The 144,179-nt window shown below is 42.8% G+C and overlaps 2 long non-coding RNA genes across 3 annotated transcripts; one reads left to right on the top strand and one right to left on the bottom strand.

Annotated features, from left to right (window-relative positions):
• Positions 1-23,440: 23,440 nt before the first annotated feature.
• LOC103215560 (uncharacterized) lies at positions 23,441-51,884 on the bottom strand. The gene is made up of 4 exons (XR_490198.3): positions 51,790-51,884; positions 28,285-28,551; positions 27,005-27,158; positions 23,441-24,332 (listed from the first exon to the last, which is right to left on the bottom strand). It is a non-coding gene; the product is annotated as an uncharacterized lncRNA (long non-coding RNA).
• Positions 51,885-52,009: 125 nt separating this feature from the next.
• Positions 52,010-102,387, top strand: LOC119618876 (uncharacterized). Of its 2 annotated transcripts, none has more exons than XR_005235230.2 (4): positions 52,010-52,280; positions 94,284-94,398; positions 95,051-95,837; positions 100,750-102,387. It is a non-coding gene; the product is annotated as an uncharacterized lncRNA (long non-coding RNA). The 2 variants fall into 2 exon arrangements; XR_012093826.1 differs by having other exon boundaries at positions 95,051-95,338.
• The last annotated feature ends 41,792 nt before the right edge of the window (positions 102,388-144,179 follow it).

The raw sequence follows: 144,179 nt of genomic DNA on the forward strand, positions 1-144,179 counted from the left end.
AGAACAGATTACTAAACTGTGGTTTATGCAGATATACTATGTAGCAGTTAAAAATGATCATATGCAGCCAATTGGAAAGTTGTCTCAAAAGGTTATGTGCAGAATGACAGCATATGCAACTAAAAGCAACTGGAATTTTATACATATGTGTATCTTAGGAATACAAATAGAAGTACTACAACTACATAAAAAAAAAAGTTTTGGAATGATAAACCTGGGATTCAGGATGATGGCTACCTGGATGGGGGAGACAGGAAGATGGAATGGGGAAAACTAATGGGCTTAAATGAAATTATTGTCAAGATCCTGGTGTGTGTCTTAGGAAATGAGTTTTCAGGGGCTTATTAGATTATTAAAACCAACTAATCAAATAAGAGGGTAATGAACAGAGCAATATTGAGAGTATGCCATGAACCAAAGATTGTGGTTTAATCCAATTTTGTATATCTAAGATCCACAGAAAGAAAAATTAAATTAAAACGGAGGCTAAAGGTCTAAGAGTGGACCCCTAAGTCAGCAAAGTTAGAGTTCTGTAAGGACAGAACCAGAGTATATATCTTCCCAACTAGGAGGGGGAAAAATGTAGTATGATGAAAAGAGAATCAAACAAGAAAGGACGAAAAATAAAATATAACAAGAAGGAAGAATATTATATCAAACACAGATATAAATCTAAGTATACCAATAGGTGTAAATGCATAAATGCTCCAGTTATAAGACAAAGATTATCAGAGCGCATAAAATAAAATAATTACTCAGAATTTAAACACTGGAAAATAAATGAGATTGGAACAGAAAGATATGATCTATATATAAAATAATGAGGATGGAAACTGAAAATGGCAATGCATTTTACCTCTAGACTTCATTTTGAAAAGTCCCACCTTATATAAAGTCTCTGCACCTGCTATTGCAACCTTCTCCTGAGCTCCAACCATAATAGCTTGATGAGTCTTAATGACACACAATTGTGGCTGGCTTGTAAATGAAAAAAAAAAAATTGCAACAATCATACACATTGTTTCTGGAGAGAATTTCTCTTTTAATAAGGAGAGCAAGTTAAAGTGCTGGCTTATTTCGGACCTTGGGAATCAGCTGTATGTGCCTAGATGCTTAAAAATCCAAGCATGAATGCACAATACATAAGACACTTGTATATGACTAAGCCACTGTAGTGGATGCTGTAGTGTACCTCCCCAAAGCCTCCTTCAGGGTCAAGTCACTTATTTCCCCAGCTGCCAGGAATATGGAATGCTAATGACTTACAGCTGAGTTCCTCCTGAGGCAATGCCCTCTGCCAAAGTTATGTCCCCTTCCTGGGGAGTCAGTGTGGGAGTACAAAGGGCCAGTCCTCTTGCCTCTCTTCAGGATGTCTCTAAAGGACCATTCAAGTTTCAGAGCTCCTTATAGGATCAGCTGAGGTCCCTCTTGCTATAGCACTGCAATTCAACTTCCCTCTATATCCAATGCTGCTTCTCTCATTATCTTACAGGTATGGCATAGAGTATGGCTACTCTCTTAAGACTCCAACTCCCTAACACCAACTATATGGTATACAATTTAATTCTGGCACTAACCACCTGGAGTCAGCTCAGACCCCAACAAGTTAAAGGCAGAGTCCTCCAAAGTTTCCCCTCAGATGCCAGCTGCAAGTCTTCATACCATCTGCACCTCTGACCAACTCGTTATAAATTTGCGGGTTCCCACAACCTTCTCAGGCTTGATATACAGTATACTAGGATGACTCACAGAACTCAGAGACTCACTGTACTTATTATTACAGTTTAATCATAAAGGATACACAGGGAGGACCAGTCGAATGAAGAGATGCATTGAGCGAGGTCTGGGACGGAACACAGAGCTCCTGTGCCCTCTTTGCATGCAATCAGGGTGCCCCATCCTCCAAGCACATGGATGTATAATCAACAACCAAAAGTTCCACTGAGAGCTTTGAGCCCAGAGTTTTTGGTGGGAGTTTCATTATGTAGGCATGATTGGTTGAACACATGATTAAACTCAATTTCTAGTCCCCGTCTTCTCCCTGAAGGTTGGCTAGTGCAAAATCCCAACCATCCAATCAGGTGGTTGGCCTTTCTGATGACCAGCCCCCATCCTGAAGCTATAAGGCTCCCATTCTAAAGCTATTAGGTGTCCATCTTGAGTCATCTCATTAGCCAAACAAAGACACTTCTATGACTCAGAAATTGCATGTTTTTGAAGCTCTATGTCAGGAACCCTGAATAAAAACCAGAAAAATTCTTTATTATTATGCAACAATGCTCTAATAAAATTCCTGCACAGAAATCTCTGTCTTGGAGGCTATTTCCAGGAAACATGACCCCAGATAGTTGTTTCCAGGGGTGGTTCTAGTAAAGGGAAGTACTCATTCAGTTCCCAATGTGCTGTGTTCCACAGAGAGAAGAGGAAATCAAGGGCTCAGGCCTCCCTGGGTTGGGCTCTGCACACACAGCCTGGGCTAGTGCCTATGTAAGGGCTTACCATACTTGATCCTTGGCAGCACAGTGACAGCGTTCCAGCTTGGGGCTGCTTCACACTCACACCAGCTCGTGGACCTAGGATGGCCCTGAGCTGATTAGTTTTAGGTATTAACTGTAATAACTAAAAGGAAGGAGCATTAAGGTTTTACCCTTCTCCTAGTCAAGCCTACCTATATATGAAATAAAAAGGAAGACTTTCTTTTCCAGCAGCCAAGTGCCTGAGTGTTTCTGAGAGTCATGCACATTCAGTTTGGGTACATGAACATGCTCCGATTCCATTAAACATATGCTATTCTCTAACCCAGTATTCACCCTTAAATTGTCATCTGGGACACCAGCTTACACTCTACTCAGAAGTCGCAGATGTCTCAACCTCAGTATGTCCAAAAAAATAAACATGTACATTTCCTTCTTCTCCTTTCTTCATCACTGACACAACGATCCCAGCCAGAACCTTGGTGTCACTTTGGTGTCATCCTTGGCTTCTCTCTCTCTTACCTCCTGTCTACATCAAGCTCCATGATCTATCAGTTTTACCTCTGAGTGTTTCTCAGAATTCCCCTTCCTCTCTCTCTTTGTCAGTGTGGTGGTAATGTCAGCTTCCTTCATTGCTCTCTTAGGCTGGAGGAAAATGCTTCATTTGTCTGCCTTCCACCACTTTCGTTTTCTCCAAATACTTTCTCTATTTAGACTTGAGAGTGATGCACTTGAAATACAGAGCCAACAATAGCTCTTTTTGTCTTTATTTTTTCCATTAAAAATATTACACAATAATACATGCTGTCCAGAGAAAGTAAAATAATACACGGGCATATACAGTAATAAAAAGAAGCCTCTGTCATTTTGCCCCCTTTCTATCCAATACCTCCTCCCTTTTTCTTCCTTCTAAGAACTGAACCTTTTTAAACTCCATAAAGTGCTCCCTAGAAGCTGTCACTTTCTTCTCTGATCTCTCTTTTTGGGCCACTGTTACTTGGTTTATATTGAGAGTTCTTTCCTGTGGTGTTGGAACTTGAGCTTGAAGAATCCAGTTGACTTATTTCCATGGATAGAGATGTCAGACACAAAATTTCATAAGCTTGGTGGCCAGACTTCTTTTCTGATGAGGGGAGAAGCTGAGGCAGCCAGTCAGCATAAAAGGAAGAAAGAATAAAGTTGACATGCACAGAGAAACAGAGATAAACAAAGTAGAGAGAAAGAACCCTATGTTGTTGTTTTCCTACGCCAATAAGATCATATCATACAAGCTGGTCGTCCTAGTTCATTTCCTGTTGGTATAATAGAATACCATACACTTATAGTCTCAAGAAAAAAAGAAACTACTAAAGAAAATAAACTTATGTTTTACAGTCCTAGAGGCTGGCAATTCCAAGAGCATGGCAGCAGCACCTGGTGAGATCACCCCTTGCAGAAGGCATAACATGGTGAGAGAGCACAAGAGAAAAGCACCAGAGGCTGCACCCATTTTATTACATTTTATTACAACCCACTCCCAACATAACTAACCTGCTCTGGTGATAATGACATCAATTAAATTGTGAGGGCTCTGCCCTCATGAAACAATCATCTCTTTTTAGGCCCTACCTCCCAATACTGTTACATTGGGGACTAAGTTTCCAACACATAAGCACTTTGGGGACATATTCAAACCATAGCATTGCTCTTTCATTTTTGTTCCCACTTAACAATGTAGTCTTAGAGATCTTTTAATTTCCTTGCTTATAAAGGTACTTTGTTTTTTCAGTGGTTGCCTGATATTTAATACTCTGAATGTTACATGGATTAGCTATTTCTTACCAATAGGCAGATTATTCTTCATCTTTTGTTGTTACAAAGAATGCTATAATAGGTGTCTTCATACAAAAAAAAAAAAGTGCCCTAGTATTTCCAAGATAAAATTCATATTTCTTAAAAGGGCAGACAATACCACCATCCCCATTTTATACCACTCCTGGCTTTCTTCCCTACTCTCCAGCAACACAAATTGCTTGATGCTTCCTGCATCTATACCATGCCTTTCCTTACTCTGTGCCTCTCTTTGTTCTTGTTGGGCCTGAATGCCCTCTTCACCCCTCTCTGCTCGATCAACCCCTATTCATTCTTTATTACTCAGTTCAGGTGTCAAATCCTCCTGGGAACTGTTCCACACCACTTTCATCATTGCATGCACCACATTGTATACAATTGCTTTAGTTATATACCTGTTTTTTCCCCTAGATTGTAAATTCCTCCAGGAACCAAGGCTAGTACTTGTGTCTTATCATTTTTGTAACCAAAATGGTTAGCAAAATGTCTGAAACATAGCATGTGGTCAGTTACACTTGAATGAATGAAGGAACATGTCTGAAATGTAGCATGTGGTCAGTTACAATGGAGTGAATAAAGGAATGTATCTGAAACAGCATGTGGTCAGTTACAATTGAATGAATGAAGAAAAGTGTCTGAAACATAGCAGGTGGTCAGTTACAATGGAATGAATGCAGGTCTACACTCACAGACTTATTGGATCCCACACCCTCACCCACATGCATATTTGTTCCTTTTGAAAGTTAATAGGTGTGGTAGATTTCTTTTTCACTAATCAGTGATAACAATACCATAAGCGCGCACACACACACACACATACACACACCATAGTGTATAGACAACTATGTGTTAGATTGGTGCAAAAATAATTCTGGTCTTTGCCATTGAAAGTAATGGCCAAAACTGCACTTGCTTTTGCACCAACCTAATAGTATCATTTATTTAAAGATTTCAAAGGCTTTTAAGAAAATATTGTCTCATTCATCAATTAACTCTCTTTAGTTATCTTGTCTTTAGAGGTTGCTGCGGAAATATCATGCCCATTCTAAAGTCAAGGAAGGGTGGGGTAGGCAGAGGAAATAACTGGTGAGCTAACAGTGAGATCAAGAGAAGTGCCACACGCTTACACACATGTCTCTGCTTCTTTCCTGCCCTAACATGACTTGTTAGCCTCTGCAGCAACACAGTAAGGCATTTCCCTTATAATTATACTTCTCAGTGATAATATCCACACATTGCACTATTGCAAAACCTTTCAAAGTAATACCATAAAGCCAAGACATTACAGCAGATCCTTGAATAAAGTCATTTGCTCCATGTTGTTTATTTGTAACATTGATGAGAAAACATCAATTAATTTCCAGCTGGGGCCAACGTCTCTGTGGAGTTTGTACTTTCTCCCCATGTCTGCATGGGTTTTCTCTTTGTCCTGTGGCCTGGTCCCTCACCCCAAAGCTGTACACACTAGGTGAATTGGTGTGCCCATTCAGTCCTAGTATGATTGAGTGTGGATGAGTACGATTAAGATGGATTAGGCTGGACGCGGTGGCTCACGCCTGTAATCCCAGCACTTTGGGAGGCTGAGGCGGGCGGATCACAAGGTCAGGAGATTGAGACCATCCTGGCTAACACGGTGCAACCCCGTCTCTGCTAAAAATACAAAAACTTAGCCGGGCGTGGTGGCGGGCGCCTGTAGTCCCAGCTACTCGGGAGACTGAGACAGGAGAATGGCGTAAACCCGGGAGGCGGAGCTTGCAGTGAGCCGAGATCGCGCCACTGCACTCCAGCCTGGGCGGATGAGCAAAACTCCATCTCAAAAAAACAAAAACAAAAACACAGATGGATTGACATCCTGGCCAGGGGTGGTTCCTGCCTTGCATCCGAAGCTCCTGGAGCAGGCTCCAGCCACTCATGACAGTAAACTAGAATATTGGAGTAAGTAGTGATTTTACTTTTTTTATTACTCTTTCTGAAATGTATGTATAGCTCTTATTTATTTATTTATTTATTTATTTTGAGACAGAGTCTCGCTCTCTCGCTATGTCGCCCAGGCTGGAGTGCAGTGGCGCGATCTCGGCTCACTGTAAGCTCCTCCTCCCAGTTTCACGTCATTCTCCTGCCTCAGCCTCCCAAGTAGCTGGGACTAGAGGCACCCGCCACCACACCCTGCTAATTTTTTGTATTTTTAGTAGAGACAGGGTTTCACCGTGTTAGCCAGGATGGTCTCGATCTCCTGACCTCATGATCCACCCGCCTCGGCCTCCCAAAGTGTTGGAATTACAGGCGTGAGCCACGGCGTCCGGCCTTAGATGTTTAATATTAGCAGTGTTTTCATCTTTATTTGGAAATTTGGTGATGTTTTTGTGACCAGAAATACACCATAGGAACTTCACTCATGCTTCCATCAGCCCATGGGAAAATTGGTTTCAGCATACATCCTTTCACTTAATCACAGTTTCCAAGAGCCTATCCATGATTTTAAATGAGGACCTGGAGGACCTACCTTACTTTTCAGCGATAACCTGGCTGTAAGGGCTGAAATGTAAGAGCAGACAGATATCCTCAAAGAAAAACCAAACCAAATAAAAAAAAAAAAAACCCGAAATCAGTTATTCTTAAAAAAAAAAAAAAAAAAAAAAAAAAAAAAAAAAGCCTGGACACCTATCTGAGACAGAGATAAAATCATCAGGGATTTATCAAGGATATTATTCAAATGAAAACATTTTGTACTAAATAAACTATCATGGGAGAAAACCTTTTCCCGTATCTGTCAGAATCTGACTCCCACTGTGCAAAATGCCAATCTAAAGTTTTTCCATTTGATTTAATTTCTTGGTAACTGACCTTCCCGCCAAATATTCATCCCAAATAAAAGATGGTTATTTTCCACATTAATAAGACATTTTGCAACAAATAAATCCAATACTGGAAAGAAAATAGTACAATAAATGCATTGTTTTCATTTTTTATTTTCTTCTGGTTGTCTAATTACCTTAGTTGAGGTCCCTATTCTTGAAGACAATGGCAAAAACCGCAATTACTTTTACACCAACCTAATAATAGCTATCATTTTCAGTGTCCCTTCCAGGCCCTGGGTTAGATGATTTAGTGGATCATCTCCAGCCTTGCGGTTCTAAGGGATAGACACCATTATCCTCATTTCACAAATCCTGAGTGCAAGAGAGGTTCATATCTCACTCAGGGTCACACAGCTTTAAGGAAAAAAAAAAAAAGGCAGTTCTGGAACCTAGATCTGCAAGACTGCAAGCCCATTTTCTTTTTCTAACCAGGCGCTCTCCTAAGTGTTTTTAATTCATAAACAGGGCTGTTGACTCAGGCTCCCTGCTGTAAGATTCAAAACTCATAAATTTAAACCTAGTTGGGAATTGCAAACATACTTTCATTTATTGATGCTATAATCAAAGAGGAGGCTTTTACTTAAATATTAAGGTTTGGGGATAGTAGCATAAATAGAAACAATTAATGAATATTCTAATTGTCCTTCTGTCCCCACTTGCATTAACCTGCACTGAATTTTTAGTTGAGCCATGTTCCCCCAAGTACTATCATTACACTTTACATATCTTGCTTCTAATTTCAATAATAAGCTAATTTCCAACAATAACTACCCATGGTTAAATGTCACCCCTAAAGAGCATCTAATGTTCAGTTTAAGAAAAACACAAAGTCACCCTGGGACTGCTTGTACTGTACTTTTCACAACTGAGATTTACCAGATTGTACTGATACACTAATTGTTCCCATCTCAAGAGGTATTTTTTAAGTATATATGTCCAAGAAGCATATTTAGATATGACATAATTTCAATGGTTAAAGAGTCTATTAACTTCTCTGTGTCTGGATTTTCTTCTCTGGGTCAAAGTGAAGGTTTTGTGTCTGTTTTGTTTTGTTTTTCATATAAAGTCAACTTCCCAAGTTCAGAAAATACTACTTTTGCTACTTGAGATTTTAACTTAACATTTAATTTATTTAAGATATACATTCAAAACCCTAGTTTTCTTTAGTCTTTGAATTTAATTTAAAATTCTTACAATTCTATATCTAAATATAGCAAATTTCAACCATCACTTTCAATATGGTGTTTGATTAATGTTTGATCAACTCAAGTTGAACAGGTAAAACTTATTCAAATAGTTGGTAAATACCTAAACTCTATATAAATTTAATATATTCAATCTCCTTTATAGGTTCTTCAAATGTCTACCTTTTAGCCAAAATTGAAAGAACTGAGTTTCCACAGACTCAATTCTTATACATTTAATGAGTGAAGTTTATAAACATAATACATTTTAAATTATCTTAAACAATAAACACACAAAGATTATTTCAATTTTCTTAAACCTAACATGAAGGTAATAATACTGTGGGTTTCATTTACTTTATCTCCTCTAACCTCAATTTTAAACCTTCCTGAAGTTAAAATACTCTCAGTTTCATGTTCCCAGTGAATTGTACCAATTGCCCCAAGAGAACTGAAGCAAGTAAAAGAAACGTAATGACTAGACATTCTAGACCAGGAAAAGAAACCTGGGGGCTTTGTACACCTAGGAAAGTTCTCTCCACCCACTGATAGATACATGGATTCATTTTTGTTGTTGTTGCAGTAATAGAGGATTGAAAGTCATTACTATTCAGGTGAAGTTGGTTTTACCGACGTCTTCTGAGGCTAGGTACACTATTACCTAATTATTTCATCTACACTTATCTATACTGTTTGAGTATAATGTCTTTCAGTAATGTCTTTATTATCTCTTTGAACCCTGCTTTGGTTTTTATTGCTTAAATTTTATTTTATCTGCCTTATCTGACAGGGCAAAACTCCTTTGGTCAGATGCTACATATCTCCCATACCTTCAGCTGCTCCTTTAGTTACGATGCCAAAGTCATGCTAATGACAATCTGACTATTTCAGTACCTCGCTCACAGGACTATTTTGAGACTCAAATAAGCTAACTGAATACTAATATTTAGCACAGTGCCTAGAACATAATAGGCATTAGACAAGCCACTATTATTTTGGGGTGTTTTCACTTACATGAACTTTTATCCAGTTGTTGAATTTTAGTTACAACAACATGTAATTGTAGTTTTAAAAATTATGTATTCTATGACATCCATTTCCTGTCAAAGTTCTATTAAAGCAGCAGTTAAAAATATATTTAAAACATAATAAGCCTATAAGCATAGAAAAAAAAAAGTAGAAGAGCTAGTAGTTCAGGAAACCAAGAAACAAAACAAAACAAAGCAAAACAAACAAACAAATAAAACCCTGAACCTAAGCAGGTGATGGGAAAAGCTGAGAAGCAACTTAATTTACACTGAATTTACACTGAAGACACTGGGCCTATACCCGTAAAGGCTCAAGAATTGGCAGTGATAGTTGGGGTGACAATGGGGCAAAATAATAGAAGAATTAATTCAAAATTCTCTTTAAGAAGCACTGATATAGTTTGGTTCTATGTCCCCATCCAAATCTCATGTCAAAATGTAATCCCCACCTATTGGAGAAGGAGCCTGGTGGGAGGTGATTGAATCATGGGGGCAGACTTCCCCCTTGCTGTTCTCATGATAGTGAGTGAGTTCTCATGAGACCCGGTTGTTTGAAAGTGTGTAGCATCTCCCCCTTTCACTCTCTCTCTCTCTCCTGCTGGCCATGTGAAGATTTGCTTGCTTGCCCTTCACCTTCTGCTATGATTTTAAATTTCTTTAGACATCCCCAGCCATGCCTCCTGCACAGCCTGCATAACTGTGAGTCTATTAAACTTCCTTTCTTCATAAATTACCCAGTCTCAGGTAGTTCTTTAGAGCAGTGTGAGAAAGGACTAATACAGAAAATTGGCGCCAGAGAAGTGGGGCGTTGCTATAAAGATGCCTGGAGATGTGGAAGTGACTTGGGAACTGGGTAAAGAGCAGAGATTGAAACAGTTTGAAGGACTCAGAAGAAGACAGGAAGATGAGGGAAAGTTCGGAACTTCCTAAAGACTGGTTAAATTGCTGTGACCAAAATGCTGGATAGTGATATGGACAAGGAAGTCCAGGCTTGAGGTGGTCCCAGATGGAGATGAGAACTTATTGGGAACCGGAGTAAAAAATCACTCGCTATACTTTAGCAAAGAGACTGGCAGCATTGTGCCCCTGCTCTAGGGATCTATTGAACTTTGAATTTGAGAAAGATGATTTAGGGTATCTGGCAAAAGAAATTTCTAAGCAGCAAAGTGTTCAAGGTGTGATCTGGCTGCTTCTAAAAGCCTATGCTCATCTGCATAAGCAAAGAGATAATCTAAAACTGGAACTTATATTTAAGAGAGAAGCAGAATATAAAAAGTTTTTTTCTTTTTTTTGAGACAGTGTCTCCCTCTGTTGCCCAGGCTAGAGCTCATTGGTGCAATCTTGGCTCACTGCAACCTCCACCTTCCAGGTTTAAGCGATTCGCTTGCCTCAGCCTCCCTAATAGCCGGGATTACAGGCACGTGCCACCATGCCTGGCTAATTTTTGTATTTTTAGTAGAGACAAAATTTTTAGTAGAGACAGGATTTCACCATGTTGGCCAGGCTGGTCTTGAACTCCTGACCTCAGGTAATCCACCCACCTCGGCCTCCCAAAGTGCTGGGATTACAGGCATGAGCCACTGCACCCGGCCTCTGGAAACAATTTAAAATGTATTAAATTTAAAATAATTTTAAAATAACGTATTTCAATGAAAAAAAATAAAGAGGTTGGTGGGGCTAGGATGTAGAGAAAAGAAAAAATGAGAGATATGTACCAGCCTCCCAAAGATTTCCCATGAGGTACAAGCAACCTGCTAGGTTTTGATCTCCTGGTGGGGATCAGGACAAGTTCACAAGAACATAGCCCACCTAAAGGCACCAGTAGCCACTTACCACCCATGGCAGCACAGAAAATCTAATGGCTGGTGCAGTTCTTTACCTGACATATTTCATTAATGAGATTTGCTCTCCTGTTCACAGATTGTTTAATGTCCTTCTCCCAGTTAACTGAAAAGTCCATGAGGGCAGAAACAATGTCTCTCAGATTAGCCATTGTAGGTGAGCTATTGTAGGTTCTCTCTGTGCCTATGTGTCTGTGTTGAATCGAAATTCATTTGAAGAGTGTATACTCTTGTAGTGCATTCTTTTATATTTTTTAACTTTTATTTTAGGTTCAAGGATACATATGCAGGTATGCTATGTAGGTAAATTGCATGTCATGGAGTTTGGTGTACAGATTATTTTATCACCCAGGTAATAAGCATAGTACACAAAAGATAGTTTTTCAGTCCTCTCCCTCCTCCCATTCTCCACCCTCAAGTGTGCCCTGATAACTGTGGTTCCCTTCTTTGTGTCTACATGTTTATGTGTTTTCAATGTTTAACTCCCACTTACAAGTGACAACATGCAGTATTCGGTTCTCTGTCCCTGCATTAGTTTGCTTAGGATAATGGCCTCCACCTTTATCCATGTTGTTGCAAAGGACATGATCTCATTCTTTGTGATGGCTGCATAGTATTTCATAGTGTATGTGTACCACATTTTCTTTATCCAGTCTAACACTGATGGGCATTTAGGCTAATTCCGTAACTTTGGTATTGTGAGTAATGCTGTGATGAACATATACGTGCATGTGTCTTTATGGTAGAATGATTTATATTCCTTTGAGTATAGAAATGTCTGCATAATGCATGCAATATGGTTGCATGCTTTTAAATAATAGGTGCATGGTTTTAAATAAATATTGTAATATACTATTCTTTAGTAATTATCATTCTTATACAGATTCTTGATCTTTTCTGTACTTTCTCTTCACAGTCTCAAAGACAAACACCCCCAATTTTTTATCCCACCCACTCTAGACTTGTACACAGCTATCTTCAGCTTCACTCAGAACTCAAAGCTCTTAATTTCCTTCATGGCTCTAGACCATCTCCTCCAACTCAAGTTCTTTTGAGTTCAACAACCTAAGAATGGAACTCTAGATTTGAGAAGGAGCCTTAGCTCCCACTCCCAGTCTTTTTTCTCTTCCTCCTACTTTCATGGATCTTCTAATTATGTGGTCTCAGGAGGCAGCATGGATGGCTGTGGCTTTCAGGCTTCAGGCCTCCCTCAGGCTGAATGTGCATCTCCGTGGCTTCTCCCAGTTGGAGAGATCATTCATTTTTCTCTCCTTACAGAGTGAATAGTCTTCCTCTAAGCGGGTATTTTTAGCTGTTAGTTGCCCCTTGAAGCTTATGTGTGACAATACTCTCCCATCATTTGTGGGTGCCCCAGGTTTCTGCAAATTTCATAATGGTTTACTGATGGGCATTGCCTTCTTCCAATTAGATCCCTATCTTATTTTAGGGTATAGATTTCTAAAATAACATTTAAGCAGAGCGTGTTACTGACTTTTAGCCAGTCAGGGTGCACTAAGGCACCCAAGGCCTCAATCTGCTCCAAACCAGGGCACTCTTCATTTTTCATTGGCTGATTGGAGAGGCAGCCCAGGTGGAATCAATAATATGCTGTATGCCTGAAAAGTCCTGATAGCTAATAAAGTATTTCTTTTAAAGCTGGTTTTATTTTAGGGAAATACAATGCTTTAAAATTCTAACTTATGGAAAAGATAATTTAGAGAGCGAGTATCTCCAAAAAACTTTTCTAGGACTATTGAACTATTCTAATCAATCACACTGATTTCCATCAAATCTTTCTCTTCTTGAGAAATTTCTGTCTGAACTGCAGCATAGCACTAAGCACTTGTAAATATTTGGTAAATGTAAAATGAAGAAATAAATCACATGAATATATGAATGAATAAATGAATGAATAAGTACATAAATGAAGCAATGGCTAAGAAAATGAATCACATATTGTGTGTATCTGCCATCATAACTTTTGATTTCTGTGTTTAAAGACAAATCATTTCACGCTTAGAGGGTACTTGTTGGATTATACTAGAGGAGATTACTAAACAAGCAAGTGATAACTGGGCATCTATTCCCTGCCAGGCAGTGTGCACTGCATTTTTATAGACAATTGGCTTCTTTGTGAAACTTTCACTGGCAGTTTCCTCTAAAGAATAGGTCTAGGCCAGACGTGGTGGCTCATGCCTGTAATCCGTGCACTTTAGGAGGCCAAGGCAGGTAGATCACCTGAGGTCAGGAGTTCAAGACCAGCCTGGCCAATATGGCAAAACCTCAGTCTCTCCTAAAAATACAAAAATTAGCTGTGTGTGGTGGTGCCCACCTGTAGTCCCAGTTACTCGAGGAGGCTGAGGCAGGAGGACCGCTTGAACCCAGGAGGCAGAGGTTGCAGTGAGCCGAGATTGCACCACTGCACTCCAGCCTGGGCGACAGAGTGAGACTCTATCTCAAACAAACTAACAACAACAACAACAACAACAAAAAGAATAGGCCTATATCCTGAACATAAAACCACAACAATAATAATAATAAATTCTAAATATCAATTTTGAGCCATAGTTTATAAATCACATATTCTGGATGAGGCCAAGCCAGGTAGGTGGCAGGCCCTATACCAGGCACTGCACATGGAGTGATGGGAAAAATCAACAATGGTCTGCCCTCAGGGAACTTAAATTCTAGCCAGAGACACAAACCCAAAGAAAGGAAATACAATAATAGCAGATTGTGATGAATGCTGGGAAAGAGGCAAACATAGTACTGGAATCCAGGATAATAAGAGACTACTTGAGATTGACTGGCATCTGAGGAGAAGACATTTGAGCTGAAAAGCTCCATTATTAGACGGGTCAAAGGGGACATCCTGTTTAGCCTTTCAAAGTTCTGCTTCAGTGTCACTTGCTGTACTTAACGTTATAGGTCTTCCACTCACAATGGTCCCCCTGGACAATAATTAAGACTCTGCCAAGAGGGTGTTGCCCTTCCAAAAGAGATCCACTCTGCATGACAGCACTTCTGCCCCTTTCCCTTGAGAAGCAGTTCATGAGTTTTACATGTACTCCCTTGGAGGGATGATTCTGTCCCCATTAATGAGCAGCTTTGCTTGGTAGTTATTGAGTAACTGCCATCTATTGACTTTATATAAAATGTTAATTATAAGTTAATTTGGGGGCAACCTTTTAATCTGTGAAAATACAAAGAAGAATGCACGGACCATGGACTATGTCTGCTAAGAGCAGCAATATATTTATTCATAATATAAGCACTGTGGCAAGTCAAAGTAAGTAAGGAAGCAGACCTAAGGGTATTGGGTCCCCCAATTAAAACATGCTATTCCTTCCCTTTCCTTGATTTTTCTTTTGGCCTGAGATTGAATGAACTGAATGTGCATACTCAGAAAGATGCTTGAACTATGCCCACTTATGTAACATGTATTGACAAAGAGATAACTGATACTAAAAGTGAAGGTAAGTTACATAAATCTAAAGCCAATGTAGAATTTTTCTGGTTAAAGTTTTTAAAACAAACCACAAAACTAAAAATACCTATAAAATCATCTTTTGCTAAATATTTAGGCAAAGGATATAAACATATGCACATATATAGATATTTACGCAAAGAACCGTAAAAATATATGTCTACGTGTACATAGGAACTATTTATTGACAAACCATTTGTGTTAGAACAGTAGCTTGCCCTTGGGGCTAACAGCCAAAAACTATTAATTCTTGCCATGGGAAAAACAATTTTAAAACTCATTAATTATGCCAAAAATTTACATTTTTATTTTTATTCCAAGCCTTGATTACAGTCTATTAATAAATGAAAATGTGCTTGCATTTTTAAGTACTTCTGAATTTCTCAAGTTTTGTTTTCAAAGACAGCAAAACTTCATCAACATTTTAATTTACTCAGGGAATAAGGGAAAGGCTTTATTAAATGAAGAAACTGTCTTTGAAGAAATAGTTGGAGTTCAATAATATATTAAATGCCTGCTGAGGACTTTTTCTCTTTCTCTTTTTAATTTATGTTTTATCAAAGTAAAATGGAGGTTTTTTTAAAAAAAAATCAAAAACCACTACAAAGCTTATAAAGAAAAAGCAGTTTATTATGCCACTACTCCCTACTCCTGAATCATTTAATGTCTTAATTTTTTTCTTTTTGAATTTCTAACTGTATTTCTAAGAAGTATACTTACAGTGTTCTAATTTTTTTCATTTATATATTAATTCTTGAATTGCAGATAAAGACAGATTTACTTCTTTCTTTACAATCTTTACACCTTTAATCTCTTATTTGTGGCTTATTTCAACTGGTTAGGACTTCCTGTATGAAGTTGAAAGGACTTTGCCTTATTCTTGATCTTAGAAGTAAAGCATTCATTCTTCCATTATAAAGCATAATGTTAATTGTAGGGCTTTGTAGATTCCCTTGAATGTGTTGAGGAAGTCCACCTCCTTTCCTAGTTTTCTGAGTTGTGTCAGTGTTATTGTTTTATTTATTTTGCCTTTCTTATAATTTTTAAATTAAAAACACATCTTTTTTGTCCACTTTGTATAAAGAATTACGTACATTATAATTTTTACCTCTTAGTAACCTTAAATTCTAGTGAAAACCTAAAAGCGAAATCTTGAATTGTCTGTCACACTCTGTTGACAGGCTGGAGTGCAGTACTGTGATCTCAACTCACTGAAACCTCCACCTCTGAGGTTCAAGCGATTTCTCCTGCCTCAGCCTCCCCAGTAGCTGGGACTATAGGCATGTGCCACCACGCCCAGCTAATTTTTTTTTGTATTTTTGGTAGAGACAGAGTTTCACCATGTTGGCCAAGGATGGTCTCGATCTCTTGACCTCGTGATCTGCCTGCCTCGGCCTCCCAAAGTGCTGGAATTACAGATGTGAGCCACTGTGCCTGGCCTGCTGTCATTTTTAGTATAAAAATAAATGATCTTTTAAATAATATTTTCTTGTTTAATGAGTGTGAAATTCTCTTACATTTCTCTGAGAATATTTTAGAGTCTTCAAAAATTCCTTTTTACTCTGCCTTTTTTTTTTTTTTTTTTTTGTCTTTTAACATTACCACTATTTATTCTAAGTTCTGTTTTTCTGATTAAAATAGTTTGGTCTCCTTTCATGCAGGGGATTTCCTCTGATGTCTGGTTTATTCCTAGCAATTCATTTGTAATTGGAATAAGGCATAAAAACACCATGTGGGTGGAGCTCGCTGACTAGTGGACCTTACTATAGGGCATCCCTACCCATTTCTTAGGGGGATGTAGACATGTCAGTATCTCTGTGCACTTTCTTTCTGTTGGCCCAGAAAAGGAATATCTCATCTGCTGTCTGGTATAAATATAGACCTGGCTACTCAAGTCTGGGAACTGATTAAGGGATGTGGATAGTGGTGGTGTGTGCCTGTGGTCCTAGCTACTTGTGAGGCTGAGGTGGGAGGATCACTCGAGCCCAGGAGGTTGGGGCTGATTGTCTCACAATTCAGTAGAGAGACATTTAGCTCACCATTTGTTTTGCCTCTGTCCTCACTTCCCTACTCAACTGTCTCTGATAACCCCAAATCCAGAGTCTCTCTGGATCCATTGCTAAGGAAGATATATCTCCATTGCCTGCTAGGTTGGGGGAGGAGATGCTACCTGAGTATGCAGGTGAGTGACGGAATCTGGAAGTCTAACTCTAAGTTCGTCATCTTCATATCCACCCCCTCTCTTGTCTTGCCTTTCAAAGCTCACCAGCACCTCTAGTCCTTGGGCTCTCTTGGGTTCTAATGAGAATATCGTCTTGGTTTTTATTGACATTCTTATTGACTGGCGATTAAACATAAGCTTTCTCTACTTTGCTAAGTTACCAATGGTCCATCCACTTTCAGTCGTCCAAAATGTTCTCCTATCCCTCATCTGCAATCATCTCCACAGGATTTCAGAAGGAAGCAAAGATAACACATCTATTCAATCCATCATGTTTAACAAAATTTTCTGATGTGATTTTTTAAAATGCTTTTAAAATATGCCTACAAAAACATTCACCTGTTTAAAGGGTACTATATTAGATGAGTCTTGACAAATGCATATGGCTATGTAACCATCACTACAGTCAAGATATAGAACATATGCATCACTCCCAAAACGTTCCCGCATGGACCTTTGTAGCTGATGCCCTGCCTCTACCCTGAATCCCTGGCAAGCACTGAACATTTCTCTCCCTAGTTTTGCCTTTTCTAGGATGTCATATAAATTGAATTATGGTCATATAGGCACTTGTGTCTGGCTTCTTTCACTTAACATAATAATTTTGATTTTCATCCATTTATTTCATGTATCAGTAGTTCACCACTCTTTACTGTTGAGTAGAGATTCCATCGTATGGAGAGACCACAGTTTGTTAATCCATTCATTAGAAGATGAATATTTGAGTTGTTTCCAGTCCTTGGCTATTATTAATAAAGTTGCTGTGAACATATGTTTAAAGGTGTTTATGTGAACACATGTCTTTACTTCTCTTAGGTAAATATCTAAGAATGGAATTGCTGGGTCATGTAGTAAATGTATGTGTTAAAATGTATAAGAAACTTCCAATCTGTTTCAAAGTGGTTGTAAGATTTTAAATTCTTTTCAGCAATATATGAGTAATCCGATTGTTCCACATTCTCACCAACAATTGTAATTATCATTTTAAAAACTATTAGCTAACATATGAGGTGTTAAATTATATTGTGGTTTTAATTTGCATTTCCCTGATGACTAATATTGTTGAGTGTCTTCCATATTCAATATATGGACACCATGATTGAAAATTCAATACCACTCAAAATTGTTCTATAAATAAATAAACAAATCACTTAGGTATTGCTACCAGATGAATTATGCTTTGCCCCTCTCATCCCAAAAAGATATGCTGGAATCTTAAACCTCATACCTCAGCATATGGTCTTATTTAGAGATAGACTCTTTACCGGGGTAAAGTTAAAATATGGTTATTAGGGTAGGCTCTAATCCAATCTGACGACACCATTATAAAACGGAGAAATTTGAACACAGAGACAGACGTGCACAGAGGGAAGGTGATGTGAGGAGACATGGGGGAGAAGACAGCCATCTACAAGCCAAGGAGAGAGCCCTGGAACAGATTCTTCCTCACAGCTCTGGAAAGAAACCAACCCTGCTGACATCTCGATTTCAGATTTCTAGCATCTAGAACTGTGAGAAAGTAAATTTCTGTTGTTTAAGCTATTCGGTTTGTAGTATTTTGTTACAGAAGCCATCACAAACTAATACAGATGCAAATCTAATATATGTACAGGACTTGTATCCTGAAAACTACAAAATATTGCAAGAAATTAAAGATCTGAATAAGTGGAGAGACATACCATGGCATAACAGTCAACATAGCAAAGGGTTGATTCACTGCCAAACTGATACACAGGTTTAATGAAATTCCTATTAAAATTCTAGCAAGATTTCTTTGTAGATACAGACAAGGCTCCTCTAAAAGGTATACGGACAGGCAAATGAACTAGAATAGCTGAAACCATTTTGAAAGAGAAGAACAAAGTGAGAGGAATTGGTCTACCTGATTTTCAACTTATTATATAGCTACGTTAATTGAGACTGTTTGATGCTGGTGGAAGAATAGACACAACGATCAATAGAACAGAAGAACGAACCCAAAAATAGACCCACACAAGTATGCCCAAGTGATTTTCAATGAAGTTACAAAAACAATTCAATGGAAGAAAAATAGCCTTTCCAGCAAATTGTGCTGGAGCAATTGGACATCCACAGGCAAAAACAAAAACAAAAAGCTCAACCTAATTCTCAAACCTATTTTTTAAAAAATTAACTCAAAATGTAAAGAGACTTAAATGTAAAATATAAAACTAAAACATTTACAAGAAAACATAGTAAAAACTCCTGGGGATCTATGGCTAGACAAAATGTTCATGGAGTTGACACCAAAAGTGTGATCCTTAAAAGAAAATCTTGATAAATTGGATTCATCATAATTAAAAATTTTTGCTCTGTGAAAGACTCTGTGAAGAGGATGAAAAAACAAGCTATAGACTGAGAGAAAAGATTTTCAAATCACATATTTGACAAAGAACTAGCATCTAGAATATAAACTCTCAAAACTCAACCTTTAAAAAAACCAAACTGGTCGGGCATGGGGGCTCACGCCTATAATCCCAACACTTTGGGAGACCGAGGCAGGCGGATCACCTGAGGTCAGGAGTTTGAGACCAGCCGGGCCAACGTGGTGAAAACCCATCTCTACTAAAAATGCAAAAAATTAGCCAGGCATGGTGGCACGTGCCTGTAATCCCAACTACTCAGGAGGCTAAAGCAGGAGAATCGCTTGAACCCTGGAGGTGAAGATTCCAGTGAGCCAAGATCGTGCCACTGCACTCCAGCCTGGGTGACACAGTAAGACTCCATCTCAAAAAAAAAAAAAAAAAAAAAAAAAAAAATCAATATGCATTTATCATAAGATCCAGCAAATGCTCTTCTGGGCAAATGCTCATCTCAGAGAAATAAAATAAAAACTTACGTTTTCAAAAATACCTGTGTATCAATGTCCATCTTGCAATTGCCCAAACTGGAAACAGCCCAGATATGCTTTAACAGGTGGATGGTTAAACAAACTGTAGTACGCCATACGCTGGAATACTATTCAGCAATAAAAATTAAAAAGCTATCGATACATGCAACAACTTTCAGAAGATTATGCTTCTAATAAAAAAAAAAACAGGCCAATCCCAAAAGTTTGCATACTGTATAATTCATTTATATAACATTCCTGCAAAGACAAAATTATAGATATGGAGAACAGTGGTTGCCAGAGATTAAGGAAAGGGTGGGTGCCAGAGGGAAGAGGATGTGGAGGATTCTTGTAGCCAAGGAAATGGTCTGTATTTTGATGGTATCGATGTCAATATCCTGCTATGAAATAGTACAATAGTTTGGCAAGATCTACCAAGTTAGAGGAACTGGATGAAAGATAGAGGGTTCTTTCCGTATTATTTCTTACAAGTGCATGTGAATCTACAATTATCTCAAAATGTTTAATTTTGAGATGAAAACGAAAAAAAAAAAGAAAAGAAAAAAGAAAGCCAAACTAAACAAAAATAACATTTCTAGATAACTCAGAAATGTTATAGCTTCTATAAATATTTTTAAAGAAAATCAGTGCTAAATTCAGTTCATCTCCTCCTTCGGATTCTCCTGTTCTAGAACAGGTGCTAGAGCCTCAGCTATAAACTTAGATAGATTGTGACTGAGTCACCTTCTAGCGAGTTAGGATGTCCACAGCAGAGTGCTGGGAGCTGTACCTGCCCGGCACCACCCCTGTGCTCAGTACGCTGCAGTCCAGGTGACAGGCAGGCTCAAGGTCTACAATTAGAGAAGCAGGTGGATCTCCTTTGTCCTCAGGTCTGTCACTTTCTCCTCTCCGGCTCCCTCAGAAAGCCTTGGGGGTTAAGATACACCTACCTACCTGTTAGGAAAACTGACAGTTTGTTTTCCATTTGGCTCTCAATTTTCTGTGAGTTGCACTAGCTTTAAGGAGAAGAAGGGTGAATTCAAATCAGCCTTACCTCTTGACTCCATTAGGAGATCCTGAGGTTGGAACAGCAGCATCTCTCAAGATGGGGTTGGGGTACTGGACTCCCACAAGGAGGCCGGAACAAAGGCACATGAGATTACTTATACCTGCATTCCTGACAGAGGCTGCTGGGACACCCAGAAATAGTTGGAAAGCCATCAGGCTTTTCTTACCTGGTAAATGATACATTTGGGTGATATCCACATCTTTTCCTCATGTTCTCCTTGGGAATAAAGGAACAAATGTGCGAGCTGATTGTCCAGAGTTTGTGGTAGGTGAGAGAGACAGAAACGAGGCTCAGAAGTGCACTGTGGATTCTCTCAATCCTGGCTCAGCAGTGCAAAGACGACTCGAGGGACTTCATGGAGTTCCACTGGGCATTTCTGGTAAGGGGTTCTGGTTCCCCCTTCATTTTCACTGCACATACCTCTATCTGACATAGGGAGGAGTTTGCTTCTGGGCCCCTGCTGCCTCCCACTTTCCCTCTGATAAGCCTGCTAAGGTCTCCAGTTCACTTGCCTGTCCTTGTGTCTGTACTAGGTGGCTTGGATCCTCAGATTGCCATGCCCCTTAGCTTGTCTTGGCCTCTCTGCCATTGACTCCCAGTTGGAACCATCTCCATGAGACCTTTGGTTTGGCATACCACAACCCTCTGCGCCCCATGAACTGAGTCCTGGGATCCTGGGCCCAGAGTGCCAGGACAGGACCTGAGCAGTAGCCACTTTTCTGGCAAGATGGCCTTTAAAAATTTTTGGCTTTTCCCCAGCATGTCAGCATGTCCTTGTGATTCAGTTGAACTTTTCAGTTGCCTTAGTCTCCATGCAGCCTGCGGGGTGAGGAGGTGACTCTTGCCCTCTGTTAAGAGCGCTGCTGGTCATCTCCTAGCCTTCCTTCCTCCCTTCACTCTGAAGGTCCTGCTTCCTGAATTGTACGAGATCAGACACATTCACATCCCTCACTATTCCAGCTGCCTGCAAACTTTTTGGTAACACTATCCCATCAGCAAAACAACTTTAATTATGTATCCCCAAGAAGTAAAGTGCTCTACTAACCTATACATGATAACAGTAAGAAAAATGAAAATTTAAAAAGGATGACACATTAGAAAGCAGAAATCCTAGTATGACCTTCTTTCACCTGAGCAGCTCACTGTGTACTGAGACCCTGGCTCTATCCTGCTAAAACCAGTGGTGAAGCAGCCTAAGTCTTTTCAGAAGGGCATCAAGCATGTGCCACCTGGATTTTGGTGGATATTGACCATTACCCCAAAGAAAAACTTTTATGGTAAAAAGAGCCTGACTCCCACCTTCAGAATGTGTGAGCCTCACTCTCTTCAGTTGTAAAATCACTATCTGAATTCTATGCTTTGAAGGACACTTTCAGGTCTAATATTTATTAGGTGTCTACATATCCATCAGTGAAGACTTAAAGGCATTGGGCAAAGAAAAACAGTACCTGAGGAGAATTGTGAAATTTCAGAGTCTGAATACAAACAACCTTTTTTTTTTTTGAGATGGATTCTCACTCTTCTGCCTGGGCTGGAGTACAGTGGCACGATCTTGGCTCACTGCAACCACTGCCTCCTGGGTTCAAGTGATTCTCCTGCCTCAGCCTTCTGAGTAGCTGGGATCACAGGCACCCACCACCACACCCAACTAATTTTTGTAATTTTAGTAGAGATGGGGTTTCACCATGTTGGCCAGGCTGGTCTCGAGCTCCTGACCTCAGGTGATCCGCCCACCTCGACCTCCCAAAGTGCTGGGATTACAGGCATGAGCCAAACAACTTTTTACCAAGGAGGAACTTAAGAAACAAAGAGGATGGTGAGTTTACACAGGATTTTCCCAGCAGAGGCTGGGATCTGTGTACTTGGTTGCAATGTTCCTTTCACAGACAGTAATGTTGATTTGGAAGAGGATGAGTGAATTTCATGTATTTTCTGGGAACTCATTACACAAAAGCAAGGACCTCTTCTGCTACAATTTTAAAAATCTTTGCTACTTTGATTAGCACCTACGATATCTTGTTATTCTATGAATTTCTTTTATTATCTGTGTGTTGAAAATTTTTTCATATTTTTTGTCATGTGTCTTTCCTCCTTATGAATTATCTGTTTATGTCCTTTGCCCAATCATACATTGGAGTCTTACAATTTGGGGGGTCATTTTTGGTGATTGAGATTTTATATAATGAGGATATTAAGATGTGCATGTAAGTGTGTGTGAGTGTGTGTGTGTGTGTTTGGTTAACCAATTGACTTGAGCTCTTACAAATTTTCAAGCTAAATAGCTATTCTATTTTGGTTCAGGGAAAAAGAAAATCAAACCAAGATAAGCTTTTAAATTCAACTTCCTTTCCAGAAGAAAGGGAAAGCAGGAATTGTGGAGCTGCTGAACAAGAGCAATTTTCATTCTCTCTTGGTTTGAATGAGTTTCTTTTTCCCTCATGAAATGGGAACTTCTTTTCTGTGTATCTATACAGTTGTTATTATCGTTGTAATAATGAACTTCTATTGAGAAGCAACTGTGCACTAGAAGCTGAAGCACTTCAGATCGGGACAATAAGACCAATACAGTGGCTTGATTTAGACAGGGGCCCTCAATTCTGTTTAGAAATACATTTCAATCATTTTAATGAAAAGGGCGACAGCAGCCGTGGTGTGTTCAGAGACTGAACGTGATACCGCCTGCAAGCTCTATTGTCTTTCGCTGATTAAACTGGGCTGGTTGAGAATTACATTTCTGCACCCATGGTTCCGCCGTGGTGAACACCAGGAGTAAGCAGGCTCTTATTAAGGTCTCAAGCAAGCCACAAGCAGCATGTCAGAAAGCAAGATTCAAGTCAGGGTCCCCATGGCTTCAACTGGCTCTATCGGATCAAACAACTCCAGCGGGGACAGAGGCAGCAGGAAAGAGCTTCCTCAATAAGGAAATTGAAGAGCAGGGGGAAGGAAAAAATAACCTGAAACTCAGATGGGCAAGATTAGGGGTGGGGAGTGAGAGCTAGAGATCATGTGTCAGCACCCAGAGCGGAGGAGAAAGAATTCTGATTTCAGTCCACGCCACCCCAGACTGCAGCACTGAGCACCCCAGGGCTGGCGTTCATCTCAATCCCCTCATTTTCTCTGTTGAGGAAACAACACTGGAGAGGTCAGGTGACCTGCTTAGCATCATGCCACGTGTGTGGGAGAGAAGGGGCATGAACCCATGTCCCCCAATAACCCACGCTGCCTCTCCAATATCAAATTATTTTCCTTGCACTGTTTCCGTTTTGAGTTCTTGCTGTGGTTTGAAATGACAGTGTCAAGCTTCAGGGACAACAGGACCTGCTGAGTCCACGGAAGGGTCTCTGCTTATTGATTGAATGGTGGTGTTATCCTGTGCTTTCGAGCAAAGCTTTCAGAACCAGAGAGATCCAGGCTCACTTTCCAGCTCAGCTCCGTATCAGCTAGACAGTCGTGGGAAATTCACTTGTCATCTCTGGGTCTCAGTTTCCTTTTCTGTAAAATGGGGACAATGAGAATTGTATTGACCTCTGAGGGCTATTTCAAGGAGTAAACAAAAGAATGCACAGAAAGTCTCTGTTCAGAAAAGAAGATGAAAGCCCAAAGAAGATTAAGTAATCTTGTCCAAAGTAACTCGTTCTTTAAGATGTGGACAGAACTCAAAAATCAGTCCGTGGGTGCTGAGAAAGTCCGTGCTCTTTTATTCTCTTTTATTACCTCTTGGATGTGATGGTTCATGTGTTAAGGGCCCAGTGAATGTCATTCACTTAGAATTCAATATGTGTGAATTATGTGAAAAAACTGCAGTAGCCCCGAGTATATAAAAACTACCATAACCTAATGTCTATAGCAAAATATTACAAGGTCAGAGCTACAATGAACCCTGTCAAGTCTGAAAAGACAATAAATAAATCCTATTGACAAAAGACACTGTGGAAAGCTGGAAGAAGGTATTTGTAATGAAGACACAGACATCTAAGGACTGAAGTAATTGGAAACATGGCATCAGAAGATCTGCGCCTTTGTGCTGTGTGGTCTAGACACACTGCTCTACCGAAATGGCTGAGATCTCACCAGATTTAAAGTCACCAAATCAAACCTAGAATTCAACCTAGAAAGATTACAGGCCGAAAAGTTTGTGAAATTATTGAGAAGGATCCCTTGACTCCAGGTTGAATTTAGAGAGAGAAATTTGCTAGCTGGCACGTGGAGTAGGAAAGGATCTCCTAGAAGTCACTACATCAGGAATCCCACAGCAACTACAACCACTGTTCATTGACATTATGTCTTCAATAGTAGGTGAATTTGCTGCTACAACCAAGTATTTTCTTTGCAACTGGCATATCTCTAATAATCTCCTTCCAGGGTTGTGCTCAGTAGCAGCTATTTCAGAAAGGAAATCAACATTTCCATTGTTCCTGTTGCAATATTGAATTCCAGGGAAGGTAAAGTTTTTGACATTTAAAGGGAAGAGTGCCCCCTAGTGGAAATACAATCCAATCAGACAGCCAAGACTACCATTAAAAGCTGATGGGTAACGTTCATGTTTGGAGACCTGCCCTACAGTCCCCTTCCAGAAGTGATTTATGCCATCAAGAAAGTGCACATCAGGCTTAAGCGTCTACCAAGAAAATGTACATTGTTATAAACAAAAAGAAGTTAGATTCCTTTTTTTTTTTTTTTTTTTAGAAGGAGTCTCGTTGTGTCACCAGGCTAGAGTGCAGTGGCATGATCTCGGCTCACTGCAACCTCCGACTCCCTGGTTCAAGCGATTCTCCTGCCTCAGCCTCCTGAGTAGCTGGGATTACAGGTATGCACCACCACTTCCAGCTAATTTTTGTATTTTTAGTAGGGACGGGGTTTCACCATGTTGGCTAGGATGGTCTCGATCTCCTGACCTCGTGATCCACCTACCTCGGCCTCCTAAAATGCTGGGATAATAGGTGTGAGTCACAGCACCTGGCCTAGATTCGTATTTTTGGGTTATGATGAAGAGACAACAGACAGAGCGAGAAAAGGATTAAGAAAATTAGGAACAGACAAGGGAAGTGGCATGAAAAGGAGGAGACAGAGGATAGAGCAGAAACAGGAAGAATGACATGAAAATATGGATTTCTTCTTGGTATTTTTCTTCCTTCATTTTAGATGAAGGGAAATAGCTTATTCTAGAATAATTCCCTCCAGAGACCCTGTTTTTAAGTGGAATACCTTGTAGTACATTAGACAAGCAACAACTCTATTCTTGACAATGAAACAAACCACCGCAACTCAACACCTGATTGGACAGAGAACAGGCACCTCTCACTCTTGTTCACGTGCTTGAGGCCTTTCAAAAGGGAAAAAAATGTGTCTGATGCCAAATGAGAGCTTCAGTGAATGAATGCCACAGCAACTATGGCCACCACTGTTAAATTGACATTGTGTGAGTTGGGCAGGAGATGGGGAGGCATTGATGAATTACAGACATACAGATTCAGGCACTTTCTGAAGTTTTGTTCTAAGTGACATCTGTCTGTGTCCATGGAGACCATTCCTCCCATCCAGGTGCAGCACGGGGACCCGCCATGACTTCGGGGGTGGATGAATTAAGAGTTTTCCATTTTAACAGTTATGTCTTTATAGTCATATGTGTTAGAGAAACTAAAACTCACCTATCAAACCTATGATTTTAAGAATTCTATTTTTAACATGAGGCTGAGTAGGTTTTTCTTTAAGTGAGCAATTTTAAAGACAATATTAAATAAATAATAAAGTACATGGAAAGGGAAGAGAGGGGGCAGAAGTTATGAGAGAGCGCTGAATATCACCAAAGCTCAGAAAACACTTCAGGAAGTGAGCAGACGTTATTCAACGGTTATCTTTCTATCATCCTCTCCCCTCTCTTGAGACTGGTCCGTCTTGCATTCATTTTATCTATTGTGCTTCTCTAGTTTGCCCTGCTCCTGTCTTCACCGAACACATTCCTACTGCTCTGAATCAATGACAGTGTTAATGGGCAGGACAGTCTTTCTGTGGTCCCATGCAGCCATGGCTCCAAATTCACAATCTAGCAAAGAAGAGGTCTCTAGACTGCCACCAGCATCGTATAGTGAAGGAACGGCCTCCAAATCAGCCATTTTCCCAGGACCTTCCCACCCTCTCCACCAGCACTCCCCGCTCCTCCTTACCCCAGCGAGAACAGCAGTGTGCAGTGACGTGTGTTAAGGGCTCCAGCCATGGGAAAGGTGGAATCCTGTCCAAGGAGAGACAGTAGCTGAAATCTTGCAATGCTGAAGCTTCTTTTTCTCAGATGGATTCCCCAAGAAGACTGCCATCTACACCCTTGTTAGTCAGAGAAGGAAAGAGTTACATTGAGAAATTCTCTGAGCCCCGGTGAGAAACTCCTTTCTTCCCAGTGACCTCAGGTTACAGGACCCTGACTGTGTAGGCTTGGGCCTGTCCTTCAGGGCTCATTTTAATGGAGTGAAAAAGCATTCCTCAGTCAATGACATGACCTAGGAGTTCTTGTGTCATTTTCCCTTCAAACTGCCATTGCAGGAATGCAATGTGATACCTAATTTACAGTATCGTGTAATCACCGAGAGCCCCCTCTGTGCAGCTGCCCTTCCCACCATCCATGTTTGACAGGCCACCACTCTTCCACTCTGATGTCAAGGTGAGCCTCTGATAAGAGGGTGTATTACTCTGTTTGTGTTGCTATAAAGGAATACCTCAGACTGGGTAATTATACAGAAAAGAGGTTTATTTGGCTCACAGGTCTGCAGGATGTACAGGGAGCATAGTGTCAGTATCTGCTTCTGGGGAGGGCCTCAGGACACTTCCAATCACAGCAGAGGGGGAGTCAGCAGTCACATAGCAAGACCAGGAGTAGGAGCAAGAGAGAGACGGGGGAGGTGCCAGGCTTTTTTAAACAACAGCTCTCTAGTGAACTCATAGAGTGAGAACTCATTCATTACGATGAGGACAGGGCACCAAGCCATTCATGAGGGATCCACCTCCATGACTTCCCAGTAAGCCCATCTCCAACATTGGGTGTCACATTTCAACGTAAGATTTGGAGGGGACAAAACATCCAAATCATATCAGAGGGCCAATCAAATCCCAGAACACTGAAAAGAACAGCAACCCCTGATCCCCACTGGGCATGAAGAGTAGCCAGATTGCCAGTCCTACTTTCCCACCAAGACTCAAAACCGAAGACAGCTTAGCCTATTTTGGATGCTATTGAGTGATACTAATGATTTCACTCCTGTCTACACCCAGAGTTTGGGGGCATAAATGCAATGTGGTACTGTAAATGTTTTAGCCTGTGCCAATTCCTATGGTATAAATACTGTCATCATAGCTAATTTCAATCTACAAACATGATGTCAATTGACTCACAAAATTCCTGAAAATTTAACAAGCAGCTCTTGCAAGTTTAAGTCTGCTGTAGCATAGCACTTACATGTATATTCTATAGAGTTCTTTAGCAGGACATGGTACTGTGTGGTTGGGGATGCCAGTGCTAGCATCTCTGACATATTCCTTCATCTTCACCTTCATCCTTAACTTTTCCTTCCACTTTTCCTCAGTTATTAAAAACTCCTCACGTCCTCTCTTCTTCTCTACTGGCTCCCATTTTGTATGGACATTCAGGCCATGGGGAAACTGAGATGGTGCATTTCCATTTTACTACATCACTCATTCTGTGACAGCTGAAATTCGGGCACAGCTGAAAACAAGCAAGTTAGACAAAAAAGATTCCACAGTTGCTACAGATACTGTTCAAATATAATACATAATTGGGCACTAATAATTAGAGATCTGAAGTTGAATAACACACAGTCTTGCCTTTTAAGGCTCACAGATGAATGAGAAGATGCAAATAGTGTCTCCATGGCAGACATTAGCAATTGATTCCAGAATTCACATACCACTGTTTTTTCTTTCTCAATACAGTGATCCCTACTGATTAATCACAGTTGGCAAATGTATTTACCATCCCTGACCTATGTGTATCAAAGCACTAAGTGCAGGAGAGAAGGGACAGGAAAGATGTAAAAGGCAGAAAGGTGCCAATGGAGGGTGCCATAGACAAGTCTCACTGCAATTTGTACCTAATGCTGGCCTTGTCTGTAGACTTACCTCTAGGTGCGTGTCATCTCAAAGTCGCCATGAAACACTACATTTTTGTCCCTAGGATTGTCCGTGGCAAGAATCAACGAGAGGGCACAGGCATGCCTGTGTCTGTGGCTGTGGGAACAATGGAAGGGGCTGAGCTTATTGCTCTGGAAGGCTGCTATTTGTGATTAGAAGGGATCATAAGAATGATGGAAGCCAAGCTTCCATGAAGAGGGGTCCAAGTGTGGAGTACCAGCCATGATCCACTTCTTCCAAAGGCAAGTGGCTGCTGCTCTAGGGGTGGGAGGGGAGCTTAAGAAGGAGACTCACACTGCCCCTGTATGTAATCTGGTTCCTTTCCACATTATCAGGGGCCTGGGAGATCCCTGATATTTTATCTTCAAATGTGATCTGGGGTCTATAGTTGGACGCATAGATGAGAAGAGGTTTTTTTTAATGGAAGAGAAGGGAACTCTTTTTTTTGAGACAGAGTCTTGCTCTGTCATCCAGGTTGGAGTGCAGTGGCACGATCTTGGCTCACTACAGACTCTGCCTCCCAAGTTCAAGTGATTCTCCTGCTTCAGCCTCCTGAGTAGCCGGGATTACAGGCATGCACCACCACGCCCAGCTAATTGTTGTGTGTTTTTAGTGTAGACACCAGGTTGGCCAGGCTGATCTCAAATTCCTGACCTCAAATGATCCTCCCACCTCGGCCTCCCAAAGTGCTGGGATGACAAGTGTGAGCCTCTCAGCCTGGACGGCAACTGATTTTTAATACATACTCTATCATGAGCACCCATTCTAACCCCAATACTAAGCCTCGGTGAGGGAGGATGGTGTCCTGGAGCAAATAGGCAATAACAACAGGGTTACAGGCACTGCCTTGTCCTGGGGTTGGTGTCTTTGCTGTTATCCACTGAGTTCCTAGACTCTGGAAGCTTCTTGTCTCAGACCTAATGTCTCTAGGACCTAATGGTTCCCTGAGCCTCCTGACACCCATACCTCTGACCTAGAGTAACATAACCTTGCCACACCTTAGTTTACATTTGTGTGGCTCTTTACAAAGCTTTGTATTCTTTTTAAAGAACCTTTTAAAAGGATCTTAGTGAGAAGCAGCCAATGGAAGGGATCTTTGATGGTAAAATCCAGGCACTGTAGTCCCACCCGATACTTCCCCCATAGCACTGCCTTAACTACTCCTTTGCTAAGAGACTGATCCTGTCCACACACTGATTTGTAGAAAGCAAAGCTCAACATGAAATGAACAAGCTGAAAGTGCTGGGCCAAACAGGGTCTTGAGCCCTTAACCCCTGGGGAGGACTGCAGTGAAGTTCAGAGGATAACATCACTTGCTCCACGTGCTTTTTCTAGGTTCTGATCAAAAGGGAACAGACCGACAGCCTCGATACTTTGCTGGTAGAGTCATCACTCAATCACAGCATCCCCAGGGAATAGGAGAGGCATAGGATCTAACCCTTGCTATTTTTATTTTTGGAGACACAAATGAGGCAGTCGGTTCTGGAGGAAGTCACGAAATAAGCTCTGAATCAGATGGTATTTCACCCACCATCGGAGGCAGGATGACTTGTGCTATCACCTACCAAATCAAAGAGCTCTCCACACTTGCTAAATGGGACATGAAATGGCCTTGTGCAGTTCCAGCGCAGAAAAGGCAAGGACTGGGGTACCAGCCAGGCTGCAGGCAGAGGCCCTCCCTCCTTGGGGCCTCAGCTTTCTGGAAGGGAGGGTGGGAGTGTGGAGTGTGGGAGGAGAGAGAGAGATCCCATGTCTGCCACTGCCCAAAAGAGCCAAGGTCTTGGTGCCGGCAGGAAAGACAGTGAAAGTGAGATGTTTTCCACTCAAAGTTAGAACTAGAACCAGGAGCAGGAGTAGGAGTAGTAGAGGGTACAGAAGACATTTTTTTTTTTTTTTTTTTTTTTTTAGAAAGAGTCACACTCTGTTGCCCGGGCTGGAGCGGAATGCAGTGGCATAGTCTTGGCTCACTGCAACCTTTGCCTCCAGGGTTCAAGTGATTCCCCTGCCTCAGTCTCCCTAATAGTTGGGACTACAGGCGCCCACCACCAAGCCAGGCTAATTTTTGTATTTTTACTAGAGACGGGGTTTTGCCATGTTGGCCAGACTGGTTTTGAACTCCTGACCTTAAATGATCCAGAGGGCATCTCTTTCTATGAACCAGAGCCACCAGTGTCAGCTTTCACTCCCGGCACCCCCTGTGCTCCCTAGGACTCTCCCTTTCCTGTATCCTCATGTCCAATTCCAGATTCTCCTCCCAGCTCTTCCTCTAACTCCCTGCGACCTGGGCAAGTAATTTTTCAGTATTACTACATTAGAAACAAGGAGAATGGGTTTGACCTCTCTATATCCCAAATAGCTATAAGCTCCTTTGGGGTGCTCGTTGTGTCTTATACTAGTGGTCCCCAAACTTTGGCCCCAGGGACCAGTTTCATGGAAGACAATTTTTCTATGGACTGGTGGGGGGTGGGGGGGGTGGTTTCTGGGTGATTCAAGCCCATTGCATTTATTGTGCATTTTATTTCTATTATTATTACATTATAATATATAATGAAATAATTATGCAACTCATCATAATGTAGAATCAATGAGAATGCTGAGCTTGTTTTCCTGAAACTAGCTGGACCCATCTGGGGCATCTGGGGGTAACGGGAGACAGTGACAGATCATCAGGCCTTAGATTGTCATAAGAAATGTGCAACCTAGATCCCTTGCATGCACATTTCACGATAGGGTTCATGCTTCTATGAGAATCTAATGCCGCTGCTGATCTGACAGGAGGCAAAGCTCAAGCAGTAATGCGAGTGATGGGGAGGAGCAGAAAACACAGACGAAGCTTTCCTGGCTTGCCTGCTGTTCACCTCCTGCTCTGTGGCTTGGTCCTGGTCCACGGCCCAGGGGTTGGGGACCCCTGTCTTATGACACTTTATTTCCCAGAGCATCCAGAGCTGTACTTGGAACATACAACATACTTGAGCATGACCTTTTGATGTGATCTGCTCACACAGGATTCACTCCTAGCTAACACAGACCCTTCCTTCCTCTTAAAGATTCCCGAGGAGTTTTATCATGAACCAGGTGTTTGGGCAATTAAAAAAAAATTATGACAGCTATTTTGATTGAACACACCACAGAGAGAGTGTTCAGTGCTATTTTGGAAGGAGCCTATTTCATTACTGCAAAATTCTTATTTTAATTCTTGGATGGCCGTTAAAATGGAACCCCTTTCCATGTGAAACAGTTACCCTGCATCTTGTGAAGCCTCCCCAGAAACTGGGACCTTATTTCCTCTAAAGGCAGTCCATCGGTTCTTCCAGCTTTTATGCCACTGAAAATTTCTACTTTACCAAATGCTGAAATCTATTTGTATAGCATACTGAGATCTATTTGTATAGCATACTTCCATTAGTACTCTACTCCTTCGGATATTTATGAGAAATAAATAAAGTTATAGGTGAATATTTTATATTAGGGGACATATAGGTTATATTTGGTTTAGTTTTGTTTACCTCAATAATCTAAACTTATTTCCTTATAATAAACATTTATTTAGATTGATGAAAAAAATAATACAAGTCCTAACAAACCCCTCTCGCCACTTCCACTCCAGCCTTCCAAGGACAGCACCACTTTGGCTGGTTGGATATGCAGGGACCCTCTGTGGCTACAGAGAGGAAGGACATGTTCCCTTCCTTTGCTCTCGGCCTCCTGAGGGTCAGCTGTAACCTAGCAAACTTTCAACTTGGGGATTAATGGTAAGTGTCCCTCAGGACGTGGATGTCATGAGGACTCTAGGACTGAAGTCTCTGGGGATGGTGCTTTGGCTGAAAAGGCCAGCCGTGTTTCTGGGGGTAGGACAGGATCCTTCCAGCATGATCAGAAACGTACTGGGCACCCTTAGAGCTGGCAGGGCTGACAGTAAGATGAGCCAGGCCAGGCAAGATTATAGATACTTCTACTATCTCTGTTATGGATGCCCAAGGAGACTGGGTACAAACTGATACTTAATTTTTTATTCAAATCTTTTCATTGATAAAATGAGATAACAGGCTTCTCTGTCTATGGAGTAGCCATTCTTTTTTTCCTTTACTTTCTTAATAAACTTGCTTTCACTTTGAAAAAAAAAATGAGATAATAACAACCCATTACCTTGTGATTCCTTAAATGTCTGAGGAAATTAATGTCAGGATCTGAAGCTGCTCTAAGAAGAAAGGCTGAATTATGATTAGAATTATGGATCCTCAAAGAGGCTGTGAAGAGACATTGTGTGAGCCTGTGAACTAACTGCCTATAGATAATGAGAACTGATGAGCAGTTCATAGTTTAAGTTTTCACTGTGTGCCAGGCACTGCTCTAAGCACCTCACATGAATAAGGACACTGTGTCCTCAAAACAACTCTTTCAGGTAGGTACTATTATTATCTCTACTCTACAGCAAGGAAACCAAAGCACAGAGTTTAAGACTTCACCCACAATGCCACCTAGAAAGTGAGAGTCTGGCCAGGGGTGGTGGCTCACACTTGTAATCCCAACACTTTGGGAGGCTGAGGCAGGAGTTCAAGACTAGCCTGGGCAACAGAGCAATATCCTGTCTCCAAAACAACAACAAAAAAATGGGTGTGGTGGCATGAACCTGTAGTCTCAGCTACTCAGGAGGCTGAGGCAGGAGGATCCCTTGGGCCCAGCTGCATTGAGCTATGGTCACACCACTGTACTCCAGTCTGGGTGACAGCAAGACCCTGTCTCCAAATAAAATAAAATAAAATAAAATAAAATAAAATAAAATAAAACTGTATTAGTCCATTTTCATATTGCTATAAAGAAATACCTGAGACTGAGTAATTTATAAAGAAATGAGGTTTAATTGGCTCCTGATTCTGCAGGCTGTACAGGAAGCATGGCAGCATCTGCTTCTGGGGAGGCCTCAGGAAACTTATAGTGATGGCAGAAACTTACAGTGAAGAGCCAGCACTTCACATGGTTGGAGCAGGAGGAAGAGAGAGAATGGGGAGGTACCACACACTTTTAAAGGACCGGATCTCACAATAACTCAGTCACTCACTATCAAGAGAACAATGGGATGGTGCTAACCCATTGTTAACTGCGCCCCCATGATCTAATCACCTCCCACCAGGCACCACCTCCAACACTGGCAATGACAGTTCGAGATGCGATTTGGTGGGGACACAGATGCAAACCATATCAAAGAGAAAAGAAAGTGAGAGCCAGAGAGTCAGCCCTGCTCCTCACCCCACCACAACAATGGCAGGTGGTTATGCGGAACATTCTCGTGGGCTCACAGCGAAGTGTGTTTATGAACTTGCATACAAATAGGTATGTTCACATTGACATTGATCATTTTATCTTCTTTTAGTCTGGTTTCTCCTCTGCTACTGATCCTCCACAAATATAGGGATCGAAATAGCAAGGACAGATCAGGGGAACTGACTGAAGAGTGACCTGTATTGCTCATGGGAGCTGCAAGCTGAAAAGGTGCTAAAGAATGTCCCAGACAGCAAGCAAGCAAGGCAGTGCTTAAAGTGGTGCTGGCTTAAAAATAATAACCCTCCAACTAACAATCTGATGTGAATCCTAATAGCCTCTCTTTGGGCTCCCACCTGCCCACGATCTTGGAGACACAGAGCAAAATCATTGTCTGCAGCCAACTCTCTTAACTACATCTGCCTGGAAGGCAACCAGCGCCTCACCTCTTGCCCCAGATGTCTGCATCTAGAGGTTCACACAACCTAGACCCAGTTAGAGCCCAGGCAAAGGCTTCAGCCTTTTCCTGTGATAGAACAGAAGGATGCAGAGACCAAACCATAATGTGTGAAACGTAAGGACCTAGCAAATCACAGAATGGAGTCCCCTCTTTTTATAGGGGATAGCACTAAAGCCAGAGAGGTTAAGTCATTTGTTTCATATCACACAGCTAGTGCCTTATTCATCTTTGTTTCCCTGAAGTCAAGCACAGGAGGTATCTGGTAAATGTTTAATTAGTTATCCGCATGAATTTTGGGAGGCTACTGAACCTCTCTGGTTTCAGTTCTATTGACCACAAAATATGGAAAATCATCCCTGCTCTATATGTTCCACAGAATTATTGTGAGATGAGGATCCAATAAGATTTATCCTCTGCGCCTCACCTTCCCTCCAGACATAATCACTGGCAGGAAAGAAAAGTGACATATTATCTTTTCTCTTTTCCCTTCTCCTCTGTCTTCTAGATTTGGAAGCAAAGTATCGTGATGTCCTAGCCAAGATCGTACACTGAAGCAGGAGAGGATATTGACTTAGACTTGGGTAGGAAACCAGAGAGGAAAACAATTGAGAGACTTGATGGGGTTTTGTCTTTGATATCTTTTTTATCAAAATGAACTATATTTTGTTCCTACCACAAGGAGAAGAAGTGAGTGTATTGAGACACCCTGGAGATAACCTAGATCAATCACTTCATTTTAGAGATAAGGACCTGAAAGGAAAAGGAAACCTGCCCCAGGTCGCACAGCTGGTTCCCACCAAGCCTCCCGATTCCCGCTCCTCTCCTGAAACATTAGCCTTTACACACAGCTTCCAGAAGGGAGGGTATTATTCTCGGCAAGGCTCGAAACTAAAGCAGTTGGTATATATAGCCAAGGTATGCTTGGTCTTATCTGGGCAGCTGACTCACTTCTGGACTCAGCCCCCTCCCTGACTACTTAACTGCACATTCTTGCATTAAAAAAAAAAAAAAAGTACCATATTTATTATCATATTCGTGCATATCCTAAGCATTTCACATGTGTAAAACTCTGCTACTGCATTCGCTACCCCCTCTATCTTGTGTTTTCTTATATTTTTGTGATCCCGTCAATTGCTATTTTTTGTTGGTTTGTTTTGTTTTTACATTTCAACTTTTATTTTAGATTCAGTGCGTAGATGTGCAGATTTGTTACGTTGGAATGCTGCAGTTTGGAGTATGGATCCTGTCACCCTGGTAGTGAGCACAGTACCCGTGAGGTAGTTTTGTAACCCACTTTCCTCTCCCTTCTCCCTCTGGTAGTCCCGTCTATTGTTTCCACAGTTATGTCCATGTATGCTCAATGCGTAACTCCCACTTGTAAGTGAGAACATACGGTGTTTGGTTTTCTATTCCTGTGTTAATTTGCTTAGGATTATGGCCTCTAGCTGCACCCATGTTGCTGCAAAGGACATGATTTCATTCCTTCCATTTCCTTAAAGGGGATGGCTTAGGGTTCTGAGGGGTATCCTCATTACAAATCCAGCCTCCTTGACTCTGGAGCCTCCCTTGACTCTTGTAACAAGTCTGGTTGAACAAGTCTTAATGCTCTATCACATTGATGTCTGTGATACTCCACTCTCCCCTTTTCACAGACAGTGGCCTCTCTGACCACTCTTCCCCTGGGGTTACTCCTCCCTCCTAGCCTGGATATGGGCAGAGAATCCCATGGTCTCAGCAGTAATCTTTAGGCAGAAGGCCCCTTTACTTTAGCTCAAGCCCCGCCCTCTCTTCTTTGCTCTAAACTATGTTTCTACATTCATGCCCCTTCACCAGCCCCTCCTCAAACCCAACAGTGCAGATGAATGAGGGCCTCCCCACCCCGACAGTCCTTCCTTGACTTCACATCTCCACCCTGCCTGACCTACAAACCTTCCATTCACCATCACTCCTTTCTCTACTCTGAGCCCCAGCTCCAAGTTCTTCCTGTAGGTCCTACACTTGCCACGCTTCTCAGTGTATCCCATTCTCTCTGTTCTTATACAGCCATAATCTTATCTCTGGCAGCAGAGCCATAATCTCCGAGCATCCAGACATCTTCCCCCTCAACTCATTCTGCATTCTGTTCTCAGAGTTGTCTTCCTAAAGCCTGGATATGATCTTGCACCTCTATGGCTCAGAAACCATTGATGGCACCATGTTGGTTATCAAAGTCATTCCAAATTCCTGAGCCTGGCATTGCAGATGCTTATATGTCCTCATCCCATTCTTGTAAGTTTCCAGAACACTCACCAAGTGCCATGTCGGGTACTGTGCCAGGTGCTTTTGCATTATGACATGTGTGCAACTTTGAAGTCATCAGTGGAAATGGTGACAGATATGGGTGTCTCTTAATATTTTCAACCTTCAGCAAATGAACTCAGAGTTGAGTGATTTTTTTCTAAGTTCCATATTTAAAAGAAACATTCAATGATAAGGAAACATCAACTGATTATGGGAATTATTAATAACCAACATTTTTGAGCACTTACTGTGTTCCAGTCAGTGGATTAAGCATTTACATACATTGGCTTATTTAAATGTCACAAGAAACTAATGAGTCATTATTATGGTTCATTTAAAAAAGACGAAACTGAAGATTAAAGAGGTTAAGTGACTTGCCTGATATCAGAGACCAGGAAGCAGTGAAGCTCACCAGGAACCCAGGTGTGTCTGATTTCCAGGTCCTTGCACTTTATTGCTCTACTCTGCTGCCTTGGTAACAACAGGTTGCAAGAAGTGTCAGGGAGTGCCTCCCTCCTTTTCCCTCACCCTCCCTTCCCCACTTATGACTTCATGCTCCTAGTTGCATGACAGCACTGGATCTAGAAAGCACATACCTTAAGTATAATGTGTGAGATTCTATTTAAAATTCCACATTTCGGGTCAGACACGGTGGCTCACACCTGTAATCCCAGCACTTTGAGAGGCCGAGGCAGGTGGATCACCTGAGGTCCGGAGTTTGAGGCCAGCCTGACCAATACGGTGAAACCCATCTCTACTAAAAAAATACAAAAATTAGCCAGGCATGGTGGTACATGCCTGTAGTCCCAGCTACTTGGGAGGCTGAGTCAGGGAAATTGCTTGAACCAGGGAGGCAGAAGTTGCAGTGAGCTGAGATCACGCCACTGCACTCCAACCTGGGCAACAGAGTGAGAGTCCATCTCAAAAGAACTAAATAAACAAAATAAAATTACAAATTTTAAGTGGGGGAAATAAGGAGATCAACAGGTACAAACTTTCAGTTATAAGATGAATATGTTTTGAAGATCTAATGTACAGTATGGTGACTATAGTTAATAATAGTGCATTGTATGCTTGAAATTTGCTAAGAGAGTAGATCTTAAGTGTTCTCACTGCAAAGAAAAAATTTAAGGGTAACTGTGAGATTAATACTAATTACCTTGATTATGGTAAGAATTCCACTATACATACATATATTCACACACACATATATATATAATCATTACACTGTACATGTTAGATACATACAATTTTTGTTTGTCAATCATACCTCAATGAAGCTAGAAAAAAATTCAAAATTTTCTTTTGATAGTGTTCATGGAATAATGGAAGACATTACAATTCTCATGACAAGACAATGTCAACATCCAGCATTTTGATGTACTTGTATTGGCTGGGATTCAAATCTCATCTGAAGCAACGGTAATAGCCTCTGTTGGAATGTCCCATCCCAGATCACGAAGCACTTTCCCACACTGTCTCCCTGAATTCTCACCAAGACCCTGAAAAGTGCTACTAGCCTCATCATTAAATATAAACTTATTAAAAATATACTGAGGTCATAGAATTAAAGATACTTTCCTAAAGTCACATTACCTGTAACTGGTCAATTTTTTAACTGCTCAATGTTGCTTCTTTTTCTTTTTTTTTTTTTTTTTTGAGATGAAGTCTTGCTCTGTCGCCCAGGCTGGAGTGCAGTGGCACAATCTCGACTCACTGCAAGCTCCACCTCTTGGGTTCACGCCATTTTCCTGCCTCAGCCTCCCGAGTAACTGGGACTACTGGTGCCCACCACCACGCCCGGATAACTTTTTGTATTTTTAGTAGAGGTGGGGTTTCAGAGTGTTAGCCAGGATGGTCTCGATCTCCTGACCTTATGATCCGCCTGCCTCAGCCTCCCAAAGTGCTGGGATTACAGGCGTGAGCCACCGTGCCTGGTCCCCATATTGCCCTTTAATAACACCACTTCTTGGATACAAGTTATTCTCAGACAGATCTCATTTTACAGAGCTTTTCACAGTATGGGTAACAGTTATTGGACTAGACCCACATAAAATCATCACTGCACAGGATCATTCATTGCAGAGCATTCGCTGAATCCCAAAGTCTTCCCAGGGGATAGAATAGCTCTGCTGAGGCACTTCGGCCTGAAAGGATTTGCTGTAATGTGATTTCACCTGAATGTTTAGCCATGGCTGCAAATTCCGCTTCAAAGAAAGGGCCTCTCTTTACAAGTGACTATTGTGGCTGTTTCTCTGCAGCTGGCATTCCAGAGCAAACCAGGGATTAGAGGAGTTTCTCTTTGGACTTAGAGATAAAAAAAAAGGCAGGCTAGGGACCCACACAGTCTACACCCCCTTCCCCAGCTGGTGATGCTTTTTCTAATTCTGATTCAATGTGCCCACCTGGTTGTCATTATACAGGGCCAGACTCACAGCCTGGGAGGACAGACCAGACTTCCCCAAAACTAAAACCACCCTGGGGCTGCGGCAGTCTTCGTTTGATGAGGACAAACCACAGACCCCATCAGGAAAGCTGGAGAGGGGACAGAGAAAGAGGCTAGCAGAGCCTCTGATCATACTCGGGGTGCCCGTGGGCCACTGACAGACACCCTGTCCATCAAAACTGCTCACCCCAAGAAAATGATCAATGACAAGCAGCCCGTGGTGAGATCCTGCAACAGCAAAATGATTCCAGGTGCAAAAGGGAGATGTCTGTGCAGGCGGGGTCAGCTCACGGCACTCACAGGGTGAGGCACAGGATGGACGTGTGAAAGGATTCCCCGCCAACACACACGTACACACACAGTCCCTCTTCTGATGTCATGGTTACCAGGGCAACCCAACATGAGTCATATCTCAAGGTGGATTAGCAGAGCAGGAGAAAGGCTTTTGTTTGTTTGTTCAAAGCTCTTCCCCTTCTTTCCTCTTAATAGCTCTCTCTGATGGTGATAATAACCAAGTACCTTTCATACCCTCAGAAATCCTAAAATTTGGGTGTTTAGCTTGTTTAATCTTAGAAAGCAATCAACTTTGTCTTGATATTAGATTGGGGCGGGAATCCAGGGCTCAGTGATAATGTTGCATTTGGCAGAGATCTGAAATGATTTCTAGAACTATGAGGGTGGTGACTTAGCAGTCATATTCCTTCTGCGCCGAGGCCCACCCCTGAGAGGTGCCTGGCCTTCTCGGAGGAGCCGGCCCTTCTAGCCCCACTCTCCTGCATCTGAGCAAGCAGGCGCAGACTAGGCCCTGGGGAGCAGTGTGCTTGCAGACTTTCTATTTTGAGCTCTGCAAGTGCTTCACAGCTCATTGGCTGTGCGTGCCAAACAGGAAGGTCCTCCCGGAAGGGCCACATACTGGAGGATTTCACCTAGAGCAGAAATAAATTAGCAGAGAAAAAGAAATGACTCGTCACGGGGACAAAGCACAATATCACAAAATAAGGCCCTTCCCCTGCCCTAAGGTTAGATTGAACGCTCTCCTCGGAGATGCTGCCTGGATCTCTCACGGACGCCTTGAGAGGTATCCTATAACTAATTTTGGGATGGGCCCTTTTCAACTGGAAATGCCAGGCAGTGATTACTGAATCTGTCTTGTGTCAGAAGCCTTATACCTAATAGGCATGACCACGGGTTCAAATCACCTCCTAGTAATTAATTAGTGGGCAAAAACAAGTGCTTTGAGCTCAAGAAAGGAAGAATGATGGTTTCTTGGGTGCCAGTAAAACCAACTTTAGGCCTCTCTCCTCCTTAGCTCAAGGTGCCCCTAGTTCTTCACCTCTGTTTTAATGGGAAGCCTGAGTTAGGTTTTATTAAAGTGGAATTACTTGACCCGGTAAAGTTCAACTGAAGGTAACTGTTATTCAATGTTTGCACAAAAGAAGCACAAACAACTCCATGTCAACTCACCTGTCCCCACCTACAATGCAAACAGCAGCTGTCAAGACTTTTCATCATTGACTGTTATGAAAAACCTAACACGGACCAGGAAAGTACTTCTTGAGCAAAACGACTCCTGGCATGGAATCTGTGGTCACCAGAGCTGTTAATAATAATAATAATGACAACAATAAAAAATAAGTGCTGGGGAGAGGACTAGGCTTTGTTTGAAAGAAAAATTTTTAGGCTGGGTGCAGTGGTTCACGCCTGTAATCCCAGCACTTCAAGAGGCCAAGGTGGGCAAATCATGAGGCCAGGAGATCGAGACCATCCTAGCTAACATGGTGAAACCCCGTCTCTACTAAAAATGCAAAAAAATTAGCCGGGCGTGGCGGCGGGCGCCTGTAGTCGCAGCTACTCGGGAGGCTGAGGTAGGAGAATGGCGTGAACCCGGGAGGCAGAGCTTGCAGTGAGCTGAGATCACGTCACTGTACTCCAGCCTGGGCGACAGAGCCAGACTCTGTCTCAAAAAATAAAAAAAGAAAAAGAAAAAGAAAAAAATTTTAAATAGTATTTACTTTCATCATCTTTTCTCTCTAACTTCCAAATAGGCCAGCAAATATTCCACTGGGCCCACGTGGAGCCGGGCTGCCTCCCAGGGTGCGTGGCCATTCTTTTCCTGCTGCCTTTATCTCAATGAGTAGAGAAGGCAAAAGTTTGCTCACGTCAATGACCATGTCTGAAATCCTCGTTTCTGGCCACAGTCTCATACAATCCAGGCCAGCGTGGTGGGCTCTGTAACGTTTCCCACTGGCTTTCCTGTCTCACTCTCAGGGAGAATGGGTTGTAGACCTAATAGACATTGGCCAAGGCACTGCACACCCCCTGGGCTGTTCTGTGGAATTAGACCCAAGACATGCTAACAGGTCTGGCTTTCACTCACAGGCAGCTCATAGAATTTAGAAGATTTCTGAAGCAGATTTTTGGAAACCATCCTCTCCTCCTCATTCTAGATGAGAATAATGAGCCTCCCGAGAGGTGACATGATTTGTTGAAGATCACACGGTGTCCTAAGTGGCAGAGGCTAGAAGTTGAGCTTCCTGGCTTTAAACCCAGAGTGATTAGCACTAGAACTCAGTGGGGGTTGAAGGAAGAGGGAAGGCTCCCTCACATCCCCTCCTGATACATTCATTGTTTTTTGTATCTAATTACTATTATTAACAAAAACAAGAGCAGCAACAAAGATATTTCCGGGGATAGGAAAGCAATGCTTTAAATGACCAAACATTGAGCATAAATTATTTGCCTTCTCAGTCAGCTCCATGAATGGAGGCCTTGCATGGTGAGAGAGCCTAGTGTTTGGGGGGTAGAAGTGGGTCCTGTTAGGAGCTGAAAGAGAAAGGGCAAAGAACTGTGAAGACAAATGTCAATGACACCATAGCCAGCACCCAATTTTGAGTGGAGAGAGTCATAGAAACCTTCCAGAACTCATGGCTGGATTGCATTCTCAGATCCAGCTCCTCATCAGCAAGGAGATTTAGTGATCAGCGTCCTTTTTACCTCCAGGCAGCCCATATGACCTTGACTAATTCCCCAGGAAATGTGAGCTGCAAAGTCTCTCGTTGCTGAAAAGCTCACACCCCCATGGAGGGAGATTGGATGACCTTAGACTTTTGAAGTTACCTGCTGCAGCTCTTGGCTCAATTCTGTTTCATTTGCACTATCTCTGGTATCCTGACATTTCCCATTCACAGTTGCTCTCACCAGCCTCATTTCCTACCTCTTTGAAAAGGTCTTTATGACCACCTCCGAATCAAAGATAAAAATGCCAGATTATACTTATCCTGACATGGCTCAATCGCCTGAAGGTTTGCATAGGTGGATGTTGGTGGTGCTTCTCACATTCAGTTTTCAGAAGAGGAATCATTTTGCTTTGTGGAAACATTTGAAACTGTTTTGCTCTGCACAGACCCACAAAGTCACAAAAATATGTCTTTTTCATCCCTTCCTACCTATGTCAGAATCACAACTGAGGTGCTTCCAGTTTCACTGATCTAGAACGTCAGTTTTCTAGAGGTTCTAGATATTTCCTTGGCTACTAAATTTCTGAACTCACTGGCGATGTCCTTGACATTGGTATAACTGGAATAGTTCTAACAGGGAGGTTCCCTGGTTGGATAACTTTCTTCTGGTTGCTGTAGAAGTGACTTCTTTTCCCTGCCTTTCTTCTTAGCTTGTCTGCTCCAAATCTCTAAGTATGTGGCTTGGAATTTGCACCTGGAACAGATATTCTTAGCTGTGCCCAAGGGCCCAAGCTAATGGGTTCTTCCCAACTTCAATGACTTCTTTCACTTTTGTGGATTCCTCTAACTTCTTTTATTATTATTATTAAGTTCTAGGGTACATGTGCATAACGTGCAGGTTTGTTACATATGTATACTTGTACCATGTTGGTGTGCTGCACCCATCAACTCGTCAGCACCCATCAACTCGTCATTTACATCAGGTATAACTCCCAATGCCATTCCTCCCTCATCCCCCCTCCCCATAATAGGCCCCGGTGTGTGATATTCCCCTTCCCAAGTCCAAGTGATCTCATTGTTGAGTTTCCACCTATGAGTGAGAACATGCGGTGTTTGGTTTTCTGTTCTTGTGATAGTTTGCTGAGAATGATGGTTTCCAGCTGCATCCATGTCCCTACAAAGGACACAAACTCATCCTTTTTTATGGCTGCATAGTATTCCATGGTGTATATGTGCCACATTTTCTTAATCCAGTCTGTCACTGATGGACATTTGGGTTGATTCCAAGTCTTTGCTATTGTGAATAGTGCCACAATAAACATACATGTGCATGTGTCTTTATAGCAGCATGGTTTATAATCCTTCGGATATATACCCAGTTGTTCTCTTCTATATCTTAATGTGCCCTTCTTCGGCTGAAACTGCCTTCAGGCTGCTCCTGGAATTATCTATTCCCTTTTTAACTCTGTTCATAGGCAGGCTGCTAAGTGATTCCTCCCCATACCTAAGCTTGGCTGGGAGCTCCTTTGTAAATGCCACACTCCCAAAGCCAAGGCTGAAGAATAGGATGTTCAAACATCCCCCAGGGGATTGCAGGAACAGAGGAACCTCCAGTGCTTAGTGGAGCCTACAGGGAAGGTTGGATGTAGTTCTGTTAGTCCCTAAAGGAAGGCAGGTTGTGGCACTGGGTGCTGGGTTGAGAAATACTTGTAGTGTCACTTTCTTGGTGTTTACATACTTGCTAATAAGCTGGCATTATAGACTCTATTCTGCCACACAGCTCCTGCTTCTAGAAGATCCTCTAGCAGCCAAAGTTATCTGCAGCTTGCACTCCAGAAAGAATACCCCCATGCTGATATCAGGCCACACAAACGTGCCTTTGTATGCATTAGCCATGATTTTTTTAAAGATAATATAAATTTGACTTTTGAGCAATTGAGGGATAGTGGAGCATATCACAAAATAATCGGGTGTTAGAGTCATATTTAACTGGGCTCAAATTCTGAGTCAGACACTTACCAGATATATGTGTGACCTTGGATACATTACTTTAATTTTCTAAAAATCCCAATTTCCTCATCAGTGAAATGTGAATTAAAACAGGAAGTTATTTAGAGAGTTGTGTGGATTAAAGGTTAACATTTAATTTTTTTAAAAACCCATAAAACATGGTGGCATGCACCTGTAGTCCCAGCTACTAGGGAGGCTGAGGCAGAGGAGTCACTTGAACCCAGGAGGCGGAGGTTGCAGTGAGCCGAGATTGTTCCACTGCACTCCAGCCTGGTGACAGAGCAAGACTCAAAAACAAAAAACAAAAAACAAACCATAAAACAGAATCAGAATTAACACCTTAAAAAAGCACTTATTTTACACCAGGCTCTACTTTGGTTCTGTCCTCCCATTAACCCTGAGTCATTGCTATTATAACCTCCATTCGACAGATGAGGAAAGAGACACACAGAGATTAAGGAATTTGTCCAATGTCCAGAAACATCCTGACACCCTGGCAAACTCAAGGGACTTGTGGAGGTGGGGCTGCTGTGCTGCATGCCTTAGGCCTTCCCATCCCTAAGGAGTGTGGGAGCCCTGGGGGCCTTGGTCTTCATGTGTCTCCAATACTCTATTTACCCCATTTCACTGGGGTGACCAGCTACCCAAGGAGCTTAAAGACCTGCACCTATGGGGTTGTTCCAGGGTCCTCAGTTGGACCCAGATCCAAGAGGGTGTCCCACTAAGCAGATCATGCCTGCCAGCCGGCAGAGTATCCTTTCATGAGATTGTGTGAGGCACTAGAATGGTGCTGACACCATGATTTTAAGGTAACTCAAATTTCTGTGTAGAGATGAAACGCTGTAAAAATATTTTCCTAGGGCCACACACCCTAAGGCAGCCCCTACAAGGTCCCTCTGCCAAGAAACCACAAGCTGGGACTGGAACTGTGCTCTCCATGTGCAGAACGGCCTCTCGGCAAGCACACAAATGCAGTGCAGTTATTATTAGATTTTAAATGCCTTGGGGAGTTTGAGCTAAAAGAAATCCCATGGTAAAGCAAGTTTGTAAAACAAAATGTGACTTGGCCCCTGTTTTTAAGTCTCAATTCCAGTTTTGCAAAAGGAAGCCCATTTGTAACTGGTGAGGGATGAGAGCCGCTGGTTGAAGCTGATTGCTTCACAGCCCATCTGGCTTTGCAGAGAGGAGAAAGGCAGACGTTCTACAGTAAAGAATGCGGCTGGTCTTTGTCTACGTTCCTGGGTGGGAATTTCTAAACCCTTGGAATGTTCTGAGCGATAGGAGTGTCTTTGGTACTCATGGTGGGCCCCTGAGGCCAGGCCTGAGTTCATGCTGATGAGGTAAGGTGACTGTGCCCTTGACAGTTTCAGGATAGGGACTATCCAGGCCAGAAACGCCAATCATATGCTTAGAGGGGCTGGGGAAGTGGGGAAGGCTGCAGACAAGATCGATCATGTAGCCTGTATTTCAATCATGTGTGGGTGGCCTGGAAACCCCAGGGCTTGTGGCTGGGGTCTGAAGGGTGGGGGTTTTTGGGGGACCTGTGCTTTCAACCAGGAAAGTCTGCACCAACTGTGGTAGTTGGTGTCAGAATTGCACTGTACCCTGCCCTGTGAAGCTGTGCCCCAGCAGGGAAGGGTTAAAAAGGGCAATGGAACAGCCTGGCTTCTCACTTTGTGTTCAGGACCCTCTGTCTCCATCTGTACCTTCCCAAGCCTTGTCCTTTATCCTCCACCTAACCCCTCTCCCCTGCCACAGCTGAGAGGCTATGTCTGAAACACACACTGTCCTCTTAAAAACCTTCAAGTGTCTTCCTTACTTATATCCAGTTATTATCTGCTGACATGTGGAGAAGAGAAATTAGGCAGATTAACTTGATCACCATGATATATCCCATACCTGAATTTAGACTCTCTTTCAAGGACCTCAGATAGTTGACACATGTGTCCTCAAGACATTTGAAGAAGAATGAAGTCTTTTTCTCATGAGGTTGGATCAAGTAGGACTCTGTCTACTGACTGTTTTGGTCATTAGAGGCACAGGATGAAGTAGAAATAGCATCAAAGTGGAGATAAACGCCCTGAGTCTCAGTCATCTCAGGGACTATGCTCCCCCAGGAGAATCGGTCAGGCAGGGTGAGACCAGGCTGGTTGTCAGTCTCCATCGAATTGCCTAGGGTGCAAAACAGACCTTCAAGCCCAATGGGGAAATGAATAGTGTGAAGTTGGAATTGGAAGAGAAATCCAGTCAAATAGCTGAAGGAAGACTCCAATCTGATGGACACACCATCAAGGCACCCCCTTGGTGCCCAGGACAGCACATGATGTCAGACGTTACCATTCAGGGCTTCTTGCATATGGCCCAGCAGCACTCTCATTGTTTGGGAGGGCAGGGACAGGGTGGAGAGGGGCTTCAACACATCCCACTGGGAGAGCCTGTGGCTGACCAAGTCTCACGAGAAGAGCCTCATGATGGACTCTGCAGCTCACAAGTCACCTTCGTTAATTACTGCACCATGTGTGATGCTGACAACCTGACACCTCAAACTTACCTGTTTCTTTAAATTTAAAAATATTTTTTTAGAGATGAGGTCTTGCTCTGTCACCCAGACTGGAGTGCAGTGGTGCAGTCATGGCACACTGCAGCCTCAACCTCCTGGGCTCAAGCAATCATCCCACCTCAGCCTCCCAAGTAGCTAGCGTCACAGGCACACACCACCATGCCAAGCTAGTTTTTTTTTTTTTTTTTTTTTTTTTTTTTTTTTCCACAAAGATGGAGTTTCACTATGTTGCCCAAGCTGGTCCCAAAGTCTTGGCCTCAAGTGACCCTCTGGCCTCTGCCTCCCAAAATGCTGGGATTAGAGGCACCTGGCCCCAAACTTACCTATTGACTTTAATCAGCTGAAGACATTTGGATGTCTCTGCAGTGTAGGAGAGCATACAGAAGTACATCTACGGAACCAAGCCACAGTGATGTCTCTTGCTCTGCATGGAGAAGGAGAGAAGTGATAAAGTGGGGAAACCTAGTATCTCCTTCACCTACCTCCTTCCTCTGTCAATACTCTCCTTTCTTGGCTGCTTACTGTTATAGCTTACTGTTATAACCATTCTTTTCTCCACACTGTTTTCCAATAAACATACACATCAGAGAGCTGCAGTCTTCGAATGCTCCCCTCTGTACCTGTATTTCCCAGCACAGATGGAGCCAGTCAATGTTCAGTCACTCAGGTTTTGCTTTTGTCCTATCAATTAAGATTTATGACGAGCAAATCTCATCAAAATGTCACCACATCCCCAAATTTAGGTCAAATGGACACAATCCCAATGCTTTTATCCTACAAATCTAAGCCTTTTGTGGGAGCAAACATGCTTGTCAGCAGAAATTAAGGAAAAGCAAGAGATGGATGGCAGCTGCTGGAGAGCACATGGACATCGTTTCCAAGTGCCCAGGATTGCCATCGGCCATATCGATTGGATAATGACAAGGAGAGCTGGTTTGATTCCAAAAAAAGAAACCATGCAGAGGAGGCAAAAGGCAAAAGGAGTACTTAATTTTTATGAACCTGTTGGCGGGTGCTCCATATTAATATTTCATTTGTCAGTCTTGTCTTTTTTATTTTAAACTCAAAATGAAGAGCAATGCCTAGCTCCTGACTGTAATCTCAGTAGGAGTGTGTGGTGTGTCCACATCCTGCCTCATGCCCCAGATCGTTGTAGTTAATGACCACACATACAGGCATTGTGTTTTGTCAAACAGTTACAAGCTGAATTTTGGGAATATGTAATCATTTCAAGGATTTTTCAAAAAATCATCCTATTGCTAAATAGCAGCCCTCTCTTTCTCAGCCAACAGCATGTGGAGGGGGTCTAACTTAAGGGCCATAAATAAATCTGGACAATAACCTGCATAAAGCAATCTTGTTCTTTCCCCCTCTAAGCTTCCACGTCACACCCGGCTTCTCTGTTGAGCTTATGATTTGGTTGCTAGGTCAGCCAGAAGGTGAATGGTTTCCTGCGTGGGTGAGATAGAGTGGTTGCAAAATGCATATCTTGCCTCAACTCAGCAAATGGTGCCCCAGCTGTCAGGGGCACGCAGCATATTGGAGGCTGTGATTCAGGAAGGAGCACAAGGTGAATTATATTGTCAAGCACAGTATTAAATGACTGAAGCTGCCCAGCAGCTCCTTCCCCAACCTGTTTTCTTCTTAAAATAAATCTATTCCATTGACAGGCACTAGACTGAGGTGTCCTCACAAAATCATGGAGTCTTAAGTAGAAAGGAGGCATTTGGACCAGCCCCTACTCTTTAGAGACGAGGAGTTTGATGTTGAGTATGAACCGTGGTGGTTTTTGTTTTTGTTTTGTTTTGGGTGGGGAACAAAGTGAAGAGGATCCTAATCTGAACAATGAAATAGTGCCAACACTTTCCAAGAATATGGCTAACTGAGTCACGAATGCAAAATAAAAACAGTTTTTATAGTGCATGAGAGGAAAAGATTTAAACCTGACAGTCCTAACCTCTGAAGAAATGCATAATATAGAAATAAGTTGGACCAGTTCCCTAACAATGCCAATGATCCTACTCCAGTCATAAAGCAATGTGTGTGTCCGGGTTAGGGACAGTGTTTGATGGCTCCCATTCTACCCAGAAGCTTGTACCCTTAGTTTATCTTGAATCATCAATTCATGCAACCATTAAGTCATTCAATGAACATATTATAATAATTACCTACTGTGTGATAGGGTCTGGGGGGAAATGTCAAGTAAAGCATTTTATCTACCTACAGAATCTTCCAGACAGGCAAACTTTTTTTTTTTTTCAATATGAAGGACACAAACATATGTTCTAGCAAGGCAGTTTTACCTACAAGGTAAAACTGTGCCTTCCACAGATAGCCCATTTTCTACTTCCATGTTTGGTAAGAGCCAGCACCCATCAAAGTCACATAAAATTATTATGATTGGTAGACATTTATTTTCAGATATTAAATGATGGGAAGTAGTAGTAAGGATTTGCCATGTAGCATTTTATGTGTGCAAAGTGCTTTATGGTCATATTTTATGGCTTGTTCTACATAATAGTCATGTGTGAGATGAGCTGGAACAGGCTCTATTTTAGAGTGAGGAAGTGACAGCAGTCCTGTGTATATCAGTGTCCCCTTTAAATACTATTTGCCTTGGGGTTTTAATAAATATCATCACTTTTTTTATTTCTTGGAATTTGCATTCTGCATGTTTATATTTGGTTCATTCAGGCTTTTGATAATGGTTCAGAGTCCAAACTCAGATTCTGAATAGTGCAGGCCATATCCGAGTGCAACTGCCAAGATGAGCCATGGCAGACATGACCCAACCCTTTTAGCTTCCGTCATGATCAATAGCTGTTACCACCGTTCCACTGAAATTCCATTTCCTCACTTATCCTCCAAGGTCAGAGAAAGGATCCCTCTGGTTTCCACCTTCCTTTCCTTCCAAGAAAGCGATCTTTGTGGTGGCCCTTATTTGCCTCTCTCCACACACCCTTTCTGTCCAAGTTTCTTGAGAATCATAACGATAATGGAACCACCATAGATCAGCTTCAGCAAAGAATGATCAACACTCCCTTACTTCTTTCTTCTGACAACCTACAGCTGGAGTGGAATTTGGGGGAGGCAGGAGTGAAGATCTTGTAAAACCTCACTTTTTTGTTTCCTCTTTCCATTCCTTCAAGGGAGTATCCTGGATCACTGTAGTCACCCTGGGAGTAAATTTGTGATCCAGAAGGACTAGCCTTTGTCCATGAGAAGCACAGTCTCATAGGAAACCCAGAAAGGCCAATGGGCAATTGCCAGTCAAAGCTTCTGGTGCTATGACAGTGCTAGGGTTTATGGAACAGAAGGGATAGACTGCTCCCTCAGGTCTAGGGGCTCAAGAAGGGCTTCCCAGAGGAAGCAGCCTCAGGACTTCGGAGTTAGATTGGAAATGTTGGTGCATCTTTTGCTTGGGAGAGACTTTGAGTCTAGGAGCCAAGGAAGGCCAAAGAGGTAGCCCAGGTGAAATAGAATAGAGTAGGCTGCTTGACATTGCCTTTAAGCTCTAGACAAGAAACGAAGGGAGGGAGGGACGAAAGCTTCCTTTTGCCTTGCCATGACTCAAGCATAAGTCTCCCTTCAAAAACCATTCTAGTTAATGACCACTCAGCATATTCAAGGACAAGAGGTGCCTTTGGTTCACCCCTGCATTATGATTCTTGACATATGACAAGCAGCTGGGCAGGGCTCAGACCCAGCCAAAACACCTTCTCTCACAAAGCCGAAAAGGACTGCATGAGCTTTTCTAAAAATCACTGCTGACAAATCCCACAACCAGTCTCAGTGCTGAAAGTTGAATGAACTCAGGAATGGGAGTCAGGAAACAGCTTTTGATTTAATGTAGTGTGTGGTCTTAGCCACTCATTTGACTGACTTGGGCCTTATTGCCTTGTTTAACTTATAGGATTAGTAATACCTGCCCTACTTACTCAACAAGTTTGTTGGGAGGATAAGATCACATAATAAATATGAAAGGTTTAAGGCATACAAAAATAAAGCCCATGACTGTGTCCAGTGTTGTTTCAATGTGTTCATGGGCTTCTGCTTTGGAGTTAGGTATTCCTCTCATCCACCACCGAATGTCTGGGCTGTCCTGTCTTTTACCCTCAACTGTCAGATATTGATCCCCCTGCCTCCATTCACCTTCCCATAACACTTGGTCAACAGCTGCTAGTCATATGGCCATGGATGAGTCATTCCAAGCACTGACTTATGTCGTCACTTAACATCTTTGAAGTATTCATATGGCCCCTTCACTTTAAGACCTATAAGCCCATATTCCCCAAGTCTATTCTGACTCCAACACCAGTGGACTGTGCCCCCTACAGTGGCTCAAAGAGGAAGCCCTCATCTCTGGACACTATAGTCCTGGGTTAGCCCACTGTGTCTAACAGCAGTCTCCCAACTGGAGCATTCTTATTGCTGAAAATGATCTCCTGGTGCACCTACCACAAGTACTTGGGGCTGCTTCAGCAAGAATGATGGAAGCATTACTCCACTTCTGCTATACTCTCTTGCCTGTCCTTGGGGAGGGTTATGCCAACTGGCTCATTAACATAATCAGTATAGTTTTGACTATGCCCTGACCAGCTAGGCTAACTGCCTAGCTCATAGCAAGTACTCAGCAGGTGCTTGTCAAATAGAAAATTAGATCTCATCATGGACTGAGTTCTGTCCTCCCAAAATTCGTATGTTGAAGTCCTAACCTCCAGTTATCTCAGAATATAGTTGTATTTGGAGATAAGGTCTTTGTATTAGTCCATTCTCACATTGCTGTAAAGAGCTACCTGAGACTGGGTAACTTATGAAACAAAGAGATTTAATTAACTCACAGTTCAACAGGCTGTATGGAAAGCATGGCTAGAGAGGCCTCAGGAAATGTACAGTCATGGTGGAAGGTGAGGGGAAAGCAGGTACATCTTCCCATGGCAGAGCAGGAGAGAGAGAGAGAGAGAAGTGGGGAGGTGCTTTGCACTTTCAAACAGTATTAGAAATCACCCCCATGATCCAATCACCTCCCACCAGGCCCCACCTCCAACACTGGGAATTACAATTCGACATGAGATTTGGGAGATGACACAAAACCAAACCATATCAGTCTTTAAAGAGTTAAGCTGAAATAAGCTATTTAGAGTAGGCCCTAATCCAACATGACTGGTGTTCTTATAAGAAGAGGAGATTTGGTCACAGACATGGTTGTATGCAGAATAAAGACCTTTTGAGGACACACTGAGAAGGTAGCCATCTACAAGACAAGGAGAGAGTCCTCAGCAGAAACCAGTCCTGCGAACTCCTTGATCTTAGACTTCCAGCCACTGGAACTGTGAGTAAATATATTTTCTGTTGTTGAAGTCACCCAGTCTGTGGAATTTTGTTGTGCCAGCCATAGCAAATTAATACAGATATGTTTAAGAATACATAAAAATACTAATCATCAGTCGGGCACGGTGGCTCATGCCTGTAATCCCAGCACTTTGGGAGGCCGAAGTGGGCGGGTCACCTGAGGTCGGGAGTTGGAGACCAGCCTGGACAACACGGTGAAACCCCATCTGTACTAAAAATACAAAATGTTAGCTGGGCCTCGTGGCAGGCGCCTGTAATCCCAGCTACTCAGGTGGCTGAGGCAGGAGAATCACTTGAATCTGGGAGGTGGAGGCTGCAGTGGGCCAAGATCGCACCACTGCAGTCCAGCCTGGGTGACAGAGCGAGACTCCATCTCAAAAGTAATATATATATATTTGGGAGGCCCACCTCGGCCTCCCAAAGTGCTGGGATTACATGCATGAGTCACCGTGCCCGACTGATGATATATATATGTCATGCCACAGACCAGCAGTCAGTTGCAATCTGGAAGTTGCAGTCTTCACCAGTAAGTAGATGTTGTGACCATCATTTGACCACAGTGGGGATACTGGTAGAAAGTGTTTTTGGCTCTATCATAGTTTCTTGGACAGTCTTACGGGCCCACCAGAAGCCCTTAGAGATAGATGACCAATAGTGTAGAAAACATAGCCTTCATAACAGGAAGGCAGCGACTGCTCTCTGGGTGTTTATGGGATCTCTCTGTGTTAAATTAGAAGATACTATTTCTCCATTTTACAGAAAGGGGACTTGAATTCTGCAATGAACCTGTAGTAAATTTAGAATTGAATCACAGCTGGCATATTTTCCAACCACAACGTGCCCTAGCTGATCTTTGCTTCCTCTCCTTCCTCATCTGTACTTGCTTTTCAACAGATGGCAAACCCTAAAGGGCATACATAAGTATAGTCTATAGATATTGGAAAGTGGGGAAAATTTGAAGAGTAAACCAATATTTAACAATAGAAAAAAAACTGCAAAAGCATCTTTACCTAGGTAGCCTTGGCAGCTGGGACAAAAACTAAAAGCTCAACTCATTAATTATACCATGTCTCTCCTTACAGCTCTGAAGCTGAATTAAAAAGAAGTAAAACCATAATGAGCAGCCAAGAGGATGTCCCCAGGGGTCCAGATGACAGAATGAAGCATGCATGTTGGGGAGATGATCAGAACAGGCACCCGGGCCCCTGTGGGGTCAAGGACTTTGCTCTCCCCTACATGGGAGCTCTGCAGGCTGTTCTTCCCACTGCACAGGGAGCCTGTGTTTGCAACCTGTCTCCCTTCCAGGCCTGCCCAACACTGTCCTGACCAGCAGCCTCTATCAGCAGGATTCTTTTTGTTCTCTCTCTCTTCTTCCATTTATCCACAAGCCTGACTGAGAGCCCACGTTATGCGCAGCTGCCAAGAGTCCAAACCAAGGTTGGTGGTGTAGGAGAATTACCACGTGGGTAAAGGAGACTGCACTCCATGGGTCTCTTGTCCCTGGAGATTCAGCTTCGCCAATGGCTCCTCTCCCTGATTATGATTGCCATCTCCAGGCTTGATGTCCCTATTTCTGGGGTCCTTCCATCTATGTTTACAGGTGCTGCAGTCTGAAAACAGCTCCCAGAGTGACCCTAACTCAGATCATGGTGCCCTCTTGTCCAAACTCTTTTCAGTGTTTTCCCAAATCACTCAGGAGCTTACAAGACCCTACCCAGACTGGCTCCTCTGTTCTCGGCTAGTCTCATCTTCTCTGATTCCCTCTCTTCTCTCTCGAGTACTAACACACTGGCAGCCTTTCTGAGCTGGATGCTCCCTTACATCCCTTGGATACTCCGAGCACGCCCTGCCTTGGGCCTTCTGCATTTGCTATTTACTGCATGCAATGTCATTGGCCAGTCAGCCACACGACCCACTCCCTCACTTTCTTTGGGTCTTTGCTTAAGCTCACATTCTCAGTAAGGCCTTTTCTGACCTCCAGTGTTTAAAATCTCACCCCTTATTACAGACAGCCCCAATCCCTTTCCCTACTTTATTTTCCTCATTATTCTTACCATCCGACATATCATGTATTTATTTCTGCTTTGCCTCCCGCTACTAGAAGGTAAGCTCCAAGAGGCTGGGAGTTTTTCTGCTGTGTTGCACTGTCACCAGCACCCAGAACGGCACCTAGAACATCGTGTCTGCCATTTGTTGAATGAATGTGCTCAAAGTACAGCTAGTGAATTGGAAAATGAACCCGTGATGGGGAGTAATTATGAAAAAAGATTCATGTGTTCTTTCCTAAGTGACTCATTTGTTCTTTAAAAACAGTCATGTGCTGCGTAATGACATTTTGGTTAATAACAGACTGCAGATATGATGGTGGTTCCATAATGTGATATTTTTACTGTATTTTTTCTGTGTTTAGAGTCACAAATGCTTACCATTGTGTTACAATTGCCTACAATATTCAGTACAGTCACATGCTGTATGGGTTTGTAGTCTAGGAGCAATAAGCTATACCGTAGAGCCTACATGTGTAGTAGGCTATACCATCTAGGTTTGTGTAAGGGCAATCCATGATGTTTGCACAACATCACCTAATGATGCCTTTCTCTGAGGCAATGCATGACTGTATCCGAAGGTGACAATGAGTTTGTTGCCCTCTCCCTTCTGCGAATGGATAATCCCTACAGTACCTGTATTAGGCCCACCCTGTTCACCTCATTCTTCTTCCTCAGTTCTGATGACAAATAGTTTCCGACTCATAGCTGTGGACATATGAAATACTTGCATGGCTTTCTGTAAGGCTGGGCAAGTCAGTGAAGGTGAAATGTAAAGCCCACTCCCTACAAAGGACTAGTATTCACTCACCTCCCTCACCCCCAGTTACTGATATAGTTTAACAAATACTTATGATTATCTCTGCCGAAAAGGGATTTTAGAAAATCACATTCTGTTTGTTATTATTATTGTTGCAAAAAAAGAGATAAAATCTTGGCATCTTTGAATTTACACTGCTTAAGGTTACTAAACAGAATGGGCAGTAGAATCCTATTTTTATAGTGTTTATATATATACATACAAATGTATGTGTGTATATATATACACATATAAATGTACATGTGTATATATTCACATATGTTTATGTATTTTTATATTTTACATATTTATCTCTATATATGTATACACACATGCATATATATGTATAAAGAATATAGCAATAGGCTAATCTTTGGGTATGATAAAATAATAAAATTTTTATTCAACTGTTTTTTCCATAGTAAGTATATATTATGTATATGATATGAAGAACACCAATCATTCTTCTTTAAAAAAAAAAAAAGAAAGGCTGGGTGCAGTGGCTCAGGCCTGTAATCCCAGCACTTTGGGAGGCCGAGGCAAGTGGGTCACCTGAGTTCAGGAGTTCGAGACCAGCCTGACCAACATGGAGAAACCCCGTCTCTGCTAAAAATGCAAAATTAGCCAGGCGTGGTGGGTGGCACATGCGCCTGTAATCCCAGCCACTTGGGAGGTTGAGGCAGGAGAATCGCTTGAACCTGGGAGGCAGAGATTGTGGTTAGCTGAGATTGCGCCTTTGCACTCCAGCCTGGGCAACAAGAGCGAAACTCTATCTCAATAAATAAATAAATAAATAAATAAATAAAAAGAGAAAAGAAAAAGCCCTTGTTTTAATTGGGCACATGCTAAAGGTCGGTTTTCTAGTATAGGGAAACAAGAAAATGTTCCTTTTGAATGTGACTATTATTTTTACGTTGTGATTTCGGCTTTTACGTTGGACTCAATAAACTAAAAAAAGGCAAACTGAAATCGTAGTACGAGGCTCTCATGTTTCCACTTACACTGAACATGAGCCAAGGCCTGAGGGCTAAAGTGGGCCTGATTGACTCATGACACCAGGTTGCTGCATCACTTCCTTGAGTAATTGTTCCTGGCTTCAAAACTAGCTGTGGAATCTCAGAAATCTTGTGACATTGGATCACGTGCCTGGGCACAGCCACATTTTCTTCCATGGCTTCCTCTTCTTCCTCCTCTGGAGCAGACATCTATGTTTGCCATCTGCCTTTCTTCCTGTTCCTTCTTCTAACATGCCCCAGGATGCTCTTGAAGCCATATCCTCTTCTCCAAATCAGTGATTGAATTCTTGAGAGCCAGGGCACAGCAGTCTCCTTCATCCATTGTATACTCTTCAGTGTTGTGTCCTTTGTCTAAAAGGTCTTTGCTCTTCTTTGCCTTGCTCTCTGTGTTTGCGGCACTCGCTTAGATGATTATTGATGGAGTTGACCATGGAGACCATAATGTGCAGGGACCAGCTCTTCGACAGGTGGGTGCCTCCCTGGTGCCCTGAGCTGGCTGGCTGTCCTTAGCACTGGGAAGACAGATTCTTCTCTTTGGGGGTTGCCTCAATCCTTGTGGAACACATCTTTTGGCATATGAAATTTCTGCTTGTTATAATTTTTTTTTTTTTTTTTTTTTTTGAGATGGAGTCTCACTCTGTTGCCTGGGGTGGAATGCAGTGGCACGATCTCTGTTCACTGCAACCTCCACCTCCCAGATTCAAGCAATTCTCCTGCCTCAGCTTCCTGAGTAACTGGGACTACAGGTGTGTGCCACCACACCCAGTTAATTTTCGTATTTTTAGTAGAGACGGGGTTTCACCATGTTGGCCAGGCTGGTCTTGAACTCCTGACCTCAGGTGATCCGCCCACCTCAGCCTCCCAAAGTGCTGGGATTACAGGGCTGAGCCACCATGCCCAGCCTGCTTGTTATGATTTATAGAACGTAAATTCACTTTTTTTGGTGCCCAGGACTCATGACTATCTGGTCCCTACCTATCTTTCAAAAGAAATCTACCATGAATATGCCATATGAGCAAGGTGTTTCTCTTCATGATAAATAAACCTTATGCATTGTATCTCTGTGCTTGTGCCTGAGACTGGAACCTCCTCCAAAATCTACTGCCTCAATTTGAATCTTATTGATCCTTCAAGTCCTCATTCAGATATAATTTATTCTGTGATTTCCTGTGACCATTCCAACTCACGGTGACCTTTCCCACTCAGGCGGAAATTCTCACATAATTTGCATATATTCAAAAATAAAAAAGTGATGATCTCACTCACACTGCCAGGTAAGAAGAGATAAACCCACATGTCTGACAGTCTGCTTTCTATGCCCCCATGAAACATGATGAAATCAGGACTGTAATCTGGGCATAGATGTTATCTACATGACAGAACCATAGGGACTGTGTTATTGGCATCTGTACCAGACATTTGGTAGACAACAGAGCCGACCTGAAGAAAAACGGCTTCCTACCTTCCCTCACATTAGTCAGAGAGCAGCCTTGGAGGAGACAGTGACAGAAACTCTTACTAGAAAAAGTAAGAGTTGATAATCATGTAAATTTATATCAACCATCTCTCATAAGGAAGATACGAGAGGGGGATTCTGAGAGTAAGCCGATGGAGGGAATTCACCCACCTGTTCATGGGGAAAACCAAACACCAATATTTAGCCAAGGAAAGGATTCTGCAACTAAGAAGTAGAATATAACCCTCAAAAGAGACATCAAGATAATAACCTGTGGAAAAGATTCACTGCAGGAAAACAGAACTTAAATTTTAAAAAGACATTTCTAGAACCCATATGACCACACTGGTTTTCCCAGACAATTTATGCAATTATACAAAAAGGAACCTCCCATTTTTCCTTGGCATGAATGTCTGTCCTTGGGCTTTTCTCCCTGTGGAGTTTTGGAAAGGACAGAGGAGTTATTCTGTTCCACATACAGAATTTCAATAATGCCCTGCTTTCAGCCCCACTATTTCTCCACCATCTGAGACATCTGCCTTCTCCTAGTCTAGGGGTTCTCTGGGCTGTCCCTGACAAAAAGTGCAGGCTGCAGCTTCCACCTCTTGTCCATCCTCCAGGGATTTGTTGCAATTTCATGTTCTTTGAATTCCCTTTCTGTCATCTGAATTGCTGTGGCCTCTAACTTTTCTAGTGCTTTATCCTCAGCAATGCCCCAGTGAAGGGAGCAGCACAAGTGAAAATAGATGTGTGTCTTCTGTCTGTCAGTTTCTTCTGGAAGGTTCTCAAAGTTTTAAAGAGATCAATTTTTTCCAAGTTAATTTAAAATGTAATTAATGATGTTTCAATGCCATTACAAATGAGATATTTTGGCTGGGTGCAGTAGCTCATACCTGTCATCCTGGCACTTTAGGAGGCAAAGGAGGGTAGATCACTTGAGCCCAGGAGTTTGAGATTAGCCTGGGCAACATTGCAAAACTCTGTCTCTACAAAAAATACAAAACAAATTAGCCAGGCATGGTGGCGTGCACCTGTGGTCCAAGCTACTCAGGAGGCTGAGGCAGGAGAATTCCTTGAACCTGGGAGGTCAAGGCTGCAGTGACCCATGATTGTACCACTGCACTCCAGCCTGGGCAACAGAGCAAAATGCTGTCTCAAGAAAGGGGGGTGGATATTTTAACAAAATGATTTAAAAGTGTATTTAGAAGACCAGACAGAAGACCAAACAAGAAATTCTGAAAGGCAAGAATTGTGAGAGAATGGGCTCCTAAGGTCAGATATTAGGATATGTTATTTGGCTGCAAAAAATAAAACAGAATGATTTTAGCAAACTGGCAGATGAGTGGAACAGAAAAGAAAAACAAAAACACATGCCTAAGTCTATGCAATAATTTAACATGTGATTAAGATGCTATTTCAAACTGGCTGGAGGGAAAATTAAGAATGATGACGGCAAACTGGGTGAATCACTTGGAATGAAGACAAAGCCAAATTTTACTCTATGTATCATACACTAAATTGCAAATAGACTAAAGAGTTACATGTTTGAGACAGAATGAGAAACAATAACAGAACAAGATAAAAATGTAAATTCAAACCGCTAATCTTACTGTGGCAAAGTTATTGCTAACATAAAAGGGGAGAGGAATCCTATAGAAAAAAATTTGATAGTACTGATTACATAAAAATTTAAAAACATCTGTAAGCTTAAAAAAATTTTAAAGATATAGACAAATCAGGTAAAATATTTGCAATATACATGACACACAAAGGACAATACAGACCTTTTAGAATCATTAAGAAAACTCTGAAACTCCGGAAGAACAAGGGGCTAAACACATGAAAACACGATTTACAAACCAAGAAGAAACAGAGATGATCCATAAACAAGAGAACATGTTCAACTTCTCTAGGAAGCAAAGAGACAAAAATTAGAATAAGATTTTATTTTTAGCTACCAAATTGTCAAATGAAAATGTCTAAGGTTAAAGCAAATGGGTGTCCTCATTCATCATTGGTGTGTGTGTAAATTCCTACAGCATTTTGAACAGAATTTGGCCATGTGTATTTATTATTATTATTATTATTATTACTATTATTATTTTCTGAGATGGTGTCTCACTCTGTTGCACAGGCTGGAGTGCAGTGGCACCGTCATAGCCCTCTGCAGCCTGGAACTCCTGGGCTCAAGCAATTTTCCCACCTCCACCTCCCAAAGTGCTGGGATTATAGGCATGAGCCACTGCATCCAACTATTTTTTAAAACCCTATATTATATTTATATTTTTCAGACCATTAAATCAACATCTAGGAAATTCTCCTAGAGAAATACTTATTGATGTACATTAAAATGTATTTACAAAGATATACACTTCAGTGTTACTTGTAATAGCCAATGGTTTCAATCAACATAATTCCTAAAAAAGATTTGCTAAATTAAGTATTGTGCATCCAAATGATGGAATACTTCCTATCCATAAGATAGATTTAAATAATACTTAGTGACTTTGGGAGATGTTACAACTATAGTAGGTGAAAAGGCACATTTAAATGTGTATAATATAATCTCAGCTTTGCAAAAAGGAATTTAAACACATACACATTTCTTTTAAAAGTTATACCAAACGTTAATAGTGATTATAGGTGGTGGAATATGGGTGATATGAATTTTCTTTCTTACATTTTTATATATTTTCCAGATTTCTCACAACAAACGTAAGTCATCTTTATAAACAGAAAACACATTTTTAAAAAAATATAATTTTCTTGACTAGATTTTAAGTTCCTCAAGGGCATTTTATACAACCAAACACATCATCCACAGGTTTGCAGCTTCCTTCCGGGGTTTGGGCCCAGTCTGTTTTAAAGGTAGTTGTTTTAAATGCAGTAGATAATACAGAAATATTTACAAGTATTAACAAACTTCGTTCTGATTAACAAACTTCCTTCTTGGGTTTTTGTTGTTGTTGTTGTTTTTCCAAAAGCATATGTGAAATATTTTAAAATATTGAATCATCATCTAACACCTGTTTTTCATGTGGACATCTGATAAATACTGCTGCCTGCCCTGGTGAGAGCAGAGAAGAAACCCACTGCCTGAAAGGGTTAATTTGGGGCAGTTAAGGCCACCTGTTCCAAGTCTGCCAGGGGCCTTCATTTCCAGGCCTCCAGGCTCACCAGCTCAGGAAGAGGATTTTGCTAAGCAGTGGATATATACACAAAGGCAGGGCCAATGCAAATAAGAAATTCCCGGTCCACAAATAAACATTTCTTAAGCAACCCAGACAATGAAATGGATGATAGCCTTTTCTACCCGAATTTTTCTCTAATTATGTTTTTATTGACTTTTCAGAGGAAATGAAAAAGGCTAACATATAATTGACTAAAAGAAATAGAGGTAATAAACCAAGCCAGAAAAAGACTTGAGGAAATGTGTATCTAAGGTAAAATACCTCCAATATGAAAATCCGTGCCATTATGTTGAAGTTACAAAATTGCCTACACATGCTGCTTTGGTTGTGAGAGAGAGCTCGATGCAGTGCTGTGACAGAGCCCTATGTTAAGGTCTAGCCTCTTTCCAAGTCTGAATATCCTCTGTATTTGAATTCTAAATTTCAAAAGCACTGAATTTCAAATGTTCTGAATTCTGACTTGTACATGAAAGAACTTTGGATCAGGAGCTGGTTGTGTATGTAGATCTTAACAAGGCATTTAACAAGTTGTCCCATGATAACCTAGTAGCCAAGAAGATTAATTACGAGTGATTATACATACACACACAGATATATATATACACACATACATATGTATCTTTTATATATGTGTATATATATATACACACTCACACCACACACACACACGCACATATTTTTCAAATGGTGAGTAGATCATTTTTCAAACGATCAGGCGGAGGCAAACGTGGAGTGAAGTGATTCATAATGTGCCATTGTATTTTCAACATAATTATGAGTATAGCGTGAATCAGCCATTCTAAGAAGCTAATCAGAAAACTATGAGCACGAATCCGAGGAGGAAGGGGATGAGCTTCACTTTATACATGCCTTGCAACCTAATATTTAGGTAGTCTTGCTTCTCAATCCCCTCACCCCAATGCCTTGAGTAATCAGCCAGTGTTATTGAAGGAAGAGTATCGTATCCCTCAGTTGCTAGGGAAGAAAAAGGTTAAGAATCCTGACATTGACAAAAACAGAAAAGGCAATCTCATCCAATCTATGAGCAAATTATAGCTACTATTTTGATGACAGAATCATGTTTTGAACTCCTCTTGACAAGTTGAAGTGAAAAGATGACTGTAACAAGAAGATATTTAATGGGAATACATGTTAGACCCTGCCCTTGGCCCCAAAGAGCAATTGCACAAACACAGCAGGAGGTGGAGCTGGCTAAATGGTGGTTTTTGTGAAAAGTTCTGAGGGAGTTCAGGTACTACCATGGGTGCCACCCAGAAATTCGGTCCTAAGCTCTATTTACAGACTTACAGAATTTAGAATGAAGGGATTGTCTACTCTCTTAGCATAATGCCTTCCATATTCATCCAGGTTCTCATAAATGATAAAAGTTCCTTCTTTATTAAGGCTGAAGAGTTGTTCCATTTTGAATATATACTATACTTTCTTTATCCATTCATCTGTAGATGGACACTTAGGTTGATTTCGTATCTTAGTTATTGTGAATAGTGCCACAATGAACCTGAGAGGGCAAATATCTCTTCAACACACTGATTTCAGTTCCTTTGGATATACACCTAGAATTGGGATTGCTGGATCAGATAATAGTTCTATTTTTAGTTTTTGAGGAACCTTCATACTCTTTTCCATACTAGCTGTACTAATCTACATCCTCACCAGCAGTTTATAAAGATTCTCTTTTCTCCACACTCTCACCAACATTTGTTATCCTTCATATTTTTGAAAATAGTCACTCTAACAGGTATAAGGTGACATCTCATTGTGGTATTAACTTGCCTTTGCCTGATGATTTGTGATACTAAGCATTGTTTATATGTCTGTTGGCTATTTGTGTGTCTTCATTTGAGAAATGTCTGCTCAGGTCTTTGGCTCATTTTTTAATCAGGTTATTTATTTTCTTGCTATTGAGTTTCTCACATGTTTTGGGTATCTGCTCCTTATCTATGGATGGTTTGTAAATATTTCTCCCAATTTATGGGTTGTCTCTTCATTCTATTTTCTTTGCTGTATAGAAGCTTTTTAGTTTGACGCAATCCCATGTGTCTATCTTTACTTATGTTGCCTGTGTTTTTCGAGTCGTAGCCAAGGAGTCAACGCACAGATCAATGTCGTGGACCATTTTCCCTATGTTTCCTTCTTGTAGTTTTACAGTTTCAGGTCTTATGTTTACGTTTTTCATCAATTTTGAGTTGATGGTCATATATACTATGATATGAAAGTCCAAACTTATTCTTCTGCATGTGGATATTCAGTTGACCCAACAGCACTTACCGAAGAGACTACCCTTTCCCCATTGTGTGTTCCTGGCATCTTTGTCAAAAATCAATTGGTCATAAATGCATGAGTTTATTTCTGGGCTCTCTGTTTTGTTACATAGGCCTATGTGTCTGTGCTTATATCAGTATCATGCTGTTTTGATTACTGTAACTTTGTAATATATTTTAAGATCAGGTCATGTGATTCCTCCAGCTTTGTTCTTTTAGCTCAGAATTTATTTGGCTATTCAGTCTTTTGTGGTTCCATACTAATTTTAAGGCATTTTATTGTTGTTCTGTGAGAAATATCATTGTAATTTTAATAGAGATTGCATTAAATCTGTAAATTGCTTTGGGTAGTATGGACAATTTGACTATTAATTATTGCAATCTATGAACACAGGATATCTTTCCACTTATTTGTGTCTTCAATTTCTTTCATCAATGTTTTATCATTTTCAATATACAGATCTTTCAACTCCTTGGTTAAATTTACTCCTAAGTATTTTTTTGATGCTATTGTAAAAGGGATTGTTTTCCTAATTTCTTCTTCAGATAGTTCATTGAAGAAATTAAACCGATTTTTGCTAAGGGACTTTAAGATTAACTCCTATATTCTGTGCCAGGCAGGTTTTGGCATTCACAAGGGGCACTGAAGCCTTATAAACATAGTAATGGATTAGTACTGGCTGAAGGAAAAATTTCTAGATTAGCTAGAGGAGAGCATATAGGCTGGGAATTCAGGTGGGAAGAAAATTAATTGCTCAGTTCTCATATTGTAATGCTGTCAGTTAACTTCTAAAGACATCTATTCTCTTTGCACAGACCTATCAAAAAATTCCATCACCCAATTCCTGAATGATCCAAATGCTTCTCAACCAGCTCACAGACTGCTAACCCTCTCCTTCTCCATCTCAAGGGGAAAAAGTACTGTGTGAATGAGCTGCTTCAGGCCCAGATGAACAACAGCGAAAAACTCAGACTCATTTTAAATAGGAGGCAGGAGCATTCACAGACAGATAGCAGCCAGACACAGGAGCAGTGTGTGTGTGTGCTTGTGTGTGTGTGCATATGAAAAGGCCTTTGGCAGAAATCAAGAAGGTTTAGGAGTTTCTAAAAGAATATGCCAAGCCATTTACTGTGATTTGTGCCACTCTCCTAACAGCTGGTAGAACCAGGTAACCTCCCATCCTTGGGCTTCCTCACTACCCAGAACCATCTTTTCATTGAGTGGCAGGGACTAATTACAGAGATAACAAGCAGCGTGCTGTTCTAAGTCACTAAAAGAGGAAGACTGTGTCTACACTGATTTGTAGCGATGTCAATACTATAAAAGGATCCATCTGATGAGAGTCAATCCCATCTCTCCCAGCACACACCTGGGGGCCCACGCGTGTCCTGGAGGCAGCATGGTGGCCTGCAGAGACCTTGGGCTTAGTAGTTTAACACAGTTTAACAGACCCAGCTCTGTGACTGATGTAAAGTAGGCATTGTAACATCCATCTCAGAGGGCTGCTGTACACATGAGATAACATTTACACTTCCTACCACATAGTAAGCATTTTCCCTCCAGGGTGGGGACAGATGTCTAAGATCCCACAGGCCCACAGTATATTCCCATTTTTAAAAATAATTTCTCTTTAGGAAACATAGGCTTTGAACCTGGGAAAATTTAGTTTTCTGGCCGTCTGAACTGCTCGCAAATTTAACTGAAACACCTTTTGTCTCCCGGGGTGTAATAATAGGAAGCAAATGAACTGATTGCCTTGTGCATGTTTGGTTGCTGGTATTGTTTTATGCATTTCCATATGCATTATTTTATTTAGCCTCATGGGTCCCAGAAACCCATATGGATTTTCCTCAACTCTGCATTTTTCTTTCCTACTTGAAATCAGACTTCATTCTATGTTAATCTTGGGGGAAGAATTGTTGATGCATTTATTCATTTACTTGCTCTATTAGTCTGCTAGGGCTGCCACAACAGAATGCCACAGACTGGATGGCTTAGAGAACAGAAATTTTTTTTCCTTGCAATTCTGGAAACTGGAAGCCCAAGATCAAAGAGTCGGCTGGTTGGTTTCTGGGGAGGTCTCTCTTCTTGACTTGCAGGTGGCTGTCTTCTCCTGTGTCCTTACATGGCCTTTCCTCCATGCGTGCACCCCTCTGGGGTCCCTTCCTTTTTTTTTTTGAAAAAAAGGACATCATTTCTATTGGACTAGAGCCTCATCCTATGGCCTTGTCTAACCTTATTGATCTCCATAAAGGGTCTGTCTCCAAATACAGTCACATTGTGGGGTAGCGCTTCAACCTATGAGTTTTAGGGGGCACACAATTCAGTCCATAACACTGGCTCACCTCATATTAACTCAACACACATCTACTGAGGAGCTATCATTTTCCTGGGTCAAGCTCTGGTGACACAGAGAAGAATCAGGTGTGGTCACGCTCCTGTGGCACTCCCAGTCGGCCAGGGCTATGGACACTTTCTCCAATGCTGATGACATAACACCTGCTCCCCCAGAGACAGGAGTAGGAGTCAGTAGAAAGGGGGAGAAGCACTGAATTCTTCCTGGAGTGGGCAGAGAAAGCTGTAATAAAGAGATGAGAGCTAAGCTATGAAGGTCAAAGTTGGAGTTGGTCAAACACATGCGTTGGGAACAAGGCGTTCCAGGAAGTTAGGATCCCCTGGGAAAAATCAGGGAAGCGTGAAAGTACATAGCAAATACAGGGAAGGTTCCACGCATTTGCAGGAATAAACAACAGGGGCTTTGACATTCATTTCCAGGGATCTGGGATGGCCAATAGTGTGGGTGTCCTTAGGGAATGAATAGTGTGAAAAATTTGCCCATCTTAACGGGCCTTCACATAGATTTTTAATATTTGCACTAATGTAGAATTGAAAGCTGAAGATGGCTATAAGGAAAACCTGAAGTAAATCTACTACAAAGCCAGCAATTATTCAAAACTCCCAGCACATAGTCGGATATGACTGGTGGTGGCATCACCTTGAGGACCTTGCGGATGGCACCTCATGAGAGCTTACACCCCCTAGGAGATGAACTGGGAAAGAATCCAGGCTCCACCAAGTCAGAATAAAAAGGAACATGAGACCAGTGTGCAACAGCCTCCCATCACAGGTGACAAAGCAGAGGCTCAGAGAAGTACAGGCACCTGCTCAAGTTCACCTGGCAAAACCAAGATTGGAGCCCAAGTGTGCCAATTCCCCATCAAACCACCTTGACTGCTGATTCAAGATCCTGCCCCGTGGCAGACACTGTCACTTCTGACTCAACGCCACTTACACCTCCAGACTCCTTTCCTGCCATTCTTAGCCATTTGCTCCACTCCCATCACCCTGACCCACGGTGATGGGAGTGGAGCACATGGCTAAAAAATGTGAACTTGCTGTTCTCTCTCTTCCCTTCTGGCAAGTGTATATGCTGCTCCCTCTGCCTGGAATTCTCTCTTCCAATTCTCCTGCCACTCTGCTTGGCTAGTGCCCACTCATTTCTGCACTCAAATTAACTATCAGCTCTCTGGGAAACCTTCCCTGGCCCTCCCAAACTGGGAAGTGCCCCCTTACATGAAGTCTCCCAGTAGCCCGCCCTATGCCGTCATAGCAGCTAGCATGCTTCACTTCTGCACCACTTACCATGAATAGAAATAAAAAAGAATAGAAAGAGCCTATTCTTTTTTTTTTTTTTTTTGTCTGTGTTTCTTCAATATCTAGCACAGCCCTTCTCCATAAATATGTAATGACACAAACCATATTGCGAAGTTAGGGTTAAAAAGCAACTCCATTTTCTCCTAATCTTACCCTCCCATCTAAAGATGCTCATTGAGCAAAAATGGCTAAGGTGCACCATATATTTATAGAATAATATACAAATAAAGGTCGGGGAGCCACCACATAACATTCACTTACAATGTGCCATGCACATATACGGGACCAGTTAGGTCCCACCACAAACCTGCAAATGAGCTCTTACCCTGCCTCCGCCAATACACACATTTTACAGCTGACTTTCGCCCTGTCACCTAGATAATTCTTTCACAGCCTCTCCGTTGGAAGCAGGTGCATGCATTTGTGTTTGTATTGTCTTTGAAATGCAGGTTTTTCTGCTTATGTAAGCTGATGCCAGAACACACAGCTTCAAGCGAAATACCATTGTGATTCTGCTCAACAAGGTCAAGGTGAATTAAACAGCATTCAGTTTGCTCAGACAGAAGCAAAAAAGATTAGAATGGGATTTTTGTAGACAGAGGGGAAAATGTGCAACTTTGATGATGAACCCCAATGAGCAAATTTTGGACGACGATTAAATTCCCATTCAAAATAACACATTTCCCATGATCATAGAAAAGCATCTCCCCTTAGGTTTCCCGCAGAGCAAACCAGCTATGCAATGAGAACATTTGAGTTCTTTGAAAAGATCGGTGGCAACTCTGAAATTAACAAAGTCAACTTCAAAATATCCATTTACCTGAAAAGGTTGATGTCAGACAGGTATTTATTTATTTATTTATTTAGATATGGAAACTTAACTATGTTGCCTAGGATGGATTCAAGCTCCTGGGCTCAAGTAATCCTTCAGCCTCAGCCACTTGAGTAGCTGGGATTATATGCACGCACCATTGTGCATGGTGAGACAGATATTTTACCTGTACCTCTCATGGATATGAATGGACCAGGTGCAGGCATATTTATTCAGGAATCAAATACAGGCTATAGAACTAAAAAGAAATCCTGAGGCCTCTATACGGATGATGAGTGCCTATCTGCTCCATGGATGGCCAAGAATGTTGAAAATTTATGAGAGACCCAGAAGGCCGTACCTTAGGACTTGCCTGGAACCTTTGACTCTTCAGTCATAACAAGGTGCAGAGGCTAACAGCCAAGACAGGGCACTGGGTATACCACCATGCAAGGCCCAGTAACAGGAAATGGGCCCAACTGATCATGAAGATCCAACAAGGCATGGCTACCAAGGGGCAGATAAAACTCAGCCACAGCTCAAAAGAACTGCCAGAACCAAGTGTTTCCGGAGGGTATCATGGGTTTTATCAAGCAAAGCCAATAGATGGGCAATTGAGATGGTAACACTTTCATAACTCCATCGCACATGGGGTGCTCCAACCCCACAAAAACTAAACACATTTAGTTTGAGCACTATTCTGTGGACCATTAAAGCCATCTCAAGTATTTTAGAGCATTCCTAGGAGGGTCATGCTCTCAGGTAACCACTGCCTAGGGTCCTTGCCTCCATGGCATACTATTTTTTTTATTGGCCCTCCAGATCTATGTCCCATCCTTCTCCACCCTGGTGGGTGTCCTGAGTGGTTAACATGCATGAGCCCCCTTGCCTTTTGGCGTCCCTTTGGGTTTGACCAATGAGAGGGACTAGCAGGAGATCAGAGAGGGAGAGAGGATGAGGTCAAGGCAGCCATCCTCCTTCCACCTGTAGGAGCCCTCTCTCAATGGCTGGCAGCTGATAGCTCCAGCAACCACCTCCTGGTTTTAGGAACTGTTCCCTCCCCTTTCCCCTTCACACCCGCCAGGGAAACAGCTCCCTATTGCTGGCTGCAAATACTTTGCCTTCCTGCGTTTGTTTCCCCTAATTCTGTCCACCTCCATGAAAATATTTTCTTTGTTACACTTTCTTCCATTTCCTAGTCCCAGTGGGTCATCTGAGAGGAAACATCTCTGTTTTCTTTTAAAGAATACATGCAGTGTTGCCTCCTTTTGTGTAACTCAGTCCTTTCTTGATTTTTGTTTTTTAAAAAAATGCACTCACACAAGGCAGTTACGCATGTAGTAAATGTTGTTGACTTGAGAAGGGACCTCACACATTGCACAGAAAGAACACAAACCACCTGCCTGTGGGGCTCCTGATCCACACATACCTCTTCTTGGCAGGAGCTCCTTTCTTCTCCCTCCCACTGCACCTGTTCCCTGTACAGACCGGTTTGCCTACTTTATGTCTTGAGATCCTGGTGACATTTTCATCTCCCCCTGTCACCTTCTGCTTCCAGTGATTTATCAAGGAATTTTCTGCAACAAAGACATTTCTCTCCCTAAGAGAAAACCCAGTACCACCTCCTAAAATAATAACACCCTTAGAAGTGTGGAAATTAGACACACAATACTTAGCAGGTTGACTCACAGGTGACCTAGACCAGCCTAGCGGCAGGGCTTCAGGCCCCAGGGAGGAGCACTGACAGGAGCTCTTCACTTAGGTCTCAGACCAAAACAGAAACCGAATCACAGGCTTTGGTTTGAAAACCAAGGCCCAAGAGAGGGCCAATTTGAGGAAAGTATTGCTGAGGGGGAGTGGAAGGTACAACTGTCAAGCCAGCCTTCAACATCAGAGCTTTGTTCGGGTCAGATAAACCTAGGGGAATTTGGCACTTGGGCCAGCCCCTGATCCAGTAGTTGAAGGCAAGAGTGGGCTGAGAACTTGAGCCTGACCATGGGCCACCCATTGTGGGAGGTGGAGAAGCCAAGATGGAAAAAGTAAAGTTAGGGCTCTTTACTTTACAGTACTCTTCCATTAATATATGAAATTGTTTGTGTTCCTATTATCAAAGAAATGAAACTACATAATCCAAGACTAAAGTAAAAATCAATCATGACCAAAATATCTTTAACATAAACAGGCAGGGAGTGTTGAAAAATAAAAAAGCTTTGATATTAACAAACCACTACACATTTCCTAAGTTTGCCATCGTAACATTACCATTAAATACAAAAGAAACAAAAGAGAGGTAAATGCATTTATTCCTTTGAAAACTGTAATTGAAGGAAAACTTCCTGTGGATGTTAACAATATTGAGAATGACAAAAATAAATATTTGTGTGGTACCTTACTTTTCTAAAATCCTTTCAAATATATGACCTTATTTCAAATATATTATGAGGCAAAATCAAGGACTGGCCAGGTTGTGTAACTCACTTAAAGCACAGAAATCAAAATTGGTGTCGTGAAGACAAACATCCCAGTCTCTGACACCAGAGCTATGATTTGAACACTGCATCTCATGCCTCCCTGTTTGGGGGTAAAAGCCTGAGCTCTCGCTGAAGTTTAATTTGTCAGTTAGGAGAGAACTAAGGCAGAACTGCCCCCAAATCCCCACTTCCTACCATCCAATCCTCCTCAGCCTTTCTTAGTAGAACCATCCACAATGATGGGGGAGACTTGCTCCAAATGATAAGGGATGAAAATTGAAAATATATCACAAATGATTAACCTACGGGCTGATCACATACCAAACTTGCCACGAGGGGAGAAAAGACTTGTATAAATGGTGTAATTATTTGCTAGCAAATATCAGCCTTCAAAATTAACTAAACCAAATGAATTGTTACAGTCGTGCATCTAGGTAATGTCCTACTCTACTCAACATTTCCAAATTTAAATTAAACCAATGAGAGAGTCTTGGCTGACGACAGGGAATAAATATGCATTTATTAATGTCTAACTTGATCACAGATAATTAAAGAAAATAATATTATGCAATTTAAAAATAATATTTTACATTGGTCAGCTCTCTATACATAACAGCTGGCAAATATTCAGATAATGAACATGCTTAGGTTGTCATAATTTTTATTTCTCTATCATTAATAAACTCCATATTAATTAATGGCAAACAAGCAAAGGTATTTGAGTAAGTGAACGGCAAAGTAGCAGAATGACATGGATATTTTGTGCGCAAATAAAAAGGAATGAAGAGCTGAGACTCAGTATAATATCCCTTTTGAGCTATATTCTTTATTACAACATTTTGCCTGAACCAGGCCTGAGCTTCAGCTTGGTAGGGAGTTGGTGATTCATAGCTTGTTACCCACAGGGGCGTTGGTATAAGCAGCTTAGAATATGCTGAGAAGTGATTAGACAGTTGTTTTGGGGAGCAGAGTGGACATCTGGGAGAAGAAGCCTGAGAACCCAAACACTTTCTTTTAGGATTCAAAATTACTAAGGCTGTTAGACATAGTGGGGTAACTGTCAGCAAGGCAGAAATTAGGAAAAGGCTGTGTAAAGTTGCTTAGATGGTGTGCTAGTTTGAATTTTGGAGATTCACTCCTCACAGCCTCTAGGGTGAAATTTCATAAGATGCTTTCCCCTTGCCATTGCTCTTGCACTCGGCCATGTGATTTGCAGTGTTGATGCAATGTTAGCAAAAGCTAGAACGTGTTCTCCCACCTGCACTTCTGCATGAGAAGACTGTGCTCCGGGTGGTTTGCCAACTCCAAAGAGATGAGAGACACGTGGAGTAGACCTAAAACCAACCTGCAGCCATGCCCCGCTGAGCCACGCCTAGATCAATCAAACCACAGTTGGCTTGTAGACTTATAAGCAATAAACAAACACCAGGATTATATGTCACCAAGATTTCCTGGTTGTTGACTACACATCAATGTGCTTCTGAAAAATAAATAATTCACCATATGGAGAAGGAGACAGTACCTGTGAACAATAAGGGCCAAGCATTAAGGGGGAATAGTGGTTCCAGGATTTAAGGCCTCCTCAGCAACTGATTCTGTCCCCAGTGGTGAGCCATCACGGAAACAGACTTGCACCCTAAGGGCATGGCTGAGTGAGGGAAAGGAAAGAAGAACTGCAACCCCAAAGAGTTGTAATGCTGCAAATCCACACCCTCGCAAGGCTCCCCTTGACCGAGCGTTACATAGCACATTATATATCTGCAGGCAGTACTGAGACCAGTCAGGATGGCTGCCAAAGGGAGAGAGCAAAACAAGCCATATCACCTCCAGGAGCAGGGCAGCAGCACCTTCAAAGGTGAAACAGAGTTCTGGCACCAACCAAGAAATTAAAATGACTAGAACTAATCTTTTGACATGGCACACAACCCAAAAACTGTAGAATATGCCATTGGAGGAAGTTTAAAGGATGGGGTGGGGTAAGATGTGTCTCCTGCTAACCTGTGAGGTCTAGGCCTCTCATTGTTTTGCTTTGAGATGTTACTTTGGAATGACATTGTTTATGCTCCAAGTTGGTGGTATAGGACTTAACAGTAATCTTGCTCCAAAGGGATAGGACAGCCTGAGCTCTGATGGAAGCCCTAGTAGACCACACATCCACACCGCATCACCAGCCCTGGGCTCTTCCCCTTCCTCTCCTGGAATCCCTATCCTAGAATCCTCTTACCTGCAACTGCTCCATCACTACTTCTTTCTCTTTCTATTGTGGAAGGACTATTTAAGAGTTCATATACTCAATTCATTGACTCTGAGGCCCTGTATGTATATATAATTCTCAAACACTGGGAGACAGAGTTTCCTTTTAAAAATCCACTTCACTGTGTTTTGGAGCTTTGGGTTTTAGCTAATCACTAGAAATCTTGTTTTGATGAAGTAGTTCTACTCTGCATGTTGTCACCATGGAGAACAGGGCTGCTTGCAAATTTTCCCTTAAATATTATGCCCGATTTTTGAGGGAACACATTTCTTGAAAAGTGAAAATACATTTTTCACAAAGAATCTGCTACTCCAAATTTGCTGAAATGATTTGAATTTCTTTTCATTTCCTTTGGCAAATAACAGTGTGAAATAACTTTCAGTGTCATCAGTAATATATGGACTATTGGACCCAGCGTGGTATGCATATTGCAAGGAATAAGACTCATAGAACCAACAGAATGTGTGTGTGTATGTGTCTATCTATATATGTATACAAGTAGTATACATATACACCACACACACACATATACACACATATATACATATATGTTTGTGTGTGTATATATATGTATGTGTGTGTGTGTATATATATATAGACAGAGAGAGATTTAAGGAATTGGCTCACATAGTTATAGGGGCTGGCAAGTCCAAAGTCTGCAGAGCAAACAGGCAGGCTGAAGACCCAGGAAAGAGTTGATGTTGCAGCTCAAGTCTGAAGGCAGACTGGATCAGAATCTCTTCGTCCTAGGGGTACCTCAGTCTTTTATTTCTTAAAATCTTCGTTTGACTTGGTGAGGCCCATTCATATTATGAAAAATAATCGCCTTCTCAAAGTCTACTGATTCAAAAGTTCATCATGTCTAAAAAGTACCTTTATAGCAATATCTAGACCAGTGTTTAACCAAAAGCTGGAAACCATGGTCTAGCCAAGTTGGCACATAAAATTCACTATCACAGAAGCAAATAAATTTTTTAAACAGTAAAACTGACAAAAGTTGCAAAATTGGTATAAAATATAAAATATATTGTAACCAATAAATTTCCTAATAATGTACATATTTGGGGCTGACATTTTTTTAAATCAAAAAGCATTCAGCTTTTTGTTGAAATAATCTGACAACCCTAAAAAATGTTGTGTTCCTCACAAAAGTGAATGCACATACATTTTCACATACACAAGTTTGTTTATAACAGTCAATCCATCAATGTCCCACATTACAAAATCTTGACTTACAGAAGTCAAGGCAATGCAAAAATAAAACATACACTTTGATAATGTCAGGAAAAACACTTCTTACAGGAACACTAAATCCTTGGGGAAACAAGCAAACCTTTTATCATATTGGATATTCCTGGGACAGAAATGATTCTAACCTGATTCAGTATACTTTTAAATTTGCAGGGGGTGAAAATTATTACTTTATCAAAGGGTGAAAAAATGGTACGTTGATTAAAGAAGAAGCTATTAGAAACTCTGGCAGGCAAAGGACAACTTTTGATTTAGGCACAACCTAAAATTTCTCCCTCACTTCCAGGAGTTCTTGTGCCCAGGTTCTGGAATCTGGCCAGATGTGGTACAGAATCCCAACCCCACTACTCACCTGCTCTGTGACCTCAAGCAGTGATTCAGCATTTTCTTCACCTCATTTTCCTGTTCAGCAAAATGGAGACCATAATGCCTACTTCACAGAGTCTGTGAAGAATTAAATGATGTACTTTTTGAAAATGACTAACAGTTCCACGTACATAATGAGTATTTGATAAATGCTAGCTATCATTGGATTCATTTTGTTCTCACAAGATATTAATTATTTGGACATATGGACAAGCAGGAGAGGAAAATCATGTTCATTTACCCACCACTCTGATAGTGCAAAATCAAATAACACTGATCCTGTTCCCTGGAGATGAGTCATATAGCCAGAATCTGTTAGCAACTGGTAATGTCCTCTCCGGAACTTTGCCTGCATTTGGGACATGCCAGCATTATGCAAGCCAACGGTGCCTTGCTGATGATGTCTGTGTGGCTTTCCTAATCATTTTGGTATGGTTAAGAGTAGAAAATAATCACATGCTTTTCTATCCTATTATCCTTTTACAAACAAAATTGAGATATTTAAACATGAGATCTTTAAAAAAGTGGGTTTAATAGTTTCACCAAAGAATATATTGAAACAATGCAAGTAGAATAAGGTTTAAAGAAACAGGCCGGGCGCAGTGGCTCACTCCGGTAATCCCAGCACTTCAGGAGGCTGAGGGGGGCAGATCACGAGGTCAGGAGCTCAAGACCAGCCTGATCAACATGGTGAAACCTCATCTCTACTAAAAATACAAAAAAATAGCCAGGCGTGGTGGCACGTGCCTGTAATCCAGCTACTCAGGAGGTTGAGGCAGGAGAATCGCTTGAACCCAGGAGGTGGAGGCTGCAGTGAGCCGAGATTGCACCACTGCACTCCAGCCTGGTAACAGAGCAAAACTCCATCTCAAAAAAAAAAAAAAAAAAAAAAAAAAGAAAAGAAAAAGAGAAAAAGAAAAGAAATATGCACACAGGAACAATTGTATAGCTTTCTTATTGCTATGGCTTGAATGTCTGTCCCCTCTGAAACTCATGTTGAAATTTAATCCCAATTATAATAGTATTAAGAAGTAGGGCCTTTAGTGATTGGATCATGAAGGCTGTTCCCTCATCAATGGATTAATCTATTAGTTGACTAACGGATTAGTGGGTTAATTAATTAATGGGTTATCACAGGAGTGGGTTAGTTATCATGAGAGTGGGTCTCTAGTAAAAGCCAGTTTGGTATGCTCAAGCTCCCCCACCATGTGATGCCCTGCAATGCTTCAGCATTCTGCAGAGTCCCCACCAGCAAGAAGGCCTTCACCAGATGTGGCTCTTTGACCTTGACCTTGGACTTCAGCCTCCAGAACTGTAAAAAATAAATTTCGTTTCTTTAGAAATGACCTAGTCTATGGTAGTCTGTTATACAAACAGAAAATGACTCAGACACTTAACAACCCTTGCACTTAGTTAAACCTCTTTAGCCTTAGTTTTTCCCCTGACCTAATTAGGATTCCCTTTCTATCTCACCTGGATACTTCTGGCATCCAAGTCTTCCAAGCATGACTCTGGGATTTCAGGCCAGCTGTCCCCACCTGTTACAATGTGGCTCATGTACGCTTTGGTGGCTCTATGTCCTATCAGTGGATAGAGCTAGTTAAAAGACAGCCTTATTCTTTTAACCTTCTGGGTCTCTATCTCTCTTCATCACATAATAGAAGCAGAGATTTGGGAGGCTGAGATGGGTGGATCACGAGGTCAGGAGATCGAGACCATCCTGGCTAACATGGTGAAACCCATCTCTACTAAAAAATACAAAAAACTAGCCAGGCGTGGTGGCGGGTGCCTGTAGTCCCAGCTACTCCGGAGGCTGAGCCAGGAGAATGGCGTGAACCTGGGAGGCGGAGCTTGCAGTGAGCCAAGATCGCGCCACTGCACTACAGCCTAGGCGACAGAGCGAGACTCCATCTCAAAAAAAAAAAAAAAAAAAAAAAAAGGTGCAGAGATAATAAAGAAAAAGCTTTATTATCTCTTTAGGATACCTAAAGAGATAACCCTAAATTTGGTGATTATTTTTCTTTTACTCAGAAAGGAAGCATTTTCCAAGTTGTAAAGGAGTTGGGAAACCTTCCCAAACAAGAAGAATCTACCCATCATCTTCTCCGTGGTTTTTTATTTCATATATACTCAAGAGTTTTTCCGTAGTTTGACTGAGAACTCAGTCCACAGGGATAGGTCAGCCATGGTTTTATTTTCACAGTCTAAAGAGCCACTGGAGGCTGGGAAGCTACAGCTGTCCCTTAACCTCTGGGGCAAGGGACGAAACAGGAGGACACTTCACTTGCAGGCACCAAGAGTCGGTGAGGATAAGCTCGGTCCTGGGACACTGGCTGTGTGTCTGAGGAAGGAGCAATGAAGAGGGAGCAGAACCTGGTGTCGGCCAAGTCCTCGTTGGGCCACCCAGATGCTCTGCCACAAACCTCAGCAGAGGGAAGGGAGGAGGAGAGGAAGAGTGGGGAAAGTGGACAGAAAGAGCCCTGAGGAAACAGCACTTCCTCCAAGGGCATTAAGTTCTATGGCTTAGCGCTGGAGCGTAATCAGGGAAGGAGAGGGCTTTTCTGCCTTCTCCACTCAGCACTACATCTATTGAGGAAGCCACAAAGGCAGCTACAACCTCGCCAACAGAAAGCAACAGGAAGACGACCCCCAGTCAGGAGAACCAGGGGAGTGGGACCACTCACCTATACCCCCATGGCAGAACAAGGGGTTGCAGGGAGTGGTGAAGGGCTGGTGACCCACAGAAACCTCCAGGAGAACTGCCGCTGGGGCCTATGAGACACAGAGAGGACCACGGAGACATCTCCCAGGAGAAAGGAGGGATGCATGGGCTTGAGGCTGGAATGCCGAGGTTTCACTGTTCGGATCAAAGCCTGACACTAATGCTGGGTTTCCCTTCCTTTGACTCAGATTCCTCGCCTGCTGCTCCAGGGCAGTGGAGTTTAAGAAAACACTCATAGACCAAGGAGACCATGACCAGCAAGAAGCCCACTTCACTTTGGGAGGATTTCAGGAGAGGGAGTGCTGGGCAGAGCAAATGTTTCATCTGAACACCGCCCCCACCACTCCAGGTGACTGCCCCTTTAAGGAATAGTTGAAGATCCTGAACTCTGGGGGCCTTGAGTATTATGTGCAGGATCAACATATTCACATAACCTGGGAAATTCCTGATAGGATCGTGGTGAGAAAAATAAACACCCACGCCATTGCCGGGCTGGGCAGTAGGCTTCCTGTTTGAGATTTTTCCTTATCCCATTCCTTGTCCTGTTTCTTGCACCCCTATTTCCTGCTTCAGCAGACAGGGAAGTCCATGTCTTCAACTGAAAGGAGGAGAGACAGTTGACAAGACTTGCAGTCTGATTACTGTTCCTCCAGGGTCCTCCTGCCTCCGGTTCCCCTGCCACGCCCCCTCCACCACCACCCGCCCCCGAATGCTCACAGAGGCCAATGTCAGGTGGTGCAAAGTACACGAGAGCAGGCAGCTGGGACAGCTGTGCTCTGGGCTCTCAGCCGGCCCCGTCCATCTGTTCCTCTGTTTGTCTTGCAAAATGGAAGAGGGGCTTCTGTGAGCCACTCCACGGCGGGCAGCCGCAGAGCAGGTGGTCAGACACATGGGGCCAGCCACGTGGGCCCGGGAAGATGGGACCTGGGGCAGAGAGAGGGAGTGGGAGCCAGGGTCCCAGCGCTAGAGGAGAGGGGCTCCCAGCTGAACCCGGGCCACCCATATCACAGTGGGTAGAGCTGCACCCTGGCTCACTCCTCACATCACCCCTGGGCCTTCAGGGGTTTCAAGGGGTGGAGTTTGGTGAGTTTTGCTTGAGAGCAAGGAGAGTGAGTGGGCAGTCAAAACGCCACAAGCAAAGAAGATCCTGCAACATCGCTCTCTTAAATTCGCTTTCTGTGATCTATGTTCACTTTTTATGCCACCATCTACCTATCTACACTTAATCTCTAAAGTCCCCTCCCCAACCAAACCGCGCGTTATCTAGAAGGTTGAGAAATACCTTCCGGTCTGGCCTCATGCCCATGCAACTTCCCTTCGTCTCAGTGTTTGGGAAGCTGCCAGATGGTGGTGATATTAACAGCACCCCTTGGTTTTTTGTTATATTGGAACTGATGCCCACAGGCCCCACTCAGCTGCCTCACCCAGGTGCTAAGCCCAGACATTTGCTTTCCCTTGAGCTGTTTATTTTGCCAGCAGGCAGTGTCACCTGTCCAATTGCCTGCTAATGAACTGTACAGTCTTAACTGCCAACCCACTCCTGCCCGAGAGGAGAGGGAAAGGAATGCGAGTGGCCCAGACTGCACTGTCAGGATTGGGTTAGCTGGGCAGGAGGAGGGGCCATAGTTACAGCTGGAAATAGAGACAGAAAGTTTTTAAAAACCTTTCTTATTCATCAGTAGTGCACAAAGCTCATGGTGGATGGTTTGTGCAGATTATCCCCATTCAACAGATGAAGTAACTGAGCCCAGAGAGGGTGATGAGGGGGATGGCTCTCCAGGTTACACAGCTGCTGAGGAGGATAAGCCACAGAACAGAGATTTGAACTCTGGTTCATCTGACGCCAATGCTAGGGGCTCTGGAAGCTACTTAGTCATTTGTAGGATGCCCCTGAGGTGAGAACCATGTGCGCAGGTATTCCAGTATCTTAGCAGAGATGTTTGCTCTCCTGGCATTGGGACTGTGTGGGGGTCAGTGCCCGAGGGCCCTGGGATTAGCTTGGCATAGAGGGAACTTGAAGAAACCATTCCTAAGAGCAGATCAGAGGGCTGGGGCCTGAGATGTGGGCAGGAAACCAGCAAAAATGAGAGCAGAGGTGAGTCCCTTCTAATGGCAGAAGAAGCATGACTTCATCTTCCACATTCTATGTCCTTCCAACCACCAGGCCCTACAGACGCCACAAGTATACAGCTGACTATGAAACCGAAACTTATTGCCACTATTTCTGAGCCACTTACAATGAAACATCCTGCGTACAAAAAACACAATTCTTCAAATTCATTGGTTTCTATCATTAAAAATAGACATGTGTTGGCTTCAACAATAGGCTGTGCGCATCAATGCCGTCATCTTCATTCAGGGCATACATGGCATGACCATCAACCTAACCATGATTAAAAACTTAGAAGCACATGTTGGAATGAGGTGGCCAGGAGAGCAGGGTCTAGAGTGAACCGGAAGGACAATAGGACCTGAGGCAGCCAGATGGCACTGGCAGAGACACCCAAGATGGGAAAGTCAAAGGGGAAGGAAAATGAGGGGCCAGCGGGGTAGGCTTCTATGAAGTTTCATGGGAGAGAGAGAAAGAGAGTTCATGCATGTGAAGAATCTCCTGCCACACTACAAGGGAAGAAATGCTGTTCTTGGACTTTCACTAACCTTTAATGGGTCTCTTTAATAGGTTCACTAACCTTTAATGGGTCTCCCCAACAACAACCTTTGGGGAAGGTGGGTTGTTGGGTGCACAGATGTGAAAGATTACTCAGGTGGGGCTGTTTGGGGAGCAGTTAGAAGGTCAGCCAAGGAAACAGAGACTCTACTGTGAAGACTGAGGATACATGCAGAAATTGGAAAGAGAGCACAAAAGCTCCATGTGGCCCTCTGTGTGTTCTACCATCACGTGTCCCTGATCAGAGTGCATGCCTGTGCAGGAAGAACCAGTAGAGTACTGCTGCTGCCATCGCGGGTCATTCATCCCCATTCCTGACCAGCCCAGTTGTGTCCTGGACATGTAGGTGGCCTGTGGGCAAGCCAGAGTCTCAGTCTTGTTCTGCTCCCTTCCTTTGTCCTCCAGCCCCAGGGAATGTGCCAGCCACTTCTTCTACAAACCCCTGGAACCCACTCACTCCCAATGGAGGACATCAACTTACTCTTGAGGGATCCACCCCCATGACCCAAACATCTCCCATTAGGTCCCACTTTCCAACACAGCTACTCTAGGGATCAAATCCAACATGAGATTTAGTGGGCGAAACAAACCATATTCCAGCCACAGCAGGCACCTTTCATAGAATGCTTTTCTAATCTCTTCTCTCACTAGTCACTCAGTCCCCAAATTCTTGTTAATTTTTTTTGTGCCCAGAGAGGATGATGAGGGTGATGGCTCTCCAGGTTACACAGCTGGTAAGGAGGATGACCCACAGAACAGAGATTTGAACCCTGGTTCATCTGGCACCAATGTCAGGGGCTCTGGAAATTGCTTCATCGTTTGCAGGCTGCCCCTGAGGTGGGAGCCATGTGCACAGGTGTTCCGACACCTTAGCAGAGATTTTTACTAAGTAGTCAGGGGTATGTGCAGCCCAGGAGTTCATCTACATCTTTTTAGGATCCCTTCCTTGAGCTCCCTCTTCTCCAGCATCTCCCTGACACTTTCCAGCTTGCAGGTGGTCCCCTTCCGGGTACACAGGCTAGAAATCCAGGGCTTTAATTTCCCTGTTCTGTTGTGCTCTTCCTGCAACTACATCTGCTACCCGTTCTGCAGTACTTGGAGTTCTTCCCCAATCTGTCTGTTATTGTTTTACTTTTCTGTGTCTGTCGGTAGCTGCTCCCTGCATTTTCTCCAGGGATTTTCACGGCATTCAGTGGGAGAGACGAAGTGGTATGTGCTTCACGCACCTTGACCAGAACCAGAACCCACTGAAGGTTTCTAAACAGTTAAATGGCATGTAGCTCTCTGTTCCAGAAGGCTCTCTTTGGCTGGAGCAGGGAGAATGGGTTGAGAGTGATGTTAGAGGCACAGAATGTAGCAACCCAAGAAGCAGATGCCACAGGCCAATTCTAAGGCAGTGGCAGTCGAAGGGGAAAGGAGTGAGTCCCAGAGCTCCTCAGAGGTGAACTCTGCAGGATCTGATGGCCAATTTGATGTGGAGGTGGAGGCATATGATGTCTCCAGAATAATTCCCTAAGATGGGAACAGAAAGACGAAAAATTTGCTCCATGAATGTCAGTCCTTGAGCAAATTAGCAGGCAAATGTTCCTCTCCCAGACCAGAATGAGCAAATTTAAAATCTCTCTCAATTTTCCTTCTGTACACCCCAGGATCATTTGCCTTTGTGTTATCAGCCATCCTAAGATATTCTACATTCTAACAAGATGTATTTGAGCCCATTTGAAGCACCAAAAAGTTTACTACTGACCTCTTTGCCATTTTTTCATAGGGCAAATTCAAAATAGGTTTTATTCACATAACAAACCACCACCTTAAACTGTGAAGTAGTCACAGGTAGAGCTTTTATAGTGTATGTGTTGCATCGTGGTTTTTATTTTTTATCTGTGTTTAAAAATGTTGCCATTTGTTTCTATGATTTGTCCGCAAAATACCATTATATGGTATTTCAAATATATAAAACATTTTTAAAGGAATTAAGAAAAACCGAGCTTGCTTGAGTTGTTTGTTAAAGCAGCTAATAATGGTGCTGTAGTGATGATAGTGTAGCTGTAGATAGCATCATATTTTCTTGATTTATTTTTGCAGAAGTAGATATGCCTCTCTATGTTTTACATAAACCCCACACACAGACACACCATGGATATATGTTCATACTCACAGGCCCGCACCTCACCTGCTTATACATTATTCAGTCTTTCAGTTCCTTACAAATGCTGCATTCCTCTCTCCATTATCTTTCACATTTAAGTTAAACAATGATTAGTCATTTTGACTGTGGATAATTTGCCTCTTAACTTAGTATAAATATATTTTTCTCTGCCAAGTATGCTTACAAAGCATGGGGCCCAGAACCCATGCGGCTTGATCACAATACCAAGATGGTGGTCTATTTCCTACCACTAGTGCAATCTTCCTCACGGTGCAAGCCATGTGCTTAACTTTGGGTAGAAACAAAAAAAACAAAAAACCTAAAACTGGAAAGAAATTCCCAAGATAAACAATATAATGGACTGAGAATGAAAGCCCTTATATTTGAGACAGAATTGGATTATTTCTTAGAATGGCTTTTGAGAAAGGAATCTGTGGGCAGAAGAAGAAAGAGGTTCCTTTTGTGTCACTTGCTGCAAGTCAACAAAAGAAATAAGAGGAGAGGAAGGGCTTGGGAAGCAGCTGCTAACAAGGTCCTTAATTTGGGCTACATCTTCTAGGGCTTACGAGTTTCAGATAGCATGCTTGTGATATGAAGAGCGTTACTGCAAGGCACCACTCTTTCCCTGTTTCCCAGGTGGGTAACTGTTTCTCCTTTCCTAGACACGGGACAATGCTGAGTCAGAATGCTCAGTTTGATCAATCAGAAAAGAAAGGTGAGTGGAGGTATGAGTTCTAGGTTTTTTGTTCATGCTTAGACATAAGGAAGTCAAGGAAGTCAGAACATTGCCATTGTGTTGTTTGACAAGAGATATCCCTTATCTAGACAGAAGGACAGAGCTTTGAGTAAAAAACTCTACATTGCCCAGACGCTGGGCAATGCTCCTAATTGTATACATTTCTGTTATCTTTCTCCAGTTGAAATTTTTCTGAGAGCCCACTTTCTGGCATCAGAGGCATTTTATTTCTGTGGCTCACTCACTAATAGGGACCTGTTGCTGTCTGTGGAATCTGGCAATCCTCAGCTGGGCACATTCTTTGGTCAAAGTTTTGCAAAAGGTGTGGTCAGCACAGCTTGGGCTGGAGATTATGCTGGAAAAGGAGGTTGAGATAGGAAGTCAGCTGAATTTAAGTGCTTTGCAAAGCACATGCAAGGATTTGTTAATACACTATAGTTGTTCAAATTGAAAACATTTTCAAGTACCCCAGGGTGCTGGGTAAGAGCTAAGTATAGGAATAAATTCCACATGTGAAAGAACTCAAAATAGCACCGAACAACAGACTCAGAAATATTTGGAGTAAGGCCTGTCTGCAAATCTCACCAAAAGACAAGCAAAAAATATCTCCAGGAGACCTTGGATTAGTTTTAAGACTCAGACACCTTGGTCAATTGCTGCAATGAATGTGTTCATTGCAAGATATTTTAGATTTGCTTCATTTATTCGTGAATACTCAATGGCTAGTTCATCCTTCAAATTGCTGCCCAAACACTTTTCCATGAAAAGACATGAGGTAGCTACGGAAAAGGTGGGTGATGAGGCTTAGGAGGAGGAATTCAGATTTCCTGTGTCAGATAACCAAGGACAAGGTGAGTTGGAAAGGGCCCTAAAATCTAGAGATGCCCCTCAGGGCCAGAAGTGTGCAATGGTAGTTGATTCTTGGCCTCTTGGCTAAGACCAAGTGCAGAAGTGTGCAATTCAGCCAGAGGGAGAACCAGAGCCACACAGGTAAGCCAGCCCCTGATTAAGATAGGATCACTGTAGTGGTAGGAACAATAATAATGAATTAGCAAAGATGTATTGAACACTTACTATATTTAACTTGTTCATGGCCTCACTGCTGGGAAGTGGTAGAGCTGCGATTCGAACTCAAAGTCTCTGACACATAGCCCCGGTTCTTGACGATTACTCCACCAGCCAGGCCAGTCAGGATCCTGGGTTTCCTCGGCCACAGTGCAAACTCTTGGGAAAACCTTGCGTTTAAAGTTCAGGTACCAATTGGGCCATTTTGCATGGGTGTGCAGGTGTGTGTTACACAATTCCAGGGGCCATTGACTTCATGGTTAATGTGGCTGCCACCCTCACCCTGAGTCTGCACAGTAGACCCACTGATGACTATCACTATGGCCCCACCATTTCTATTCTTCAGCTTTTACAAGCGAGATACCTGCCCTGCTGAGAGGTAAATGACTCTGCCCCAAGGCCACTAGCTGCCGAGAAAAGTCAGGAATGGCCTGCAAAGGGCGTCTCTTCCTTCTGGTGATCCATTACTGCCCAGGGTCCTGCAGTGTGGGATCCACTCATGGCTGATAAATGAATCAAACATAATGCAGGAATGTGTGAAGAGATAGGTATAGGTGAGGAAGCTTGATTTTTTTGTTTTTTGTTTTTTTTTTAAAATCTGATCTACCCCAGAGAAGCCAAAGAATGGGATTGCCATCCATGTGGATAAGGCTCCTGAACTGTGTGCTTTCCCAGAAGCAAAGAAAAAGGAAAATGTTTGGAAGCAAGAGATGCTCTAGTGGCAACTGATTAGTGCTGTGGGAAGACTAGAAATGCTGTTGTTAGAAAAATGAAATCACTGCATGTTTGGATTTGCGCCTCACAAAGGAGCCATAAATGCTACTCTATGCTGGTGGGGCCTGGCTGTGAGCAGGGAGAATGGCTGTGTGTTTCTGTCCCAAGGATGTACACGAGCGCTGGAGAAAGATGTCTCCGCTGCTACAGGGGCACTGTGAGAATTGCCTTCAGCTCCTCTCTGGAGTGGAGGAGCCACGCCAGGGACTAAAGCCTCTGACACCTGGCTTCTCCTGGCAGCTCTGTGGGTTAGGCAGACTATGTTGTCTGTCCTTGAGGAAGGCAGTGACTCTCTGGGCTCTTTGGAAACATGCAAAGAAGGCCTGGACACTGGTCAGCTTTTCAAGTGGATTCTCATTCCCCAAATGTCTTCACATCTGGTTTCCAGGCCCGAGGAAGGAGCTGTTGTAAGCAGCTGTTTCAGGCAGCCGCAGATCAGGAACAGAGTCTTCATTAGCCCCATGTCTGCCACTAGATTTTAGGATCACTTGCATTAGTCCTTTTGATCTCGCAGAGTCTCAGTTTCCCCATCTGTAAAATGAAGGTGAAGGTGGGGGAAGGTCAGACCAAATGTGTCTTTTCAATTCCAGCTCTAAATTCTACAGTCGATGTGAGAGGATTGCTGAATGGCCGAAAAACTCTTTTCATTATTATTTATTTTAGTGAAGCCAGGTTTCTAAAATAATGCCAAGCTAGCCATTGGAAGCTCAGGTGAACTCAATAAACAGGCCACCCTCATCCCTCTAGAGAGTCTGAGAAACAAAACAAAAGAGAGGCAGATGGAAGGCCCAGACCAAAGCATGAGGTTTCAGATCTAAGAAACAGATAATTCTCTCTTGTCCTAAACCCAGTTCCAAATTCCCATTTCAATTTGTACTTGACTTCTGAGAGTTCATGTGGACACAGCCAATGTAATGGGAAAGCACAGGAAAAGGAGTCCAAGACCTCGTTCCAGTTCTATCACTTAGTAGACATGGTAGCCAATTTCCCTGTCCTTCTCAGGGAATTGAGAAAAAGGAGATGGAAAGAGATGAGCAGAGAAACAAATACAAGATACCATGAGGAAAAGAGAGAGGAGAATAAGAAATCTTAGTTTCCAAAGGTTTTAAGATCCCAGTTCCATTCCCTTCGGCACTTCTTGCCCCAAGGCCTTGGGCTTACCTTGACCCTCACCTCATCCAACTGGGTTTCTCTTACATACAACCAAACAATCTTTGAGAACCCTTATCTCACCATGATTTTGTATAAGTGGCTTTATCTCTGAGTGCCTCCATTTCCTCTTCTGTAAAATATAGCAGTCAGCATATGTATCTCTATTTCTTTTCTAGCCCTCCGATTGTATGAAAGACTTCTACAAAGCAAAGTAAGATAAAGTCATAGTGACTTCCTTCCTTTCCCCCAGTTAACCAGATCCAGACCAACACCAACTCTCATTATTCCATGTAAACAGCCCCACTAGCTATTGTCTTGGCAGAGGTCACTGTCCCTTCAAGAAACCAGGCATGCAGAATAGAAGTGTGGACCCAGATTCTCACGGAACAAGTACAACATGCCAGCACTCCACACTGCCAAAGATGAGTCCGGGAGCTGGCCAACACCCACGCAGCTCCTGTCTACCTGCACCATCCCTGTGGCCCGTGCATGTATTTATAACTCCAGTGTACCTGTTGGAAAATGAGGCCGAGGCTGCAACAGCGCTCTGGCTTTGGAGCTTTTTCTTACACTCCATCTTCAGCCTCCTTGAATAGGTAGAATGTTAGTGGTTATGTACAATTTCAATTGGAGTTTCCATTGCACAGGGTCCTTAGACCATCCACGTTGCATTTCACCAGTCCCTTGTCTGCCACAAAGGAATGCTGTATGGGTGGTCGGGCATTGTCTCTTTACAGCGGCTGAACTGCAAGGAAAAACAGAATATATTGCAGCTGTAAGGAATTAGATTAGACACCCACAAAAAAAAAAAAAAAAAGAAAGAAAGAAAGAAAAGAAAACGTTTCCTAGGGTGGTAAGACAGTGGTATATATTAAAAGGGACAGTGTGTTAATGAAATCTCAAGATATTTTCAGAAAAAGCAGACAGCTTCCTCTCGGGTATGGCTGGAAATGCAGCCCTGTATTTCCAGGAATAGATTTGATGACATCTCAGTGTCCCTTCCAGGCCTAGACTGACGATGACAGGGTCTCTGTCAGAGGGTCCCTCTTCCCCCCTTGCACCAAGTTTCCATCAATTTCATCTTTACTGTCACTCTCCTATAATTGCCTGAGAAGGTCCATACTTTAGGCAACTATACCTTTACTCTTTCCCATTTAGTGCTCACCACCAACCTACTTCATCACCAATCCATGCCTCATGCAGGAGGGGAGACCTAAAAACAAGAATCTGGATATGATAAACACGTGGGCTGTCTCCTCCTTCAGCTGAGCTGGCTGCCCTCTGCCTAGCTGAGAATATATGACCCTCTGTTCCTCATTCGCGGTGTCCATATCATCCACCCTCCCTAAAGGGGCCCTTTATGGGACAGCACAAAAGGCTTCCAGAGACGCAATCCCTCTTGCCTGACCCTTACTCCCCGCCGCCACCAACCCACGGGTACTGATTACCTGATCCAGCTGACCAGTAGATAACTCAACCTCAGGGCTCTGAATCCAGGGGAAACTCAGCCCACGAGGCTCCACACTCAGCCTGGTCCTGGCCCCATTCATAAAACATCAGCGCGTCCTATTGGTCTCTTGTTGGATGTCTGGATTTTTAAGAGCTTCTAGTGAGAGGAGAGGACATGGGACACAGTTATTTAGTGACCCTCCTCCCCACCATGGGGTGTTTAACAGACCACTCAGCATCCCCAGAAGATACTGCATCATTTATTCAACACTTATTCGTCAAGGATTTATAGCTTCAAAAAAACTCTTTTATCCACTCACTTTCTCTTCATTCCCACAGTCATTTCTCTCATTCAGGGAAAACAAACAAAATGGCCCTAATATTTCTTAGTGTTTGGCACTATGTTTTATGTGCTACACGTATATTGTCTTGTAAGTTCCTGCTAGATTTCTAAAGCAACTTTCTTTTTTTTCTCTCTCTCTCTCACTCTGTCGCCCAGGCTAGAGTGCAGTGGTGTGATCTCAGCTCACTGCAGCCTCCACTTCCCAGATTCAAGCAACTCTCCTGCCTCAGCCTCCCAAGTAGCTGGGATTACAGGCACCCAGCACCACAGCCAATTAACTTTTGTATTTTTAGTAGAGGCGGAGTTTCACCATATTGGTCAGGCTGGCCTCAACCTCCTCACCTCAAGTGATCTGTCCACCTCGGCCTCCCAAAGTGCTGAGATTACAGGTGTGAGCTCTGAAGCAAATTTCTAAATGTACTTCCAGCCCCCACAGGCAACCTTCTTCATCCATATCCCACACAGATGCCAGAGGATCCTTCTAACATGTGCTTTTCTCTTGGGAATATTGACAGTTCCTGTCTTCTGGGTAAAACTAAAGAGGTATAGCCCTCAGTGCTTGCTCTGGCCTCAGCATCTTCTCCAATTGCTCCCTACAAAGGTCCCATAAAGGAGCTTTGTCACTGACTCGTACTCAGAATATATTTCCATGCACCATGGACTTTGCCCACACTGGACCACTTGTTTAAATTGTCTCCCCACCTGTCTCATTTAGCAAACTTTTCTCTGTTTATCCAGCTTAAATATCATCTCATCTTTCTATCCTTCTCTAACTTTCCCAGGTAGAATTAATCAGGCCTTTGTCTCTTCTTATAACACTTTATATAAGCTTCGCTTATAGCACAGCTCACATTGTATTATAGATCTGTGATGTGTTCCCAGGGTAAACCACCTGCTATATCAAACAACTCAAAAATTTTCATTGCTTGACACCACAAAAGTCTATTTCTTGCTCAAGCAGCAGTCTAATGGGAGAGTTCCCCCTGGAGGCTCACCACCAAGTGGTGACTCAGGGATCCAGACTGATTCCATCTTATCAGTCTGTTATATCTTAAGACCCTGGAGTCCTTCACTTCCAGACACATAAACAGCAAAAAAAGAACACGGAGGATAGAGCAGAGATTTTAAGGGTCCAGGCCTGGCCCAATCTCTAGCCATTGCCCTAAGACAACAAAACTTCACTCATATCCCCTGACTGTACTTCTCACAGGACTCTCAGTCTACCATACCAATGATTTGGGGCCTATAAATATCTTCAAGAGAACAAAAACCAAATATCAATTATCCAGTCAATGATAACTTTATTTTCCAACAGATCTGCTCCTCCAAGAAAGGCTACAGTAAGGTTGTGGGTATCAGCAGGACTTTTCACATTAGGGAGCCATTGGTATGAGACAACTGGCATGTGTCCATAACTTCCATTTTCATCTGTTAATATTCAATTACTCACCACTGTGGCAGTCTGGGAAATTAAGCTAATAGAGAAATCTAAAGGGCAGGCTGGGTGCGGTGGCTCACGCCTGTAATCCCCGCACTTTGGGAGGTTGAGGCGGTAGGATCACAAGGTCAGGAGATCGAGAACATCCTGGCTAACATGGTGAAACCCTGTCTCTATAAAAATACAAAAAATTAGCTGGGCGTGGTGGTGGGAGCCTGTAGTCCCAGCTACTCGGGAGGCTGAGGCAGGAGAATGGTGTGAACCTGGGAGGCGGAGCTTGCAGTGAGCCGAGATCGCGCCACTGCACTCCAGCCTGGGCGGCAGAGTGAGACTCCGTCTCAAAAAAAAAAAAAAAAAAAAAAAAAAAAGAACTCTAAAGAGCTTATCATATTTACCATTAAACGTATGGAATCAGTCACATTGTGAGAGCTTCTAAGACTCTAAGGGATTCCTGATCACCTCCTTCAACTCTGTGGCATACTCGTTGAAGGATAATCCTCTCTAGTGTATCTAGTGATCATTTAGAAAACAAACAAAAAACAGGTTTCTCTCCTCTTTCACATCAGCCTTAGGGTTATACAAACAATATAAGTCTTAGGGGTAAAAAAATACATTACTAGCCAATACATACATAGGAGATTTGATACGGTCTCCTAAACCAAGATCACAAGAGAACATACATAAGTACTTTCTATTGTTGACCAGATTCGGAAAAGGGGAATATCCCTTCTAATACAAACAAAAATAAACCAAAAATCTTCTTGAAGTGTGAGGGAGGACACATCTCTAACAGGAAAATAGTTTTAAAATAATTGGCATTTGGAGCTTAGTGAATTTAAGAAATAATTTAAGCTTGGATTTCCAAAGCTCTTCTATCTCTCATGAGCCCTGGTTATAGTCCATAGAATTGATTAAGGAAACTGAGGCAGGGAAGGGTTAGGTAGTTTAGCAGTGGTGACACTGCAAATCACAGGTTTTTCTGGGACCTGTTCTTGCACCCAGCCTGGGGCACATTTCATGAGCTGATGCACAAAGGAAGACCATAGGTACCACTTTAATGCCATTTGCTCTCCTCCTGTTCATTCCTCATCTCATTCCCAATAGACTTCCCCTCACAGCTGTCCACTGATGTAGCTAAGCCTCTTCAATGATCTTCACATTATTAAGTCCAAGGTTCCTTTTCTCATCCTCACCTTACAGAATCTCTAAGCAGGATTTGACTTAGAAGACCACTGCTTTCTTCTTCAACACAAACTTCCCTTGGTCACCATCACATCGCATCTCACAGTTTCTATTCTCTGGCTGCCCCTTCTCTGTGTCCTTCACCTGCTCATCCTCTCAGTTTAGGCCATCAAGACTCATAATACCAAAGACTCCATACTGGGCCCTTTTCTCTTTTCTCTCTGCACTTTCTGTCCATCTTGTCTGTGTTCGTGGCTTCAATAGCCACTCATTCACAAATTCCAAATTTATATCTCCTGCCAACACCATCTCCTGAGTTCCAGTCCTGTACTGTATGTCCACTTCTACTTACAGATGTCTCAAATTTACCTTGCAGTCTAAGCCCAAGCATTCTCTCCATGCATTAGAGCCACTCCCCTTCCAATGTCTATCCCAATGAAGGGCACTGTCGTCAATTCAGTAGTGCAACTTAAGAGATCTGGAGTCATTCTTGGTGCCTTCCTCTCCCTCTCCCTCCAGATTTTATGCATTACCAAATCCGGTCCACTTAACCTCTAAATACCTCTCAAATATATCCATTTCTCTTCTTCCATATTCCCATATCACAAAGTCAAACCACCATTGTGTCCTGCCTAGGCTACTTCAACAAGCCCTTAACAGATCTCCCTGCACCTATTCTTGCCGTCTTCCAGCCTATTATCCTGCAGTTAAAAAAAATACATATTTTCAAAGGATTAATATGATAATGGCTCCCACCACATCTTCTCTGTGTCCCATCCAAGTCGTTTAATGGTTTCTCAGTGCTCTTTGGAGAAAGATCAAATCCTTATCCTCCATAAAATATCCTGCGCCCTGCAGCTTTTACCCATCCTACAGCCTCTATTCACATCATGCTCCCACTGTTCTCTGAATTCCAACTGCACTGGTTTTCTTTCAGCTCCTTGGCTATTCCAAGTTCCATCTGACTACAAGAAAAACTGAATCACAAATCCAGGAACCTCTCTTCTGTTAAATTCCCTCACAGCACCACATACTTTTTCATCATAAAACATTAAAGCATTAATGTTACATGTATTTATGTGTTTATCTGTTTGATGCCTATCTTTGCCACCAGACTATATGCTTCTTGAAGATGGGACCACGTTCACTTTTGCTCATCATTATATTCACACTACTAATCACTGTGCCTAGCACATACTAACATGCAATAAAAATGTGTCCAATGAATGATAACAATGATTGTATCAGTTAGGCAATCAATAAGTTATGTTTTCTTAGATTTCTTCCTGTTTTAATATTCATATATATATATATACACCATATTAGATGACTGACACAGTTTAGATATTTGTCCCTGCCCAAATCTCATGTTGAATTGTAATCCCCGGTGCTGGAGGTGGGGCTTGGTGGGAGGTGTTCGGGTCATGGGCACAGATCCCTCATGGCTTGGTGCTGTCTTTCTGTTAGTGGGTTATTGTGAGATCCGGTTGTTTAAAGGTGTGTGACACCTCCCTCCCAACTCTCTCTCGCTTGTTCTTGCTTTTGTTATGTGATGTACCTGCTCCTGCTTTGCCTTCCACCATGATTAAAAACTCCCTGAGGCTTCATTAGAAGCTAAACAGATGCCGGCATCATACTTCCAATAAAGCCTGCAGAACCATGAGTCAATTAAACCTCTCCTTTTTAAATAAATGACCCAGTCTCCGGTGTTTCTTTACAGTAATGCAAGAATGGCCTAATACAATGACCTGTTGTCTGAAGCAGTTTTTCCTTCTATTTGCACTCAGTTTACACCATCCAAGATTCAAATTGTTTCCTTTTATAAAAAGAATTTCAGGAGAATTTGGTGAACAAGTCTATATTCATATTTTTTATTCAAGATGATTGAGGCTTCATCCTGATATCTGAAAAAATGACAGCACATGTGCAAAAATGAGGATGCTGTGAAACAGGAATGCTCCCTAGCAAGGTTTGCTAGCTGAAACTAGGAGGGCAGGGTGCCAGTGCCTGCTCTGTCTTTATTCAGCAGCTCGACCATGAGGAAATCACTTCCTTCCCTGGTCCTTGGTTTGTTCATCTGGGAAATTAAAGCATTGTTCTCAATGAGGAGGCTTCTGCCTTCACCACGTGACATGATTTATGAGAATGGCCATCCTACTGCCTGTCATTTCCATGTGAAACCAGAATTCTCTCTGTGGGGAGAAGGTCTTTCAGAGCAAAGCTTTTCCTTCTCCATGGCTATAATTTTTTCTAGCCACTTACAATGGGAATGTAACAAGAAAAATTTCACTTAATCTCTGTAGGGTTCACCTTTATCATTCTGCCTAATACTCACCCTTCCATGATGAAGAGGGAGAAGACGGTGTCTCATCTGCCAATAACCCATTTCTAGAAATGATGTAGTCAGAATAGCAGGTGCCGTATTCTGGTGTGTGCTGTAAAAGGAAAGCCTCAGGGTCAGGAGCCAGGATGCGTGACCCAAGTCCTCCACTTCCTGGCTATGAGCTTTGGACATGGCCACTCAACTTCTGTGAGTCTCGGGTCTTTAATTAATAAAATATATGTCTAACTGGCTTACTTCACAGAGAGGTCATGAGAACCATATAGGACAGCATTTAAGAAAACAATCCGAAAACATTAGGATGCAGTAAACATGGGTTTTCAAATGCCCAAAAGATGTGTCAAGGAAAAAAAAGGCATATAGAGTCACAATAATGCCAACATCATAGAAATTACACTTCCAGCAGTCATTTGGTGCCAACTCTGAGGCACCTCCTTCTCCACAGACCAAGGTCACAGCATTCCAAAAGCCCTGTCCCCCTCTAAGTGATCCTCTGAGAATTTCGGGACTATTTAGTGAAGTCCCGAACTGTTCACCTTGCAGGATGAGAAAGGATTGAAACTCACATATTTAGAAAAATGATAGCATCATCAACAAGTAAATATCAATAACAAATGGATAAAAGCATGTTCATGATATTCTAATTCAAAGTATTATGTAGACTGAAAAAAAATAGTATTTACCCAAGAAAACGTACTTCTTGTTCTGGTTCAGTAATATCTTTTTTTTAGCACTATCTGAGGCCAATTTTTCCAAACCAACTTGTGGTCAGTAGAATGAAAACCCTTACATATAATGTCAATTGATTTTCAGTAACGGTGCCAAGACCATCAATGGGGAACAGATGGTATCTTCAACAAATGGTTCTGAGAAAACTGGATATCTACATGCTAAAGAACCAACTGGGCCCTTACCTTATCTTACCCTACCTTGTATTATATGTACAAATCAACTCAAAATGGAATAGAGATAAAACCATAAAGCTCCTAGAAGAAAACATAGGGCAAGAGCTTTATAATATTGCATTTGTCAATGATTTCTTGGATGTGACACCAAAAGCACAAGCAACAAAAGAAAAAATAGATAAATTGAACTTGATCAAAATTGAAAACTTTGTGCCCTAAAGGACTCTACCAAGAGAGTGAAAAGGCAACCCAAATGGGAGAAAGTATTTGCAAATCATGTATCCGGTAAGGAATTAATATCTAGAATGTATAAAGAGGTTCTGTAATTAAAAAAAAAAAATGAGCAGCCCAATTGCAACCTAGTCAAAGGCTCTGAATAGATATTTCTCCAAAGAAGATATACAAATGGCTAATAAGTACCAAAAGATGTGCGATGTCACTAGCCACTAGGGACATGCAAATCAAAACCACAACAAGATACAATTTTACACTTATTAGGATTACCATTATCAAAAAAACAAAAAATTTTTTTAAAAAAACATGTTGGTAAGGATATAAAGACATTGGAAGCTTTGTACATTTCTGATGGGAAAGTAAAATGGTGCAGTCACGGTGAAAACACTTTGCTAGTTCCTCAAAAAAATTAAACATAGAATTACTATAAGATCCAGCAATTTCACTTATAGGTATATATCCAAAAGAACTGAAGAGAGAGTATCAAACAGACACCAATATTCATAGCAGTATTATTCACCATAGCCAAAATGTGGAAACAACTCAAATGTCCACCAACAGATGACTGGATAAACAGAATATGGTATATATATAGAATGGAATATTATTCAAGCCCAAAAAGGAATAAAGGTCTGACACATGCTATAACATGAATGAACCATAAACATCATTCTAAGGGAAATAAGCCAGATATAAAAGGACAAATATTATATGAATCTACTTACATGAGGTACCTAGAACCAGGAAATCCATATAGACAAAAGGTAGAACAGAGGTTCCCAGGGGCTGGAGGGAGGAAGGAATGGGGGTTAATGTTCAATAGTGGCAGAGTTTCTGTTTGGGGTGATTAAAAGTTCTGGAGATGGATGACCATGATGCTTGCACAAAAATGTAAACATACTCAATGTCATTGAATTGTACACTTAAAAGTGTTTAAAATGGTAAATGTTATATATATATATATATAATCACAATAAATAAAATATAGAATGGAAGTCCTAGCAACATGGAAAATTGTTTTTCTGTCACTTGATATGGAAAGCGGATGTGTTCTATTTACTGAAGAGTCTTCAAGCTCAGGGAGGAAAGGCAGAATTCATAGAAAAGAGCCAGCACCTGAATTTTCCAGTGCCCCCTGCAGCCCTTACTCATGCTCATCAATCTAAGGTTTTCTGCAATCAATTTTCTTCTTTCCCCCTTTCAAATGCTTTTCATGATGGCAAATAAGGATGTCAAGCTTCATCACTTTTCATCTCTGGATAAATGAGATGTAACCCCAGCTGCCGTCCTTGTTCAGATCTGTACAATAAAGAGCAAAGCATAAAACCAAGTCAAGGCTTTGAGTAAGTCTGGGGAAATAGAAGACACCAGTCCTTAGGGGCTGGAGGAGGGAAACAACCGAGAGAGAGGAGCAAGGAGGGAAGCAAGAGGTCGTGCAGATGATGAAAGTGTTTTATAACTTGATGTGAAATTTCCAGATGGTGGTAGTTACATGTATGTTTACTTTAGGATTATTTATGATAACATACACTTGTATGTAATATTTTGAATGTGTCCTAGAGCTTGCCAGAAAAATTGCCTTTAAAATGTATAATTAACAAGATTGTTGACACACTGAGTGTAATAAACGAGGAAGACAAAGTCATTGAGGAAGTTCCCAATCCTCCTGTCTGGATGACTTTTCTCTCTCTCAAGCCTGCTGCCTGTTAACTTGCTCTTAGCAGTTAGTTCTTCACAAAGGAAATGACATCAGTTCGAAGTGTTAGTCTTTACCTTCCACTCAGTCTAACTCATCTCAATGCAGTCCCTAGGGAAAGGATGAACCCTAAACTAAGACTCAAAATATTACTCAAGTGATAGACTTAAATTTCCTACTCTCATGACTGATGGAGCAGAAGATTTCACAATACTTTGTAATAAAAGCAAAAAGTGTAAATCTTCAAAAAACAACAAAAAAAAGTACTCCAATAATGGCCTTTTCCCTCTGCCTTGCAGGGGAGTGACCTACAAAATGTATAATGTGAAACAATGCAAATGTGAAAGGTGCAAAATCCCCATGAAAGAGCTGGATGCTGACAGATGCGCCAGTGGTAATTCCCATCTTCCAACACAGGAGCACAGCTTCCATTTTCCATGACAGAACAACAGTCAGAGCAGCTGTAAGGCAGGGTGACATCCCAGACTTCCACCAACAATGGGATGAGATCTGACATCTGGAATCACAACCACAACAGACCTAAGAGACCCACCAGCTTGATGACAAGCTTCTTCTTTCAAAGAAAGGTATCAGTCTGGGGGACCTAGTACTGCAAACCATGACAAATTAAGTGTGGCATCCCTCACTTGCCTGATGGAACTCAGTGATATTTTTTAATTAACAAGAGTTATTTTTATGTAAGCTTCTCTCTTTCCTCCACTGTGTGTGCTTGGGGGCTGGTGGTGAGGAAAAAGAAAACAGCTGTGTGGGAAGCATCAAGAAAAGGCAGGGCATGCAATCTTAGAGATCAGTGACATGTAAGAAAAACAGTGAGGAGAAAAACATTTCTACTAAATTTTTCCATTTGTTCACCTTCCTTGTCACATAGACTTCCAAGAGTTAGAAGTCTAGGATTTGATCTCCAAATCTTCCTGGCAGATTACTCATCTTCATTTCATTCATATAGTCCAGAGGTTTGTACGAACGAAGATGCCAGTTCTTTCCCAATCATAACTGAGGTATCAAGAGATATTCTTTTGAAATGTAACAAAGCAGATCTAAAGTTCATCTAAAAAAAATAAACGGGTAAGTATATTGACAAATATTTTGGCAAAATAAAAGTAATGAGGAGATACTAGCATTAGCCTCATCAGGCATTAAAATATATTGTAAAGTTATAATATGTAAAACAGCTTGGGGCTGGCACTGAAACTGACAGTTCAATTGAAGAGAATAGACAAGCTAGAAGTAAATCTTGATGTATGCAAGAATTTAATAAATTTGAAAGATGGTAAGGAAAGATAGGATTGCTCAAAAAATGGTTTTGGTGCAATCTATTAACTTTTCATAAACTGGGTCAGTGCTTACTAGACCCTGCTCTAAGACACTCACCCATGCCAAGTGTCCCCCAGCTCTCTGAGTTTCCCAGCTATATGACACCAGAGCTCAGGAGGCTCTGGTCCTCTCCATCCTGGTCTCCCACCATTGTCTCTGCAGCCCCCAATCTTCCTGAGATCACAGCTCCCATGGGCACCATTACCCTCTACTGCCAGCATGACTCTTGGGCAAGGAAAACTCCACCCTCCCACGAGCTTCTTAGGTCAAAGTGTGGTCACAGGCCTCCATAACTCCCATAGAACACCTGAGATCAGGACATCTGTGAGTATCTGGGATGTCTTTATTGTAGTCCGTGGTCGCCAGAGGTTAGTGGGGAGGGAGGGATGAATAAGCAGAGCATAGTGGAATTTTAGGGCAGTGAAATTACCCTGTATGATACTATAATGGTGGTTATGTGACATTTTATATAGTCCAAACCCATAGATTATATTGTTAAAGAAGAAATTATTCTGACGCTTGTTAAAACAATAATAAAGATTTTATTCAGGGCTATTATGATAGGTGTTGAGACTTACAACAACAGATGAGAGAATTTAGGCTCAATTCCAATATAACAAAGACAGCTGAGGACTCATAGCCCATGAATAGAATGAGGGAATCAGTGGGTGGAAAATTCCTAAGAGGAGAAATCAAGAGCAGAGGAATTCTTGTTAAACCAACTTAGAGTTCTTGCTAAAGGCAAGCCAGGGTGACCAGATATCAAGAGTAGGGGAAGCGGAATTTGATCATACATCCAGAGTGATCAGATTTCAAAGGCGCAGGGATTCTCACTAAACTGACCTAGCAAGATTCTTTTTGTTTTTTTTAGACAGAGTCTCCCTCTGTCGCTCAGGCAGGAGTGCAGTGGTGCGATCTCAGCTCACTGCAACCTCTACCTCCCAGGTTCAAGCGATTGTCCTGCCTCAGCCTCCCAATAGCTGGGATTACAGGCATGCACCACCATGCCCGGCTAATTTTTTTGTATTTTAGTAGAGACAGGGTTTCACCATGTGGCAAAGTGTGGTTTCAAACTCCTGAGCTCAGGCAATCCTCCCGCCTCAGCCTCCCAAAATGCTGGGATTATAGGCGTGAGCCACCGCACCCAGCCACAAGATTCTTACTGAGTGATGCAAGCCCAGCAAGGACAGGACGCAGGCCCAGGTCGAGGCCTAGTCGAGAAGAGGACTCGGAGGAACATAACCACAGCTTGGTCAAGGATCAGGAGTCTTCGTTAGCGTAACACCAAGAGTGAGTTGTAATGTAAACCATGGATTTTGGGTGAGAATGACATGTCAATGTAGGGTCATCAGTTGTAACACATGTCCCAGTCTGGTGCAGAATGTCAACAGTGGAGGAGACTCTGCATGGGGGCGGTCAGGATGACAGAACAGAACTCTGTATTTTCTCCTCAATTCTGCTATGGATCTAAAACTTCTCTAAAAATTAAAGTCCATTAAAATATTTTTTAATTAAATTGGTTTTAAAAAAGGAAATGAAATTGGATCATTCCTGACTATGGCACAGGTAGCAAGACCAGCCCTATGCCCTTCACTAGGCAAGAAGTTTCAAGTAAGATCACTAGCTCTGGTGCCAATCGATCACCAGAGATTTGATAATCTTTGCCATGCCCCGTAGTAGGAGCGCTGGTTGTTTCATGCATGGGCCCTCTGTTCTATCATCTCCCTCCACTTATCCTCTGTTCTGTTGAAAACATTTTGGATTGGCTACCCAAGAGTTACTCATAACCCCTTCCCGCATGCTTTAATAAGGGCTATAGGGAAGGGATTTGGGGAATGTTTTTAAAGGCCACAGACTGAACTGGCAGACCCCCTTTAGCCTGTTGCCCTTTCTCCATTCATCTTGCCTAGAATGTGGATGTAATGTCCATCTTGTGACTCTGAGGATGAAAGCCACAAGCCAAGGATAGCAGAGTGCAAAGAGAGAAAGAGGCTGGGATATCGATGACATCGCGAAATCTGGACTGCCTATTTAGATATGTTTTGCCAGAGACAAATGGATACTTTATTTGTTTAAGCTCTTTATAGTTGGGATTTTGTTACTTTCAGGCAAACATAATGCCAATTGTTATACTTTTCTACTCCCCAAATGGGCAGAAGGGGCAAATCAGCAAACCTACTGCATAAATATCCAAGTGGGATGCTGGGATTCCTAATTTTTTAACGTGGTTTTTAGCAGGGAAGCATTATTTCTCTCCTTGCCAGGTGAAAACTTGTGTTTGCAAGGATTCTCTCTTCCTGCTTCCAGGGTTCCGCTTTTATAGATAGGGAGTTGTTTGAGAGGATATTAACTGTGATAGGACTTATGCTATTTCTACATCATTAACAATTTTTAAATACTTAAGAAGAATGTGGGATATTGCATCTGAAAAAGACTATTGACTAAACACGGTTTAGACTGGTGATGGTCTGTGGGTCTAGAAGTAATTTTTTAACATAAAAATCAGTTCACTTCTCTACTCCTCTACCTCTTCCCCACTGATGTTGGGCTTGGTCAAATGACTTGCTTTGACCAATAGATGTGAGCAGAGGTTTTCAGCATGCTTGCTGGTTTGGCGGCTTTCCCTCTTGTCTTTCTGCTGTCTGCCATTACCAGAGCATGCTCTGGTAGCTTCCATCTCAGAATGCAGAGGCAGTTGAAGCCATCAGGAACCCAATCTTCAGCTTGAAGCAGAGCCTCCACAATTGACCCACAGAATCATAAGTGAAAAATAAAGTTGGTTCTTGAAAACTATTGAAAATTTGGAATTGCTTGTTATGCAGCATTAGGCAATAATAGTTGACTAATACACTTCCAATGTCTTTCAGCTCATTCTGATTAGAAAGTCAAGAGTTTTCAGAGTGATTCAAAAGAATCCTCATTTTCTGGCTCCATTTATCTCTCTGACTTCATCTTCAACTACTTCTTTCCCTTCTTACTCTGCTGCAAATACACCATCCTCCTTGTTCCTCCTCTAACATGCCAGATGTGTTTCTGCCTTGGGACTTTGCACTTGGTGTTTCTCCTGCATAGAACACTTCCTCCAAATTCCTGCATGGCTTATTTGTTAATTTCCCTGTGATTTCCCTTTCTTTAAGAAAGTCATCTCAGTGAGGAGTTATCCAACCATCTGACTGTAAACTGCATTCCCCAGTACTCAGTAGCCCCTTCTTTGATTTAGCACTAACCATCATTTATCCATTCTCTTCCCACCACCCCCCTACAGGGCAGGGACTTTATTTTATTCACAGCAGTATTCCCAGGGTCTAGTCAGAGCAGTGTCTGGCACATGGTAGGCACCTGCTGATTATTCATGAATGAACAAAGGGATAAAGGAAGAAATTAAAAATCTCAACATAAAAATTTATAAACAATTCCTAAATTATTTAATAAAATATTACATTTTTCTTTAATAAAAACAACATACAAATGACATTTCATTAAAAATCCATGGTTAGAAAAAGAAATACAGGTGCTCTCATTTGTAATCAAAGGATTAGGAATTAATATTACAGAGAGGTATTCCATCTCCTTTCAAACTGCAAATGTTTTAAAGAATTATAATACTGATGATGGCAATAATTCTGTTTGTCTGGCATGGGTATTCTCACAGACTGTAGGTGGAGATATGTAGAGATTTATCCTCTTGGGAAAGCAATCAAACACCTTTACATCTTTATACCTTTACATCATTAGTCCACTAATTTCCCTTCTAGTAATCCTTCCCAAAGAAGAAATCAGTGTTAGAGGCAAGAAATTACACACCAAAAAGTTTCTTATAATGTTATTCATAATAACACAAATTTAGAAAAAAACTCATCAGTCAATGATAGGAGGATCATGACATGAATCATGGTGTATTTTTAGAAATTTTTTATGTTTTTTACTTTTTTGATTGATACATAATACTTTTACATATTTGTGGGGTACAAAGTATCACATGTACCCCAAAAATATATAAAAGTATTATGTATCAGTTATGCATAGAATGTGTCATGATCAAGTCAGGGTATCTGCGTGTCCATCATCTTCAGTATTTACCACTTCTATGTGTTGGGATCTTTTCAAGTCCTCTCTTCTATTTTGAACTATGCAACACATTGCACATATACCCCTGAATTTAAAATAAAAGTTTTACAAAAACAAAAACAAAAATGCAGAGATGTCAGAGGCTTACATGAGGTCACTTTGCAGCACCAAAGCCCATTGTGATCCACTCCTGTTAACAGAGGAAGGGGAATAGATGAATGGGTGGGTGGGGAGTGCAAATTACAAAGCTGGAGCATAAGAGTGGGGAAACATAGGACACTCCCAAATGGCCATCTCATATTTTCTATTTCCCTCCGTGCCAAAAAAGCACATTTTTATCTAGTAAGGGAAGGTGGTATGGAGCAAGTGAATGTGACCGTCAGTCAAGCGAGCTTGATGCATCATTACGTGCTTCCACACCTCCGTGCCCCAACACAATCCCTGACCTTCCTCTGCCCACTGGGGGACCCTGCCTGGCCTGTGTGTGCCACAGTTCCCTTCATTAGCTCCGCCCACCACTAGTTTTCACATAGACACTCCATAAGCAAGTAGCCCTGAGCTGAGCCCAGCCCTCTTCCTCCCCATTTCCAGTAAGTTTTAGGGGGTCATGACCATGGGATGCTGGACCAGGATGGTAAGCATCAGGAAACAGAATCTGGAGAATGCCCAGCTGCTCCCACAGGAAGCATCAGGGAAGAAGAAGAAGAAGAGGTGTGAAGTCTGCCTTCTGCTCTGCTGGAGTCCCTTTCATATCTCCTTTGCCTCCAGGCAGTTTTGGTTCCTGGCTATTTCCAGGTGTGACTGACTCAGGATGGTACGCATCTTCTCTCCTACCCAGAGTAGAGGATGAAGACCTCATCTCAGAGGGGGAAGGGAGCTCCAGAGAGAGGTCTCAAACTTCCAGCATTAACTGCTAAAGAAGCTTCATGAACTGCTGGAGAACCTGGGAAATGACCAACGATAGGGACAGAGCTCAAATACTCTGGGACAATCCAGTAGCTGTGAAAGTTCCAACTCCAGGGTGATAGAGGACTGCCTGGCAAACCATCATCAAAGCAGAAGACCTGATAGAAACATCACAGGCCATGGCTGATTACTGAAGATCAGTCATTATACCCTGCCAGAGATTCAGAAGCCAATTTATCATAGTTCTCCCTGGAAATGTTGGCCAACATTCTGAAAAGCGTGGTCAGTAGTAGCAACAGAAATCTGTTCTTGCCAAGCACAATGTCACTGTCCCCAGCCCTTCCCCCAACACAACCCAATAGGTGCTTCCTGGCTGCGAACTTGGGAAAGTCACTTGACCTGTCTGAGATTCCACTTCCTAATCTGGCCTGGTGAAAACAAGAAAAACAGTTTATTTAAAGTGTCTAGCAAAGTGCTTGGACCAAAGTGGGCCCTCCGAAATGGTTATGGCTGTGTTGTTAAGGTGATGTTTTAAGTGCTGATGAGTACAAAGATGGGTAACATATTTTCTTCTGTTAAAATCTATAATCTAAAGACAGAGAACAAGATGAATGCACAATAACTATCATTCAGAACAGGATTATGAGAAGGTGTGAATTTCTGTGAAAAATCAGAATGGGGAGGAATATGATCCCAGGTGATTGGCAGGGAGTGGGTGTCTGGATTTAACTGGAGAGGGAGCTAGCAGGGAAGGTTTCCTGGAGGCTGAGAGTTCAACAAGGGGCAGGTGGCTGAGTGACTGGGCAGAAGGAGCTACAGAAGTAAGACCCCAAGTCAGGAAGACAAGGGCCTGCTGAGCTATGAAGTGCAAGCGCAGGAAGAGTTGGGATGAGATTAGAAGGGGGTCTGGGGCCAGACTATGGAAGGCCCAAGTGCTGGGCTAAGGAGTTTATACTTAATTCAGTGGTCACAGGGGAGTCGTTGGAGGCTGTTGAGCAGGAGAGTTGCTTTCTTTACAGCTGTGCCAGACTAAATTAAACCTAAACAGTACTTTATAGCTGGAAAGGGAAGGCCCAGGAATAGCTCTTGACTCAGAAACAGGCATTGGGGAAGGTAATGAGAAACAGCCCTGACTGATCAAAGCAGAGAGGTTAATTAAATTTGTAATTACTGTGAAAGGCCATTAAAAACCCTAGTTCACTAGAGATAACTGCTGTAGTGGGCCTTCAAAGACGAACGCTTCTCTTAACCTTGAATAGGGCGGATGTCTGCTTCTCTGTGGAGGAGATGTGATTAAGGTACTTAATAAATGGTAGATAAAGATGCACACGTGTGTGTTCTCTGTAAACCCACTCTCCGTCCCTGCATATATCTGTGTATCTATGTAGGGTGCTCCACAAGAGGGGTCCCCAACCCCCAGGCCACTGACCGTTATGGGTCCATGACCTGTTAGGAATCAGGCTGCACGGCAGGAGTTGAGCAGAGGGCAAGCAAGCAAAGCTTCATCTGTATTTACAGCCGCTTCCCAATGCTCACATTACAGACTGAGCTACCCCTCCTGTCAGATCAGCAGCAGCATTAGATTCTCATAGCAGCATGAACCCTACTGTGAACTGCACATGAGAAGGATCTAGGTTGTGTGCTCCTTATGATAATCTAATGCCTGATGATCTGTCACTGTCTCCCATCACCCCCAGATGGGACCATCTAGTTGCAAAAAAAAAAAAAACAAGCTCAGGGCTCCCATGGATTCTACATTATGGTGAGTTGTATAATTTATTTCATCATATATTACAATGTAATAATAGAAATAATGCGCACAATAAATATAATTCGCTTATGTCATTCCAAAACCATCCTCTCACTCTGTTCGTGGAAAAATTGTCTTCCATGACACCTGTCCATGGTGCCAAAAAGGTTGGGGACTGCTGCTTTATAATATCAGGTCAGTAACTCTCCAAAAGGAACTTACACGGTACGTGATGGGTCTCTAATTTTGACGCCTTATCTATCAAGCAGGTGCCAAGATAACTCAACTTGCTCCATATTGCTAAAGTTTCCCATAAATTGTTCAAATGTATTTCTATTCTGAATTGTTCCACGGTGGCTTGGAACAATTAGTAAATTACATTGGTGATCTACTAACAGACCAACCGGGACTAGTGGACAGCTCACCATGGACATTGTTGATGGGACTGGCCCTGAATCTCATCATCACCTTGAACAACAACTGTATACATAGCATGGTCATAGATGTTGAAGCAGGACAATACTACCGTCTTGGCATGTACATTACTTCATGGTTTACACAATATATTCACTTCTCCTGTCTCATTAGAGATACAATTTATATTCCCATTAATCCACTGAGAAAACTGAGGCTCAGAAAGAGGAAGGCATCTACCCAAATATATAGTGCATGTTAGTGTCCAGAAAGACTAGAAACCAGATCTTCTAAATTTTAGCTCAGTGTTCTTTCAGCCACACCAAAGTGTATTTACTGGCACTTACAAATTACATGGTATAATTTTTGGTCCCTCTCCTAACGCCTAGCTGGTAAGAGAAGATGAATAAGGAAACAATAAAGTGAAAAGATTTTGAGATAAATAAGGAAGCAATAAAGTGAAAACGAATACACACCAGATTTTATGGTCATGGTGAGAGTCTCAAGAAGGGAAGAGCCAGGAAGGCTTCCTGGAGGAGACGTGAAATTCTGCCACTGTAGCAGAAACCCAAATTCTAAAAAGCTTAAACACATCAGAAGCGATTAGTCCCATGTGTCTAAGTATAAGCACCTAGGGATGATACAGCGTGGACCTTCTAGGGCAGCTCGGTGCTGTTGGAGACTCCGTCCCTTCCTGTGGTTTTCTGCCTTCCTATTGCACAGATGTGCATCCACATAGTTCAGTGATTCCACACGCCGTCCACATTCCTGTCCCACAAAGGGGCAAGTAAAGAGGATGCCCCTCCCTTTAAGAATACGATCCAGGCCGGGTGCCGTGGCTCACGCCTGTAATCCCAGCACTTGGGGAGGCCGAGGCGGGCGGATCACGAGGTCAGGAGATCGAGACTACCCTGGCTAACACGGTGAAACCCCGTCTCTACTAAAAATACAAAAAAAATTAGCTGGGCGCGGTGGCGGGCGCCTGTAGTCCCAGCTACTCTGGAGGCTGAGGCCGGAGAATGGCGTGAACCCGGCAGGCGGAGCTTGCAGTGAGCCGAGACGGCACCACTGCACTCCAGCCTGGGCGGCAGAGCGAGACTCCATCTAAAAAAAAAAAAAAGAATACGATCCAGAAGTTGCACAAACTTGTTCATGAATAATCTTGTTTTGTTACTAGAGAAACTGGGACTTGTGGTCTTTGTTCTGGCCAATCGTATTCCCAGCTAAAATTCTGTCACCGTGGAAGACGACAGAATGAATATTGGAGAATAACCAGCAATCTTGGCCATATACATGAGGCTCAGCTGAGCCTTGAGCAATGGGTGGGAGTGTGGGTGGTGGCACAGGGCCAGTGATCTGGGGGTCAGGAAGGGAAACAGAGGGCATCCCAAGCAGGCTGGACTACATGATAAAGAAGTGGGAGGTCCATCCTAGGCGCAGTAAAGAAATGAACGTATCAGAAATGGCAGCTGAAGTAAGGAATAAAACCAGAGGTGTTCATTGGAGCCAGACAGATAATGAGACTTGATGGTCCATCGAGATGGTTCTCAGGGAAATTGTGTCTAAGGAAAATGTGTTGGTCAGGACAGCAGAGGATGAATTAGATGGGTTAGTGACGGGAGTCAGGAAGAACCATTCGGAGCCTCTTTCAACAATCTGTCCATATATTGGTAACGACTCTGTCCAGGACAGAAGCCCTGGATTGAGAGAATGGGTGGCGTGAGAGTGTTTCATGGAAGAATAGCAGGGCTTCATTTCTGTTGGGCTATCGGAATGAAGGCTCCTGGGAAGTTGCCTCTCTGACATGCATTCTCTAGGGCTCCCCAAGTACCCAGGCATCCTTCCTGCCTGTGTTCACAGCACATGATACCAACACCATATTCAACAACAAATATTTGTTCAACATAAGCTTCACGTGGGCACAAAGTTTGGCACAGAGTAGATCCTCAGCCAGTATTTGTTGAATAAATGGCTGAATGAATAAGTAACTAAAATGCAGGCACAGAACACACTGGGTACTTCACCCAGCAGAGGCCATTAAAGCATTCTGGGGAAAGTCAGCTATCATCACATCTTTAGGATTCTACCCAGAAAACAGACTTACACAAAGTGTTTCCTGCAAACTGTCATAGCAACAGCACCCATTTGTGACATCATGGAGTGAAGAGGCACAGTATTCTCTGAGCCAAACTCTTTCTTCAAATCAAAGCCACAGAAGAAAAATGCAGACACCAGGTAAGCCTGGCTGTGCATATTCTCATCTTATTTTCTTCTTTTAAGTGCGTAGATTTCCTGAACTGGCTAGATGTGGGTAGTTCCACTGCCACTGTTATTCCTGGGACTTTCTTACATACTCCAACTTCCATTCCGTGAATGAATCCAAAGAAGGTTGCCTTGACAACCACTCACCTCTCTCTCATCAGGCACCCTGAACAGCCTCAAGTGCTTCATTGAGATAAAAGCCTGCAGAGCACCCAGACTCAGGACCTCTGATGACGCACAGCAGCTGAGAGGCTAACCTGGGATATGCTGCTGTAGATAAAAGTCCTGAAACGCTTCCTTTCCATCACCTTTCCTGTCAGCGACCGCAGCCATTCCCGCTGACAGGTGAGCACTAGATGCCATTCTGCCAAAGAGAAGCCACATGAAGAGGCTCTTTGCCAATGGGCCCGTGAACTGTTTGTTCCAGATAACTACGATATTGTGCAATTAGGTAACAGACTCATCAAATCCTTTCTATGCCACTTAACCTGGGCAGTATCTTGTTCCAGCAGTGAGAGGTCTGTTATTTCACAAGTCCCTGGATGTTATTTTCTGGGCTTCAGTAGAAGGGTAGGAGTCCCATGACAGCCTTTGAATCCAAGATTTTAATATCTAAAACACCAGAATAAAAAGCCCCAAACCCAGCCCCAATTTTACATTTTCATAATATGAACCCAAGCAAAATCTATAGATTTATTAAAATAATTAAGCCAGAATAAAACTGGACCAAAATATATTCTCTGAACCAAACCAAAATTTTGTTCTATTCAAATATTCCAAAGAGCTGAAAGATGGAGTCATACGGTAAACACTGCCAAAATTTCCTAGAATGGGGATATCTCTTTTAAGCAGCATTGAATTTGGAGGTGAGTTTTAAGATATGATTGTGAAGCCATTTATTCTGCAATGAGCATATAGCAAGCCCTGTGCCAGGTACTTCTCATGCATAACTTTGTTGGATTCTCATAATTGACAGGTTGTCTTAGTAGCCCCATATTACAGATAAAGAAATGCTTAGCAAGCCTTTGTAGACTTCTTCAGGTCATACAGCCAGTCAACTACAGATTTTAGCTCAAGAGTATGAGTTTACTCTCACATCCATGCCCTCGTAGGTGAAAGAGAGAAAGAAGGAGGAGGAGGTGGAGGACAGGAAGAAGAAGAAGAAAAGAAAAAAGGAGGGAGGGAGGGAGGGAGGGAAGGAAGGAAGGGAGGGAGGGAAAGAAGGAGGCAGGGGAGGCACAGGAGGCACAGGAGGCACAAGAGGCGGAAATGGGGAAAGAGGAAGAAGGAAAGGAAAGAGGGAGGGAAAAATTGGGGAAGGGTGAAAGTAAAGCCAGAATCCAGTCTTGAAATCTAAATTGCTTGTCTTAGTGAGACAATGATGTGGCTAATTTGAAAGTAAGAAGTACATATCTGGCCCCCTATCGGCATGGGTGGTTTGAGAATAAAGAGAAGGACTTGAATGCCAAAGACAGACAGCCTTTGACTGGAGGTTGTCAAAACCTGTATTTGAAGGAATACAGTTTTCTTGTATTCTTTCTTGTATTCTCTCCGGCCAGGGTTCTAACCTTGAGGATGCCATTGGGTTAAGTCTCCCCCAGAATACTGCTCTGCCTCCTGATATCCTAATCCAAAGTGCATTTAATCCTTACCTTTGAGAGGATTGTGGGAAAGGTTCTAAATCCTATTGTTCCAAGGGTGATCTTATACATTTTAGATAGCAAATAGCATTTAAGATAGAGCACAAGCCATTTTACATTCTAGAATCAAATCCCATGCCAGAATGTCAGTCTTTGACAGTGGCAGCAAGTACCTCAAATGTGATACGTATATTAAAGATTTTATTTTCTTTTAAAAAATTGTTTTATTTTTATGGAGACAGGGGCCTCACTATGTTCCCCAGTCTGGTCTCAACCTCCTGGGCTCAAGCTATCCTCCCACCTCGGCTTCCCAAAATGCTAGGATTACAGACGTGAGCCACCATGCCCAGCCAGATTTGAATTTTCAATTTAGCTCTGACTTACTTAGATTGAAAAGACACAGTACATGTGAGCTGATAGGAGGATGAAGTGGGCAGGATACATATGCTTTTATACTTACAGCTTGTAAGACACAAGTGTTTTTGCGGCTAGGTCTTACAGTAGAAAACTAGGAGGTGTTAGAGGCAAGTGGACAAAAAAAATTTCAACATTAAACAGAAGAATACGTGAACATAGACCAACTCTCATTCAGAATTACAGGTCTTGGGACCTTACAAATTGATTTGTCCTCGTAGGCCCCTTAGATAAAAGCTAAAATTGTTCTTATTCCCCACCTTACAAAATGAAACCAAGAAAGGAGATTGAATATGTTTTAATGGTGAAATTTACCAGAATACCTAATTGCTTGAGAAATACTGAGAGATTTGCAACTGGAGGAGAGTGTGAAGTCAACTTAGTGATAAATCAGAGAGTAGGAAGCACAAACACACAAGCACAGATGAAAAACCCAAGGTAATAATTAACTTAAGAGAAACAGAAAAATTATGCAGCAAAGGAAAGTAATCATAGTTTACTACATAAGTCAGTTGTATAGAACATCTACATATCCATAAAATGCAAACAATGACTGTTGTACCCAAAGTTACAATATAACCATATTGCAAAATGGGAGGTTCAGAAAGTGTGTGGGTGTGTATGTATGTTTGGGGTGTGTGTGTAGTGTGTGTGGGGGCTGTGTGTGTTTTCATGGTGTGTGTTGGGGGGTGTGTTCATGGAGTATGCTTGTGGAGTTTGTGTGGAGTGTGTTGTGTATATGTGTGTGTGTGTATCTCAGTGGCAAAGAAGTAAAAGGGAACTGGATCCTCACTTTGCAGAGCAAGAAATCCTAATAAATAGCAAGACAAGCACATTATATAAAGATATGAAGGTTAATGCCAAAAAATGCACTAAAAGAGTTAAAAATGGCTGACTCTGGGGAATAGAAAATTTGAGGAGCGTGGAGACTGGTGTTTTCAGAATCTGATGTTTTAAATTATGTGCATGTGTAACTTTGATAGAAGAAAAATCTTTTTTAAAATTATGCACCTATAATGATGCTGTACACAATTTAGAGGTCAATAAAACATGAGCTATTCTTATTAACCGTGGAATGTTACCATCTTTAAAATGGGCCAGTGACAACAGACTCCATGCCTCTCCATGTGACAGCCTCATGATGGAGCTTTCTAGAGCCTAGATTCTCGGAGAGCACCTCCTCTCTGCCGCACTCCACGCTAGGCCCTGAAATGCAGCTGTGAACATTCAGACCCAGCTCTGCCCGTCCCCGGGTTCACTCTAGTGGGGATGACACAAGCGTCACCTGCATTTAGGACAAGCACCGGGGGTGTTGCGTTTTTTTAATGTAATTTGGGAGGTGAGCATTTGCTTCAGTGTATTCGGATTTTTGGCACCAAATTCGGTTTTTGAGCCCTGACTCTCGACTCCTGTTGGCTGGCGCTGACAGGCAGCTAGCTTGGCTTGGTTTTGTAAGTTCTTGGCGACAGTAATCGGGACAGGTGCTGTGCCCTTAAACCAGCTGTGGTTAACCAAAGAGAAGTCCAGTCAGGGTGCACAAAATGCTGGAGTGTATAGGCCCACTGTGGCTAGGTCATCCAGTGCTCATGTTTAGAGAGGAGACCGGACCAGGGACAGGAATGTGACCTGCAGCTCACCCAACGTGGCACCGATAAACAGTTCAGAGCGGAAACTCCAACCTTCTGATTGCTTTACACCTCACTGGGCTGTTTAGAAGGCCCTTCACATTTTGGGTGAATGAAGCGGATTTGAGCAATCACAGTTCAAAGTTGCTTTTTCCATCTAGGCCCTTGAACTGACATTCCAGAGACCAAAGCAAAATGTTGAAAAGCTGCTCCCCCAGTCCCTCGGAACCTCCCTGCATCCCGTGAGCTGTGTCAAGGCTCAAACTGTGACAGAGCATCTCCCGGAGCCCCATGCGGTGATTCACAGAAGCGGTGGGTGGCTAGAGAAGCCAGCAGGAATTTAAAAAGACCTAAGGTACTCACGTAGGAATGAGCCTATAAATTCCTCCCCCATCACCGTTGCCAAGGCAATGCAGGTGGGCCCAGAGCCGGCTCTCAGGCAGGAAAATCCCCACCTCCTCCCTCTACACACATTGCCCTGGCTACATGTGGCTTTTTATGACAGCTTTGCTTCAGCTACTCCTCTTGCAGAAGGTGGCTTATTTTATCCAGATGCCAGCTAGGTTGCAATATTCTGAGGAGCATGGAAGAGCCCACAGTATGATTTTCTCTGAGCTTTGACCTCTCCCTTAGAGATAAGCCCACCTCAAGCCCCTGCTCTGGGAAACTCAGAGATACCCAGCACTTCAACACTTGCATTGCAGCCTCCCCTCTGCTCCCCTGCCTTCCTTCATAGCCGCGTGTTCAGACCTTCCAGATTCATCAACCATATTACAGCCTGAGGACCTCCTCATGACAACCTGACCTCCAATCTATGTCGCCCACCAAAGCTGACTTGCAAAACAGAGGCGTTGGAGTCTACATCTGTTTTTGGAAGAGAAGTGTGGCCACAATCGTAAGGGAAAGACAAAGCCAGCTGTGTTTTGACCTCAAGGACTCTGTTGGCTCCATTTCTGTTTCTTTTCCCCAGAGGATTTCGTGATGTCTTTCGAATTCCCCTCCCCTATGCTGCTGCTCAGAGAGTCACCTTTTTCTTCCTAGCCCAGCTGCTGCTATTCGTGATGACAGCCTTGCCATATGGCACCACTCACTCAGCTCCATCAAGCAGCATCAAGCTCATCTTAATAGTATTTACCCCACACTTCTCTGGCAGTCAAACTCAGCTGCACCCAGAGCTGTCCTGTGGGTGTGCCCATCCACTGTACTCCATTGAGAATACTTACACATGTGTATGAATGAAGCTAGACATGTTACAGCTTCGTCTCGGCTTGGTGTTTTTTTTTTTTTAATTGGTGTTTGTTTGTTGACTTGTTTGTTTTGAGACAGTCTAGCTCTGTTGCCCAGGCTGGAGTGCAGTGGCATGATATCAGCTCACTGCAGCCTCCGCGTACCAGGTTCAAGCGATTCTCCTGCCTCAGCCTCCCAAGTAGCTGGGATTACAGGCACGTGCCACCATGCCTGGCTAATTTTTGTATTTTAGTAGAGACGAGGTTTCACCATGCTGGCCAGGCTGGTCTCAAACCCCTGACCTCAGGTGATCTACCTGCCTCAGCCTCCCAAAGGGCTGAGATTACAGGCCTGAGCCACCATGCCCAGCCTCAGCTTGGTGCTTGCTAAGATGAACCAAAACAGGCAATTAAGGACCAAAACAGGATAGGAGAAAGGTCCGTTCTAAATGTAAACCCACTGTTGTCATTCACCAGACTGTTGATGCCTAATTAATCGCCGATTGCATCAACTGATGACAGCTGAGAGTCAAAGATGTCATTTGATCTAGAGATAATCTACTTATGCGCTGGAGTGTGGGTAGGGGTAAGCCCGAGTGAATGGGCACATGCACCAGATAGAGAAGCAGACGGAGCCCAAGCATCTGAGACAGTCCTAAGTTTGGGGAGGGAACCTGAAGACGAGGAGCACATGTGCGACCTTATCCATCCATTCTAGCATGGTAGGTTTGTCCCAAAAGAGCCTGGGCATTCTACTGCCATCCCCTCTCCCCTTACCCTGAATGCCACCATCTAGGTAAACCCAGGGAAGTGTTTTGTTCTTAAGCCTATCCTCTGAGGAAGTAGGGACATGTTTGTTTGGCCTGAAATCAATAGGGCCCGTGGTGACCCTGTTTCCACCCAACTGTGGAAGCTCCCTGCCACATTAAGGAATGGAGTGAGCCAGAAGTCACAGAAAGATCTAGGAAACTAAAGACCATGAATACACTTTCAAAGCTTGTTTGAGCATTTCTTTTTTTCTTTTTCAGTACTTGAAGCATGAGGCTTATAAACTACCGAAATAAAATGTCATTGTCTAAGACACAGCAATTGACATATGTAAGTCAGCATATACAAATGAAATAGATCGCTATGAATACTACATTAAATGCTTTGCTTTTTAGGCCACATGGGGTTTTCAAGGATGTGTTGAGGCGAATTCTAACCTCTGTCTCTAACCTCTGCAAGATCTGGGGACCCTTTCTGGAGCTGTCTCAACTGTGGTGTCTTCAGTCAGAAAGTGGGGATGACATCACCACATCTCAAATGTGGGCAGGTTAAATAACATGATGGGTATGAAGCCTAGCACACCATAGGTGTTCAATCCATGTTGGTTTTCTCCTCCTAACTCCTTTCTCCCCCAAATCATAGACTTGACTTGTCGGTATCAGCACAGTCCTAGAACAATGAAAAAAATACAAAGAACAAGAACCTATTTGGTGTTTTTCACCTTGAATAATGTGAGTGGAAGACAAGGGAGACTGATATGTTAGTGAGAGAAATAAGATGAATGGACACTAAATGACACCTGTTTAGACTGACAGTAGCCCATTCACACATTTCACCAAAAAGGACTGATTGTATTAGATGCACAGCTCTTCCTTCTATCCCCTTTTCAAAAGAAAAAAAAGAAAGCCTTAACAATTTAGATGGAGGCTATCAAAATCTGCCTTTACTGCTTATTTTGATGATTTCATGGATATTCCTCATCATCCAGTGAATATTATTTTATACAGATGTGAACGTCTGGCTCCAACTATCAAAACAAGCCTGCTACCACTTGGGAGTTAAAACATGCAGGCTCTGGGCTCTCTGCAGAAAGGACTTTTTAAAAATTGTAAGATGCTTCCATGAGGCAGGGCTGTACGTGCCTTTGTGGTCTGAGCAGGCTGGCAATGGGAGGGCTCCCCTTCACAGGAACCCCCAGAGCACAATCTCGGGGAACACATTGGGAGGCAGCTAGGCATGGGGATTTTCCAGTCTGCCCTTCCCCGCCCTGCCTGTGACAACTCAGCTCATGCATCAGGCAACGAATCCCATTCACGAAGCTGTCAGTGACTCCTGAATTCATTGAGAGACTCGGAACCCATCTTGCCGAGGTTCAACTGTGGGTTAATCCCAGCTAACCTAAATCATTGTTCCCTGAACACAAAGGAACGTGGAATTCTGTGCTGGGGCTGTGTGTCAGCACGGCTTCCTTGCTAGGTAGAAATATATCCGGCCTCAAGCGAGAGAGAATATATGAATATGTGAGTAGCTGGGGAGCTGTGCTTCTCCCTCCAGCCTGAGGCTTCCATTTACTGCCGCCCCCAGGGCATCCAGAGGCATGGTTTAGACCATAAAACCTGTTCTGTAGACAACTGAATCTCACAAGGGTCAGTTTTATTTTTTTCATGCTCCACTTCCAAAATGTACAACTGTAGGATGTTTCCTGTCTTCCCCTACTACCATGAAGACAGCCACCAGTAGGGGAGGGTAGGTGTGTGGGGGACATTGCTGTATTTGGGCCATCAATTTAGAAAGCATATGAGATTACAGTGTCCCTTCATGAGGCACAACTCTGCAAGGACCAGTTCCATAGCATAGTGAGATGAATATGCATATTAGAATCCGTACATAGTCTTCACATGCAGTAATTGCAGTCCATAGGCTCTAGACATAAAGAAACATGCATTTTACAATAGTACTAGATCAATTTTAAAAACCCCAGGAGTTAGCATTTAGCTCACAAATTGGATAAAATATTAAATTCATTGAGAAATAGGCAAACCATAAGGCTGTAAAATGGTCCATTATAGTCAGAAAACTCATCTGCCACGTGAGAGTGCTGAGCACAAGACCTCACCATAAATCTACAAAAGAAAGGCTACTCTTCCAGACTCAGGAGAGAAGGGAATAAAAGTCGCATCAGCAATGGATATTGCTCCCAGATTGCAAAATTAGGGTTTATAGGGAAAAATTCAGCCTGCAGTAATGGTCAGTAAAAATGACTGGTTTTATAGAACAGGAACTTGTAAAGATAAAGGAGAAAAGCAGCAGGAAAAAAATTAAAAAGACTCCCACAGAAACCTGTCCAGAAATAGAAATTCAGAGGACTTCCTGCCCTTTAATAGAATAAGCTCAATGGAGATGAAGAAGAATTATGGATGAAGCAAGGCAAATTGTTTGATCAAACTGAGAACTTTTTTTTAAATAGCCATTCAGGAAAGAGCAAAAACCACTACAGTTATCTACCATGGACAGAAGTTGTTCAGAGCTGGTAAAGGAATTAAATCTGTCACCAGTCACCAGGCACGGTGGCTCATGTCTGTAATGCCAGCATTTTGGGAGGCTGAGGTGGGCAGATCACCTGAGGTCAGGAGTTTGAGACCAGCCTCGCCAGCATGGTGAAACTCCATCTCTACAAAAATACAAAAATTAGCTGAGCACGCTGGTGCATGCCTGTAGTCCCAGCTGCTCTGGAGGCTGAGGCATGAGAATCATTTGAACCCAGGAGGCAAAAGTTGCAGTGAGCCTTGATTGTATCAGCCTGGGTGATAGAGCGACACTCCATCTAAAAGAAAAAAAAAAAAAACTGTTGCCAGAAGCTCACCATCTTGCATGCTGTAGTTGTACCAATGGGTAGGTGCAGCTATGTAGCTAAGCTACACTTCAGGATTTCAACTTCAAATGTATGATAATAAATGGATTAAGCCAATAAAATTTTATAAATGCAAACCTAAGAATATATTCTTTAATGGCTGCTATGAAATATGCTGGAATAGGGCCAGAATATTAACACACATTCTGGCCAAGACATCAGGTGTTTGGTTATTTGAGAGAAGTAACAGAGGCAGGGAGTTCCCCGTCCGAGCTGTTCTTGCTGTATTCACACCCACAGTCATGAATGAAGGATCACTGTGAACCCAGCACGGCGTCTAATGCTCCAGACACAAAGGTGGGAAGTTTCTTAAGATGCTCACAGTTAGCTAGCACACACAAAAAATCTTTTTTAAATCAATGCACAATGTGTAATAGGAGGCTGTGAGGGAAAGCAGGATTGGGGATGACTTAAGTCTATGAGAGGCTGGGAAGCCTCTTCACAGCACAGATAGCCGTGTAGCCAAGCTATGGCCCTTAAGATAAAAATCAGAAACTTAGTTTTGTTTTAGGGGGTCTGGGATTGGGGGCTACTTGGAAAGATTTTTGTGATATAAAGAGAATAACTTAACTGCTGCAAACCCTCCCTGCAGTCACTCTTTTTTTTTCTATCTTTTCTCTTTTTGGCTTATATAGAGATGTGAGCAGGCACCATAGCAGCTGTCTTGCAACCATGAGTAAAAGGCTAAGGAAATTGCAGAAATATCGCTGGCATCAGAATGTCTGCATTCTAATGTCACAGTAACCCTGACTGCTAAGCCAACACCAGTACCTGCCACTTCCTGATGCTTGTCATAGACAAGAAAAAACCAGCCCAGGTGTGTTTAGACCACAGTGATTGGTGCAGCCAAACGCATTCCTAACTGACGCATTTTCTAAGGAGTCTGTCTCATGCTGTAACCACATTAGTCAAATGTTGACACTGGTCCCTTATTGCTGATGAAGTTCAAACTCTTTTGCCTTTATTGTTAGTCTGACTTCTCCCTTTCCTTCAGCATTACCACCCTTGTTCCCAACATGAGACTCTCCAGTGGAGCCAGGATGGCCTCTTCCCTCTTGTTCCAGCTAGCAAATTAAATTTTCCTGCTGGAAACTCCTGTAGCCCTTGAAGAATTGCACAACGACGCACTTCTCCATTTCTACCTGGTCCCCAACCCTGAGCACTTTCTGAGGGCCAGGGCTAGAGCACATGTTTACTTTTCCATGTCTCCCGTGATAACTGGCATGCTACTGGGCACATCTGGGGAGAGAGTAACAGAATGTCTGGCAGAAGAAAAGCTTAGCTAGATCTGCTCCAACCCTCTCCTTTTGATTGGACGGTCAAGACCCAAAAAAGTGAAGGGAACTCACTCAGGGTTACACAATGGAGTATTAATAGGCCCAGAACCACAACGCCAGGCTGCTGTCTCTTCGATGAGCATATTTTCCACTATACCTCACTGTCTAAAAGAAAAGTGCCAATTAGAGGCACACAAAGTAACAAGGCTGGTGATGACTGTAATGGATGATTACGTCTTTTCAGAGGACATGAAAAAGAGCTGAGTAGAGGCTGATGTGAAGGAGCTTCTTCAGTATATAATTAACTGCTGACTTCTTTGTATTGTTACAATAATGAACTCAGCAATGAGCTGAGAACACCCTTGCCTGAAGGGGCAAGAATAGCAATGCCATTCTCATTGGAAGACGGCTCATGGACTGGGGTCTTTGGCGAGCTCTGAGTCACTGGGTCCATATCCCACTCACGTGCATTTACGACGGAGCCTGACATGTACCTCAATGCCTCTCCTCTTTCTAACAGTATGGGAACCGTGCTCTAAGCTGGTTTGTTTTGTTTGTTTTGAGATGGAGTTTCGCTCTTGTTGCCCAGGCTGGAGAGCAACGGAGCCATCTCGGTTCACTGCAACCTCGGCCTCCCCGGGTTCAAGCGATTCTCCTGCCTCGGCCTCCCAAGTAGCTGGAATTACAGGTGGCCACCTCCATAACCAGCTAATTTTTTGTATTTTTAGTAGAGATGGGGTTTCACCGTGTTGGCCAAGCTGGTCTCAAACTCCTGACCTCAGGTGATCCACCCACCTCAGCCTCCCAAAGTGCTGGGATTATAGGCGTGAGCCACTATGCCAGACCCACTCTGAGCTGTTTTGAGAAATGAAGCTTCAGAGATTATGAAAGACTGTGATCTCCAGAATGACTTGACTGGAGGCCCCTGAGAATATGGAATTTGTTGATTCACAGTCATAAAATCTTAGATTTTGGAGCTAGATGAAACCCTGGAGATGACCTAGTCCAATCTCTTTATTTTAAGATGAAAAAACTGAAGCCCAGAGACAGAAAGTGACTAGCCTGTGGTCACACAGCCAGGAGTGGTAGAACTGTCAGATGCTGTGTTCCTCTGTTGCTTCCTGGGTACACACACTGCTGGCCATACCTCCCAGGCTTTGGCACTCTGATGCCAGAGTGTCAAATGCCTTCCAGAGCCCCCTGAAGTGTCATGCTGCCTACTGGAAAGATACATAGATTGCTACCTAACAAGAATGAGGCAAAGCCATTTTTTTCCTCCCCAGTTAATCAATAACTGGACACAGGGGCCTCCGTTTCCTGAAACATGATCTCAAATACTACATAGGGTGAGTGAGGGATTTGGCAAGACTGCCAGCCGCTTTTGTTTAAACACAGAAGCCAGACAGATCAATGGACAGGGTGAACTACCCTGTATGATGTCGTTTGTCTTGATATCCACTATGAGGCTTTAAAACTAAGTATGCAGAACCACAAAGAATGAGAACTGAAAGAGAAGAGGAAGCCAAGGAGCAGAGTCTGTCCAGAGTCAGATACCTCAACAGTGACAGAACCAGTATTAATAGTGAACGAAAACCCTGGGCAAGATGACACACCAAGTTATTAAAAGGCCATGGAGCACTTATAAAAGGCACATATAAATAGAAATGTTGAATTACAAATGCAAGCCCCTGTGACCTGCCTGGTGTTCCAGCCCAGTGGTTTTCCAATATCTAAGCCGGAGCCACTGAGGCTGCACCTCAAATCAAGGCTGGCTGAGGGCACACATCGGTGCAGGCGTCCAGAGCTCCCAGCTTGGCGAGGGATGCTCTTAAGATCACCATCTTGAAATTCTTAATTTTATCTTTGAATTCCTATTTTCGACGGGAAATTGAAGACTGCACCAGGATCTGGGAGCCTTGTTTCACACTCAGGCCCCACCACCACCATCTCCCTATTCCCTGGGAAGGGTTCCTCACTGCCTCCTTGTCCTGGTGCCCTGCCCTTGCCCCACCTCCCCCACCCCACCCTGCAATGGATCCTGCCCACTGCCTGGGGCATCAGTGAGATCACCTAGGCTGGGGATGGGGTGGGGTGCAAGCTGTTGTTCTCATCACTCCCTGCTTCCAGTGAGAGCCTGTGAATAGACAAGGATGCTGGAAGGTTCAGGGGTGTCTCAGGGCAGGGCAAGGTGGTAGCTGTCCCCATCCCTGGCTGACAGCTGGCCTCATCCCAGGCTGGCGATACCATGGCTGTTCAGTACACATCCAGGCAGGTGTGAGCCTCTGCCTACCCAACCCAGGTCCCAACCACTTCTCTGTGGAAGTTGTGATCCCTTGAGAGTCTCCAGTTCTCTGTGAGTTAGGGTGGACTCCCATGACCTGGCAGGGCAGAGAACATCAATCTGGGGGCTGACAGAGAATGTCCTGCCCTGGAAGCCAGTGGGCAACACTGCAAAGTCACAAATAGGGGTCCTCAGGCACTTGTGAGAGTCCATACTGGCCCTTGCAAATATCCCCATGCCTGAGGGAGTGCAATATCAAATAGCAAATTTTTAAAAAGCGCAATAAAGAAAGAAACCAGAAAGAAAACAACAAGTGTAATATTTTGGAACCTTTAACAGCACTTTTGTCTAGCTTTTGAATAAGAAGCCTGCAATTTCATTTTGCACGACACCACACTAATTATACAACTGGTCCTGCCCCAAGCTTAACCCAGGCCCTGGGACCTATCATATCCACATAGGACGTTAAGGATCCAAATGACTCAGTGGAATAAGAAAGTAATCCTGGCTTGAATGTGTACTTTAATTTATGCCCTACATTATACTCCAGAGTTATTGCTACGTTCCTATCTTGGTCTCTTTGCCTTACTTTCCAATTGGAGTTTTGCTCCAGAACAGGGGTCCCCATCCTCTGGGCCATGGAACCATGCTGGTCCATGGCCTGTTAGGAACTGGGTTGCAGAGTAGGAGGTGAGTGGCAGGCGAGTGAGCATTACCACCTGAGCTCCACCTCCTGTTAGATCAGCATCAGCTTTAGATTCTTAAAGGAGCATGAACCCTATTGTGAACTGTGCATGCGAGGGATCTAGGTTGCAGGCTCCTTATGAGAATCTAATGCCTGATGATCTGAGGTGGAACAGTTTCATCCCGAAACTATCCCCTGCTCCCATCGTGGAAAAATTGTCTTCCACGAAATGGGTCCCTAGCGCCAAAAAGGCTGGGGACCACTGTTCTAGAACACCAATCCCTAAGATCTGCTACCCGCATCTTCCTAAAGTTACCTGCTTGTCAAAGCATCCATTCTCTCCTCCTACAGGAATCTCTCAGGCCTCATATCCTGGGCCAGTGGGCCCATCAAGGAAAGAGGAAAGAGCCAACATCTGATAGGTGCCTGCTTCCTGGCAGTGCTTCGCCTAAGCTGAGTCCTCAATTCCACACTCTGTTCTTTTGAAACAATACTAGTCCCAGCTGTGACATAAAAAGATGGCATGTTCTATTTTAAGAGGCAGTTTCTTTGGTCTAGTTTCTTTCTATTGATTCTGTGTGGTCAGAAGTAACTAGGAATACTGTCTTCAACAAGAGAAAACTTAGTAATTTGGGATTGTTTAACCCATTGAAGGGTAATTTGAAGAGTTCACACTATGTGGACAGGATTACCTGAACGATGGTGGTGAGTATTTTTTCTGTTGATCACAAAAGGCAAAGCAGGCTGAGCGTGGTGGCTCACGCCTGTAATCCCAGCACTTTGGAAGACCAAGGTGGGTGGATCACCTGAGGTCAGGAGCTCAAGACCAGCATGGCCAATATGGTGAAACCCTGTCTCTACTAAAAATACAAAAATTAGCTGGGCATTATGACGCAGGCCTGTAATCCCAGCTACTTGGGAGGCTGAGGTAGGGGAATCACTTGAACCCGGGAAGTGGGGGTTGCAGTGAGCTGAGATTGTGCCACTGCACTCCAGCCTGGGCAACAGAGATTTTTGTCTAAATAAATAAATAAATAAATAAATAAATAAATGGCAAAGCAAAAGAAAATGAATTTAACTTTGAGCCAGGAGATATTTAATACAAGGAGAAAGTTCCTAGGGCTGGAAATTTTCTGATGGAAGAGGATACTGAGACCATAGACACGGGGTCCTAGATTCCCATAAACAGATTTGGGTTGGAATTCACTATGTGACCCTGACAACTTACCCTCTTTTGAGTGTCCAGTGCTAAAATGGAGACAATATTATCTACTTCATCATTTTGCTTTGTGAAATCGGCCTGCACTCAGCATTTAGTAATTTTGTCTTTCATTTTAATTGGAAACGCCCTGGTACAGAATAAAGAGCATGGATTTTGGGATTTGGCAGTCTTGAGTCAGGATTCCATATCTGTCACTAACAGAGTTACTTTCAGAGAGAGATTATTGCACCTCAGGTTTCTGTAAACAGGAGATAGACCACCTATAACACACCTGTTTTGAATATTAAATGAGATAGTCATTAATAGATTCATGTATAAAGTGTCTGAAATGTATTAGCACTCAACAAACATTAATGTTTTCTCTTCCATCTAATCACATGCACACACGCGTGCAAGCACACACACATACACACACACACGTGGCTTTAATCAGTAACAGAAAGTGAAAATGTTGATGAATCCTAGTTTTTTTTCATTGCAAGGTGTGTGAAAACCAAGCATACTTGCAGAAACTCAAGATTATGTTTATTTACTCAGAGACAATACTGACTTTAAAGAAAAGAAATTATCTAACCTAGCAATGGAAGTGTAAACATCACCCTAAATGATGGTCTTGGCCATTGTGGTATCCCTGTCAGACAGTGGTGCCTCTGGGCTTTAACCTGGACCAAAGCCTCTGAATTCTGCCGCCCTTAATGGTGACAGGCACCTGCAGCACAGTCTAAATCCCCAACACCAGTATGCCCTCCAGGTTTCAGTGACCAGATTCCTCTCGTCAGCACGTCTGCAACTCTCCTTTCTCTCAGGAGATATGTTGACTTATTATACCTATTTTTAATAAAAAGGCAACTTTAAGCCTTAATTTGTATTTTAAAATAAATTCTCTTAGGGCATGGACCCACTAGGGAATTAGTTACAAATGGTTTTTAGTGGTACACATTTAATGAACATTTAACCAAAGAAAGAAAATTGCTAGTATGCATAATTTCTTTTTTTTAACCAGCTGAGTATGATAAATCCTATCTGTCCTTTCTCTTTAACTACTTTTGCCATAAAACCACTTATTTTATGGCTGTGGTGACACAGCACTGCTGTTTCACTTTATGATTAATAAAGTAATTAGCACCGGTTCTAATATTCTTAGCAAAAAGGCTGGGCTTTAGATATTTCTGTTGCACTAATAGGTTTTCTAAAGCTACGTGGTGCCCATGGAAGATGGCCTGCTGGGGCCTGCAGAACGCATTTTCTAATGTACATCGTCAAGATCAATTGATAAATTACGTCAGTCTGGGTTAGTCATCATACAGAAAATATCATTAGAGAAGAAAAAGGAATGAAAGGATGCGGGCAGGGGTAATTTGGTTTTCATTGTTGATTTATGTTATAGAACTATTCTTGTAGGCAATTACCAAAACACAAAATGCCAGGGAAAATGAAAAACTTCTGAAAAAGAAGAGCCTATTACAAGAAGATATGTGGTAAACAGACAAGAATGACAGCTCTTTTGAAACAGCAGCCCATGGAGTCAACTGGGAAGCATATTTCTGACTCCGCACACGGTGTCTTTGGGGCCACGCCAAACGCAGAACTGGATCCTGGGCTCCTTTACATCCTTCCTTCTGAAATATGTTTTCTTAGTGAGTCTTTGAGGACAATGCAGGGATGCAGGTCACAGCAAGCGTGTGCTGGGAAGAGAGCTACCGTAGTCCGAGGAGTTGCAGTGTTGATTCCACTTGGAAACGTGAGGATGCTGAACTCATTCACGAGGGAAACTCAGAGCCCTTTGTGGTTGCAAAACTAAAAATAAAAAATTGCATTTATGCATGGACATTGCTGAAAAACAAACCCTCTCTGTTTTCAGGGCTTGCCTTGGAAATCTATTAAAGCAATTTGATTCTTGGGACAGGATATAAATTTTCTTACCAGCCTTACAATCGTTGACCTCATTGCCCTTCCATAATTCATTCATTCATTCAATGAGCATTTATGCTATGTCGGGCCTGGGCCTGGCCTTGGGGAGACAACGATCCTTGCTTAGGGAGCCCACAGTGTGTCATAAATAATAGTTTGGGCTCTGCAGTTAGACAAACGTGTATCCAGGTGTCACTACTTATTGGTTAAGTGACTTTGGATATATTACTCAGGCAAGCCAGATCTAAAATGAGGACAATAAGTATGCCTACCTCATAGGGTTGTTGTGAGGATTAAATGAGGTAATGCTATCTAAGGGACTGCAGAGAATATCATGCATTATGTGTGTTCAATTAAATAGAAGCTATCACTAGTATTATATTAAGATCATGCCACTGATTCAGGACTACGCAGAGACACACTTTGAGCTGTTTCTCTGGTGCTAGAAATGAATTCATATAGAGTCATCTGAGCTTTCTCCTTGGTGTCTCCTTGGGATCTAGAGTGCATATCTGCGAATAGTTTCCTCTGATCAGAGAAAAATCAGTAATTGGTAGAGATTGAATAAGATGCCAATACTGATCAGCCCAGGACTCCATCAATCAAACTACCCAATCCAGACAAACCCTGTTAGGGATGCTGGATGCTTCCTCTCTCTTTCCTCCTCCCCCTCCTCTTCCCCTCTTCTTTCTTTCCTCTCCTCTCCCCTCTCATTCTCACCTATCACCTACATTCTCCTCTCCCCCTCTTCTCTCCTCCCCGCTGCCTGGTCATGTGGGATATTCTTAGATTCTGCTACAGTCTGAATATTTGCATCCCACCGAAATGCATAGGTTAAAAGCCTAATCCCCAATTTGATGACATTGGGAAGTGGAGACTTTTAGGAGAGTGATCAGGTCATGGGTGGAGCCCTCATGAATAGGATTAGTGCCTTTATAAAAGAAGGCTGAAAGAGAGCTATTGCCCTTCCACCATGTTGAGAACACAGCAAAAAGGTGCTGTCCATGAACCAAAAAGTGGGCTTTCCCCAGACACTGAATCTGCCTCGATCTTGGACTTCCCAGCCTCTAGAGCTGTCAGAAATCCATTTCTGCTGTTTATAAGGTACCCAGTCTGTGGCATTCTGTTATAGCAGTCCAAAGAGACTAAAACAAATTTGCTTCCATTTTCAATAAGGAAAGCATGCCACCTCTCATGGTTCTGAATAATCCCCATCCCTCAGGAGCCAAACTGGAGTGAAACAAGAGTCAGTTGCTCAGAAGGAAAGTGAGTATAATTCACTGACACAAATTCCTCAGAGTTGGGAGGGACATCAGAGTCGCTACCCAGCCCTTTGTCTTCAGGAGGGAAAGGTCTCATTTCCTTTCTCAGATGAATCTGGAGAGGTAGAGAAACCTGCCCAAAGCTGCACAGGTGTGGGGGTTACAGCCTGGCCTCCCTCCTGAGGCCCGACTCTCCCGCTGTCCTGCAACTCATGGTGACAATCACCCCTGGGTCACTGCGGCACCTGTCACTCCTTAACTGCTGCTTTTCTTAGGGCTTGAGATGCTTCGCTTGAGATGCTTTTTTTTTCCCCTGTAAATGGTCAGGCACAGTGGCTCATGCCTGTAATCCCAGCATTTTGGGAGGCCAAAGCGGGTGGATCCCCTGAGGTCAGAGTTTAAGATCAGCCTGGCCAACATGATGAAACCCCATGTCTACTAAAAATACAAAAATTAGCCAGGCATGGTTGCACATGACTGTAATCCCAGCTACTTGAGAGGCTGAGGCATGAGAATTGCTTGAACCCGGGAGGTGAAGGTTGCAGTGAGCCGAGATCATGTCACTGCACTCCAGCCTGGGTGACAGCTTGTGTCTTCGGTCATCTCCCTTTCACTAGTTTCTAAAATGGCATTGGTTCACAAGAGTCACCTAGTCATGGAGTGAATTGGTGCCCATCCCTGTGGTGAGATGTAGGGAGGTGGGAACTTCCATGAGGCCCTGTTCAGGAGCAAGGAGACTGATGGGAGGTCTGGACACCTGGCCTCCAGATCCCTGTGCCCACTTTCTGCCTTGGTCTGACCTGCAAGCAAAGGGGTTAGCCTGGTTAGGGGGGCCAGCCCCAGCTCAGGACACAGAGCTGTGTGCTGGGGCTCAAATTCCCCAACAGCCTCTTGAAATGCTCAGAGGAGCTCTCAATCACCACGCTTGTGTGTCTGACTATCCCAGCTTTGCCCATAAACTCCCAACCAGACGCCTCTGTTCATCACTCGGTCTTGGCAAGAGAGGCCAAGTGGAATTCCAACAGTCACTGAGGAGCAGAGGGAGGCTTCCAGAAGGAGAGACATGACTAAATATTTTGGAAATTTCTCCTGCCAGTTTCTCTGTCTCCTCTACCGCCCCTGTTTCAAGACATAGAGGACATAATCCTGTCACCCAAAACAAGACAGCATTTTAAAATTAAACTTGAAACAACTACATATTTCTGATCTTCAACTCACTCTCACCCAGCCAGAGCATTTACAGTCCAGCCAAACCCTCCACACTACCTGCCTGCAGCATCTGTTTGGAGTGGGATCCTTCTAGAAATTAAGAGGTTTAACCCCACACAGACACTCACTGCCCCCCAACATGTGTGCACATGCACCCCCAAAATCCTTTGTCAGCCCAGCCAAAGGCTGGTCATCATGTCTTTGTGCCCAGAGTAAGAAACGCAGCAGTTATTTCTACTAAAATCAAGAGACCAAGCAGACCCTTCCCCAGACACCTGGAGAGAAGGTTGAATCTTACCTGGCCTCATCATCCCATAAAAGGGCAAGGGAAGCCATTCTGGCAGATTTTCTCTCCAAGCCTCATTGAATTCTGGCCTACCCCAGGGGCAGGAAGTCAGCACTACTGCTGTGTGAGCAGCTGGTGTGGCCATCCATCAGCCTGCTGCCCACTCTGACAACTCTCACACATGCCTGCGGTGCTGGAGGGTTCCATCAGGCAGGGACACCTATGTACCATCCCAAAAGGAGCATGAGGTCCCTAAAAGGTCATCAGAGCCAAGGCTAGTCTGCCTGACCAGTAGTCATGGCCTAAACCAATACCTTTTGACTAATCCTGGTGCGGGGCTGTGAGCAGCTACCCCTGTGGGCCCCGCAGTGGTCTCTCTTTCGCTCTGCGCCCTCTCTGCCCTCCCCGTCTTCCAGTGGCCTGTGTTCTTCTCCTCGTACTGTGCCAGGATGGTGGGCAAGGGGCTATGCATGTCCAAAGGCTGTTGGTAGCTCCTGAGAAACTTGGCACTTTCAATGCCAGGGCTGAAAGCGCTCATCAGAGCATGGCATGCCGAGTTGATCCGGGGTGGGCCGCCCTCCACCCACACCCGGGCTGTACTCCGCCCTCTCCTGCAGTGCCAGGGTTGCAGTCTCAGGTCCTGCCAGTTGGCTCTGGGAGTGCAACCACACACACAATAAGGTCCTGAAAAGCCTCCGACCTCACCACCACTTACACACTCCACACACCCACACTACACACAACACACACACTGCACACACACCATGAGCACACAACGCATACCATCACACCAGCCACACAACACACCACACACCCACATCACACATATACACCATGTGCACATACCCCACAACACACCACAGGCACCACACACACCACATATACCACACACCATGCACACAAAACACACACTAGCCACACCACCCACACAACACACCACACACCCACATCACACACATACAGCACATATACACACCTCACCGCACACAACACACACATACATCACATACACTCATTGCCCCACACACCACACACAGCATACAACCACACACCACACACCTACATCATACACAACCACACATCAACACCTACATCACACCTACACACACACTGCACCACACACCACACACAGCACACACACATACCACACACACCCACACCCACATCACACACATACACCACATACACACAACACACACATACCACACTACCACACCACACCACACACAAACCACAAACACATCACCCACACCACCCACACAACACACCACACACCACACCACACACAAACGACAAACACATCACCCACACCACTCACACAACACACCACACACCCACATCACACACATACACACCATACCACATACAGCACACCACACACAACTCACCACCACTGACACATTCTCCACCACATACTACACATTGCATACGTACCACACACCATACACACCACACACCACATATGCACACTACACATACCACATACACCATACCACAAACACCACACATCACACATGCACCACACACCGTACCACACATACCATATACACCACACATATCACACACACAAAACACACCCCATACACACTACACACAAACCATACATGCAGCACACCACCAACATAAAACACACCACATACACACCAAACACATACCACACATACACCACACACACCACATAGCGCACACACAAAACACACCATACACACACCACACACATATACACAACACACACCACATACCACACACAAAACACACCATACACACACCACACACACATTATACACAGCACACCACATGTACCATACACACCACACATCCTACACACACACAACACACATGCCACACATACTACATACCATATCCCCCACACACACACATCATACACAGATGATACACACACACCACACATCTCTCGCATCACACTCCACACACATGCACATACACACTCACACAAGAAAGGCCTTCTTTTCATGCTCCTTCAAGACCCGAGTCAGATGCTTGCCACTCCTCTGCAGCCTTCCCTGTCCCTCTCAGTGCCGTGAGTCTCTTCCTCGCCTTCGCTCCTATAGCACTTCCTTTATACCTAAGCTTGCTACTCTCCCGAGAACATCTGCGTGGCTATAAGCTCCCTGAGGGCTGGGACCTGGGCTTTCTCCTGTTTGTATTTCTTGTGAGCCTTGCAGAGGCCTGCATAGTTGTACACTCAGTAAACATTTGTCAAATCAGAAACCAAAGACAATGTCCTACCAAGAGAAATCTGGGCTCAACCCCATCTCAATAAGTGATGCCAATTTTAGATGTGGGGGTACATTAGTTTGCTAGGGCTGCCATGACATAGTACTACAGGCTGGGTGGCTTAAACAACAGAAATTTATTTCCTCACAGTTCTGAAGGCCAGGAATGTCAGCAGGGCTGGGCTCTTCGGGAACCTCTCTCCTTGGTTGAAAGATGGCCACCTTCTCCCTCAATCTTCCCATGGTCTTTCCTCTACATGTCTGTATCCTGATCAGCTCTTCTTATAAAGACAATAGTCATATTGGATTGGGGCCCATGATAACCACCTCATTTTAACTGAAATACCTCTTTAAAGACCCTAGCTCCAAAACCAAGTACGTCATGAGGTACTGGGGGCCAGGACTTCCGCATATGAATTGGAGGACATCAATTAGCAGCACTTATAATTTTCCTGATGTCTTTCTAGGCACAGCAAATGGCTACGACCCCAAAGCCACCCATGGCTACAGCCTCTACTTACCTCCTCAGGGCATGCCTTCCTGTTCCTTGACAGAGGTTCTTGTCTGACCTTAATATTTTAAGATAAATTTTTAATCTCCACAGCAGTTTTTGTCTTCTGGAGAGTGAATTCTGTGGCGAATCCCGTGGTCAGCAGCTCACAATGAGGTTCACCCGTGGTAAGCAGGTAGACAAGTGTGGCAGACATGCTTAGCCCTATTTCCGGGTCCATTTTCACTCTTTCCTTCTGCCTTTTTGCCTTCATTTGCTCGACTTTGAATTTATGTTGGCCAAATGTTATGCATCGTAATAAGCTGCCTGGAATGCTTTCCGGAATAAAGAAGAGTATAATGTGTGCTGTCGAATTTCTGTTGGTCAAATTTGATGCATCGTTCTAAGATCCCTGGAGTGCCTTCTAGAATAAAGAAGAGTATAATGTGTGCTGTTGTCAGCAGGCACCACTACCTTTCCCTTCTGAGAATGGGAACTACACTTCCCAAGACCTTCTGTATATGACTTTTTTTTTAATGAGAGGAACTCGTGTGATATTTGGAAGGCTGAAAGGAAGTGGAAACCATCAGTCTTCAGAGATGGTTGCAGTTGGATGTGTGGACAGATGAGAGATTTCTCACGGCTTCCTGGAAAGCCCTTTATCACCACAGACTGAGACGGTTGGTGTTGGGGGCTCCTAGGGAGTCTCAAGAATTCCAGGCAAGCTTTTGAAAACCAGCTGCTTTAGGGCTGCAGGCTGAGATTTCAGAGTAACTCCTTTGACTTTCAGGGACAATTCCCCAAATGCTGGCAGTAGTTTCTCTCACCTGCACTCTCCTAAATCTTCTAACTTGTGTGTAAGCTCCTACTTGACTTTAAAACCCTTTATGCACAGAACATATAGTGGCTTCTGTGTTCCTCACCAAATCCTGTCTGATACCTACATAAGTCATAAAAATAAGCTACCATAGCCTTGTACACTGATGGTGGGAATGTAAAATGGCACAGCCACTGTGAAAAACACTTTGATGATTCCTGAAAAAGTTAAACGTAGATTTACCATATGATCCAACATTCCACTTATAGGTATATACCCCAAAGAATTAAAAGCAGGAACTCAAATAAGTACTTGTATGCAGCACCATTCACAATAGAGGGAAACACCCCCTCCACAGATGAATAGATAAATAAAATGTTGCATGTACATATAGAGGACCTTATTCTACCATAAAAAGGAATGGAATTCTGATACGTGCTGCAACATGGGTGAACCTTGAAGATGCTATGTTGAGTGAGAGAAGCCAGACACAAAGGGGAAAATATTATATGATTCCACTTACCTGCAATATCCAGAATAGGCAAATTCATAGAGTCAAGAAGTAGATTAAAGGGTACTAGGGTCTGGGGGAGGGGAGAATAGAGTGTTTTTACTGGGGACAGAGTTTCTATTTGGGACGATGAAAAAGTTTTGGAGAAAGATAGTGGTAAGGGTTGTACAACATTGTGAATGTACTTAATGCCACTGAATTGTGCACTTAAAACAGGTTAAAGTGGTAAATTTTATGTTATGTTTATTTTACCACAATAAGAAATGCGTGTTTAAAAAATCCATTGTGGCGGCAGCGGATTCTAGATGTCACCTGGGTATAATCAGCCTATCTTATTATAAGTAGCCAATGTGTATAGACTGAGGATGCAGAGTACACACAGGTTACCACGTATGTGTCTCCAAGGAGGGAGACAGTCCCATCTCAACCAGCTGTGGGGGAAAATCCTAATGAGATGACAGTATTTATTCTTCCATCCTAGTCCCCAGATCTAACCAACGCCCAGAGTAAGCTTTCCTTGCCTGATTCAAAATTTCTTTTCCAGATAACTGAGCCTCCTGTTCTCTTTAGTACACCCTATCTTAGCCCCCACACCATTTACCTGTTTCTAACCTGCCTCAATCCCTAGTCCAGCATGAGTGGTTTCCCGAGAACCCTTTGATCCCTGAGTTTCTAAGACTGAAACCCTTTTTTTAAAACTAATATTCAGCCTCCCATATAGACATTTACCTTTCTCTTTAGACTACTATATTCTCATTTCCAAAGCCATTGGCCTACATGTAGAGGAACTGACATAGTTTGTTAATGAGTCAAGCCTCTGTGTGTGTGTGTGTGTGTGTGTGTGTGTGTGTGAGAGAGAGAGAGAGAGAGAGAGAGAGAGAGAGCACGATCACCCCAGCCCACATAGTTCATCACCCCAATAAAGCAAAGCTACTATCCTTTGGCATATACTCTTGTATAGCTGCTCTTCACTACATCACAATTGCTCATAACCATGGCCCAAGACAACCTGGCTTCAATTCTACAAGGTTTACATTCAACCAGTGTATTATCATAACCCTTTAAGGGAGTATTCTCCAGGTGTATAAGTGAAATCTATCCCCTTTATTTCAGTCCCAATCTAGATTACCATATATGTTTGCTTCTTTTAAAGAGAATTAAACCCTAAACTGTGTTGGTGATGGCCAAGTCCTTATTTGTATTTAGGGTTATGTGAAAACCACCTTTGGCATCAGGAGTCCTTGACTTTCTTGATTTTCTACTGACCTGCTTTGGAAACTGAATATATTACTTTTCTAAGCCTGAGATTTTTCCATGTTAAAAAAATAAAAGAGGGAAGTGGGATTTGAATGGGTGAGTTATTAGGTTCTTTGTAGTTCCAGGAGCTTTTTATATGGTCAAAGCAAATCCTAGATTTCCGCTGTTGTGGAAGCCCCTCTGTTTCAGGTGCACAGCAGGCACAACAAACAATGTCAGGGCAAGGCAAGAGCCACAGAGAAGGTTACAGGCACAGAGAGGTCATGTGACCTCAGCTGAGTCCTCAGACTGATTCACATGTCACAGCTGCTCCCACAGACCACACTGCCTTTTTGTCTGCCCACCTGGTTGGCTCACCTCAAGTATTTTCAGTCTTATTAACATGTAGCCTGCTATCATTACATAATTTTGTGATGGGACATCTCTCCAGTTTGTATACAGAATCTATAATTTACAAAAGAGCCTAATTGCAAGATCCTCTATAGAAATATACTCAGGTGAAAACACTCACCTCTGGTATAATCATATAACAAGGAAATAGCCAGAGAAGAGTCTTTGCAGGATGGAGCCTGGCCTCGTCCGGGTGCTCAGACCTCATCCTAAGTAGATTCCTTCTCTCTTACCCTCTCCACCACCCTCTCTCTAATAGCAAAAACTCTGGCCCATGTGACCTCTGTGCTAAATTGCCTCCCAAACTTAAATGCTATTCAAAATCCTATTTTCCTCCTAGGAGAAGACGTATGATCTATTTCCCTTCTCTCTAAGAATGTCTTGCCTGTATACAGATTGTCTTCCTGGGTAATGCATTCCTGCACTCGCAGCTGGCCGGCTCCTAATCTGGATGCTATCGAAATATATGGTATTTGGGGCTGTGTTTTCTATGGCTATACAAGTTCCTGGATTTCCATCCAACCCCCCTACCCCAGCTCATTTACGCAATGCAAAGGCAACAGGATATCATGCAATGAAATCATTCTCACATCTGTCTTTGGGGTTGTAAAGTAGTTTGCAAAATCTTAGAGCCTCTTCTTCCCCTGTCCTCACTGGTGGAGCAACCGTGTGGTTCACACCTGAGTGTGAGCTGCTCACAACCATGACTGGACCCTGGATCTGGACTTTTAGTCTCAGGTGTCCCGCCACTACACTGTGAAAACAGGCTGGCCACTTAGGATCTCAGTTCTTCATCTTTAAAGCAACAGATAAGGCTAAACCATCTCCATGGCCCCTGCATTAGGTTAAAAATAAGTCTGGTTGCTGAAATAGACTCGAGACGACAATGCTTGACCATTGTCTCACACACAAAAGCTAAAGCTGGGTTTAATGGCTCTACTCCATGATGTCTCGGTGGGCCTCCAGTATCCGGCACCTGTTATATTGCTCTGTCATCCTAGAGGTTTGGTCTTGTCCTCTGGAATGGGGAAAAAGGAAGCAGAAACCACACTCTGTCTTTTTAGGGAAATTATACTGGTGCCTCGGAACTTGGACACATGGCCACAATTGCCTCCCAGGGTGGCTGGGAGACTATGTGACCAGATAAAAACTCTATTAACAAATAAGAAGAGGAGATTGAACACTGGGGCCACCTAGGATTGTTGGCCATAGACCTTCTCCGTTGTACCATTCTGAGTCTATGAGATCATGGGTGAGGGTAGGGCAGGGGCCATGAGAATCACAGCAGAAGCAGACACTGTAGGAGTCTCCAGGGACAGTGACTACAACTGCCACACTTGCATGTGCAAGGTAATTCAAAGTTCGAAAGAGAATGTGCATAATGTTTTATCAGACACAGGGTCTCTGTTGCTCAGGCTGAAGTGCAGTGGTGTGATCATACCTCTCTATAGCCTCAAACTCCTGGGCTCAAGTGGTGCGCCTACATCAGCTTCCCAAAGTGGTTGGATAACAGGCATGGGTCATGTTATCAGGCGTGTGCATAATTTTATTTAAAGCAACATACACATTTAGCTTCTACCACCTGTATACAGATTGTCTTCCTGGGTAATGCATTCCTGCACTCCCAGCTGGCCGGCTCTTAATCTGGACGCTACCAAAATATATGGCATTTGGGGCTGTGTTTTCTATGGCTATGCTAGTTCCTGGATTTTCATCCAAACTGCCCACCCTCGCTCGTTTACACAATGCAAAGGCAACAGGATATTTTGCGATGAAATCGTTCTCACTTACATCTGTCTTCAGGGTGGTAAAGTAATTTGCAAGATCAAAACGAAGTTTACAAGTTCATTTCAACAAATATTTGTTGGCACCTACTGTGTACCAGGCACTAGAAACATAAAAATGAATATGACCCATCCATGCCTTCCCTCATGGCACCTGTATGCTAGTGAGGAAACAGAGCCCAAATACGAAAGTTCCCCATCACAGCATAAGTGCTTTTGTAAAGGTGAACTCTGATGCTGCACTCTCTGATACAGGAGAGAAAACTAAAAATCTGAGACAACTATTAACGCAAGCAGAAACGACCAGGTCCTAAAATATGTGTTAAGGACGATGGCATTCTGGTGGTGTTGATCAGGAAGGAGAAAGATTTCTGCAGGTTAAACATGAAAGGCAGGCCTTATTTGAGGGAGTCGACCATAAAAGGTGAGCAGAAATGGAGTGGCAGAAGGAGAAGGTGGTAAATCATCAGAAAGATTTTGTCTGAAATGTTTAAATGAAGGCATCTAGAGATTCTTATGTCAGACAGAGTTGAAGAAAAGAGACACCTTCTTGAGTTTTAACCTTTACTGCAGAAGACCAAGTAAAGCTCTTTAAATGTCTTTCATGGTCCATTTGTAAAAGTTCTCAGCATTTCTTAAAACATGGGTTTTATAGGTTCATAGTAATTCCATCAGGAAGGGAAGAAAGGAGAGAGAACCTGGAGCTCAGAGATGTTAGGGAAGCCGGCCTGGGCACATCTTCCATAAAAGCAGAGCCCTGACTCAGGCATTCTGGCCTCAGATCTCGTGTTTCTTGCAACGGGCCAGACTACTCTTAAAAAGGAAAAATCAAAATTCAAGCTGGGCTTGGTGGCTCACACTTGTAATCCCACACTTTGAGAGGCCAAGGCAGGAAGATCGCTTGAGGACAAAAGCTTCAGACCAGCCTAGGAAATAAAGCAAGACCCCTGTCCCTACAAAAAAACAAAAATAAGAATTAGCTGGGTGAGGTGGTGCACACCTGTAGCCCCAGCTATTCAGGAGGCTGAGGTAGGAGGATCACTTGAGCTGCAGTGAGTTATGATTGTGCCGCTGCACTCTAACCTGGGTGACAGGTAACAACCTATCTCTAAAATAAATAAATAAATAAATTAATTAATTCACACAAGCTGAGCAGAAGGAAGTGGATTCGGAGTGACCCATAGGAGACTGGGAGCAGACAGAAGCCAGGGGCTTTAGGACAGGGACACTCAGCATGGTGACCTGCCTCAAATGGCTAATACTCCTTGACTAGAAGGTTCAGGTCTTGAAGCTTAATCCTCAGGATGTCCAATTATATATGCCTTGGAGCCATCTTCAAGACTGAAAACAACCAAAGGAATCATACAAAGAAATTCTATACTTGAAGACTACTCCGTCCTTGGAAAGGACTTCTTTGGGAGATTGTCCAGTTCCAATAGAAAGTCTACAGCTTTGAGGGATGGTGAAATCTGCTGGGTGGGATACGGGACAGGATACCCTCTTGAAGTCTCTTAACCCTGTGATAATATGAGCCCATGGTCATACTGTTGCTAGGAAGAGTGACCCTGCCCTTTATCACCCAGGCCCTAGCACTCTGTGCCCACAAAGAGAACTAGTTCACAGGCCACTTTCTCTTTAATCCATGAGAAAAAGCAGCAGCATGATGGGGCTATGGGCAGAAATCCAATTTCAAAAGGATTTCAAAGGATGCAAATTGTTTCCTGGAGAAGGGCTAATGACAGCTAATAGGCCAGTCCTGGGTAACAGGCAGATGACCTAGCTGCAGTTTCCTATTTCTGTTGGCCATAATCACAATTTACATCTGCTATTTTCATCTTCCTTCCATATTATTGGCAGTGCAGCCACATTTTCACTCCTACTTCTCCCAAAGGACATCAGCATGCGTATTTTACATAGGTATACAAAAGCATAAGTTTTCTTTATCAGCCTAATGGGAAACAAACCTGCCCAAGCCTAAGCTTGCTATCCTTCCTACCTGCTTGTTCCAATGTATATCCACCATCCAGTTTGGATTGTTCAAAAGCAAAGGAAATGGAGTTGCTTTAAATTTATGAACTGACAAGGTTCTGAGTAATGGTGAATCACAGCTCGATATTTCACTTAAACCTCAGACACGGAGCTGGCTCCTGCTGCAGCTCTTTCTGGGTCATATGAATTCATCAGAGAATTGCTCATGGCCCTCAGCCCCGAGCTAGGATGGAGAGATGGATGAGGCCAAGGTCAGCCATGCCCATGGAGAGAGGCTGCCGTACATTGGAAAGATGCTTCAGAGGACAAAGACATCAGCCCAAGTGTTGGCCAAGCAATGGAAGGCAGTGGGGGTGGATTTCTGAGAATATAGAAAAAGAGAATAAAAATTCTTGCTTGATCATGCAGGAAATGGATGCAATAAAGGAGTCCAACAGCCTAGCCCCAGGTAGACATTAACTTGGATTCACCTTGAAGTCCTATTTTTATCATCCTCATGTTGTCTCACTCCCTGGACACTTTCCCCATCTCCAGCCCTGTGTGTGTTTAGAAGACTCTATCTTGTCTTTCAAGAACCTGCAGAATGTGACCTTTCTTGAAATCCCTGCCTCAATTTCCCCAGAACTATTTAGTTTGAATCCATTTTTACCACGATGCATTATAAAGATTTGTTTTTATTTCTATCTCTCCCACTAGACAGTGATCATCTCAAAAGCAAGGATGGTTCTCATTAATCTTTATGCCTCCAATTAATAGCATAGTGCTTAACAAATGCCTTTTGGATAGGGAGCTCAGAGTGAATAAATAGAAAAGGGAAGGAAAAATGAAAAAAGGGACGAAGGGAGGAGGAAAAAACTGGGAGAGTTTCATTTTCAACTCAACAAGATTCTTCCTTAAATCAGAAGAGATGATTCAGGCTGGGTTGTACTAGCAAGGAGCAAAGAGTAATTACATTTTAAATCTGCTTTGAATACCATGGATAAGATTCTACATTTTATGGGCTTTACTGACAAGAAAAATAAAAAGACCTGATAAGAGAGTCAAAGAATGAATTTAAAATGACATGATATTGTTGTAGATAATATGCTAGCCTGCAACCTTAGCTGCCTACCTGCTTGAAGATGCTCAGTCTTTACCTTGTCAGTTCCAGTGAATCAGGATAGAAAAGAACTGTGAAATTTTGTTCACCACTTTGATCCCTCAGGGGTGCTGGGAGACTCCCCTATCGAAGGCATCTCAGGGATCCTGACAGGTTTCCAAACACCTACCTCACTACTGTCAAGATGGGCTCAGACCTTCCTGGAGAGATGAAATGAGGCCATAGGGTGGTTTGGAAGACCATACTAAAACTCTTTACAGGGGTGGCATGTGGAATGCCACAGCCCCTTCAAGTTGGGAGCTTTGTCCTTCTGTATGCCTGAATGAGTTTTCCTCTTCTCACATCCAGTTGGAATGAGGGTGCTCCAGAAGGCATTTCCACTCACAAATCCTGCCACAAACACAGAGATGGCTCTGCATGAGCTTCCAGAGATGCTAAGGACAGTAGAGACTTTCTACCACTTTGATGAGTAACCATGGAGCAAGGGTCCAGCACAAGAGGAAGTAAAAGTCACTGGCTCACCTTGAGATTCATGAGTGAGGGTTTGGGGATGTGATGGTTAATTTTATGTATCAACTTGGCTGGGCCATGTGGTGCCCATATGTCAGGTCAAACATTACTCTGGGTGTTTCTGTGAGGGTATTTTGGATGAGATTCCCATCTAAATTGGTGGACTTTCAGTAAAGCAGTTGTGGGTGGGCCTTATTCAATCAGCTGGATGCCTGAATAGAACAAAAACACTAGTCTCCCCAAGCAAGAGGGAATTTTCCAGCAGACTACCTTCAGACTCCATCTGCAATATTGGTTCTTCCTGGTTCTATAGCAGACTGCCTTCAGACTGGAACTGGAACATTGGCTCTCCCGCATCTGCACCTAGCAGAATTTGGACTCACCAGCCTCCATAATCATGTGATCCAATTCCTTATAATAAATCTCTTTCTACACATATAACAGAACCAATTTCCTATTGGTTCTGTTTCTTGGAGAGCCCTGACTAATATGGAGGCAGAGGGAGAGTGAATGATAGACTCACTGGCTGTCAATTTGCTGAGAAACTGAATATACAAATAGACAACAGCCAGACTACATATCAGAATAGAACCCTAACCCACAGTCTACAGCAACTATTCCAGAAACCTAATCCATTATCTACAATAACCAGCCCAGGAAGACAGCTTGCTCTCTATAAGTCAGATTGTAAGAGATTAGACCACTGTCTCTAGAAACCATCCCAGGAAGCCAGACAATAATCCACGTAACAATTGGCCCCAAACAGCCAAGATTTGGTTTATATCTGACAGCTTCCCTAATAATTGTCCCCACTTCCAACTTAGGACCAACCAGAGCACCCAGTATGCTCCCCTAATTACATAGATTGTCCCACTATTAGATGGCCTGTCCACAGCTTTTCCATGCCAACAGCCTCCAATCAGGGCACACCTGAAGCCTTGTCTTTTATCCACTATAAATGATTTCCCACTCCTTGGCCTGCCTTTGAGTCTCTGTCAAAAGCAAATGATGGTGGCTGATTCTCTTGATATACTAAGCTCTAAATAAATCATCTGTGCTTGTTTTCATTTGATTGATCTTCATTTACTTCCACTTTACCTAAAAAGGAGCTTTTGGAAACAACTCATCCAAGGGAAGAAAGAGTTGACCCCAGAGTTTGATTCAAGGACAGTGGAGCAGCCTCAGAAGGAACAGATGATCCAGCATTCTCAGTGTGTGTCCCATAGATTGTCTTCCTGGTCAGCCCTCAAGAGAAGGAAACTACAGTAAAAGAGGATGAGCAAAGTGAAATCTTTCTCATGCTACCATCTCTCTCAGACATCAAGAGTATAAGGGAACAGCATCACTGTTGCCAACAACTTTTGTAGCAACTTTAACATTGACATGAGATGAAATACTCAGGTGTCAGTAGCCCCAGAGGCAGGATCTTTGCAGTTCACAGCAGATGCAGGAGAAATCTCCAAGCAGAGCAAAGACAGAGCAGATGGCAGATGCCATGGGTAACTAGGTCCTCCAAGCCTCCTAAAATGCCAGAACAATGGAGTAGGACCTTGAGGGAATCTTTCAGGTAGAATAGGAGTGAGCAAAGTCAAAGAAAGCCTGTTTGCTGGTGATTATTGTAATCTTGGGCTTATCCCAGGCTGGCTTAGACAAGCAATCACAGGCTATACATAGAATTTTAGTAACTGCTTAGCTAAATTTATTGTAAAATCTCTCTTCTATAGGTCTACTTTTCTACATTCCCCTTTTATCTGAATGTGCAATCTTAGTATAAGTTTCACAGAGTGATAAATGTAGGTCAGTCATGGTACCATGTCAAACGACAGAGACATTTATGTGTTTCATTGCTTATTAATGAAACAACACCATGACAGATGATACCTGTTTCAGAGAAAGTGTCATAGGAGTCAGCCCACCACAGTAGCATGTGAGCTCAACAGTCCCATCAACAAGTGAGTCAGGCAAGATATAAATGTTCATTTATTTGCATGCATGCTTGTCAAAGTTGATGAATATTCTCATTTAAAACAAAACAAAACTAAAAACAAAATTGTTGTATAGCAACCAGTTAGGACAGTTTTCTGAAATTGCTGAAATACCCAATTTAAATGACTATCTGCTTATAAATGTATTTCTTTTTCATATCATTTCCTTCATGGGTTTGACAGAGGGCATGTTGTTTTAAAATATAGGTTTTGTTATTATTCAGGTACGGTGAGGCCAACAGATGAGAACACAATGCCATTGATGAGAGTTTGTTACTCACAGTTCCCAAGACTGGGGTGGCATAAAGTACTGGGAGTGGGGGTTTCCACTGGACACGCACCAGCGTCAGTCAGGAAGCAGAGGGAATGATGAAAATGCAGGCAAGACCCTTTATTGTGGCTTCCATTGGAAGGAATCGGAAAGGCAAGGCAAACAGGCTTAGAATCGGCTAGTTTGACTAACTTTAGCAGGTTCTAGGGAATAGGAACTGTTCCTGGTTGCCTGTGGTCCTGGGTGATTAGAGCAAGGGAGTCCTTGCCCTAAGTGTGAAAGCCCTGTAGAGGAGGTGGTGGGTTGGCTGATTCGCATATGAAATGCACGCCACAGGCCAGTCCTTCACTACCTCTAGGAATTGACGAGCAAGCAGGGGTAGTTTCTCCAGGGTCAGCAGATGCCAGAGCATTAAAATCACATGGCTAATACGTGTGTGTTTTCACTCTCCAGTCCATAAGCCTCTGAAGAACAAAATTTCGTCAAAGAAGCCTCTTCGCCCTTCTATAACATTAAATATTTAGAGGGCTGTGATATTGATTTATGCACTAAGATGCTAGCAAGACTTCAAGGAACTTCAGCCTAATTCAAGCACACACCAATGCAGCCCTTACAGTAAACAACGAGGTCAGCGTCCCTGGGCATGAAGTGGGGAACTGGATGGTTTGGGTGTTTCCTCCCTGCTCCCTTTGTCTGACTCCTTTTTCAATTTGCCCTGGGATCACTTTGTACTGAAATCTCCCATGAAATAACTCCCCTCTAGGCACTCTGCCTGGGCTATTTCCCATGATTGGATCATTGGTTAATTTTGTACCAGTGGTGGGCTTGACTTGGCTTGTGAGAGCCTGTTGTGAAATTTTCAGGAATGTCATGAGCTGGATGTTAAACACAGCCATTTTGAAAAATTGAATCATATAAACTAGCAATTAAATCAGTTATATTCAATAAAGTTAGTAAGTGCTCAAAACTTGGTACTCCCAACTTATTTTATTATAATTAAATTATTTTGTTGCATCTTACCTCTGCCTACACTCTTGAAGCTATTTACATCTATAGTGTCTGGATGATGGAAACACTATATAGTGTATTTAGGCATCTAACTACCAGGCATCCCTTTCTAATGACATGTTTGCAAGTCATACTGGTGACTTGAAGTCAGCCAAAGTGAGTATATTTAGACCATGGAAATCAGCAAACACCATAAATCAAGGTAAGATGGAAAAAAATATTAATACTCTAGATAAAACTTAAAAGCTTGTACAAAAAAAAAATCTATAACCATTACATCATGAACAGCACCAAAAAATGACAAAGCATTCTTCTAGTATTTAAAAACTATTATCTGATATGGCCAATAAATCACTCGCATCATTAATGAACAAGGGCCCATAGAGGTCTTGCTTGTTTCACTTTTGTTTACTCCTAATGTAAACAAAAATATCTTCATGTTGGAACTCTACTAGTTCATCATTTGCAACCAGAAGTTAGGTATGAACACAGGAATTTGGTAAAAATCAACAAAAGCATTATATGAAAATCAGTAGTTGTAAGGAATTTCAAATAAAGTGTATTATATATTTTATTTTGATTTGTTGTGTGCTATATAGCCTTTAAATCAATAGAAGCTATGTTTTTCCTGAAGAGCTAATTGCTATACATTTACCAGCACACAATTGCTTTCTGCTGTTCCAAGCTTCAATTTCTTAGTTGATAAACTAAGAGGTTGTTTTAGATGAACTTTGTTTCCTTCCGATTCTAATTCTTTTTTTTTTAATTTAATTTTATTTTAGGTTCTGGAATATGTGTACAGAGCGTGCAGGTTTGTAACATAGGTAAACATGTGCCATGGTGGTTTGCTGCGCCTATCAACCTGTCACCTAGGTATTAAGCCCTGAACGCATTAGCTATTTGTCCCGATGCTCTCCCTCTCCCCACCTCCCCAGCAGGCCCTGTTCCCCTGTGTGCTGTTCCCCTCCCTGTGTCCATGTGTTCTCATTATTCAGCTCCCACTTATGAGTGAGAACATGCGGTGTTGTGGTTTTCTGTTCCTGTGTTAGTTTGCTGAGGATGGTGGCTTCCAGCTCTTTCCATGTACCTGCAAAGAACCTGATATTCGTTTTTATGGCTGCATAGTATTCCACAGTATGTATGTACCACATTTTCTGTATCCAATCTATCATTGATGGGCATTTGGGTTGGTTTCAAGTCTTTGCTATTGTGAATAGTGCTGCAATAGTTCTATGATCTGGAATTATTCTTATCTTATAGTTTAAAAAAAATTCTTCTACTCTTAAGAACGTCTATGTGGAAGGCAAGCTGACATGGGGTGTGTTCTTCCAGGTTTGAGAAGTAAGGGTCATTGCCTGGCCCTGGGGTGTTGGGGAGCCTGGTTGTGCTCCCCATGTCAGCTTACCCTCCACATCTGCTGACTGAGCAGCAGACGATTGATGATTCATTTCTGAAAAGGGGATTTAAGTAAAACCAAGGGAAAAACTAGCTTCCCAAGGCCTCAACATGAGGAGGTGACATAACCCCTAATCCCTGTGCTTAGTAGTCTCCCTGAAATGCCTTCCAGAGGTCACTGTCATGAGTTCCTCGCCAAAATCCCCCAGTGTGCATAAGGCAGAAGTCCCATTTATTAAACAAATATTTGTTGAGTACCTACCATATGTCAGGTGCATTTCTGGACACCAGGGCTGCAACACTGGCATCCACTGCCTCATGGAGCCTATACTCTAATGAGGGCAGGTGCATTGTTACCATAGGCGACAGGCTACAATAAGAACAGCACAGACTAAGAAGGAATAACCCTTAATCTATGGCGGGGCACATAAACTTTTTCTATAAAGGGCCAACAAATAAATATTTCAGGCTTCGCGGACCACTTCATCTCTGTTGCAACCACTTAATTCTGCTATTGCAATGCAGAAACAGCCATAGACAATTAACAAATAGGCATTGCTATGTTCCAATAAAACTTTATTTACAAAATGAGGGGACGACACTGCAATCTAGGCTATAGTTGGATGACCCCTAATCTAGGCAGCCAGTAAGTTGTTTAAGAACACGAGGTGTAAACTGAGCAAGAGTTGGCTTAAAAGAGGGGAGGGAGCCATGTTACAGTAGAGGGAGATGGGGGCCAGATTTGGAGGGTCTTTTGACTTTCAATGGAATACAGTTTGGCCACTCTCTCCCACTCCAGCCAAGAAGGCACAACCAGGCTCCCCAACACCCCAGGGCCAGGCAATGACCCTTATTTCTCAAACCTGGAAGAGCACACCCCATGTCAGCTTGCCCTCCACATACACATTATCCTTACTCTTCTCAGGCCCTGATAACCCAGGCCTACATGCCCTCCTCCCCACACCATCCCCTGTGCCAGGCTGGGCTGCCCTGCTACACGTGTGTCCTCTTCACTTAGCCCAGGGCCTGCCACCTCACTCTGAGTCACATGGCACCCCTCTCTGAGGATGCTAACCTCCCAGGCCCCACCCAGTGACTTTTAGACTGAGCTGTTCAAAGGAAACGAGAAAACATAACACAACACAGCTTTCACATCAAGAAAGCAATTATAGCTTACAATACCATAATATTACCTAAATATTCCACAAATACTCAAAATTCTCCAATTATCCTCAAAATGTCTTGCATAGCTGTTTTGTTTTTTCCAATCCAAGATCCAATCAAGAACCCGGCATTGAGTCGGTAGTCATAGCTCTTCCGCGTCCTTTAGACTCCTTTGTTTTTCGCGACCTTAACATTTTTTAAAAGTAGAAACCAGTAGTCAGGTATAAAGTCGATAAGCTGGGTTTTTCTGATTGTTTCCTCATGATTCCGTCTGGGTTAGCGTATTTTTGGCAGGAGTATCACCAGGTGATGCTGGGCACTTCCCATGGCATCATATCAGAAGATGCAGAGTGTCACTGTGCCCCATTACTACTGTCCTGTTCAGTTTTCACTACAAATTCTGGGCTGCACCATTAGTGTGTTGGACAATATCCAGTCACTGATTTTTTTTTTAATCGCATTGACTTTGGCCCATTAATATGCTGTGCTATCGTATGTCTCCCCTCTACTCCCTCTGAAGCTGCCTTTGCAAAGATTATGACAGTGAGAGAAATCTCACACGGCTGATTCCATCCTGCCTCTAGCCTCACAGGCTGGCTATCTGCTCATTCTTGACCATAGGTCAAGCTAAACATGGGAAGAATTTAGTTTATAGTTTAACTTTGAAGCAAGGATAATAATAGTCCCCCCTTAAAACTGCTCCCTCCTTGTTTGGGGGCTGAAACTGCCTTCATAAGATGAATGAAAGACCACAAGATTAGGATTATGAGGAGTGGCTTGAGTTCTGCTAAAACATAAGCATGGCTTCTATTATCCCTTAGCACTCAACATTATGTGGCCAGAGGTCACAAGATATGTGACTTTCCCAATTGCTCCTATAGATAACAGCACTACTGTAGAACCTAAGATTGTTTTTTTGAGGTTTTTCCAATTGACCTGACCCAGTCTCCTGACTCCAGATTCAACTGGTCCTGTGGCTCCACCCAGAGGTGGACTCAGCCCACAAGGACCAGTTTCCACACCCTACAATTTCATACTCAATCAGTCTTCAGCACTCATTCACTAGGTCCCTGCCCACCAAATTTCCATAAAAACCCTCATCTCCAAGCCTTTGGGAGACTGATCTGAGTAATAATTCTGTGTCCTGCGTGGCCAACTTCATGCCAATTAAACTCTTTACTACAATGCTGTGGTCTTGGTGGATTGACTTTGTCTGTGCAGGAAGAAACTATCAAGAGATTATACCTCCAGCTGCCCAGCATGGGCAGACCCCAAGTAGGGTGAAGGGAGTATCCCAGGCTGAGGAATGGGAGACCAAGGGTAAGAAGAGATTACCAGTGGGAGGGCAGCACAGAGCAGGGTGCTGGAGCCTAATCAGAGTGAACAGGGAGTCAGCCAGGAGGTGCTGGTATTTGAGTATGAAGAGGAAGTCATTTTTGCAGAGGGAAGCCTGGTGCAGGGTTCAGAAACCAAGCAGAATGAGGAAGTCATCTAAGAGGTGTGGATAAGACTCAGTGCAGGAGCCCAGGGAAGGTGGGGAGGATATTCCGGCACAAGGTATCTGCACCCAAGCAAGGTGAGAAGGGCGTCTGAGGCTAGGGATGGCCCTGGGCAGGGTGGGGTCATCCACATGAGAAGGGGCACGTCATGGCTTCTGTATGATCCCCAAGCAAAGGGAAAAGGCATCCCAATGTTAGAGCAGCTCAGCATGAAGTGCCAGAGCCTAATCTGGGTGAAGAAGGCATCCCAAAGGGGGCAAATGGCAATAGCAGTGTAGCAGATTAGTTACAATGGGGCTGCATAAAATAGGAGGTGTTTGTTTTTTAATTAGAGCAAGTTTCTCACGGTCAGTAAAGAGACTTACAATTATGGTAAAGGAGAAAACTAGAATGAATCCTGTGGTCTTGAAATGAGTGATATAACTGTGTGAATTTGTGTTTTTAAATGTGTGTGTGTGTGTGTGTATAGATATGTGTGTATATACATATGCACACATATATACATACATATATGTATTTTTATATAAATATATGTATATATGTATTAAATATATATGTATGTATTTAAATATATATGTATGTGTATATACATTTGTGTATATATACACACACATACACACACACATATATATACATGTAGATATAGAAATACAATAATATGAATGTGCGTATTTTTATATATTATATATATAGTTGTATTCCCAGCTCTGCCCACTGAGAGGGCCTAGAAGCAGGGACTTACTAAGAGCATTTAGTCCACAGAGCACCCAGACTGTGATTTCTAAATGCCATTATTTGCCAAAAAGCAGCAAGGGCTCTGGGAAAAAATGGCTGATTCCAGGGCTGGGGCAGGTAACATAGTGCATGGACACCTTGCTCTGCCAGAGTGACAGGAAGGGCTAAAAGAATGATTGGGACACTTCAAAAAGGTAATTTGTGCATCAAATAATTGAGAATAGCAATGGGTTATATAAAATAAGAATCCATAAGTTCATACTGATAAAAATGAACAAATAAAGAAGTGAAGAAATGGAAATTTTGATAAAGAATAGGATATTTAAATGGCCTCAAAGTATCTCGTATCTCCCCACAAATATATATATATATATAGAGAGAGAGAAATATTACAAAGAAGAAAATAGTATACCTAATTTGAGAAGCCTGGCAAACACTCATCTAATCAAATGATCAAGGTAAATGTCATCAGTAATGAAATAAATTGAAATGATGCCCCATCTCACAGCATGCAATGAGACAAGTCCTACATCACCTCTGTGGTGTTACTGCCAAAGACGTAACCCAAATCTCATTGTGAGGGAACAGCAGACAATCCCATTGAGGGACATTCTATGAAATTACCTGCCTGTAATCTTCAATGTGTCAAAGTTATGAAAGTGAAGGAAAGCATAAGGAACTGTTCCACATTGAAAGAAACTGAAAATATATGAAAACTGAATGTAAAGGTAGTTCCAGACTAGATCATTTTACTATAAGCACATACTTGGGACAACCAGCAAAATTTGAAGGAAATCTGAGTATCAGATGGTAGCAATACATCGCTGTTAATTCC

Source organism: Chlorocebus sabaeus, chromosome 8, assembly GCF_047675955.1.
Source record: "Chlorocebus sabaeus isolate Y175 chromosome 8, mChlSab1.0.hap1, whole genome shotgun sequence".
Taxonomy (NCBI): Eukaryota; Metazoa; Chordata; class Mammalia; order Primates; family Cercopithecidae; genus Chlorocebus; species Chlorocebus sabaeus.